Genomic DNA, 114,042 nt, shown 5'->3' with positions numbered 1-114,042 from the left:
AGAGAGAGCACAACAGACGTTCACTGATCACAGCGAGAGCGTCGCGAAATGTCACAAAAGGAGTGTGTTTTTGGTTGCCAGGGCAAGACAACCCTGTACAGATTACCAAAAAAAAAAAAACAGCATTAAGGGACCAGTGGATGGAGTTTATTTTTACAGAGCATCAATGGAGTTGTGCAAGTGTTTTTGTTTGTTCCCTGCATTTCGAAGATGCTTGTTTTACAAACAAGGCCCAGTTTGACGCAGGATTTGCACATCTTTTATTTCTTAAGGATAATGCAGTTCCAACGAAAAAGGGTCACGATCGTGTGTTGGAACCGCAGGCGGTGAGTAAAACTGCTTCAGATATCTCTGTGTTGTTAACTTAGCTATCTGCGCGTAAGCACATCAAGTAAACAACATGTGATGTTGTCATCAAACTGCTCTTTCCACATGTACAGCTTAAAAAAAAAAAAAAAAGACGACAAAGTGGAACTTAGTCATTTTCCAGAACCGCTAAGCAAATTTATACAGTTTCAGTACATACCACATAGAGATGTCATTGCTGATGCTGCTCTTGTTAAATTTCAGCCTCTGGATCTGATTCTGGATCATAAATATACGCTGAATCTGACTGTTAGCCATGGTTTGTTTTGGATGGTTTTTTCTTCACGGTAAAGTCACAGATTCCAAACGCTCTCAACTCAAAAGCTTACTGGCGCTCGTGATTCTTTAGCTCCGCCCACACGTCACGCCTCCAGCCGGTCATGTTTTTCCGGGAAAAATCGGTACAGACTATCTTTCTCTTATGAATATAATAAAACTAAAGACTTTTTGGAGTTATGAAGGATGCAGTACTACTCTATAGGTACTCAAGATTAACAGGATATTGAGTGAAAACGAGCATCCCCCCCCCCCCCCTTTAATGTCACATGAACTATTTTAACAATGTCCTTACTACCTTTCTGTGCCTTGAACAGGTAGTTCCCTTGATGTCTATGCAGGGTCAAAAAGCTCTGATATAATTAAAAATATCTTAATTTGTGTTCCGAAGATGAAGGAAGGACTTACAGGTTTGGAATGACATGAGTGTGAGTAATTAATGACAGAATGTTTATGTATGGGTGAACTTTCCCTTTAATCTGAGCAGAGTTTCGTGTATTTGCGCAATTGTGCATATACAAAAACAGTTTCACTCTGACTCAGGAGCTGCACCCATTAAGATTATGATGTATGCTCGTGTGTGTGCACATGTATTTGTCTGTAGCTAAGTGAGCATGCATTGTTTGTCTGTGTTTGATAGTATGTATGTAAGTATTCCTCTAAGCCTGAGAGACTGATGTAACAGTGAGATAGCTCTCGTAGAGTATGTGATGGCTTCTGTGGGCAGATTCCTGCATTAATAACCACAAACATACACCACAAATGTCTTCTCAACCAGTGACAGCCCGTCCCTGCAGCATCCCAAAAGCCCCCACAATCCCTTTCTATTTTCTCACTTTAGCTCTCTCAATCTTTCTCTATAATCTAGGCCAGTGAAATGAGCTTATAATGCATCTGACATATTATGGATAAGATAAAACATTATGCACATTCAGTGCTCATGTCAGGCAAGCAAACATGCACACATAATAATGTAGAAATAATATAATTTCTAATAATGTAGAAATATTTTACAAATTCAGTGACTTTACCATAAAATTTCTAATTTATTTACCTTTTTTTTTTGCCGAGCTCAGTGTTATGAAAAAGATTCCCATCATCCCTTTGCTTCAACAAAGATAAGTGAAATCTATATGAACTTGTGTCAAAGACTACTGACCAGTACTAAAGGTTACTGAGTCCTGAGTCGTCTAGGTGTTTGACGTCTTTGGAGATTCATTATACCCCACAGTGGTGATTCACCCTCCTTAAACAGCATTATTGAGAACACACACTTATAGTCCAACACTTCCACGCTTGTAGTGGTTCATTATCTTTTATCTGTCTTTGAAGGAGATTTTCTGTGGATTGTTAGGTTTTAGAGCTTTCAAGTTCATTGAGTGTGTCTGTGTGTATGTTGCACGTTTTCTACAATCACAATTTGTATGTATGGGAAATATATATATATATATATATATATATATATATATATATATAGACCAAAAGTTTGGAAACATTACTATTTTTTTTTTTTGAAAGACGTTTCTTCTGTTCATCAAGCCTGCATTTATTTGATCAAAAATACAGAAAAAACTGTAATATTGTGAAATATCATTACAACTTAAAATTATAGTTTTCTATTTGAATATACTTTAAAAAAAATTATTCCTGTGATGCAAAGCGGAATTTTCAGCATCATTACTCCAGCCTTCAGTGTCACGTGTAACATCCAGTCTATCACATGATCATTTAGAAATCATTCTAATATTCTGATTTATTATGAGTGTTGGAAACAGTTCTGCTGTCTAATATATTTGATGAATAAAAGATTACAAAGAACTGCATTTATAAAAATAAAATAAAATTCTAATAATATATATTCTAATAATATATTTTCTTTACTATCACTTTTTATCAGTTTAACACATCCTTGCTGAATAAAAAATTACTGACTCCAAATTACTGACCAGTGTATATTGTTATTACAAAATATTTATATTTTAAAAACATTGCTTTTTTTTATTTTTATTTTTATTTTACTTTTTATTCATCAAAGTATCCTAAAAAAGTATCACATGTTCTGAAAAAAATTAAGCAGCAGAACTGTTTCCAACTTTGAAAATGAATCATCATATTAGAATGATTTCTAAAGGATCATGTGATAATGATCCTAAAAATTCAGCTTTGCATCACAGAAATAAATGATAATTGAAAGTATAATAAATTTAAAAACAATTATTTTACATTTTAATAATACATCACAATATTACTTTTTTTTCTGTATTTTTGATCAAATAAATGCAGGCTTGAACCTGCCACAGGAGCTGCTGAAACAGTTCTAGTCCACCATCATTGAATCCATCCTCTACACTTCAGTATCTGTCTGGTTCAGCTCAGCATTTAAATCTGACCTTAGAAGACTACAGAGGGTAGTCCGGACTGCTGAGTGAATCATCGGTTCAACCCTCCCTTCTATTCAAGAACTGTACTTATCCAGAGTGAGCAAAAGGGCTGTTAAAATCACTCCGGACCCCTCACATCCAGCACACTCCGTCTTTGAACTGTTGGCATCTGGTCGACGCTACAGAGCACTGAGCACCAGAACGACCAGACACAGGAACAGTTTCTTCCCTCACGCAATCCATCTAATGAACACTTAATAATAACTGTGGAACACACTACACTATTTATATTTATATACACATACACTTATTTATATACACACATACTTAGTGTACACATACATTTTGCACATAATATACCTATACATACATAACTGCTTTTTGTAATATCCCTGCCATACAATTGTCAATTTGTATATTTTCATTCCTTACCTACTTATTTGTATTTTTTATTCTTTTATTATGTGTTTTTTGTTTTCTGTCGCTGTCAATTTGTTGCACTGCGGAGCTTCTATCACGAAAACAAATTCCTTGTATGTGTAAACATACCTGGCAATAAAATCATTCTGATTCTGATAATGTACAGTAGGCTATGTAGAAAATAATGTTTTTTGACCCTTAAACCTCATAAACACATTGACTTACAACAAATACACAAAATGTTATTTTTAGCAGCATCTTAAGACCTCTTTAATCTCAACTTAATTCCAAATATATTTACCAATATTACAATTTGGAATAATACTGATTGCTTTTATGTAATGGTCAATATTAAAATTCTATGCTATTTTATCAAATAAATAAATAAATAAAAGACATGTTTAAAATATCAAAACTAAAACAGTCATCAAACTTGTACAATTGTCTCGATGCATCACGTTATAATGTATGAAAAATGGAAATTAATTTTGAAATACAGTTATGAAAAAGTTTTTCAAGAATAACTTTGTGTGCATTAGATGATTAAGCACATTTAATTAAACTAAATTAAATATAATTGAAATGCTGTGGAAAAACAACACTGGCTATTAAATAACAGGTATGTGAGAAGTGTCTTTGTTTTGGTCCTGTGTGCATCAGATTTGATTCAAAATAATTTATTTACCAGCGCTTATTATGATAATCCTATAAATTCTGTCATGCAATTTGAAAATCCCATCAGCACAAATGCAGCATTCTGCAGCTTAATGTCACATCCATATATCCAGTTTCATTACAATCACAGCCAAAGCAGCTATGTGACAATACTGAATGAAAGGATCATCTCTACCTTCCCTCAAAGATTTCTGACAATGTCATAATTTACTTTTTTTTTTTTAATTATTATGATAAAATTATAACTTTTTTTTTTTTAATAGTTGTACAATTTGCTACACATTTACCATTCAACAAAGATACAGCTATTTATTTGTTGGCTGTATAAGACTAACCAATCAATTATCACGATTCTTCACTTACATGTGTATGGTCATTAAAAATATCCTATTTTTGACTAAAGCCTCTGTTTCTTGCTTTTGCTCTGTCTTTCTCTATTATAGACCGGTCTGTCATCATGATATCCTTCACACACCACTCTGTCTTCCTGTTCTCTCTCTCTTGCTCTCTCCTATCAGATAGTGTTGGCCACTCTCAGGGGAATGCAAGCTGGCAGTGGCCTGTCCCATCTGTCAGACAGAGGATGAGGAGGAGTGAGGGTGTGTGCTTGTATGCGTCTTCACGTTGGCGTCTGAATGAACGTGGTGTGTGTGTGTATTATATATATATATATATATATATATATATATATATATATATATATATATATATATATATATATATGCACAAAAACACACATAAAGAATGTCTGGTGGAATGTATGCACTGATTTATTTGGAAATAGTGTGATGGGGAAATGCAAGAAGTTATGAACTATATCTGTGTTTATGTTGGACGGAAAGACAGATACGAGAAGAGATGAATGCATTCATTGGAAAAGAGGGGAGAGAGAGAGAAAAAAAGAGAATGAGTTATAAACTGTCCCCATTCTCTGCATAATTAAACTCTATTTGGAATGTCTGAGCTGCTGAAGTACAAGTGTGTGTGTTGTTCAGTGCTGCCCCCTGCTGTAAGTAATGTCAATGACACATTATACAGACAGCAGGTGTGCTCTTTTACATAGAGGACAGGTTGTTCTGCACATCTCTCTCTCTCTCTCTCTCTCTCTCTCTGTAGACTCTCTTTTGAACACTGGAATCTGGAATCAGTGTTTTTTCGCAAGCAATTTTGCAGTTCAAAGAGAAAACAACATACTCGACAAGCCTTGCCTGAAAACATGCTGTTGTATAGAGAGTGGTGTGACTGAAGCATAAGGATACTGCATGAGAGACTGCAAGAGATGCGGCTGTAACATAACCAAACGACTTTTGAAATGAACGCTAGCTTTTAAAGTAAAATATGGTGTTAAAATGCCAACGATTGCATGTAACGTCCTGCCTTGTTTAAAGTGTGACTCAGCACTTGATGTTCCAAAGCATCAGCAGCAGCAAAATCAAAGAAATCTTCCATGTAATTTATCTAACATCCATGTTGGTTTTGAGGGCTGTCTTTATTGTAATCATTTTGAATCGCAAGATGTTTCGAAAACTCAATAAAACATAATTACTCCCACTCCCCGTATTGTTCAGAACATCTCTGCATGTTGTTCCTATCCATTTATAATCTTCACAGAGGAAGAATGAATGATTACATTGCCCGCTGCCGCCAACAAGGCAGCTTGCTTTTTCTATTAATGCTTTTTAATCTAGTCCACTTTGCATTTAGGACTGTAAGAATGAAACCCGAGCCATTCTCCCATGATGTCCATGTCTAGTGATTTTCAGTTAATGCAAATCATTTGACATGTTTACAGTGTATTTGCTGCATTGCAGCTGTCTGGCTCTATATGGTGCAAACTGAAAGTCAACGATATAGACTTTACTTGATACTTAGCAATTTGGGAAGACTTTCCTGGGAACTTCAAAGCAATAATATTTTATTATTGATGGAAGAAATAATTAGAATCACACTGTGTAGGATATAACCACTAAGCATCAGTGAGAACATTGCAGATTTTAATAATTCAAAAGATGCTAGTATGGAGTGAGTGCATTTCTGACAAGGGCAAGGACAATAGTTAGAGATCCAGTGGACTAGTTGAATTTGCAAAGTGATCAACAGCTAGTAGGCTATTTGGGACAGTAAATATTCAAACACTGCACCACTGTACAAGTCACTTCACAGATGATAGAGATAGTACTGAGATTCATGGAAGGAAATGAAATAACAGAGGTGAAATTCCCTCGAGCAACACATAAGCAACTGTATGATGTTGATGCACATCTGAACAGGTCAGCTCCTCGGAGCCGCCAGACAGAATTTCGAGCAAGCTCATAAGCGGCGCACCGATTAGCTTGAATTGAAAAGTGAGTCATGATATTTTAGAATAGCTGCTCCATTTGACAGTTAATTTACGCCTATCAGCATGTGAAGTCTATGACTGTCTAACGGCTCTCATGTGTTTCTTCGCTGTATTTCAAACGCTCTTCCCAGTGACCCACTTTAAGGATCACATTTTAATAGAGCAATGATAAGATATTGATCACAGCGTCGCCCTGTGAATAGGCATTCACCAAACGTGTCATTCTAATGAACTACAATGGAGGGCAAATGTAAAACGTTGTCAATGCGCCGGTGGAAAAGCGAGTGTGACCAGACTCCCATTAAACCATCACTGTACTCTCTTCACAAGATCTCTATGCTGTTATCTGATAATGACAAAGGATATCGGCCCATCAATCACAGCTGGGATGCCTCCAGCAACTGTCGAAGAGAGCGAGAGGGGGGAAAACATTCTTGGGGACCGTGAGTAGAGAGATGGAGGTGACACATGCATGATTACGTTCTGCTCTGTTCCAGTCCCTTCACACAGCAATGGCCGGCCAGCCCTGCGAGGAGATGGAGATGTACTCGAATCACAGGTGCATGGAGTCAGATGCTAATGAATCTGTTCCAGTATGATGATAATTAAGATTAATGAGGGGAAAAGGCCTGCGAGCGAAGTGTCCAACGATATAAAAATCCTGTGAATCATGTGAACAACCATGTGTATAAAAGAGAAGGCCATGGCAGATAGTTTACACTGACATATATAAGTGTAAAAAATTACAGTGGAACATGTTGTAACAGGCTTTAAAGGAGTTGCATCAAATGAATTAAATTAAAATTCTGTCATTACATACTCACCCTCATGTCGTCCCAAATCTGTTTACTGTTATTTATTTATTTTTTCTGTTGACTAGAGAAAAATATCTCTTTCAACCATTTTTTTTTTACGTAGACCACTGAATCACCTGCTGCTGCAGCGCTAACACAAATGTGAGTAAATAACAGAATTTTCTTTTTTGGGTGAAAATTTCAAAATAAAAAATATGAAAGAAAATAAAAACACAAAACTTGGAACATACTTAAGTTCATTGCAGTGTTGTTAACTAAATGTTTTCAGTAATTAAAATAAAAATCAAATCAAATATATAAATGTTAGTTGAACAAATATGGCTTTAAATAAATATGTAAAAAAAAAAAAAGACTTACAGAACACTTAACAAAATTACTACAATAAAAACTATATATATATATATATATATATATATATATATATATATATATATATATATATATAGCTAATTTAAAAACATTAATAGATACTACTAAAATAACACAGTTTATAGTAAACAGAAGAAAGTGGAGTTAAACTTGGCTCAAGCTGAAAATGAGAGATGCCTGAAAAACCCGATTAGATTAGAAAATCCAAATCTAATTTTAGATTGGCCTTATAGAAAATGTATGTGTATTTATTATTATTTCTTTTATTTTTTTTCACTAGTAGATGCTAAAATGGACTCTGAGGGAAATGACTTCTCACTGAAGAGGTGAGCTGAGGGAAGGGCTGTTGCCTTGAATATAAATTATTTCATTTGGGTATTCCAGCACTAACTGGCACTCCCCTAAGTACTGTAATCAATATAATGAATTGAATATGGCTTGACAAAACACACACTAGAGTGGGGACTAGTTGTTTGACAAAAAGCTTCCTTGTAATAGCACCATTTAAAGGACTTTGTTTTATATTTGATTTGTTCTGCTCTGTCCGGTCGGCAGTTCAGTACTCAAATAACCTTTGAGTGGTGTGTTGCTATTTTTTTTTAAAGGTCATAAGTAAATAAGATGTAAATAAAATATTTCAGTGTACTGCATACTTTTAAAATTCACAATGCAATGCTGCTTTCCCCAGTCCACACAGCTTATTTATGTATATCAAGCTGCCAAAAAATTTAAAAAAATTAAAAAAAATGTTCTTTTAAGAATTGTTCACTGAAACGTTCTTTAGGGAACCCGAAATGGTTCTTTTACGGCATGGCTGTGAAAACTCTCTTTTGGAACTTTCATTTTTAAAAGGGCAGGGAAAAATATACAATGGCATGGACGTTTAGATTATGGCTTCTTTAAGGAAAGGTGAATTTTTCAGTTTAATTCCCCTTTGACAAATTCCTCTTCAGAATATACTTATCTGAAGACTTCCCTCATAAACTTAAATGAGCTCTCTCCTAAAAGAAACCACCGCAGACAACATTATAAAGATGAGCTCTGCTCTAAGTAAAGAAAGAGGAGATAGAGAAAACTGCATTCCCCTGAGGGAACACGCCTGAGTCTTCAGCTCGATGGGCTAATCATAAAGCCCATCAGGCTATTACAGCACACAGTTACAGGTTCAAGACCTTCTAGACTGCTTCTGATGCATGAAGCTGTGAGCGCCTTTTGACAAATATGGCAGCCTAGCTCCATGTTGATTTTCAAAGACAAATTATCAGGGCAAATCGCTCTCTGCGGTGGGGAATTCATTACACCAGAGCACTTGATTGCTCTTTTTCCTCGCTCATTGAATGTGATCATTGGTAATTAGCACTGGGGTGGTGACAAGTCAGAGCATTTCTGAGAATCTTTGGACATGCAAAAGACACAGAAAGAATTTTCCTTTGCTCAGCTGAAACTCTAATTAGAAACAACTTGTCTTTCAGGAAATAAAACTCACTGTTTGTCAAATCCATCACACAGCCAAAAGAGGTTAGAACAAGTACTATATAAATGCTGTTTGCATGATTTTAAACTCTACTAAGGATGAATCCATGACTCTGACTTAACATTTCACAATATGTCTAAAGTATTTCTTTGTGTGAATGACCTGAAATACATTAGGTTTAGATGATGTTTCTTTTTATTTAGTTGGTTAATATAATATACTAAACCAATAATATGAGTTTGTTGTTCAACAATCAACTGTGGTGTTAGTTGTATCTCATATATCATTTTTATCCACTAAATCAGAAATATATGTTCATTTAATGCCCCGTTTGTGTGGAAAAATGAGAGTTAGTTTTAGCTGGCTGTCCATAATAGAGGAGCTTGAACATTAAACTGACTCTCTGGAGAGCCTTCAGAAATATTAAACAGAGAACAAGAAGAGTTATTGATGACAACTTATGCTGGAGGATGGTTCAGAAAGACTGAATGAACTTGGTGTTTAAAAAACGCCTAACCTGATTTTACCAAGTGAGACATGTTCCTGGGACAACATCGTTGTTGACCCTGGAACAACATTGTGATTAACCAATCAGATTTGAAGAACCAGTTTATAGATTTTGTGAAGTTTATGCTTTAAAATCAGTGTTTGGTGCTTGTACATCAGTGTCATTCATCTATCATTTCCTCTGATTTTAGGGATTACTCATGGTTAAGGTTAGGTTTAGGTGTAGGGATGTGGTTAAGAATATATTTTTTGGGGTAAAATGTTGTTCCAGGGTCAACAAAATATGTTGACCTAGGAACACATCGGACTTGGCAAAATCAGGACGTGCTTAAAAACTTCAGCTATGGGAATGACTAAGATATTCAGAAAACCCCCAAAATATACTACACTGTAATAAAACAAACTCACTAGTAAAAGAGAAATGACTCTTGTAATTCTCTTTCAGGCCATTATATTATTAAGTTTACGCGCATTTCCTATAACCCTAAAACACAGCTCGATGCAATATGTAATTAAAAATAAAAGTAAACCACTTGTGAAAAATCAATACAGAAAATGTCTTCATATTAACACAGTACACTGGGTGTTACGATCTCCAGCTCCAGCATGAACTCCATCAGAGGGCACTCCACCCGACTCTTGCCAGTCTCACAGACTAAATTTCCCATAATTCTTTGTTGGACTCATCATCACCTATTGCATTCACCTGTGTCTTGTTACCTCCATCAGTCTCACCCTATTTATAGCCTGGTTATCCATTCAATAGCCGCATGTACACTGTCTGGCTAGTGCGAGCCAGTGCTTCAAATGGGTGATGCGGGGCTAATAGCTCGGACCTGTAGTGCCCAGGCCCCAAGGAAGTCGACCGGAAGTTGAAGTCGGCTGGGTGCTGCCATCTTGTAGTAGAACTTCACTTGCGTTAGCATTCCCATTGACTCCCATTCATTTTGGCGTCATTTTGACAGCGAACAACTTTACATCTGAGGCATTTAAAGACTCCATTTGTCCATTATTTATTTCTAAAGATACAAGAAATTGTATAAAGGGCTCCATTACCTTCTATGTTACATTATGGCCCTGTAGAAAACAGTTTTTGTAAAAATAGGCTAACGATTGCGTCATAACCACTCGACTCTCTGTCGCATTACCGTACAGACAGGAGGAGAAGCTCGCAGGCAATTAACTTAATATGGCATACTGGCGTTACATTTTAAAATACTATACAAAATAATTAATCAGAATACTTTCTCCTGCTCACTCACGCCAAAGAACTCCCCGCTCAAGCTCGCCGTCTCTGCAAGATTAACGATGGCAGTTTCACGCACAGCTACTAGAACATTTACATCTGTCAGACAGGTTGCTGACGTCATCAAGCTTCGTTTGAGTCTGCGCGTCATGACTGCCCTTTACACGCCTCTCAGGAACAAAGTCATGCAACCCTATCATTTTACCAACAAAGAGAAGTTATCAGAAAACTAATAAGAATAAGTCACTGGAACTAGCTCGATCACAAAATGAACATGATAAAAGTGGCCACTTGTTTGCATGCTTTGTTAAATATTTAAATCCAAAAGCATCAATGTTTTACTATGATAAGTGACACTGATCATAAAGAAATAATTTATCAGGAATGAAAGTGAGTCACACAGAAACAAAGTGTTATGAACATACCCTGTTTATTCATTCAAGTCTGTTTCTATTTATTTGTAGTCACAGTAGCCTATATACATTACATTTAGAAATAATGATAATTTCTATATTTGTATATAGCCTAAGCTCCCGAACAACAACAACAACAACAAAAACATTCATTATGACATATCTTAGGCTACGTGGAGCTAAACTAATATTTTAAAAAGACTTTAAAATATGTTACTAAATAAATACACGATTGTGATAGAGAATAGGCCATGAACCGTGAAGTCTGATTTTTTCAAGTGGTCGCATTTACCATGTTTACTATGGTAACGTTAATTCCTAACATGGATAGTCTTTTGCATCGCTTATAAATATTTCTGCCTTGTATGGTGATTATAATCTACACAGGATCAAATTGTTTCAAACACTGGCTGCTGACTGAAAGTGAGTTTTGAGCTCAACTTATTTTAGAAAGTTTTTAATGCTGGTGTTATAGATGTTAGCTTTACAAAATGATTTGCAGCGCTAATGCTCTCCAGATGTGGAGAAACTCCGCCTTTGTTCATAACCACTCCTCTAACCCCAGCTGGCCTGCTTTGGTCCAGGGTTTTCATCGGGCTAATAAACCCGGGCTGTTGACCCTGAGGAAGCACCGACGAGGCACGATCAAGCACCGGAATTGACAGTGGGAACACGACTGGCCCTGGCACACACCAACATGCCCGTTCTTGGCCCGACAGTGGAAACGCGGCTAGTCATGACTCAGTGTTGTCTAGCCTGTTTCCCTTGTTCCTTGTTGCCTTGCCTGGTTTTTGACGCTGGACTGTTTCAGATTTTTTATTGTTTGCTGCCTGCCCTTACCTTTGCCTGTTTTGTGGATTACTCTTTTGTGTCACCCCGGATTATACCCGTTTACTGTTGTTTGACCCTGCCTGTTTTGACACGATTCTAATAAAAGCCTGCACTTGGATCCACTACTGTGTTACACCTCCCAATGTTACACTGGGCTCTATTTTTTTACAGACTTTTCTTAGAGTGTAGGGCTGTTAGAAACTGCAATTAATTGTTTAAAACCATTGATACTTTATTTATTTATTTTTATTAATACATTTATTACATTTTAATTGTTCTGTTTTCTGTGATTTTCTAAAAGTATGTTCGACACTGAATGAAGCCACAGTGTCTCTATCTCTCTTACACACACACACACACACACACACACACACGTTAAATACCCAAGAGTGAAATGATGTGATTCATAGAAATGTGAACACTGCAGTCTAGCATGGCAGGTCAGGACCTTATGCAGATGGTGTTTGAAACACAAGCAGAACCTATTAAAATAAATAATTATTTTTCATTATTCTGTTTAGTAACACTAGTGATACAGAAATTTAATATTTTTCATTTATTCAAAAGAATGTGTTAATTAAAAAAAAAAAAATTGGCACATTCTCAGAACTCTTAATACATGTAAAAGTTTTATCTCTGATAACACACACTTGCCAACTGCTGTCTTAATATCCAAATCAAATCGGGTGATTCTGTCAGTAACTGCAATCCCAAGGTTCATAAATAATATACTCACTGTAAACAAAATAATATGCACATCGGGCAAAGCCCTAAAGCCCCCTAGCTGTTTGTATTTGAGTAAATCAATAACATAAAAAAAGTTTCTGCCATTTCTAATAGAAGATGACAAAACTAATAAATAGGTTGTGAGGCTGTACCTTAAAACACACAATTCCTGTCTGAGCATGTAAAATAATAAAGCTAAATTGCATGGTACAAGTGATATGAAATAATATCAATATGAGAATGTCACACTCTTCTTTAAAGGATTAACATGCACCTGTTAGGCATCAGCATATTACTTTTCAGATTACTCTGCATTAAAGGAATAGTTCACCTAAAATGAAAATTACTGATATTTTATGCTATGTATGACTTTCTTGGTTTGATTTTATTTCTTTTTTATTTTATTTTTTGTAGCTTAACAGTCATCATTTAGTCTATTTTTGTTGTATGGAACATTTTGGTCGTTCTGCAAAACAACAACTTGTGTGTTCCACAAAATAAAAGGCATCTTATGGGTTGGCTAATGTATACCTTGGCAATATATACCTTTATATATCCTGCTTAAACCTTGATTTATTTCTATCTGCAGTGGTGCAGATTTGGGATTACATTTTTCCCTCTGTACTGTACATACAGTGACTTAGTAAAGGGGAAAACTTGTACAGGAAACAGCACTCTCACTCTTTGCTTGTAGTGTAAGACTGCTGATCAAATGGTTCTTCACTGGAACCTGATTTTTTTTGTTGACTCGAAGTAATGACTTAAAGTTTTAGAGATGAACAAGGCATAGATACACCTGGATGGACACATTCACTAGGCAATGCCACTGAAAATGAGAAAAGAGCCATTTATTCCACTAATACTTCAATGAGTATGTATAAAGAATGATTATGACATGAATGAGTCATGATGACAGAGACCTGCTTACTGTACAGCTAAATGTTTCTCTTGCCTTTGGTAGAAGCTAAAATAATATAGCAGGGAAGCTGTTGGAAGCTTCTCTAACTTTAACACTCACTCTTCTAATCTATTCTTTAAAAAATCTAACTACCTCTCTAATCTTTTTGTATTCTATTTTCTTTTCATTTACTATGCAATTGTATATGTATGTGTGTGTGTGTATGTGTAAAGACCTCTAACTAGCTTGCTCTATTCTTTTCTTTTTTTTATTCTTTCTGTTTTCTTTTTATTTATTATATTAGTTAAAATCCCATGCTACTTGTACTGTGTTAACCTAACTGAGACTTGTTATAGCACTTAAATATCATTGCTCTTTTTGTTGTTTTTGATTGCTTCCACTGTCTTCATCTGTAAGTCGCTTTGGATAAAAGCGTCTGCTAAATGAATAAATGTAAATGTAAATGTAAGGTTCTTATCTAGATTTTACGGAAGTAGACTGCAATTTTCATAAAATTCACATTAGTTCTACACAGTTCGTCCTGCATAATTCCCTTAACTGGTGCCACACAAGGGGCTTCATAGGCTCAGAACCATGTTTGGGCTCAGTCTCCACTGTATAAAAATATCATAATGTTACTGCCAACAGAGGTCACTGCCCTGCCCTCCAATTACTGGCTAGACCATACAAAAATGGGATGCAAGTCCTGTGCTTTTAAATTAATTAGAGCTATTTTTAATATTTGAAGGCAACTGAAGGTTGCTGAGTATTTATGGACAAATACAGACGGGTGGCAATAGAATCGTGCAGCTTTTCAGAATGCACACAAACACACCCGCAATCTTCCTCTCAGTCACACTTGTGCACACACACACTCACACTGTCAATCTGTCACACAAATATAACACATAGATACACACCTCTTGGCCCGTGTGTCTCTCGCTTGCTCACACACACACCCACACAGGCACACACAGGCATACAGGGTTGTGTGCCATTCAGAAGTGAATTGAGCAAGGCTTTCAAATTCTGAAAATCTGAATAGAAACTGAATAGAGAAATGCAATTTGAATTTAAGTAGAATTAAAATGAAAAGAACTGACACAACTGCAGCAATATAATATTCATATAATTTTAAATAGAAAAGAAAAGTTCATCATGACAAACATTTAATTTTGGCTTAACAGGTTTGTTAAGTTTTTTTTTTTTTTAATAACAGCAGTTTTACAAATAGACCAAGAGATATAAATAGACTGAAATATTTCTAGTTAGATAGATAGATGAAATAAAAAAAGCATGAAGTAAAAAAAAACTAAAAAAATATATAAATACAATACTTTAGCTATTTAGCACATTTAGCAACAATTTCTCACTTTAAATTATTTAAACACAATGCACCATAATAACTAAAACTGAAATAAAAAATGTATAAAGAATATAGAGACTAAAAAAACTCCAAAAACAACTAAATTACTAAAACTTTAAAATTCAACTGAAAACATAAAATATTCAAATAAAAACTTTTATTCATTCAAAATATGAATACAATTATAATAGTATCTTAATGATATAATATAGCACTGATATACAGACAGATACACTGTACATTTTTAAAAATATAAATCTGAAAGTAAAATTATGTAGAAAAAATGTAATATACATTTAAATATAATGTTTGAAATATACCATTTCTACTTTCTACCATATAAGGCAAGGAAAATTTATAGTAAAATGTTACTGCTTTTTGGGGGTGTAAAATTTTAAAACACTTTTGCAGTGTTAAAAAAGGTTTGAAATGCCAACAGATGGAATTTGTATTTAATAGGCTATATATTTGTATATCAGTGTATTTAATACAATTTTATATAACTTTTCTTTTTGACTTTTTATTCCAATTAAATAAATGTATCTTCCTGTCAATTCAATTCAACGTCCAGCGGGGTGTGGCCAGATGAAATTCAATTGGACAAACTCACACCTTTCTGCTCAATCGCACACCGGATCTCCAGTCACACGAACGCGCTCTGCTGCATCTCCCAGTCTGTTCACATCTACAGCATAAAGTGATTACCTTCAGACAGGACAGCAGAGTGCTGAGCACTCACGTTCTCTGCAGCATTCAACACCCAGATGTCCAGCAGAGGACAACAAAATGACCGGCTCGGTAGGAGGAGTACGATAAAAAAAAAAAATCCTCAAGAGTTTGCTACGCTCTCAATATATCTCACATTTTCTGCTTGCGCCAGGCAAACCCCATGAAGGATTGATACAAATTAACGATTTATAAAAATGACTTTGCTAGCGTTCTGTGGAACACAATGACAGCAAGCAACGGATAATCCTAGGTCAGAGAACAGTTTGGTCGTAATGATCAAGCGTTTTATATCTCTGGTGCTTCTCCTTTTTGGCGGCTAGACGCTAAGTTGCGTCTCCTGGTCGGGGGGAAAAAAGCGGGAACGATCCCGGCTGTATTTAAAGCACGGGAGCAGGCGTGTGGGGAAGCTGGCTATAATAACTATCTTGATTGCATAGTGATAAGCCTGCGGCGCGTGCACAGGCGCTTTTAAAATATTCCTGCAACCGTCCACAACTGCAAGTTTAGCATTCAACACGTGTCGCGCGAGTGGAAGAGAGAGAGAGTGAGAGGTTGCTAGGTGACGGAGCGTATATACTGAATTTAAACAAAATAACTGGAGAGAGAGACTGAGTGAGTGAGAGAGAGAGATTGAGAGAGAGGGGAGGGGGGAGGTAAGGAGGGTGGGAGAGAGCTAGTCAGCAACATGTAGGCAGGCTGAGTAAAGAGAGGTCGAGACTGTGTGTGCGTACAAATTTTTTTGTACGTTTTTTTTTCTTTTTCTTTTTTTTTTTTCTTTTTACCTCAGTAACATACTGGGTGGAAACGTCGTGGAAATGGGCAGCAGTGGAATGGATATACAAGTGACGAAGTGCCGCAGGGAGAGCAGAGCGTCTGGATCCTGAAAAACAGTGAGTATGCTGGTTGTTGTTTTTTTTTTTTTTTTTTTTTTTTTTTTTGCTTTCTTGTGGGGTGTTTGGTCAAGTCCTCAAAGGATTTGTGCCCTTCAAAACGGCAAAAGGGACAAGCGCGAGACACGCTTTTGCGTCAGCGCCTGATCGCTCCTGTGTCTCGTGCGCATATCCACATTGATGGATAGGAGACAACCGGCCGGTGCGCGAGGGGTTTGACCCCTCTGTCATTGATGCGCGTGCACATAACGAAAGGTCTCTCTCTCTCTCTCTCTCTCTCTCGCTCTCGCTGTCCAACTAAACCGACTATCACCTAGACATCCGAAGCACATATAGGATAGTGGTGACTCTTACCCTACGGGCTCAAGAATAGCGTCTTAACTTTATCACACAGACATGGGTAAATCCTAGCATGCTTCCTCCCGGAGAGCAGCAGTCCACGGAGGAGAGCACGTATGTACAGCCATTCCGTATTCCAGTGTTTTGTCTGACAAGTGGTCTCGCGAATTTCCTTGACATACTGTTATAAATAGTCTTATATAGGCCTATAACTGTTAACGTTCATGTGAAAACTGCAGTTTTAATGCAGTGATTTGTGCTTTTTGTTTGAGTTGCGATCAAATGATTAATCAGTTTTCGTCATGTTGTGTGTAGCCGCAAATACAAAAATACCGCGACATTTAAAGCTTTATTTTTTTATTTTTTCAAAACGTGTTTTTTCCTCACATAAAACACAGTAATGGTGTCATTGGTGAAACTCACAGGAATATAGTTTGTTTTAGATTTGTAACATATTAAAATAGGTCACACGTCACAGTATAGTGTTTAATGAATGTAATGCTTTTCCAATGCGAGAATCCAATCCAATTCATTTCATCAAGTCTGTAATATCAGAGCCAGCGTGCCAGTTCAGTAGCCTAAATGAGGTGCTTTCTTTCTTGTAGCTCAGATTGCCTCCTTTTTTGTGCCACTTGTTACTGGGCAATCAAGATCCAAGAAATCTGCATGTGTTAGGAGCAATAAGCTGACTTTTATTGTTCAGCAGGCTTAACATTACAGGCTTAACATTAATATATGCATTGCTATGAATGTCTTATGGGTCCTAGGTTCAATTAGTTTTGGTGCGGCTGCTGTTCTACTCGTTTCTCACACCCAGCTCTCAATATCCAGGTTTTATATAGGGTACTCAGTGTATTTGACAGTACTTCACAAAGCCTTCAGCCACCTCCTTCCTAAACGTTGAAGTTGTGGTGGTGACCTGTCTGAGGCATTAGAGTTGGTTTGACAGTCTTAGACGATTCCCCATGGGAAAGCCAGGTTTTTGCAGGAGCCACCTAAAGGGGGCTGACAGGTTTTGAAGATGGCAGGAAGGTGCCGGTGATACTGGAGGAGGGGTTCACCGTTTGGTCTTTCTCAGAGATTGCTGCTTCTTCAAAGTCCTCCCCAGGTTATAGTTGTTGACTCCAAGAACATAACCACCCACCATATAAACACACACACACACACAAATAAATAAAAAAACCTTCACATGCTTCAGTTGAAGCAGCGCAGCTTGAGGGCATTTTGGGACGACTGACCAACAGGAAGCTGGCCTAGATGTCTTGAAAAGGCATATCCCAGGGAGAAAGTGAGAGAGAAGCCAAACTGCGTCCTGCTTTCCCCTTGCCTTTTCAAGCCCCATCCCTATGGGATTTGGTGCTTGCCAGACCCCAGCTGTTCTGAGGAGCCACCTCCTACGTCCAGCCCTGTCATGTCTATGCATCAGAGCTGTGTTACATCATCCAGCATACAAGACTGAGACTGACTGATATCTTTTCACAAGACTTCAGAGCAGTTTAAATGTGACTACATTATCATTGATTTTTTATTTTTATTTTTTTGTGGCAGGGCGGTCTCTAGATCTGATCTTAAGACAGAACTGAATTAAAATAACATATTTTGACATCTTTGAAAAAATAAATTAAATTTTTTTAACAAATAATTTTAATTATATTTTCAACCACTTGTGTGACGTGCTTATATTTTGCAGTACATCATTTAATTGTGTGATGAACAGAGTGTTTTGCCAGATTAGGGTGTGGATACTCTTTTCAAGGCCCCGGCAGAATACACCTGTATTTGCCTTGAGTCTGTAGTACGTTAAACAATAGATTTTAATCATACCCGAAACCCCCCCAGAAGGACTTACCTTGACCTTTAAACTTAATTAAATGTCAAAAAAGAGATATAGAAGCTATTAGCCTCTCTATATTCCACGACATGTCTCAACAGGTGTCCAAAAATGGGCTTCTAAAATCCACAAAGATACTGAATATTTATATATCTATTATTTAAATAGTTAGATGAGACAGGTAAATTAATTTTGTAAGCGGATCCATTAAAGGCTCGTCAAACCTTTTTACCGTGGTATGGTGGTATAAAATAACTTCTATATCCTTCAGTTTCTACAGTCTGAAACTCATAGGCATATAACACTGGAATTGAATCTAAATTAAGAGGATGGTAGCAGTCGGCATTACTCGGTACCATAGGATTTGTCAACATTGCTATGCAAAGTGAGACTTGAAATCTTGGCAGTACAGCTTCTCTGAGAACTAGAGTGCTAATGATTTTTAGCAGCTCTGCATCCTGCTTTTCCTGTTCTTCTCCTTGAGAATTCCTGTTTGTTGATGTTGTCTTCACACTGTTCAGCAGTGAGATAACTGGGAGGAACAACTCTGGAAATAGCAGGCATTTTCCTTTTTTAAAAAAACCCTGTGTATGCTACCAGGGAAGACGCTGAAGCTGCAAAACTGCTAGCTTTGAAGCACATAAAGTGCAAGATGTTTATGTCTGTGATATATTTTAACTTACTGATGCCTGGGGCTGGCCCACTGCGAAACTGAGGAGATTTGTCTTTCTTTTCATATTTCAACATTATAGATGTACAAAGGAGAGCAGACATTGTCCATTTGCGGCTAACAAGAATAAATGTAGTTAAGTGAAGTGCTATTATGCTCAGTGTGATGCACCAAACTCTTTGGAAGCCCTCATTGTGCACATGTAGCTTTTAAATAATGGAAGTCACTGTCTCAGTGATGTGGTTTCACCTTATTCTTACCTTTTTTTATAAACTCCGGTCCACAGGCAAATTGTAGTGTCGTTCACACTCCCAGGATACTCTCAGAAAACAATAGATTTGATTTTCGATCCAACTTTATGTCAAGGCAGGGTTTTGGCTCTTCCGCAAGGTCAACCTCAAAGGCATGTGACAGGAAGTCAATGGTGCAACAAAGCCACAATTCCAAATAGCTTAAGCCTTCCATCATTTTATGTTACACTCAGTGACAACCTTGTGACTGCCACAGAAAGTGCAAATATCACCATATTGCATATAGTTTAATCAAACCCTTGATTGTTGAACCCCCCAAAAAATGGAAATTAAACATTTAATGAAGTGAAGTTCAGTGTATCATCTATTTCCGACTTGTATTTCAGCTTTCCTTTTAGCTATTCAATTTCCTGTTTTTGCTTTATTTGGCTGAGAAAAAACACTCAGACCCCCGCTGTACCGTGACAGAGTGACATGATATTTAAACACAGTCTTTTCTAATGCGCAACAGACATTTTCTGTCTAATGGTCCTGCACTAGGTGGCCAGCATTGTTCCACACGCTCTCTCCCACCGGTCTTTTCTCCACCCCCTGAAGTATCTCACCCAGACCCCGATGTGCTCTGATCACTGTGAATGGATAGCTCCACACTTCCTTCTTAATACCAACAGAGTCTCCCCACATGTATTTATTCATCTGATTTTTAATTCGATTCCAGAAAGTGCACTACTCTCATATGTTGCCTTAGTTTGAACTTTATTCCCATTGAGTTTTGTCCCCCCGTCTCAAGTAAGATATGTGGTCGAAAGATGTCTTTGTCTTTTGTCCGCTGGGCTTGATTGCTCATCTAAGTAAGTACATTAGTGAAAAGGGAACGAGGGCGAAGTGCTATTTTGCACTCTGTTAACATCAGGCTTTGAAATCAGCCATAAATTACCCTTGCTTATCGGACAGGCATGAATGTTGTTGTTGTTTTTTCTCAGGCCATTGATTGTAAGTCTCTTTTTGTTCCAATGCAAACCAACATTTTATCTGTGTATTTGTGCTTGATGAAGTCTGAGCTCTGGAGTCCAGAGCCTCTGAAACCAAAGCCAGCCAAGCTCATCCTGGGTTTGAATTAATCTGACATGATATCTTGTGGAGGCGGGAAGGTGGTAGGGTGGGGTTTGCAGGGATTCCCTCCTTCTCTTTCCCCCGAGAGAGAAAGACAGAAACTGGCTCCCCGCAAGCAATTTAAATTACATCTCAGGGGCCTCCACAGATGGGATTTTCAGCGTAGGGCAATATGGCTTGCTGCTGTCACTGTCACATTTACTCTTTGGTGCTCCACTCTCTCCTCCAACCCACTGGGCTTTGGGATCTGATTCAAATTAAGCACCTCACCTTTGCAAGGTTTTTTTTTATTTTGTCTCCTGAGTGGGATACAGCTTTGTGTTTGATGAAATGGATGATTTTTTTTTTTTTTTCAGGTCTTTTCATTTTTTAACTCAAGGAGGAAGCATTAATTTATTACATATTCATGACAAGAGGCTGCTTTGTTTTGGACAGGACTGTTTTCTAATGTTTTATCAATTTATGGTAAATGTGTTCTTTGCTGAGGTACAAAAAAAAAAAAAAAAATAGACGTCCATAGGACATTTTTATTGTTTGGTCTCAGATTTTTGTAAATTAATATTTTAGGTACACGTTAAGCAAAAGTATTTGTAGTAAATTTGTTTATTACCACAAAATTATTTAAGCCTCAATTTTATTAATTTATTTTTATTAAAAAAAAAAATATATATATATATATATCAATCAAGGTTGCAGTGAGACGATTACATTGGAAGGGAATGGGACCAATTTTTGGGTTGTAAAGCTGTTTAAATTTATTTTTACAGTAATTTTAGGCTTTATGTTGTCATGGTGGTTGAAGTTGAATATAACTTTACAAAGAAAAGGTTACACACATACGTACATGCATGAATTTGGATGTAGCTCAGATCATTTGGTTTCAGAAGAAATTAATGAAAATTCATATTGAAATCATCACTATTTAAAGGCAGACTTCCTGGGTAAATCTGAGAGCATTTTGTGACATTGTTGAGATCTCTTTGAAATACTAAAGGAGACACTTGAGATTGTTTGTGTTTTTTTTTTCTTTTAAGGACAAATCCAGAGAAGCAAGACTTTCACAAAAGTCCCTGTTTGCTCTCTCTTTAATCACATTGCTGAGAGAAATAAAGTGCTAAACAATTGGGAATCCTCTTTTTTTGTTTTTCTTTCTTACCAGCTAGTTCCCTAAACCTGTTATAGCTCGGAACATATGTCAGGCTGGCATTCAGAAGCCATACGGTTTGCTTGTCAAAGCCACACTTAAAGTGATTGTACTGAAGATGAAGAAGCCCATTTGACAAATAAATCCAATGACATCAGTATCAAAGGATGAGAAGAGTGACTACGAAGCGTTCAACTGTAACACTTACCCTGGGATTGGTTCTCATTAACTCTAATAAAGTGCAGAGTCCTTGTGTAATGAAATAAGCCTTCAGGTGTGTTGTCAATGCTTTTCTGTTTATTATTTATCATCAGCCATTTTATTACTTTAGTCCTCTTTGCACTAACAATGCCTCTAGCCGTAACAATACTCTCAGACTAGAGCATCACAGCCAGATGTTTCTGCCCAGACCATTACTCCACCATCTTCATTTAAGTGCATTGGCCAACAGGGTAACTGCGCTGTCATATTCGACATGGCCAAGATTTGTCTTTTGTGTACACATTTTTTTTTCAGTTCCTCAATGTTATCTCTGAGCCTGGGAATGCTATCTGGTCAGGGACTAATACGAATACCAAGTGCATGAACTATGTTGTTTTTAGTTGATGCATGTGGACAATATTCTTGGAGATGCAATTTTTTTGGGACCGCATCGAGACAACAAGACTTCAAAAACAAGGATGTGATTGCAGGATGAAAACAGAGATTATGTGAAGGTTGAATTTATGGTTATATGACTTTTATATCAACAGTGAAGTCAAGCTGCAAGAAACTCAGACCAGAGCTGGAATTCTGAGTGACCCACGTTGGCTTTATCTTAACATACTTTACTCACTCTAATGCCATCAGTCAATCAAGGCTTAAAGTGGAGAGCACATCAATCACTAAAGTCTGAGCTAGATTCATTTTGTTTGAAGACACTGGGGTGCATACTGATTGTGCCAAATCTTGTCTTCTTCATGTATATGTCCATTTAGTGAATGCTTTGTGATTTGGGTTTTTCCAGATCTCAGTTTATGGGAATTCTAGTTGAGCAGCTGCCAGTTTCATATACCAGTGAGCGAGATGAGATGAGCTCCACTGATGAGCTCCACTGATGCCGAGGAAAGTTATCGCTTCAGGTCGTCGAACCGAGATGGTAGGCTTCTGGCAGACCATCAGTAAATTTAATGTTACAGCCAAACATAACAAAGATATAACACTCATTGATGGCACTGTTCCAGGTTCAATGGTATCTCTAATCTAGCTGCAGAATCCATTAATGGGTGCAGCTAATTTATTAAAGATGCAGTCATAGTTAGTTATCTATAAAGCATGCATACATTTTGCATTTGTTAGTGGGTAAAGAAGAGCATGGCGATAAAAGCAACAGTGCAACCGCTGTCTGCGGAGTTAAGAATTACATTAATGTGCAGCATTTTGTTCAAATAGAGACATATCCAAATGTTGTAGTTTGTATTAAATTATCATCATAATTTGTGTATGTAGGAATTAAAATGTGCATTTGTGGATCAGGCGACGCAAAAAGACTGTTCGTGCAGTAGCTAGTGCTAATGTTGTTATTTTAACCAAACAACAGTACTGTCATGATCAAATCCCTTGCTGTTCTTAATTTATTTCCTTCTCCTTGTTTTATTATTATTAATATTTTAATTCAAATTTTTGTTTGTTTGTTTAATTTAACTTTTTTTTAGTGTATAATATTACTAGATTTTGCTGTGGAAATTTGTTACATGCAATCTCAGTGTGGTATGTGTTTACTACTGAACTACTACAATTTGGTTATTTTCAACCCTGTAAGGAGAGTAACATGTGTAGTGTGCGGTTTCACTTGCATCAGGGTAACAAACATAAAGCTACACTACAACCTCAAACCTAACCTTTAAAATACAGCCTTATTGATTAAAAATACATTGATCCTAAGTCATATTTTTTAATCTTTCGGTCTCTAGCGAAGATCTAACTATATGTATGTTCATGTGTGTTTGTGTGTGTTTGTGTGTGTATTTTTTCTCATCAGAAAAATGAATGGCACAGTGTGGCCCACACACACCACAGATAACTAGTAGATGTCATCAGGGACAGTTCTATTATACTCGACATCCCCATGATCGACTGCAGCCTTGGAGATTGCAGTCATGTGGCCTGATGTGGTAAATGTTATCATTTTACAGCTTTCTTTGTTGAATTCTTCATTTATGTAATGAAGCATTTGCCATATGTTGTTATTATACTTGACCAAGTCCGTTGCTTAAAATCTACAGTTTACTACCAGAACTGAGAACTCGCTCATATCAAATTCATCATGTATTAATTTCCGCTGTGTTGGAATTTTTTTCTTTGATTTTGGTTTCTTCACAAATATCATGATTTAAAATAATGCCTTATTCGATTATAATACAAATTTTAATGTGTTATAGGGATTAGGGTGTAACGGTATGCACAAATCACGGTTCTAAAGTCATGGTTCGGTTCATTTTCAGTACAGTAAGCGAAAGAAATGCAAACAATAAACTGCAGGTTGTTTATTACTATAAACTTTTTTTTAAACAATTTGTTTACACTTTTTAAAAAAATACTTTTAAATAAAATATATATAAAATCAAAAAAGAATAGGAAATAAAATACTGCTGCAAAGTTCTCCACTAAATAAAATACTCTCAGTCTCAAACCAATATCATATAATAAAATATAATGAAAATATAAATAAATAACTACGATTACAGTGCAGCATTACCAATCCCAGCTTGTAAGCCTGCTCATATTTTTAAAATATTTTTAACTTTTCCAAAGTGTGTAGTGCAGCATCAACAGTTTCAGTTTTTAGACCTGCTCAGATTTCGTTATTGCGTTGGACCGATCGGAATTAAGAGCAAAGGTCTGTTCAAATGCCAACGGGAGCTGCGTTTGAATTACAATAGTTTTTTTCCTAGTTGTAGTGATGTTCACACTCGCGTGATACCTTTTGAAAACCTTAGGCCGGTGACACACTGGCATATAGCACCTGTCAAACATAGTCTATTTTGCCTTTATCAGTAGGCTTTATATTTATGCTCAACATGAAGTATAGATATTGTTGTCGAGAAGACAAGATCCTGGTCTGTTGGCGGTTTCCCTCTATGTCACCTACAGTAGCAGCAGCGTGCCAGCACCACGTCAGGCACGATTCTGGTGTGTAAAGAGACAGAAAACGTGAAGCAGCTGTCACGCAACTGACATGCAGCAGAAATGCCACGCTCACACCACGCAGCCAGTGTGTCACCGGCCTTAGAATCAGGCGGCAAGGAAGTCGACCGGAAGTTGAAGTCGGCTGCGTGCTACCATCTTGTAGCAGAACTTCACTTGCGTTAGCATTCCCATTGACTCCCATTCATTTTGGCGTCACTTTGACAGCGAATAACTTTACATCTGAGGCGTTTAAAGACTCCGTTTGTCTATTATTTATTTCTAAAGATACACGACAATGTATAAAGGGCTCCATTACCTTCTATGTTACATTATGGCCCCGTAGAAACAGTTTTTGTAAAAAATAGGCTAACGATTGTGTCATAACCACTCGACTCCCTGTCGCATTAACGTACAGACAAGTGGAGAAGCTCGCAGGCAATTAACTTAATATGGCGTACTGGCGTTACATTTTAAAATACTATACAAAACAATCAGAATACTTACTCCTGCTCACTCACGCCAAAGAACTCCCCGCTCAAGCTCACCGTCTCTGCAAGATTAACGCACACACAGCTACTAGAACATTTACATCTGTCAGACAGGTTGCTGACGTCGTTAAGCTTCGTTTGAGTCTGCACGTCAGAAACGGAAGTGCTAAAAAACGCTAAAAATAGGCTTCAATTGTCTCAGTTGAGTTCCATTGGGGTCGCTGTGTCCATTTCTTTTACTGTCTATGCTTAGAATCAGCTGCAGGGGGAGATTTGCGCTGAACGCGGAGACTTCCGCCACTTAATATGTTCGTTTGGAAACAGGAAAATGTATATGTTCCACACACAAAATGTTGCATTTGGTCATTCAGTACACACGTGCACCGTACCGAAAGCCCTGTACTGAAACGGTCCGGTACGAATACACGTACCGTTACACCCCTAATTGGGATAATTAATATATATTAGGGCTGTATGATTAATCGCATGCGATTGTCATGCTTGTCTTGTCAATAAAGCTGGTTCTGTGATTAGCAGTAAATGTCCATCACCCACTTTCAAATGGAGTGGCATTTACTACATAGAACTGCAATTCGCTGACAAGCTATGCAATATCGCCTTCATAAATAAATGCGATTCATCTGCGATTATGGCACGATATTGCATAGCTTGTCTGCGAATTACGGCTCTGTGTACTAAATTCCGCTCCATTTGAAAGCGGGTTTTATATATATATATATATATATATATATATATATATATATATATATATATATATATATATATAGTATATTTAAGAACTATATCTCTTTTGTAATTTATTAATAGAAATGCAATATACATTAAATATATAATTTCTGTTGTACTTTTTAAAGAGTTAAATTGATTTATTTATTCATTAGATATAAGCATTAGGGCGTTGCCTTGAATTATTATTTTTTTTTTATCAATTGATGTATGCAAAATGTTATTCTTTTTCCATTTTGGTTTTGAAATATTAATTAGGCATGTTCTAGATTTTGTGAGATTCACCCAGTTTTAATTAAAGGTTACATATTTAGAAAAAAAACCAAATGTTCATTAAAGCCTGAAGTGAGTTACACTGTTTATGACTATTCCTCAGATATACTGTAATGTCAGCTATGCAAGGAATCTCAACATGCTGAAAGTGGTTGAGTGCATTTTTTGCTAAATATGAAATGATATAGTGTTTGAAAACCAGTGACTGACCCTGTATCAGATCTGTGTGAGAGTTCCATGTGCGTGGTGGAGTGGGCCCTGAGGCCCTTGGCTGGCCTGCAATTCCCAGAAGCTCTCTTTAAGAGCCTGTGTCTGAGCCAGCTAAATATCAGCTCATTAGCTCAGGCAAATGAGACTGCAATATTAAAAAAAAAAAAAAACAGAAGAAGGAATACTGAATCCATTTAAGCCCTGGTGAGAAACACAGGAAACACTTGCAAGACGAAAGGTAGGAAACAGAGTTTTGTTAGCATACTTTTAGCATATTTTTGCTTATTTTTCTTCCCTGTATCAGACCTTTTTCCTACTGTCCTTGGTCTGTCCTCATATTTCTTGTTCTTCCTCTCATGGTTTCTTTCCCCTTACTCGCTGAATTTTTTTTTTTTTGGTATGTCTGTTCCTCCCTGTCTGTGGCCTATATATTTTGCTTTCACTCTTTCCTTTAGCTCGCAACCTCTTTCACCTTTTGAAGTCTGTAATTTCCTGTAAAATACAGCCATGCTGAATTTCGCCGTCATTTTCCCTAGCCTCGTCTACATCTAATTAGCCAAATGGTTGTTAAGAACACTGGAAACAAGGTCACAGTGATGCCCGTTGATTATTTTCCCCTTGTTGCAGAATACAGCAGAGCTGGTCGGCATGTGTCGATTCATATGCTTGGATGCTTGGAGCTTCACAGATACTGTAACATCCTTTTTTTCTTTTATTTTTTTGATCACCTCATTTACAACAATACTTTTTTTTCATCACGTCATCCTTTTCTTGATACAAAAGATTGCACCAGTGCATCAACTGAGATGTTCTTTTACCAACAATGTATCATGTTATATTTCGCCTCCTTTAACTTCATTGTGCTTCGGGGCTTGCTGATTCTCAGGTACAATCTGCTGACATGCGCTTGAAGAATATGCTTGAAGTAATGTGTCTGTGGTGCAATAAATTGCAATTCCATACTCCTTGCACTGGTGAACTTGAGCCGAACTGCGTGGAAAACTGAATGAAGATGTCGTTTCATGAAGGTGGGCCTCTGAAAGTGAACTAATGATGGAATTATTGTACGCTAAACAAATGTGCGATTGATGGCATTATCGTATTCAAAACAAATGTGTGATTAAATATTAATTTAACGCTGTAAAGATGGGTTTGTGTGTTTAGACAAACTCTAAAGTAAGTTTCTGTTGCAATGGGGATGGAGGTCCCCTGAAGCGGACTGGCACATCGGCATATGAATTAGTATTTTTTAGGAGAGTGTAGCGCACGGAGTGTCACCCCTGTTGCGAGGGACAAGGCTGGGCATGAGTGAGAGGAAGCCATCTTTAGCTGCATGAAATTCCATCTCTGTCAGAACAGGGGCCCTGCAGTGCCGTGAAAAGCAGTTCGTCTTGACAGAATTTAATTTGTTTTTCTTCACTTTTCTTCTCCTTTCTTTTGGGTCAAGGTTGTGCAATGTGTAGCTAAGAGGATGTTTTGTTGGGAGGGGATCTTCAGCTTGATTGTGAATCCAAAGATAACACCTCACTATAGAATCCTTTTCCACAGAGAAGGTTATTGCATGGCTTAGAGAGCACTCGTGTGTGCCCTTTTGCACTAGCAAGACCAACGGGATGACAAGTTACGTCAAGGTTCCTCTCTGTAATGTATTCAGTGAATGGGGTCTCTGCTCTGCTAATTATCCAAAGTAATTAACAGCAGGTTTTAAAGATATTGCATATTATTATGTCATTAAAACTTGCGTGCGGGTAACTGTGGTGGACTACACATGAGTGACATTTGTGGGTGGACATTTTCTCATGTATTGCATTGTACTGTACAATAATATCACTCTGAACATAGTCTTATATTCTGTGAACTGTTGGAAAGGGCAGTGGGATACATCTTTGTTAAAGTCAACATGAAATCAGAATTCACCTTACTTGCTTGATAGACATAAATGCTTACATTTTGCATGATTCATTGATGCATGATATTCAAAAGGGAAAAAAAGTGTTTATTTATTTATTTGTATTATTTCATCAAAATGTAATAAACTGCTCCATCTCTGTAATGACTTATTTTTATTTGATAATGCCAATTCCTCTTATTTTTCGACGGCTTCCACCTTGCCCCATTCTTATAAGTAACACCCACTTTTCACAAACCAATAAATTCCACTGGATTCAATTAAGTCCTGCCGTTCATTGATAAGAATTAGTTTTCAAATGATTCTTTGTTGGAAAGTATTCTTCCATGAAGAAACTTTAACATTCTGGAAGTGGGAACCTTCCCTTTGCACAAAATCACTTTTAAAAATAAAGGTACCTGGATTAACTAAAGAGGGTTTTTAATATCTGTGTCATAGGAGAACCATTTTTTAATCCCTCACAGTGAAATATTCTTAGAGATTTTGTAATTTTAATAGTCTAAATAACCGTTTTGTAATCCATTTAATATTAAAGATTAAAAAATAAACCAAAAAAATGCCAAGAAGGAGCCTTTTGTTTTTAAGAGTGACAAAGTGGAAAAGATGATTCTTCTTCACTAAAAGTTTCTTTGGGGTACCAAAAATGGTTCTTCTATGGCGTCGCTGTTAAAATTGCTTCTCAGTTCACTCTGGCACCTTTATTTTCAGTGTGTGTGTGTGTGTGTATGTGTGTGTTTGTATGTGTGTGTGTATATATATATATATATATATATATATATATATATATATATGGATTTCACTCTGAATGTTACAGTAAGACATGGGCTTTGAAGAAATTGTTGAATGCATCCAGAGAAGTTTTTAAAAACCTGCGCCATGAGCTGTGAATGATGAAGGGCTCGCGCTGTTAGATGAGACAACATGGACTCCACCATAACTCATCACCATGTCCAAATCACAGACCAGTGCATGTTAGACAGCGCTGCGCCACGCAGACCGTGATCTACCCACATCCCTTGCAGCAACAACAACAACAAAAAAGACCTGCAGGGATGGCGGCTTTCAGAACATCCAGGCCTTTCACAAAAAAGAAGCTTTGATTGTAAAGATACTGCATTCAATACTGCCCAGACATTGAAAATCACAAGGAAGAAGTTCATGGTGGGCTTTTTCAGATGCTGATGCATGACATGGGGCTACCTGGATTATCATCTCTTATATATTTATTTATTTTTCCTTTTTTCCCCCAAGAGAGTCATTTCAGATAAGTGCTTTTCTCTGGAAAGCACTGCACTGCAGACCTATGATCTGAACAAGTGACCATCTGTTCAGCCCTCTATTTTTCCCCCAACAAGCAACTTGCACATGTAAGAAGAAATTAGCAAGCTACTCGAACCCCCCCCCACAGATGCTACAGTGCCATACCGGAATTTTTATAGGGGTTCACTGAAGGAATGAACACTGAACGATTTTTATAGTCATTCAAGACTGATAAAAGTGTGCTGCTGTAAATGTACCTGCAGTTAAATCCTCGTGAGGTGGAGGGATGGGGGCACAGCTGAAGAGTGAATGATCCCAGAGATGTCATTTAGAGACAGAATATTATTTAAAAGTGCATTATTAACATGAAAAAGCCCCGAAGAGGCAGCAATTTCCAAAGCTGTGAGTAAAGCTCTTTTTTTCTTTGACAAAAAGGATGCTCTGCGGTTACCAAAAGCACAACCAGAGCTTGTCAAAGCACTGTACTTAGCTTTAGACATTTGCAGAAGTACAAATTGCTGTTTTGAAAAGAGTGTAATTTCGGAAGTAGAATACCTGTGACTAAAAAAGGACTATAAATCCTTGTTAGCTTTGTGAACAGATCCTGTTTTTCTAGGATATGCCAAGCTATATGCATGCTGGCAAGTGATGAGGAGAACGGATTCCAAGCCAGTCAATTTCTTAGAGTCAGTCAGTCGTATACAGAACTCCACAAATTTACTGCCCCCTATGCTAGTACCTCAAGCTGAACCACACTGAGAAGAACTTGCTTGTTAAGCGACGAGTTGCTCTTATTTCGCCCTTCAGTTACCTTGACAAGTTCCACGGTTTATCTTGTTTGATGTAGTTCTGAAAGACTCAAAGAACCATACTGCAATTTTGTCATTATTTATGCACCCTCCTGTCATTCCAAATCTGTGTGATTTTTATTTTCTTTAGTAGAACACAAAATGTGAGTTTTTAAGAATTTCCTGCCTCTCTTTTTCATATATTGAAGGTGAATTGAAGCTGGGGCTGTCAAGCTCCAAAACAATCCAAAATTTCAATGTAATGATCTTTGAGCCACTTCTTTATCACTCTTCCTTTGTGACATGGTGCTGACTGTCACATGAGTTCAGTGGAATTTTTTACTATAATTATTATTTTTACTTTTTGTCATTTTTAAGACATTTAAAAATATCTAATTTTAGATATCTGTATTATGCAATACAGAAATACTCCAAATAAAGTGTAATTATAACTTAATATCAATCTTAAGTCAATAAATATGTTAATGGATTTTAAGTGTACTTGGTATGAAATAAATATATTGCATAGGATGTTTTACTAGGGTTGTTATATCGTGAATCTTTTTGTAGAAATGATAATTTTACTCATTTTGCTTGATTACTTTGCTTGAGATTATTGATTAAGCTTCTTGAGCACTTTACTTTTCTTGAGTCTTTACAGTACATTTGGAGAGCAGTGATGTGCTAAGATGTGGTAACCATGCAGAAAACATATACTGCTTTTATAGTACGCCACAGAAATCTTAAAACATTTTCTCTTTGACCCATTTCATCACACTTTAGAATTTGTCAGTTCTGCTTATCAACCCTGAACGGATTTTCGAAATATTTATTGGCGTCATACTCTTGGGGAAACAACATTGAACTCACACAACAATACCCCATAGGGGAAGGTATAAATTGCATTACTGTCCCTTTAGAATTGTACATGCCATTTACATGTATTTATTTTATAATTTAAATTGTTAGCATAATTTGAATATGTTAGACATGTTCAATTGTGGGGTGATAGTTTGATTATTTTAGACCTGCGGATTGTTCTGAGACTGGAGTATATCTTGTGTTTAGCAGCATTTAGTTCATTTTTGTCTTTCATCAGTTGCTTTGTCACAACAATAATAATAACTAGAAGGTACATTTCCTGAAGAAAATGTGAGTGGTGCTTGCAGTGGCAAAACTCGCCCTTCTGTTGCTAAGGTGTGGTTGCTAGGGTACCCGGGGTGGTTGCTAGGGCGGTTGCTATGGTAACCTGGGTGGTTGCTAGGCAGTTGCTATGGTACTTGGGGTGGTTGCTAAGGTGTTGCTAGGCGGTTGCTAGGGTGTTTTGGCTGGTTGCTAGGCAGTTGCTATGGTCTCCTGGGTGGTTGCTATGATGTTACTAGGTGGTTGGTAGTTGTCACAGATGGTCACTATGTAGTTATTATAGAGTTCTTAGCCCATTTGAGCACTTAGCTAATCACTATTAGCATGTAGCTAATCACTGCTAGCATGACTAGCATGTTGGAAGTCCAGTGTGCAAGCATGAGTCAAAAAATCCAACCGCCATGTCTGTACGATGTTCTGATGCAGAGATATAGGTCGTGCAAAACGGTTGCTAGGGTACTCCATTTGGTTGCTATGGAGTGGCTTGGCAGCTGCCAATGGTGATACTCCAAAGGCTGCTCGCCAATATAAACCAACCCCCATGCCTCTACGATGTTCTGATGCGGAGATATATATCTTGCAAAACGGTTGCTAGGGTACTGTGTTTGGTTGCTAGGGAGTGGCCTGGCAGCTGCCAATGATGATACTCCAATGGTTGCTTGCTAATATAAACCAACCCCCATGCTTCTATGTCTTTCAGATGTTAAGATATCTCTCTATACTTTGGGTTGCTAGGTAGCTCTTAATGGTTGCTAGGGCGTGGCTAGGTTGTCTTGAAGGAGATACATGATTGGCCGTTTGCTGCCCGAGTCAAACGAGCCCACCTTCATGTTTCTATGACACTTCTATCCAAAGTTATTCATTTGATCTTTTTCAATGGAAGTCTATGGGGCTTGTTGCTATGGCACTCTCTATGGTTGCTAGGGCGTGGCTTGATAGATTCACAGTGATCCTGAGAGACTGATTGGTTGCCTGATTCAAATGAGCCCACCCCCTTGTCTCTATGACACTGTGATGCAGAGTTATGTTCAATACAATATCCCTATGTAATTTCCCACAGTAGGAAAAACACAGTGTTTCATGGGCGATCCCTTACCATTGTATGTCTATGGGGCAAATTTGGGGGTCTCTAGCGCCCCAGGGGTACAACTTTTACCCCACTTGGGGGTATGTTCTCGCACAGACTGATAGCCTCTCCAAATGTGGTGATTTACGTGTTTCTGCGAAATTCTTGCTCGGAGCTAGGATCCGTCAAAGTTGACCCCAATGTTAAGTCTATGGGTTTTATCGTCCATTTTTTTCGCCCGGTGTACGAACATCGTACGCCCGATCGCTTATAAAAGTCATAGCACACCATTCCCGAATAGGCCGCACGATTTGACGCCTCTTTTGCGGCTCTGTGACAAAATCTGCGGGACTAGTTACGCGCCGAAATTTTGTCGGAAGAATAATAAGAATAAGAACTAGAAGGTACATTTCCTGAAGAAAATGTGAGTGGTGCTTGCAGTGGCAAAACTCTGCGCCCTGTTGCTAGGTTGTTGCAATGAGGTTGCTACGCTGGTTGCTAAGGTACCCTGGGTGGTTGCTCAGGCGGTTGCTAGGGTCCCCATGATGGTTGCTAAGGTACCCAGGGTGGTTGCTAGGGTAATCTGAATGGTTGCTAGGGTCTTGCTATGTGGTTGCAAGGGTACCCGGGGTGGTTGCTAGGGCGGTTGCTAGGGTCCCCATGATGGTTGCTAGGGCTGTTGCTAGGGTACCCAGGGTGGTTGCTAGGGTGTTGCTATGGGGTTGCTAGGGTACCCAGGGTGGTTGCTAGGGCGGTTGCTAGGGTCCCCATGATGGTTGCTAGGGCCGTTGCTAGGGTAATCAGGATGGTTGCTAGGGTAATCGGGGTGGTTGCTAGGGTGTTGCTATGTGGTTGCTAGGGTACCCGGGGTGGTTGCTAGGGCGGTTGCTAGGGTCCCCATGATGGTTGCTAGGGCCGTTGCTAAGGTACCCAGGGTGGTTGCTAGGGTAATTGGGGCGGTTGCTAGGGTGTTGCTATGTGGTTGCTAGGGTACCCGGGGTGGTTGCTAGGGCGGTTGCTAGGGTCCCCATGATGGTTGCTAGGGCCGTTGCTAAGGTACCCAGGGTGGTTGCTAGGGTAATTGGGGCGGTTGCTAGGGTGTTGCTATGTGGTTGCTAGGGTACCGGGGTGGTTGCTAGGGCGGTTGCTATGGTAACCTGGGTGGTTGCTAGGCAGTTGCTACGGTACTTGGGGTGGTTGCTAAGGTGTTGCTAGGGCGGTTGCTAGGGTGTTTTGGCTGGTTGCTAGGCAGTTGCTATGGTCTCCTGGGTGGTTGCTATGATGTTACTAGGTGGTTGGTAGTTGTCACAGATGGTCACTATGTAGTTATTATAGAGTTGTTAGCCCATTTGAGCACTTAGCTAATCACTATTAGCATTTAGCTAATCACTGCTAGCATGACTAGCATGTTGGAAGTCCAGTGTGCTAGCATGAGTCAAAAAAATCCAACCGCCATGTCTGTACGATGTTCTGATGCAGAGATATAGGTCGTGCAAAACGGTTGCTAGGGTACTCCATTTGGTTGCTATGGAGTGGCTTGGCAACTGCCCATGGTGATACTACAAAGGCTGCTCGTCAATATAAACCAACCCCCATGCCTCTACGATGTTCTGATGCAGAGATATAGATCTTGCAAAACGGTTGCTAGGGTACTGTGTTTGGTTGCTAGGGAGTGGCCTGGCAGCTGCCAATGATGATACTCCAATGGTCGCTTGCTAATATAAACCAACCCCCATGCTTTCTATGTCTTTCAGATGTTAAGATATCTCTCTATACTTTGGGTTGCTAGGTAGCTCTTAATGGTTGCTAGGGCGTGGCTAGGTTGTCTTGAAGGAGATACATGATTGGCCGTTTGCTGCCCGAGTCAAACGAGCCCACTCTCATGTTTCTATGACACTTCTATCCAAAGTTATTCATTTGATCTTTTTCAATGGAATTCTATGGGGCTTGTTGCTATGGTGCTCTTTATGGTTGCTAGGGCGTGGCTTGATAGCTTCATAATGATCCTGAGAGTCTGATTGGTTGCCTGATTCAAATGAGCCCACCCCCTTGTCTCTATGACATTGTGATACGGAGTTATGTTCAATGCAAAATCCCTATGTAATTTCCCATAGTAGGAAAAACACAGTGTTTCATGGGCGATCCCTCACCATAATATGTCTATGGGGCAAATTTGGGGGTCTCTAGCACCCCAGGGGTACAACTTTTACCCCTCTGTGAGGTATGTTCTAGGACAGCCTGATAGCCTCTCCGAATGTGGTGATTTACGTTTTTCTACGAAATTCCCTCTCTGTGCTATAATCCGTCAAAGTTTTCAGTAATGCATTTCCTATGGGACGTTTTTCGGCCATTTTTTCGCCCGCTGTACGAACATCGTACGCCCGATCGCTTATAAAAGTCATAGCACACCTCTCCTCAATAGGCCGCACGATTTGACGCCTGTTTCGTTGGTCTGTGACAAAAACTGCGGGACGAGTTACGCGCCGAAGTTTTGTACGGAAGAAGTAAGAAGAATAATAATAACTAGAAGGTACATTTCCTGAAGAAAATGTGAGTGGTGCTTGCAGTGGCAATACTCGGCGCCCTGTTGTCACCCTTAATGCCTGTGTGATTTTGTGGAGCCATGATATAAGTACTTTATATTGCTATATGGTTGCTAGGGTACTCTAAATTGTTGCTATGGTGTGGCTATATAGTTCATAGAGTGATATTTAAAGATGATTTACCAGCCTGAATCCAAAAAGCCCAAGACAGTGTATCTATATGGTAATTTTGATGATATATAGCTTTTAAATGTTGTTAAACAGTTGCTAGGGTGCTAAAATTGGTTGCTATGGCATGGCTATGAAGTAGTTATGTCAGTACTTATGGACTGCTTGATAGGCCGATTCAAAAGAGCCCTCTGCCAAGCCTCTATGACTTTCTGATCCAAAGATATAATGTCAGATAGTTTCTCCAATGTTAAGTCAATGGGATATTTTCACACATTTTCTTCGCCCGCTGTACGATTATCGTAAGTCCGATTGCTTAGAAAAGTCATAGCACACCTCTCCTCCATAAGTCGCACGTTTTGACATCTCATTCATGGGTCTGCGACAAAAAATGCGGGAGGAGTAGCGTGCCGAAGTTTTGTCAAGGCGGATAGTAATAGTAACACTAGAAGGTACATTTCCTGAAGAAAATGTGAGTGGTGCTTGCAGTGGCAAAACTCGCCCTCTGTTGGTATAGGGTGTTGTAATGAGGTTGCTAGGGTGGTTGCTAGAGAACCCGGGTTGGTTGCTACGGTACATGGGATGGTTGCTAGGGCGGTTGCTAGGGCGGTTGCTAGGGTCCCCATGATGGTTGCTAGGGCCGTTGCTAAGGTACCCAGGATGGTTGCTAGGGTAATCGGGATGGTTGCTAGGGTGTTGCTATGTGGTTTGCTAGGGTACCCGGGGTGGTTGCTAGGGCGGTTGCTAGGGTCCCCATGATGGTTGCTAGGGCAGTTGCTAGGGTACCCAGGGTGGTTGCTAGGGTAATCGGGGTGGTTGCTAGGGTGTTGCTATGTGGTTGCTAGGGTACCCGGGGTGGTTGCTAGGGCGGTTGCTAGGGTCCCCATGATGGTTGCTAGGGCCGTTGCTAGGGTACTCAGGGTGGTTGCTAGGGTAATCGAGGCGGTTGCTAGGGTGTTGCTATGTGGTTGCTAGGGTACCCGGGGTGGTTGCTAGGGCGGTTGCTAGGGTCCCCATGATGGTTGCTAGGGCCGTTGCTAGAGTACCCAGGGTGGTTGCTAGGGTAATCGGGGTGGTTGCTAGGGTGTTGCTATGCGGTTGCTAGGGTACCCGGGGTGGTTGCTAGGGCGGTTGCTAGGGTCCCCATGATGGTTGCTAGGGCCGTTGCTAAGGTACCCAGGGTGGTTGCTAGGGTAATCGGGGCGGTTGCTAGGGTGTTGCTATGTGGTTGCTAGGGTACCCGGGGTGGTTGCTAGGGCGGTTGCTAGGGTGTTTTGGCTGGTTGGTAGGCAGTTGCTACGGTACTTGGGGTGGTTGCTAAGGTGTTGCTAGGCGGTTGCTAGGGTGTTTTGGCTGGTTGCTAGGCAGTTGCTATGGTCTCCTGGGTGGTTGCTATGATGTTACTAGGTGGTTGGTAGTTGTCACAGATGGTCACTATGTAGTTATTATAGAGTCCTTAGCCCATTTGAGCACTTAGCTAATCACTATTAGCATGTAGCTAATCACTGCTAGCATGACTAGCATGTTGGAAGTCCAGTGTGCTAGCATGAGTCAAAAAATCCAACCGCCATGTCTGTACGATGTTCTGATGCAGAGATATAGGTCGTGCAAAACGGTTGCTAGGGTACTCCATTTGGTTGCTATGGAGTGGCTTGGCAGCTGCCAATGGTGATACTCCAAAGTCTGCTTGACAATATAAACCAACCCCCATTCTTCTATGTGTTTCAGATGTTAAGATATCTCTCTATACTTTGGGTTGCTAGGTAGCTCTTAATGGTTGCTAGGGCGTGGCTAGGTTGTCTTGAAGGAGATACATGATTGGCCGTTTGCTGCCCGAGTGAAACGAGCCCACTCTCATGTTTCTATGACACTTCTATCCAAAGTTATTCATTTGATCTTTTTCAATGGAATTCAATGGGGCTTGTTGCTATGGTGCTCTATATGGTTGCTATGGCGTGGCTTGATAGCTTCATAGTGATCATGAGAGTCTGATTGGTTGCCTGATTCAAATGAGCCCACCCCCTTGTCTGTATGACTATGTGATCCATAGTTATGTTCAATGCAAAATCCCTATGTAATTTCCCACAGTAGGAAAAACACATTGTTTCATTGGTGATCCCTCACCATTGGCATAGAATGGGGCAACTTTGGGGGGCTCTTGCGCCCCAGGGGTACAACTTATACCCCATTGCGGGGTATGATCGCGCACAGCCTGATAGCCTCTCCAAATGTGGTGATTCACATGTTTCTGCAAAATTCTCTCTCGGAGCTACGAGCCGTCAAAGTTGGCCGCAATGCATTGTCTATGGGATTTTTCGCCCGATTTTTCGCCCGGTGTACGAACATCGTACACCCGATCGCTTATAAAAGTCATAGCACACCATTCCCGAATAGGCCGCACGATTTGACGCCTCTTTTATGGGTCTGTGACAAAAGCTGCGGGACGAGTTACGCGCCGAAATTTTGTACGGAATCTATAAGAAGAAGAATAAGAATAACTAGAAGGTACATTTCCTGAAGAAAATGTGAGTGGTGCTTGCAGTGGCAAAACTCGCCCCTCTGTTGCTAGGGTGTTGCAATGAGGTTGCTAGGGTATATGGGGGTGGTTGCTAGGGCGGTTGCTAGGGTCCCCATGATGGTTGCTAGGGCCGTTGCTAAGGTACCCAGGGTGGTTGCTAGGGTAATCGGGATGGTTGCTAGGGTGTTGCTATGTGGTTGCTAGGGTACCCGGGGTGGTTGCTAGGGCGGTTGCTAGGGTCCCCATGATGGTTGCTAGGGCCGTTGCTAAGGTACCCAGGGTGGTTGCTAGGGTAATCGGGATGGTTGCTAGGGTGTTGCTATGCGGTTGCTAGGGTACCCGGGGTGGTTGCTAGGGCGGTTGCTAGGGTCCCCATGATGGTTGCTAGGGCCGTTGCTAAGGTACCCAGGGTGGTTGCTAGGGTAATCGGGATGGTTGCTAGGGTGTTGCTATGTGGTTGCTAGGGTACCGGGGTGGTTGCTAGGGCGTTTGCTAGGGTCCCCATGATGGTTGCTAGGGCGGTTGCTAGGGTACCCAGGGTGGTTGCTAGGGTAATCGGGGCGGTTGCTAGGGTGTTGCTATGTGGTTGCTAGGGTACCCGGAGTGGTTGCTAGGGCGGTTGCTAGGGTCCCCATGATGGTTGCTAGGGCCGTTGCTAGGGTTCTCAGGGTGGTTGCTAGGGTAATCGAGGCGGTTGCTAGGGTGTTGCTATGTGGTTGCTAGGGTACCCGGGGTGGTTGCTAGGGCGGTTGCTAGGGTCCCCATGATGGTTGCTAGGGCCATTGCTAGGGTACTCAGGGTGGTTGCTAGGGTAATTGGGGTGGTTGCTAGGGTGTTGCTATGTGGTTGCTAGGGTACCCGGGGTGGTTGCTAGGGCGGTTGCTAGGGTCCCCATGATGGTTGCTAGGGTCGTTGCTAAGGTACCCAGGGTGGTTGCTAGGGTAATTGGGGCGGTTGCTAGGGTGTTGCTATGTGGTTGCTAGGGTACCCGGGGTGGTTGCTAGGCAGTTGCTATGGTATCCTGGGTGGTTGCTATGATGTTACTAGGTGGTTGGTAGTTGTCACAGATGGTCACTATGTAGTTATTATAGAGTTCTTAGCCCATTTGAGCACTTAGCTAATCACTATTAGCATGTAGCTAATCATTGCTAGCATGACTAGCATGTTGGAAGTCCAGTGTGCTAGCATGAGTGAAAAAATCCAACCGCCATGTCTGTACGATGTTCTGATGCAGAGATATAGGTCGTGCAAAACGGTTGCTAGGGTACTCCGTTTGGTTGCTATGGAGTGGCTTGGCAGCTGCCAATGGTGATACTCCAAAGGCTGCTCGCCAATATAAACCAACCCCCATGCCTCTACGATGTTCTGATGCGGAGATATAGATCTTGCAAAACGGTTGCTAGGGTACTGTGTTTGGTTGCTAGGGAGTGGCCTGGCAGCTGCCAATGATGATACTTCAAAGTCTGCTTGACAATATAAACCAACCCCCATGCTTCTATGTCTTTCAGATGTTAAGATATCTCTCTATACTGTGGGTTGCTAGGTAGCTCTTAATGGTTGCTAGGGCGTGGCTAGGTTGTCTTGAAGGAGATACATGATTGGCCGTTTGCTGCCCGAGTCAAACGAGCCCACCCTCACGTTTCTATGACACTTCTATCCAAAGTTATTCATTTGATCTTTTTCAATGGAAGTCTATGGGGCTTGTTGCTATGGTGCTCTATATGGTTGCTAGGGCGTGGCTTGATAGCTTCATAATGATCCTGAGAGTCTGATTGGTTGCCTGATTCAAATGAGCCCACCCCCTTGTCTCTATGACACTGTGAAGCCGAGTTATGTTCAATACAATATCCCTATGTAATTTCCCATTGTAGGAAAAACAGTGTTTCATGGGCGATCCCGCACCATTGTATGTCTATGGGGCAACTTTGGGGGTCTCTAGCGCCCCAGGGGTACAACTTGTACCCCTCTGCGAGGTATGTTCTCGCACAGCCTGATAGCCTCTCCAAATGTGGTGATTCACGTGTTTCTGCAAAATTTTCTCTCGGAGCTATGCTCCGTCAAATTTTTTTTTAATGCATTTCCTATGGGACGTTTTTCGGCCGATTTTTCGCCCGCTGTACGAACATCGTACGCCCGATCGCTTATAAAAGTCATAGCACACCTCTCCTCAATAGGGCGCACGATTTGACGCCTGTTTCGTTGGTCTGTGACAAAAACTGCGGGACGAGTTACGCGCCGAAGTTTTGTACGGAAGAAGTAAGAAGAAGAAGAAGAATAATAAGTATGTGAGATAATAATAGTGATGCCTTGCCTCCGGCAAGCACCACTAATAAGTATGTGAGATAATAATAGTGATGCCTTGCCTCCGGCAAGCACCACTAATAAGTATGTGAGATAATAATAGTGATGCTTTGCCTCCGGCAAGCACCACTAATTAGAATAATTACTAAATGATTGTGAAGTGCTTGGTCGTGTTTCATTTCAATGTACAAGTTTAGTCGCCAGTGTGCTTTCATTTAGCAAGACAATATACACATATGGCAGGAGCTGTTTCCCTAGAGCAACATGGTATTAAGTGTCTTAATGAAAGGCTTGATTGTGTTAGGCTTCACTTAGAAACTACCCAGTTTATGTGTCTGTCCTGCCCAGAATCACATTTGTGATGTCTGCGTTATCAGCACAGAGTCTTAATCACCAGACAGTCACTGACTTGCCAAATTGCCTTGACTTAAAGTGTTTCCACACTTTGAATGATTCCTTCAGTCCTTACCCAATTTCAGTTGTTCCCCCCTGGTCTGCTTTCACACTAATTTCTGATGTGACGAGCTTTAAAATTCTTATAAAAATTGGGAATAATGTTTGCTTTACCTTTTCGATATTGCAAATCTATTTCAAGGGTATTTCAATCATTCATATTGAATAAAATTACATTGAGGAATTTAGAGCAGTCTTAAAGGAATAGTTCACCCCAAAATTTCTTTCTAATGCTATATATAAAATAATATATTTTGAACAACCAAACAGTCGTTGGTCCCCATTGACTTCCATAGAAGGGAAAGAAATATTATGGAAGTCAGTGGGGTCAATGGGGAAATCACCTGTTTGATTACCAGCATTCTTCAAAATCCCTTCTTTTATGTTCAACATTCATAGGGGTTTGGTACAACATGATGATGAGTAAATTATGACAAGATTTTTCATTTTTGGGTGACACTTTACAGCTTTTCATTGCTTTTAAAAAGCACATGAACCGCTGTCTGGTTTCATTGTCGATATTGTAGCTGAATTCTGTGTTCCAGAGTCAAAAGCAGCCCACTCTTTAAGCTTGGCTTTAGAAAGTCAAGCTCACAGACTTTAAGGGCAAACAGACTATCATCTTGCCATTTTGTCGATCGGCTTGGTTTTTGCCCAGAGTAAAATTGTGTTATACGCACTTGTGGGTATACTGTATCAGCACAAGCGAACATTACTTATTCACATTCTGCACTACTGATGTAACAGTGCTGGCTATGCAGGAGTCTTTTAGATGCATGAATGTATATTTAAAATTAAAAATATAATTTTATAAATGAGACCTAGAACAATAACTATTTGAATGAAGTAACATCTTGAAGTAAATGTCTTCATTATTTTTGCATATTAAAAATAAAATACATATGTTTTCAAGAGTCGTGCTGCACACCTCCTTAAGGCACAGCCACTGGCCTAGATGACAAGAACCCTCAAACTAATTTTCATTAGAAGTCATGCAGTTCTTTGGTATAAACAAACCAGACTTTTGCATCAAACAAATCGGAACATTTTTTTTTACTTTTGTACCTTTGCAGGGTTCATAATTGCCCTTAATTACATTGCCATGTTAGTCTGGGATTGAAAAAAAAAACACATTTGGAAATATCTATAGTGCCTAGATATTTAACCTCTCAAATATTTAACCTCCTTTTCAATTTACTGCATGTTTAGAAGCAGTGTTGGGGAAATTTACTTTTAAAAGTAATGCATTTCAATATTGCGTTACTTCCTTAAAAAGTAACTAATATTACTTAGTAACTAAAACTACATTACTTAGTTGCTTTTTATGGAACGTTATTGAGTCGTGTCCTGAGTTTGCATTTGATTGTTTTTATTAATTTTGAGGAATACTGAATCAGATTTTGTGCGAGTGAGATGAGTAAATACATGTTGACATTTAGTCTAGAACTACAGTAACATCATATTCACACAGTGCACACAACACCTCTGCACTTGCTCCTGATTTCTCTCAACATGAGGACAGGAGAGCTATCAGTCAATACAATACAACTGCTGTTACTTTTTGAAAAAATAGCTTCGATATTAGATTAAAATAATGCATTACTTGACTAGTACTTGACAAATAGTAATCTGATAATGTAACTCTCGTTACATGTAATGCATTACCGCCTGATGATTCTGATGATTTTGCCTGAGGTGTTTGTTGGACTTCCTACTCTTCCTAAGGTTTTTTTTTTTTTTTTTTTTTTTTTGCGCTCTCTTACTAATAACCCATATTAATCAAACATAAGGTGCTTTATACCTCCACAGCTTCATTTATAATCATAGTTAACTATCCAGAACAGATGTTCATATCTAGACTCGGTCTACTGTACGGGTTATTGTTTTCTTATTCCTCCATTACGTATTTCTTTGAAGCGGAGTTCAAATTTTAATGGATTTTTATGCTTGATGTACAAAGAAGTCACCTTCTCTGGTCTACAGTCCCTTTGGTTTTCAACACAATGAATGAGAGCTGAAACATATAGCCCTTTTCAAAAGCCTGACATCCACTTGAAGTAATGTGCACAGGTCATAATAACACAAGACTCAAATAAATTTTGTTTGTGTTCTTCCATTTTGTCCGCAGTGTTTCTCGCTTTCTCGCCACTGCAGTCTTTGCTTGTAGGCCAGTGTGAATGCAGTAATGATGTGCTGAATTATGCAGCAGACCCTCTGATAGGTTCTTTTGCTTTTACTCAAAACTCCCTTCTAGGCATCTGTCCTTTTACGTTTATTGAACTCACTCTTAAATATTTCTCTTTTTACCTCCTTTGCTCCCATCATTTCCACCCCTTCTCTTTATTCCCACTTCACACACCCTGCTTCCATCCAAATGTCCAGATCTCTTTAATTTTTTCCCCCAATACCCCCCTCCCCCACCATTGGTCTTTCCCAAACGGATCTTGCTTTCCCAAGTCTTAATCCCCCATTCTGTGTGTCTTTTTCCCAGTGTCAAAAAAAAAAAAAAAAAAACACAAAGAGAATTAATGGAGGAGAGAGAAGGAGCTAAATGAGAGAAGAAATTATGACGTCAGCATGCCTTCTGGTTCAAAGCTATGACATTAGCAGACTGAAACGTAGCCAGTATGATAGCGAGATAGATGTGCTTTTGCGTTTGTGGGTGTGTGAATATGCTGCCAAGCCCTGAGTCAGTGCATTACTTAATATGCACATTAGAGCTAGTATAGGTATGTTTGTGCAATACATAAAATGGTATATCACACTATTGCCTGTCTGTGCACTCACGTACAGGTAGTTGTGTGTAAATAAGTGTGTTTAGTGGGAGGTTAATTAAAGAGAGTGTGTACATTCACATCTACAGCTAAGGCAGAGGGATGGGTGGGTAGGTTTTGATGGCTGGTGTACAAAGTGACTAGAAAATGATTCATGGTGTTGCTGGCACTTACAAGGGCCTTCCATTTGTATCAGTACAAGCGTGCCGTCTCTCCCTCTCTCTCTTGTTCTTGTGTGCTCTTGGTTTTTTTTTCTCATTGTGAGGAACACAAACAAAAGGTGCGGAGGGCGACCTCATCCCCTCTCTTCTTCTTTATATCCACTTTTATTTACTCAGTCTGTTCTGGATCTACCCAGGCAGGGATGGACGCTTTACGACCAGGCAGATTTAATGCAGAGAATCGAAACTCTCTCCTGCATTGAAAGATCTAATGCATGAATCAGTGCAAGAGAAGTAATGATTTCCCATATTCCCTGGGGAATGGTGGGGTTCAGGCAGGTGAGACAAGTTAGCTTTCTTCTCCAATCCCTATGCAGACTAAAATACCGCTGCCGGGGTTAATGTATCTTGGTATCTGGTGGTGTCCTAATTGATGCTAATGGACCGTATGGTGATGGCTTGCCTTTCATGTTTTCCCTTTGTTCAGTTCAGTTATGTTGTTTCTAACAGTCCTTCTTTCTTTTCTCCCTCAAGGTCTCGTTCCTGCATAAAACGCTACCCACCCAAGTGACTCTTTGGCCGTGTCATGGCGGCAAGGCCTGCCCTTTCGTTCTTATTGGCTGTGCTGGCGTGCACTGGGCCGGCCCAGCCCTCACCCCCACTGCTGCTCCGCCCCCGGGAGAGAGAGAGGGACTCTGGAGGGGCTTCGGGCGGAGTCAACATCGCTGTAGTCCACTCCGGCTCCTCCCACCTCCCGGAAACGAGTGCCGGGGTGGGGGGTGTGGGCGGTGCCTCTTCGACAGGCTCCGGCTCTGGTGCCGGGCCAAGCAGCAGCAACTCGGGGACAGGTTTTCTGAGTCGGGCCTGGTCAGGACAAGTGGGAGAGAGCGTGATGACGCCATGGGGACCTGCAAACGTGATCTGGCTGGCCGTGAACGAGAGCAGTCCTGGGAGCCTCTTGCTACAGTTGTGTGAGTTACTGGCTACCACTCCACTACAAGGCCTTGTGTTTGAGGAAGAGAAGCCGCCACCGCCCAACCGGGCACCATTAGCACCTATGCTGGAATTTGTCTCGGCCCAAACAGGAGTGCCTGTGATTGCCGTTGGTGGAGGGGCTGGCTTGGGGAGGGAGCCACAGGTAAGAGTTAAGATTCATTCATGTTGCGTAAGATTTAATGGTTCTTCATAAATTTGATATATTAGATGTGATTTCCCCAAACAAGATAAATGGTTTCTCTAACCAGAAATAATTATCTTAATTATTTATTCATCCAGATGTATATGATTTTCTTACTTATGTGGAACTCACATGGATATTTTAGGGAATATAATCCATCTTTGTGAGTATATGAGTCCATCTTTTGTTGGTACCTCAAAGTTAACACAGTGGTACTCCATACGACCCCAGTTGGTGAACCAGTCTTCTGAAATGGAACGATAGGTGTGTGTGAGGGAAAAATATTAATATTTTACAACTATGAACCATAGCTTCTAGCCAACTGTCAGCACTCTGTGAGGCGTGATGTAAGTGCTTTGTGAAACTCATGCAACAAGTTTGTAAAACCCTGTGCCTCTGATTCATTTCATGTGTAAGTTTCAAAGCGAAGTTTTGGCTGGAGTATTTTTTAAACCACAGCCGATTTCATTGGTCAATTCAGTCATGCAGTCATGCACGTGTCAAGAAAAGGCTTTATAGACTTGATAGCAAACAAAGGGTAATTCTGTCTATTAGGATATGCTACCAACACTACAGTATATTTAAGGTTAAGGTGTAGGTTAAGGTTAGGGGTTAATATTTTTTCCAGTGTTGTGTAGGCAATCAATGCTGTGATTGACATGACCAGTGAAATCTTTAAAATTGGCTGCAGGACTGGGTTCACACTAGGTTTTTTTTATTGTTGGTGTTGACGGTGTTACCCTTGTTAAGCTGTAAAACCGGTTACGTCACTTGCCCACTGTCATTTTGAATTTTAGAATAGTAAAAATAATTTATTTAGAGAACAAACACTAAAGTTAAAATCTGAATGTGCCAAATGACAGTTGCATCATAGATAAGCTGCTGGAGCCAAATGTTTTATCTCGTGAGGAGAGTGAGTTGAGCTGACTGACAAGAAGAGTGAGGTGAGACGGACAAGTTGATGACGTAAGATTTCGTTTCAAAATGAAATACAAAAGCATTTGACAAAATTTTGGATTTTGAAAAGCCTTTTGATCTTTATCATTTATCTAAGGTGAATTAGATAATAATATTTTTTTTTATATTTGTCTCTTATTTATTTGGTTCCACTGGTTGCTGATTTTTACTTCATTTAAACTTTGTGTTATAATTATTTATTTATTTATTTTATTTTACATCAAGGTGTATGTCATGCCTCCAACTTTATTTGTTTTGCTAAACACTTTTTGACTGCCCCCATCTAGCAGCTGGTGCTAACTTGGCTAGCCAGACAGACCCCTTGGTGCAGTCTAATTGAAAATATACTAAAGCTCATTACCATTTTCTTTAGACCTAATTCTTTTTTTTCTTTTTTCTTTTCTGGAATGCACAAAAACACTTTCCCCCAGAGATAATAAGGTAATAGTAGGCTATTTGGTCATTTTTCAGCCATGAACACAGTTGTTCTCCCAACGTACACCGCTCTTAGCAGCCTGGAATGGAATGGAATGTTGGCTTAGAGGGAGAAGGGCAGAAGGGCAGAGGTTTGCGAAAGTGATGTTCCATCATTCGACCAGGTCTCGAGAAATTTGTACCTTTTGCCCTCCAAAGTTGTATCCACTCTCCAAAAACATTTCAGAATGGCAGATGCAGAGAGGATTTCTGATTGGTTGAAAAGGTGTTGGCCACTCCCAGATTGTTAATAGAGCCTTGGGGTGTCAGGTAGGAGATTTCAGGATACATTTTAGTGATTGTCAGGATTTGATTTGCTGAATTCCAAAGAAAACGGCTTAAAGCCTAAATGTAAACTAGTATGTACAGTATTAAGTTGACATTGTATTTTTCAAAGTAAGGTGCCATCAGTAACTGAAAATCATGTGAAGATGGTTTTGTACCCACTGTGTTTACAGTGGGGAGGTATTATTCTTACACAAACACATCCAGCACATCTATTATGTGCTGAAATGACTCAGTCAGGTGCCTTTTGAAAGTCTCTTTAGTCACTTAAGCATTATGCTGTCAACACGTGCCCTGGATTTACAATATTTAAAATCTCTGTCTGTTTTGCACTTTTATTTTCTTCTCCTTTTGAACAAGGCTTGTTTGGAAAAATCCCTACTTAAACTATTCATTCCGAGCAAACCGGGATCTGCCACTCACGTTTGACGGTGGACAAAAAAATTCAGTGTGTCTTACTACTTAATAAGATTTCCACATAATTAAGATGACCAATTAAACTCGAATAAGTTTCAGGCTACCTATGTTGTTTAATTCACACTCGGGAGACAGCCTCTCCGCCACCGCATTTCTCTCCTGTGGAAAATATTACATTACATTTTCATTTGCTTTAATTAACTACACTTAGAAAAGCTCATGTGTTGCGAATTGGAGAGAGCGTGGGTTTGGAGCCATGGAGTTAACTCTCTCGCAGGGCATGTCTCCAGAGACTTATTTTACCTCTTCACAAACCACCAACCAGAGCACGGCACAAAGGAGTCTCTTAACTGGTTTAATTAGGCCAGTAATTAATTAGATCATGTGGTTAAATATTTCAATGTGAGAAGAAAGTAGATGATTCAGACACTATTTTGGCACTCATCACAGCTGCAAAATGTAATGCTGAAAATCCAGTTTCAAGTGTTAAATGTAGATTGATTTCAGCCGAATCAAAGCTGTGGCATCAGAAAGGGCAGAAGTCTGTTAGTACTGGGATTCTTTTAAAAACAAAAATACCTCAGCCACTCGCTCTCCTTCCAAAAAGAATGAAAAATAAATGTAAAATTGCACATTAATTCTGTTTTAAGCAGATTTTCGGTGTAATTTTTAGACCTATAGCCTTCAAGGGTCTTTTATTTTCTAAAAGCTTTTAAATGAAGTAAAATATCTTGGTCCATCTGGACCTCAATATGCCACAGTACAGACAATTACTGCTGTCTCGGGGGCACAAACTAGCACATGAACAACTTCCGGTTCAAGCACAGTGTGCGCATATGAAACCAGCAGGATCCGGATGCTACACAATTGCAATGCAGAGCTATGCAAAGCTATAAAATATGTGACAGTCATGCAACACTGCAGTACATCCTAAAGACTTTCAGATCTCCCTAGCAACAGCATTAAATCTATCATTGTGGAATCCAGTCATTTCGAAGGATGTGACATCTGATTACAAGTGGGCAAAGCTTTTGAAGTGTTCCTCAAAGAAGTCAACCCATTTAAATTGTTAGACACTTCGGTTATCTATATGTGATATGTGGGATAAATTGACACAAAGGATCTAAATTTCCACTCCTAAAACAATAGTTCATATAAAAGAAATGTTTCCTCTCGCATTTAAATAGGTCATTTTTGAGGGGAAAAGAAGAATTGATTTTATATTCTTACCTGTATAGATTTGATCTATAAGTTTCCAAAAATATGGATACTGAGTGTTTTCAGAGCAGACTGTTCCAATTCTCCAAGTAGACAGAATGTAATTGCTAACAGAAGGTACTTCATCAGCACATAGATTTACATAGATTTATTTAGATTTACATCTTGGGTCATTTAGAGCTGAAATTAATCTAGTAGTGTTTAATATACCGTGTATTGTTTTGCAATTTAATCTAAACCATCCCACCTCCAATGCATTTAATGCAGGCTGCAAATCCAGTTTCAAGTGCTCAATGTAGATTGATCTCAGCCGAATCAAAGCTGCAGCATCAGAAGAGACTGGAGTCTATTAGTACTGGGATTCTTTTGAAAACGCAAAGACCTCAGGCACTCGATCTCCCCCCAAAAAAGAACCAAAAAAAAAAGAAATAGAGCATTGCATATTGCTTCAGTTTTAAATAAATGCAAACGTTGAAAAATAGGAATTATTATTATTATTAGTAAATTAAAAAAACATCATCACCATCAATTATAAATACCATTTAATTTTTTTAAATGAAATATTTTAGTTTCTTTGAATATGTACATCAGAAAGGTCTGAAATGACTCCCCCCCCCCACCCCTCTTGCTTTCATTAAAATGTAAGAAAAGACATATACCCACTCCAATTTCGATGTATAAAATTTATTGAAGGCAATGTAGAAGTGTGAAAAATGTAACCTGGCCCATTTAAAGTGCTGCACTGCTGCAAGTTACAGTACTACTGTAAGCTCTTTGAGCTTTTACAAGCTAGTCTTCATTTAAATTTAGAGCGGAGGTGAGCCTTTATGCCTGGTTAATGCTCTGCAGTCGTGACATTTTTCTCCTCACCAGGTTTGCAGCTCCTCTGTCTGGTTATTATTTGAAAGACTCAATGTAATAGCCTGGCTTTGTCCTTTGCTCACACTGTATGAACACTTGTTTTGCATATTTGAGGTGTGGTGTTGTGATGAATATGTAATATAACGTGTTGAGTGACAAAAATCAAGCCAATTTGAGTAGTTTTTAAACACAATGTTGAGTAAATAATAGACCGAAGACATGCTGTGTTAATCTTATCTGACAAGTTGGGGTGCTTGTTTACCCAGCAGGCTGGGTTACACATTTAACACAGATGATAGCTCATTGATTTGACTTCATGAAATTTGTATTATTTCAATCTTTATATAACTCTAGAAATAAATAGATTAATACTGAACTTGAGTAGGCTGTTTTTGCAGTCACTAAATAATTAAATCATATATAGATGACTCAGAAATTTGTAAATTTGTAGTATGGCTCTTGAAAATGAAATTAATTAAAATCCAGAAATAATAATGTCTGTGAAAAGATAACAATGGAGTCAATATGTTATAGAAATAATTTAATAAATCTTTTTCTTTAAATCTTTAAATTTCTTTCTTGATGTAATGTTCAATGCACTTCATGTTGTTAATAATAATGAATAAAATGGTTTTCTTTCTCTTTGTATTTTTATATCAATATTGTTCAAGATTATCCTATTAAAATCAGTGAGATTAACATGTTGGGTCACAAGTAATCTAAAAGTAATCTGATTATAGTACCTAAAATGTGTAATGTAATGGATTACGTTACTGACTAAAATTTTTGTCATGCAAAATCTGTTACTGATTCCAAATTGTAAGTCATCTACCCAGAACTGGTTATAGACCAGCAAATATATGCTTAAGCCAAGTTCAGCATATGAAAATATAAGCTAATATTCACTTTCACAAATAGATGTAACACCAGTTTATGTTGTATTATCTCCTGTGTTAGACATAGGAGGTCACCTTCATTATGATCAACAAAGCTGTCAGCAGTATACGCTAACTGTGTGCAGTGGCAGCTGTTTAATAAAACAGAGGCCATCTTCTATGGTCACATCATTTCGCTCGCTCTGACACTGTGAAGGTTTGTGTAAACCCATAAACCCTAGCAAATGAAGCTATACAAAAAAATGATGTATTCTTGTGCAGTTAAGCCAGGCGTATTTAACCCAGAGGTTTTAAATGCACACAGACACAAGGCCCTCATTCTTGCAGAGCACTTCACACCTCTCTATGTAAACTTATCTAAAGCATAAATACACTTGAAATGTTTTCTATAAGCTAATCTTTTTTTTTTTTCAGATAAAGCTGTTAACATGCAGATTTACATTATTTTGTCTGTATGTAATATGCATCACTACAATTACAATAGTTAATCTAATGTGAGGTGTTAGCAGCTGCAGTATACACAAAACATCTGTCCAGAAATGATCCTTCAAAGATCTATAGAGTTCAGACATAGCTCGTCAGAATTTTCAAGAAATATAGTCAATCATAAAGGCAACACACTTCTCCTTTAATGGCCAGTGTCACCAGCAGGCAGAAAACGTGTGTCATGCCACATTCTTGATATATTTGATTATGATTATGATGCATTAGTAAGTGCCAGACTAAGCGTTGCTATTTTTCACTATCAGAAATACGGCTTTATGTCAGAGTAATAAATCTCTTCGATTGTGCAGTGGAATGGTCACCTTCCAGGGTATAGAAAAAAAAGATGCTGAGATGAGCTGAAGCAAAGCCGAGCTGACTGTTTCGAATCCTAAAGCAGCCAAGGACACTAATGTCACCTGAAACACAGGCTTATGAATAGCAATGAATCCTTTACGTCATTTTGTGTGGGTATCAAGAATGACTGTACTGATCTGAATGACTAAGAAGCAGAGGCTAAATTATAGGAAAGAGAAAAAGACCTGATGTTGTAGATTGGGGTTGTAGATGATTGATGTTCATTGAAAATTTAGGCTGGAAAGGGAAGTGAAATCTGTGATGCCTCAGTCCTTTTAGAAGTTTCACTATTTATGCTAAATATAATGTTGGAAAGTTTTACCATATTTACCCATATTTTCTTGTTCTTTCAGGAGAGCGGCTCTGTCTACTTGCAGTTCTTGTGCTCCACTGGCCTGCAGCTGGATGTCATTTTTGAAGTTTTGGAGGAGTTTGATTGGACGGTGTTTTCTGTGGTTACCACACGCCACCACGGCTATGAGGACTTCCTGGCCATGGTAGAAGGCATGATAGATGGCTCCTTCATCGGCTGGGAGAGAAAGAGCGTGGTGATGCTCAACCTGACTGATGACCCGGGTGGGGTTCGTACACGCAGGCTGCTGAAAGAGAATGAAGCACAGGTCAGGAGTGAGAATATGAATGCAACTGATTCCAAAGATCTGAAACCACTAGAAACAATGCTTCTATCTTGTGTGCTTTTGCAATTTGAAAAATGTCACTGACAAATTTATTATCAGACCAAATATTTTAATGAACATTTTAGTTTAAAAATAAACATATCAGAATAGATTTGGTTTGTCTCTCTTTTGCTTTAATGTCAGCAGCACTCAAGCAGCTGCTTGACCTCAACAAGTTTGTTTGAAACCTGATGATCATGTTCTCCAGCATGATCTGAGAATGATCAAAGAGCATCTTGAGCATCAATAGAAAAAAGAACAAGAGACTGTCTGTACAAAGCAATCACATGACCAGTCTTTCAAATGTACTTACTTTTGATTAATTTGAAATGGTGCCATATTATACATTTTTATTTTATTTTACTTTTTAAATCCTAAAATGGTAAAATTCCAAATTCATTCATTCATACACATATATATTCATTTTAAATCATTAAATGTTTATTTCTATGGTCAACGCCTAGAAATCTTTATTATGATCTGATTTTTAGATCCCAATTTTTTTTTAAGTCATTTTTACGTATTTTATTTAAATCACAAAATGTTAATTTCCAGGTTTAAATCCCAGGCTTTTAATGAGATCCTATTCTTATCTTATTGTAATTGTCATAACATTAGTATTATCATATCGTGATCATTTAGAGAGAGAGGCTGTTTTTAATTTATTATTGGGACAGCATACATTTAAAAGCCAAAAACTTGGTCATTCCAAAGTTTTCACAAATTTCATTCTTGTTTAATCTGTTCATTTTTTTCAAATCTCCATATAAATCAGTCCATTTTGTGAACTGCACTGGAAGCTCTTTCTCTCAGTTGCGATTGTCCAGTTCATTCTCTTCAATGGTTTAATTTCCTTTCATTGAATTATCATTCCTACTTCACCAGCTCTTATTTCATTTTTTCCCCCTTTTTAATTCAAAGTGGCTTCTCTGCCAGCACAATTCTTGGTTAATTATAGAAATATGAATATGACAACAAAAAGAAAAAAAAAGACAGCTCTAATGCCCCAGAGCAATTATTCACCAGCACTCCAAAATCAGCAACATAAGGTAAAGCTCCTCATGCGTTCAATAAGTCACTTCCTCCATATTTCCAGCTTAATTTCTCGATTAACCTTCTCCCTCATCACTCAGGTATTGGTTCCACTCTTTCCTTTTCTTCTCTCTCTCTCACTCTCTTGCATTCTTTGGCCTTTACGTGAAGACTCCCAAAGAGAAGGAGGTCGCGTGGCCTACGAAAGGGGGGATGGCATCTGTAATGATACTGAGAAGCATGACATTAAATGACAGTTTCCATCTGAACCAAAGGTGGCCAACTCAATTCCCCACGGAACTGGCTATGCCATTAAACATGCTCGATGTTCAACAACTTGACTGATTAATTCTCCACAGTTTCCAAGCACCCAGACTTTCAAACCCTAATCAGTGAATGATACAGGAGCACATTCAAAGTGCCTGTCACAGTTCCCGCATGGAAAAGAACATGGAAAAAAATTTGGGTCAGCTTGATGCAATGTGAATTCTCACAGTTATTAAATGTCAGTTCGGTTTTTGTAATGGCTAGGGTGGAACATTTCCAGTCAATTTAGGAAACATTCCAGAAATTTTGGAAACTTTACAGGATTTTTTTTTTTTTTCATATTCCAGGTATTTTTGGAAAGTTTCCCCTACAACCCTAGTAAGGGCCCAACAGACACACTTTAAAGTGAGTGCTGTAAATTTTACAGTAACTTACTGGCAGCTGGATGACAGTAGTATTACTGTATTTTAATTTACAGTACAGTAATGTCTTTACTGTATTTTACTTTACAGTATTATTGCCATATTCTCATTTACAGTATCAGTACTGTAGAGGTTCTTTTGATTTAGTTTAAACATTTTATACCTGTAAAAAACAATCCAATTGCAGGACACTACTGTAATCCATGATTTTTTATTACCCCATCCCCATAAAAATTAATAAAACATTAGCAGTAGTTCTGATCATACTCTTTTTTATTATTATTTGTTGAACATATTCAGTAGTGAACAGTAGTGTTTCTTAACTCAGTTTTCCTCAGTAACATTATTTCATGTTAGCTTGATGTTCTGAATCTGTCACTGAATTTACGGACCATCTCTGAAGTTACATTTATTAAGTTACACAAGTTACACAATTAGAAAATAACAGGTAGTTGGGTTTGATCAGGGTTGGAGCTTCTACTGTCATTGAATAACCCTGGTGTACACGTTTCTAACTTAAATTACATTTGAAAATAATTACCTTACTTGCAACAAAGAGGCAGTGTAGAAAAGGTATTATGCTTCTCTGTGTTCAACTGGTTGACGTCGGGTAACTGACATTAACTTACCAGTAATCATCGAAACTATGGAATCCACAAGAAGAGGCTCCAAAATACTCCTCCGATGTTGCAGACAACATCCAGACTATAAATTTGAAAAAGTACTAGAAAATACTGTTTACAACAGAAACACTAAAACAGTGTTGCCCCTTTACCCCTCAGTATTGCACGTTAGTTCGCAGTAAAGGTTAATTAAACGACTAGCCAGATGAGCTAACTTGCATTAAAGCGCAGCAAAATGTACAAAGTGTTTCTCTGTTTAACTAAAGTTTATTTAGACTAATTTACGTGACATTATTTAACTAACCAGTCGATGTTACCACCATTATGGCGGCATTCCGGTCGACAGTCAGAAAATTCCCGACATGAAAAACGAGACGATGAATAATGTCAGTTTGCTGTAAACAGATGAAAACATCTTAAAATATCTCAGTTTTACATAAAACAGAAATAATATACTTAATTTTTTTTTTGAGTTAACGGTATATCATTTCTCCTATGTCCTTTTTTCCTGCTACTTCCACCATCAATAAATAAAAAAGAAAAAAAGAAATTTCCTTTGCTATTGGACAGTTTTTTTAAATGTACAGTAGTTTACAGTAAATTGTTTTACAGTACTAAATTTACAGTAAAATACTGTTCAAATTACAAAAATACAGTGTACATGAAAGTGCAGATGTTATCGACAAGCTCCATTATCAAAACAGCTATAATCCATTCCTCCTTCACATGTTTAACCCTCAGAGACCCTGCATGGAAGAAATGCAACAGTTATAAAGCAATGAATTAATAAATACTTTTTGCCAAATGTATGGAAAAACAGAACATAACAGCAGATGATTCTCAAAATTTTTTAAAAAGCATATTAACGCTGAAGTCAAAGTCAGCTGATGCATTTCTTATTGATATTCTAGTGGTGGGAAAATGCTTGCATGCCCTGAAATATTGAACTTACAAAAATTTGACACAATAAATAAAAAAAATTAAAAAATCATATAACCATGAAATTTTATTAATAGGAATTGAAAATAAATACATTATATTTAAAATATGATATTATATGAATAATTATTGCAGTGTTTAAATGATTAAATAATAAAAATTTATTCACTTTTCATCACTTTATTTATTAATTTATTTTTTACAATTCAAAGCTTTCACTTATTGTTTAAAAACAGTTAATTTTTTAAACATCTTTTTAATTTTAAATTATACTTTAAATTATATTATATATATTATCTAAGGGATAATGTACATCCAGCCATTTGTTAACTCAGAATAAACCCAGACAGGGTGATCAGGACCCCATGCTTATTACATGGCTACTTGCCACATAAGTAAATAATTAGACACCAAAATATTGATCTTGAGTTGAAATATTTGAACGGAGAGCTTTCGTGAACACAGCAGTTGCGACCAAGCGGCAAGTTCAAACTAGACGGACATTTATGGAAAACGGTGTTGTCAAACCACTTTTTACACAACATAAATAATAAATGCAATAAAGGATTTAAGACGAAAATATTTTAAAATCTTACCAGTTTGATAGTTATCTTATAATACATTACAGCGCAAAAAAACAATCGCAGCAAAATAGCAGCAGCTGTGTTTGTATGAAATGAGAAAGTGAGTCCTCAATACCAGGATGACATAATTAAATAATTGTACACCATTTTGAATCATGTTTTAATATTTTATCAGCTAAACAAGCGCAAAGCTTCCACCAAGAAATACTGTTCCTAGAAAAAGTACAGCACGGACTGCTGTAACCCGGATGAGCCTGTTTTATCAGCTTTAACCATTTGTTATTGAGGGATAACATACCTCAGAATGTCGCGACTGAACAATCAGAATCAAGTATTTCACAGAGCCGTGTAATAAAGACATGTTAAAGGGTTAATTATTGCATCATGAATATCAATGATTAGGCCTCTCAGGTTAAAACGTGAATGAGTGGAACCATCTACAGTACCAACAACATGTCAAAGTTTGCATTGTCATCAATTGCAAGTGGCAAAAATATTAAAAGTTTAATTTGAAGGATTTTCATTTATTTTTGCTCATTTATTTAGATTTTTTGCACATAAAAATAAATAAATAGGACTCAAGACCACTGAAAAAACATCTGGGGGTGTAGTCCGGTATCCATAGACTAGTCTTACCCCTGCTGGAAGATCTATTGATTCCACACTTCTACTTTCACTACAGTTGTTAACTGTAGGAAGTTTTGGAGAAGTACAGGTCACCAGTCAACAACCCTCAAGAGTAGTTTTATTTCCCTGTCAGGAGCCTGTGGCTACATGTCGACAAGTGGGATAAGCAACCCATCTCCAGCAAGAAAAACAACACCCCTGCACATCAAAGTAATTTGAAGATGTCTGACTTCTCTGACCTTTTTCTGAAACATGTGAAGAAAAAGCCCTCATACACCACTTCCCTGGTTTGAGGTTTATAATGCTAAGGATATTGAAGAACATGAGTTAGTACATGTACTGTATAACAAGCTGACTGAACCACTCTGTTCCGATAGGAAGATCTCTGAAATCATAGAAGTATGAGGAGCCAGGAAGAGCTTATTGAGCTTGATGCTTTGTAATATGCTTATTTATTACTTATTAATTTTGGTGTCTCTTAAAGTCAGCATATTTATATTTGAGCTTATTTTAATATTCTTTGCATGACTAAATAATTTTTTATATATATATATATATATATATATATATATATATATATATATATATATATATATATATATATTGTTCTTATTTTTCTATGCAATAATTTACACCAATGATCATCATGCACAACAAAATCATGAATGAGTAAATGCATTAGAATTTTATGTCGACTTTAAAAAGAAAAAGTGGTTCCTTTGAATACTTAATCCTTTCTTGCTCTGCCACTCTTTACAGGTGCGGCTCCTATATTGCTCACAGGAAGAGGCGGAGCACATTTTTAAAGCTGCATGGGCATCCGGGCAGGCTACTCCTTCACATATGTGGTTTGCGGTGGGCCCGGCTCTGTCTGGACTTGGTCTTGAGGGTCTGCCCAAGGCTGTTTTCACTGTGCGACCCCAGGGATGGAGGGACGAGCCACGACGGCGAATTGCAAAGGGTGTGTCGGTATTGACGCACGGTGCTATGGCTTTACGTAGGGAGTATGGTGGGGCCCGAGGGACGAGCTACGCTGGAAACTGTATGATGGATGGAAATCAAACACAGAGGGTGCCGGATAGGATCAGGTGAGAAAATCTACTTGATAGCTGATAAATTCATGGCTTTGTTTGGTGTACATCCCTGTCTCATCCAAAAACAAACAGAAAGAAGAACAATATACACCACCATTCAAATTTTGGGTTGAAAAGTAAAAACAGTAATATTGTGAAATATTGTGAATATCTTGCAATTAAAAATAATAATTTATTATTGTAATATATTTTAAATATACATTTTCAGCATTATTTCAGCATCATTACTCTAGTTTTCCATGGCACATGATATTTTTCTAAAATGCTGATTTGGTGTTAAAGAAACATTTCTTATTATTATTTGTTGAACAGTTGTGGTACTTAATATTTTCGTGGAAACATTGATTCTAGCCTTTATTACCCCTTACTGAATTAAAAATTCTGTAATGCCTTTCTGTAATGCATCGATTTTTACAAAGCTCATCGTTCTGAAAAGTGTGCTCTGATTGGCTAACTATTCAGTGCATTGTGATTGGCTGAATTATTCAAGCGTGTGATGGAAATGTTAAGCCCCTTACCATGTTCAGAAAACTTTCCTCTGTAAAATGCGCTGCACACACTCAAATATTTTGGTTGTACTTTTCTCTTTTGGAAGGCTAAAAAAAGTAGTTTGGCTTTCATAACAAAACTCACAGCATCTCCACGTCATGGAGATTCTTTCTTTGCGTGAATATTGGGCGGTGTTATGCATAAGATCTTAAGATCTTCCCACAAGGTGATGTAGACATGTGGGGGCGTGTCTGAATGAGGCATTTTAGGAAGGCGTGGCTGAGCATTCACTATTATAAAGAAGAATGTCTTTGGATTTGTGACTTTCATCTTTGCGACTTTATGGATCTTCTGTATGCACGAACAGCTTTTAACACTCCAAAGACAAAGGAAAACATGAAATCGCATCATATGACCCCTTTAATGTGCTACCTGATATTTCTTTGTAATTATTTGTGAAATTTGCAAGCGGTTTCATTTTCAGTGTAAGCTAAAACTTGAATCCACAAAACACGTATCTTAATTTTATGACATCATTAGATAATCATGAACAAGTATTTATTTTAAACCATGATCTGCACATGACTGGGCAGGGAGAAAAATGTCCAGCTGCATTTGAAAGAATAAAAGTACTGAACCAAATCCAGACCAAATTTTTAAATCATTCATTTGATAATAAATATTTATTACATTTTTGTTGTAATATATCTCCCCACAGACTCCTAAAACAAGCTGCAATCTTTTTCAGGCTGTGCGTCACTGCTGTTAATTATATATGAACACTACACTGTTAGAGGAAATGGCCCTAAACCGGGTGCATCATGAACGGCAAAAAAAAATAATAATAATCTAGCGAGTTCCTGTTTCATCTTTGGCAGCACAAAAATTCAAAGAGCGGTGCCAAACAGTGCAACTTTGATGAGTGTATCAAAAACCTGTGTTGTGTTTCCTGGGTCTCTTTTCACCCATCACCCCAATGAGGCCACATGTGTGTTCAGTCACACACACACACACACACACACTAAACATGCGTTTGATTTGTGTTTGATAGCCCATACTGCAGGGATTTGCTGCCTGTCAGTCATGCTTCTCACAAAGCACTCTCCAAAAAACTGTGGCCTCAAACAGCATTGTTGACTGTCTTTTATGGTGGGGGGAGCTCTCTCAGAAGTGTTCATGACATGAATTGAGAGAATCATAAATCTTTTAACCACCTTTGAAAGTCAATCACTTAAACTTGCCATCAGGTTAGGTTAGCTGACCCGGCCAGTTCATTTTCATATTGAGTGTTCTCTCAACCCACTCTACAAACACCATTATCAATCATCAGATTTTGTTTGATGTGACATCTGCATATAGACGGTTTCAACGGCAACAACCTAAATAAATGTTACTGTGCATGCACGCTTTTGTGGCCCTAACTTAACTTCCGGTAGACTTCCAAATAGAATAAAAGAACAACAGTCAAGTCCCTCTAGCCTAGCGTAGATATTTTTTTGATGATAAACAAAATGTGTTTGCTGAATAAATCAGGCGGACTTAATGAAAATGCAAATTAATTATTTGCCAGCAGGAGATGCTTTAAAGCGAGAGAAATAGAGGTTTCCCCAGTAACGGCTGTAAACAAAGCAGAGCTACGCTCACAAACGCTGATTTATCAGGATATAAGTGATATAAAAACACCCGTGCCACGCTTTGATATTTAAACATATAAATGTAAGGAATTATTATTATTAAACGTGCAGTACGTGCTCATGTTTATTCAACGAAGCCTTTTGGAAAATCGATCAGTTTTAAAATTGTGGCGAGTCTCCACAAATAAATAAATGACATCCCACAGCACAACCACGTGAGCCCAACTTCAGTCTACTCACCACCTTAACTTTAACTGCGTTTGTAGATGGCACCGCTAGCCAGACCAATATACACAACACAGACCAGAAGTTAACTTGGGCTTTTTCCACTGCTTTCCTTTTATTTAATTGTTTTCTTGCTAATTTTTAAATCATTGCAAACTGCATTTGAACAAACTCTTATCCAATCTTCATGCTTTTCATATTGGATTTAAAGGGTTAAGGTCATAAGATGCTGCTAAAAAGAACATTATTTTGTTTATTTGGTGTAATACGTTTGAGGTTTAAGGTAAAAAAAAAACAACACACATTATTTTCCATATAATGAACATTATTGTTTCTCCTCTGTGCCCCGCCTTCAGAAATGCATACATTTTTACAAGGCTCATCGATCTGAAAAGCAAGGTGTGCTCTGATTGGCCAGCTATCCAGTGCGTTGTGTTTGTCCGAATGACTCAAACGTGTGACAGGAATGTTACGTCCCTTAACATATGCTGTCTCCCAGGCCAGTAGCATGAGACCACTCTGGTCTACTCCACTCTGTTCGCGATTTGGACATCACTTGACGAGACAAAACCAATAAAAACCAATTACAAATGAGGAAATTGTTTCATCTAGTTGGGACATGATTACTGAATATAATGACTTATACTGTCTTTTTACGCGTTGCGATGTGAGTGGCTCTGCATAAACATAAAACCATGTGGTCCCAAACCCTCCGTTTATCTTTGGAACACAGTTTAAGATATTTTAGATTTAGTCCGAGAGCTCAGTCCCTCCATTGAAGCTGTGTGAATGGTATACTGTCCATTTCCAGAAAGTTTTTTTTCTTATCTTTCTGGACATGGACAGTAGACCGTACACTTAATCTAAAATATCTTAAACTGTGTTCTGAAGATGAACGGAGGTCTTACAAGTTTGGAACGACATGAGGGTGAGCCTTTAATGACACAATTTTGCTATTTGGGTGTATTAACCCTTTTAAGGAGTAGAGGAATATGACACCATTAGCACATTCTGTGTAGCTTTTTATAGGTTAGTCACAGAGTAAATTTTTTGTTCTTTGATTATTATTTTTTTTAAACAGATGGGTCTCCAACGTGTCTGGATCATATTATAGTTCCAAAATCCCCCCCCCCCAAAAAAAAAAAATTATTTAGTTTGCATCATGCCTATTCTAGTACTATTAAGATTGTAACACTGTGACATTATTTTTTAAGACAATTAAGCATATTTCCATTCCACGTTCTCATTACAGCTATATATCAGGATATTTTACTTTTGAATTTCTTTGGTAATTCTCATTATTTTCAATGGTGATTCTCATTAGGAAATCATTAAATGACCTTACCATTTAAATAACATGTCATTATTTGTTTAACAGTACAGTAATGAGTGTGTGTGTGTGTGTGTTTTGTTGTTGCTGTTGTTTTGTTGCCATGTTGTGATAATGACAATTTGAGGGAAATTGTCATGAAAATAATGTCATGATGCAAAGACAGTGTTCATTTGGACCCCATTAGCTTTCATTTTATGGACAAAAAAAAGTCATAGAGATTTGAAATGACATGAGGTTGAGTAAATGTTGACAGAACTATCCCCTCAATGGTCCTTCAAACAGGCTACCTTTTCTTTAAGCTAAATATATTTTCTAATTCTTTTATTTTGAGTTTAATTTGAAAGATATGAAAGCCTGTTTCCGCCATGGAATAAAAAATAAAGGCAGTTGTTACTTTTGATCTCACAATAGAGTGGCACAGGTATGATGTCAGAACCCAGAAGTCTTATTTGCCTCTGGTTTCTTCAAGATTTTCCTATGGGATTTAATAATGGAGTTTTTAAATTTATGATTAAAATTAAAGCCTGTGGTCAACATAAATTGATAATACTTTGACATTTTGTTCAACAACTTTTATGCTGCACACAACCATACTGAAATGCAAATTTTGAAGCTGTTATGTTTATTTTTTTAAATGTATGTTTCTTATAGATAACTAGATAAGACAGTTTGGGGTGTGTGTGCAGAGTGTTGCAGAACAAAACATCAAAGTCTCGTCAAGTTATGTTTGCCACAGGCTTTATTCCGTTATAAAACCCCATAGGAAAATCTTAAAGGAAGTAGCGGCAAATTAGTCTTCTGGGTTCTGATGTCATACCTGCACCACTGTATTGTGATATTTTACTTGCGATTCTGAGTATACTGTATACAGTATCTCAAATCTGAGAAAAGAATTCCAGAATTCCAAGACATAAACTATAGAATTGTAAGAATTTTTAAATAACTAAAAGAATTGAGATGTGTAAACTTGCAATTGCGAGAAGAAAGTCATAATTGTGTTTATTCTGTGCCAGAAACAGGCTTCCGTACAAAAAATAAAAAAGTAAGGATTTGTGAGATGTAAACATAGAATTCTGAGAAATAAATCAGAACTACAAGATTAAAAGTCACAATTCCCTTTTTTAGTTTTTATTCTGTGGCAGAAATGGGCTCCCATAGAAATATGACCTGAACATTTTTCACAAGTGTGGTGAGATTCATGCATCATCTTGCCTTATTTTGTTTGATATTAATGAAGCTTTCTGAGTTATGAACCACCCGTGCTTGATATTTGAGCTTGTGGTCATGTATTAAGTTGAATTGATTATAATGGTGGTCAGCTTGATAATGGAAGTTACAACACAGCTTCTAGTATGAACAGGATTTAAGCAAAAATCCATTTTTGAGTTGATGAAATAATGGAATATTGATTTGATTTATATTTCCCTGTCCTCATTATATTCCAGTGCTATCAGCAGTCAATCAATGGCACTAGTTCACAGGTTACACATACGGTTACGGTATACTATTCAGATTCGTCTGACCATCTCACCATATGACCGTCTGCTCTGGGAACAGTATAATGCAGTCACTCCAGATTAAATACTGAAGCAGATGAGCTGAGAGCTGTTCCTAAATCAACCATTAGAGGCTGGAGCAGGAGACAAGAGTGCTGGCATTGCTATGAGTAAGCATATCAGAACAGACCTGTTGCCCCCTACTGCTAACTTTTTGTTACTGCTTAAGTTAATGCAGTGTGATGAATGCTCACCTGCACTCCTGCCCACTGTTATTCACCCTTCAATGCCTTTCTCCTTTCAACCTTTTCACCCTCTTTTTGGGCTTTTTTTTCTCGTTTCTCATTGTTGTGATTTCTTTTAGTCTCTCAAATCCCCCTACTCGTTTTCCTGTCATTCTTTTTGCCTCTTTTTCACGTCCACCCACACTTTCATGCCCTTGCATTTCTCAGTCCTTGCACTCTTCCACAACAGCTCTCCTCTCAGCATTATGTCCCCACTCTAATTCCATTTCTTTCCATTTCTTTATCTCATATTCTTCGTTCACTCTTGCACTCCTGTCCCCCTCCTTTTCATCCCTTAATTTTTCCTCTCCACTCTTGTCTTCCCTTTGTGGGCAGCTCTAAAGAAGCATGCATGCAGTGTCGCTTTGCATGTAAATAGGATAATTGGTTATGGTGCGCCGAATGCAGGGGGAAATATCACAGACTGTCACCAGCGGAACTGATCTCGCAGCCACCCAGCTTCACCCACAAACACTCAAACTCAATCTTACTCTCACTTGTTCACTCACTCAAGGTCTGCTCCATCCCTCATTCACTCACTCTTACGCCCACTTCCTCCTATTAACTCATGCTGTCTGTGCAGGATGTCGCAGCAGTATTGATGTCTTCAGCCAACTTCGCCAACTTCCTCTCTCTCTCTCTCTCTCTCTCTCTCTGGTTGCATTTCAAAACCTAGTGAGCTGCTTATCTAGACATTTTTTTGGACGTCACAGGCACATTGCAACTTTCCTGTATGGGTGCATTCAAATATTCCTTCTTTTCCTGCATATGCTTCGTTTTTGGCCATCATATTGTAGATGCATTTAAATATTATACAATTTTCTGGGATCAAATTACACTAATATCATAGGCATCATTTGGACATAATGCATTCGAAGGATCCTACCTAGACTGTTTCTGCAAATAATATTTTTGGGCAGCTGCACATCCTTAGACTGCAATTTTGAACATTTCTACCTGGATTTAGTTTTTTTTTTTTTTTTTGTATTGCAGGTATATTCAAACATTTCTACATTTGACACTTTACTATAGATGAATTTGAAGGATCCCACAATTTTTGGACATCACAGGCATATTGAAATGTTCCTAAATGCATATTTAGGCATAAGACACATGCAAATGTTCCATCATGTGTGCTTTCAAACACTTCTGAAATGGAATTGTTTTGAGAATTATAGATATATTTGAAGACACTGACCTATTCCATTTAAGCGAGCAGCAGTTTTTGGCAGGATAGGCACAGTATGTCAAATATTCAAAGACAGCAGGCATTGGTAGAGTGTTCCTGCCAAGATAGCTTTAGATAACCTTTACAGGCCTTTTTTGGGCATCATGGGAACATTTGACTGCTTTTTTGGACATGAAGTTTTTGAAGCCTCCAACCTAGACAGTTACTATGAGCAGCATTTTTGGGCAGCTTGGGCACATTGTTTGTCCTTAGCCAATATTTTGGGGGATTATTTTTAGACACATTATTTTGAGGTATTAAGCACATGAAAATGTTACATTGTGGATGCTTTCAAACATTCCTACATTGACCATTTTTGGGCAAAATGTATGTATTTTAATGCTCCAACCCAGACGTTTTCAACAAGCTGCATTTTTTAAGCAGGATAGGTATGTTGAATGTCCATAGGCATCATTGGGGTCAGTTCAAACAGAACTCTTTTTTTCCATTCCATTGCACTGATTTTCAACTGTTGGATGTGTTTGGATGTTGCATTTGTGTCTTACATCTTTTGAGGCCCGTTAGAATGTTCTTTTGTCTGGATAACCCTAGGGTCCCTTTTAGTGCATCACAGGCATCTTAATTGTGCCTAGAAAGCGTTTTGGGTATCACAGGTGAGCCTGAACATTCCTTACGACAGCACTTTTGAATTTTAGTAGGCATATTTGAATGTTCCTCATTACTTATGTTTTTGGGCATCATGGGTGAGCAGGAAACATTCTTACAGAGAAAGCATTTTTAGCCATTTATATTAACTTTTGAACCTGTCCGTGAACCCCAAAAATGCTGTCTAAATCTCACTAGATTCTGGAATAGCCTCTCTCTCTTTATGACTTTTGATCATAGGGAAACCATCTTGTGAGTGTATACAGCCATATTGCTTTGACACACACACTCACACAAACACACACACACACACACACACACACACACACACACACACACACACACACACACACACACACAGCTGCAGAGGGCAGTGCCTCTGCTCATCACCATACTAATGCAGCTTTAATGAACACATTAAAACCCCTCAAATGTTTCTGATGTTTAATCACCCCTCTGATGTTTAAACGTTCCGCATCTCTCCTTATCCTGTCCTGGTGTGTGTGCCACACACTTTCCCCCCACTGCTTCCTCTTCCTTGTGTCTCCAGGCTTTTTCATTTCACATTCCATGTGACAGTACATCACTGCTACATTTCCATTTTGTGTCAGGCTCACGCTCCCTTTTTCCTGCCTCTCTCTTTCGCGTCTTCATTGTGCTGACACAATTGACATCTGTATTCTGCCACGTGCTGTGCTTTAAGTTGTTTGTTCACCCCTCAACGTAAGGCATTAGCAGAACACATGTAATGTCAATGGCTGTGTCGCTATGACAACCTTACAGGGGTCTAGAGTGAGGGAACGAGGAAAGTGTGAGTGCTGGCATCACCGACTCGAGGTTGTTAAGATAGTCACACTATCCATTGCACTCTCGAAATGAGTGCGAGATAAATTAATTATCATATTTTCCAGACTATAAGTCGCAATTTTTTTCATATTGTGACTGGTCCTGCGACTTATAGTCAGGTGCGACTTATTTATCAAAATTATTTTGACATGAACCAAGAGTAATGAACTAAGAGAAATGAACCAACATAAAACATTACCGTCTCCAGCCGCGAGAGGGCGCTCTATGTTGCTCAGTGCTGTAGACGGTAATGTTTTCTCTTGGTTCTTGGTTCTAAATAAATGCGACTTATAGTCCAGTGCGACTTATATATGTTTTTTTCCTCATCATGACATATTTTTGGACTGATGCGACTTATACTCAGGTGCGACTTATAGTCCGAAAAATACGGTACACAGAATTGGGCGTTTTCTTTAATTGCCGAAGTGTGATGGATCAAAGAAACTTGAGAGTGATTTGTAAACTCGAATATGATTCCCTTATAAATAAACTGAATATATAAATTATACAATTTTATTATCATCATTTCTTTTTCGTTTTTCTAAAAGTGTTTAGTGTGCCATTTCAAGATGGAGGAATGAAGTTTGGCTAAGCAATACTCCTCACAATATATTAAACGGGGCATTAAACCAAAAGCCCACTGTAGCTGTCACTGCATCCGTCGCTTTTGAAATGAACATAATCTATTATATAGACCCTGACGTGAATTATGGATCAGATATCAAGAACAATTTCTCCCAAAGATTGAAGTGGGACGTGTCATAAAAACAAGCAGAGCGTCCCGTGCAATGATAGGCTAAAATAAAAAAATGAAAAACGAGCTAATTGAAATAGTCTTCTTCTCTGTCCATTACCACATAAGTAATGTAAAGAAAACTGCTGACAAATGCCCAAGCAGAGGAGCAGCTTCCACACGCGCAGCGGAGAAAGATACTCTGTTGTGATGTTCACGTTTCGCGTCTGTTCCAGAGGTTCAGTGCTACTCTCGTGCTCCTAGTTGTCATGGCGACTAACAAGAGCATCTCAGCAGCATCCTAAGAGAGCTCCAAACACTGAATATTGAAAACAAGCCACTGGCGAGATGACTGCCGTGTCCTGCCGCCGATCTGGAAGTGTGATAAAAGTGCAGTCGCAGCCGTGGCAGCAGTGCCTTAGGGCACGTCATTCATCCTCCATCCACCCAGTTCCTCTTTCATAGACTCATTCAGTCATTCCTCTGTGAAGTTTATCCTTTTGTTTACCCTTGCTTTTTTCATGCATCCATCACAATTTTTCTTCAAAATAAGTGAAAACATGAATAAATACAAATTTTATTAGTTTATTCTGAATTCCCCCCATTTATTCCATGAGTGCAGTTTAAACACTTTTGTCTCTATTCATTAATTTTTACCCTTTTGTCAATTCTTCATTTTTATCATTCATTCATCCCATTTGTTTATTTATGGGTAGTTGACATTTTTTATTAGACCAGTCCATTCATCCATCTTTTTCTGTGTACTTTTTATTATTATTATTAATTCCCTAATTTACACATTCATGTAATCTTTCAGTACCCTTAATTTTTTATTAATCTATGAATTTACCATTTCTTCCAAAAGTATCTCTATTTATTTTCTAATTTACCGTATATAAATAAAATCCAAATATTATTTATCAATTCACAAATAAATGCGCCTTTCCTTCGTTTATTTGTTGTTTCATTCATCCAATTTTTCATTCAAAATTTTGCTTGTTTGTTACTCATTCATTCAGCCTTTTTGGTCTTTTTCTGTATTAATTAATTGATTAATTCATTTGGTTAGGCAGATATACATTTCTTCAAGAAGTTGATAATTTTTACTCTCATTCATATTGTATCCGACTGTTCATCCATCTTTTCTCTCTGCTTATTCACTTCCTAATTTATACATCTGTTAAATTCATCTTTCAGCACCCTTGATTTTGCTAAATTCATCTAAATTCATCCATCTACCCTTTTTCCAATGTCTTTTTTTATCTCCTCACAAATGCAGTATACATTCACCCTAGCTATTCATTCATTCATCAACTATTTTTTTCATTCAAATTTCATTCAAAATTTAGCTTGTTTGTTCGTTCGTTCATTCATTCAGCTTTACTTTCTGCATTTGTTTTTTTTAATCCTTCCATTCAGTCTCTTTTCTTCTGTATTCATTCATTGATTTATTCATTTGGTTAGGCAGTCATATCTTGAGTTTTCGGTCGTTCTGTAAATGAATGTCTTTTTTATGTTCATTGCGATTCAGTGTTGTCATTTCTGTTTAATGTTCAGCAGAGAGGGTTTGCTTAAGAATCCCTTAAGTATTCAGCACAAATCACACACACCACCCCAAGTGGAGAGGTGACTAATGGAACTCCCATCTATCACTCTTTATCTCTTACTGCACTCTCTCCTTCTCTTTATCACTTTCACTCAGACTCCTCCTTTATCACCCCGCTTTTTTCCCCTCTTCTCCTCCTGCAGGTTTTTCAGTAACATAACTCTATCTGGACGGGACTATTCCTTTAATAATGATGGTTATCTGGCAAATCCACTCCTGGATGTTATCTCCTACACTGCAGGAAGAGGCTGGGAGGAGGTAGGGGTGGAGCCATTAGTATGCTTAAAAGTGTTTAGACATTCACGGTTATCACTGAACTGTTTTAAATGCAGCTCCCAAGTGAGATCACATTTTGCCTTGTGACTGGTGTAGAATGCATTCGAAATGAACCGTTGTCACATACAGAAGGGACTGAAGTGCATCAAAGAATAAATATATGCACAATCGCATTACATTACAATACATTTTGTGCAAAGCCCGAAAGTTGCATTGACACAATTATTTTAATTGTATTATAATATATAAACTGTGTTATTAACGTAACTAAGCTTGATTTTTGATATTTAGTACTTTTAGTACATTTACTTACGATATAATGCAGCAAAATTATTAACCTGCAGTTCACTGTAATCTCTCTCTCCTTCTATTGAAAATTTATGAATTCATGGTAAAAAAAAAAAAAAAGTTATAAAAATAAATAGTCTGCAGGTCATACCTTTTTTTTTTTTTTTGTACATGCTTATTTATGTTTTATTGTGTAATTCACAACGTTCCTGTTTTTCCAATAACTTGTCTGTTAGTTTAAATTACTCTAGAAAGGGAAATTGTTTACGGGGCAATGCACTTGAATGCAATTGAGTGGCAATTGCAAATGATTGCACATAAAGTACAGCATTTTCCTGGCAAACGTCAATAAGCCATAAGAAATAATAGATTTTTGCAGGAACGTTTTTGGTATTCATGCACTTTTAGTGGCTGGTTTCAGAACCGTGCCAGTGGAGCTGCAGAAATTGAAATCATTCATTGTCGAGCTAGAACAAAAGTCTGTTTTATTATATTTAATGGTCATTTTTACTGACAGATGGTTAACACTTGGGATTGGGAATCATTGTGAGGTTAAAAAGGTGCCATGCTGCAGTAGCTTTGAAAGATTTGGGTTTACATGACTTGTTGAAAGATAAAATAGCTGTCATTTGGGAAGACAGAAATTTTATATGTGCTTCAGCTTCAGTTTATTACTTAATAAAATTGGCACTACATTCACAAACTGTGTTGAAAATGTCAGATGCCTACACCAGTCATATTCAACGTGCCAGTATGTAATATTCTGCATCTGTATGAAGTCTGAAGTCATTTTAATGGTATCATCTTATTGTTGTAGGTAGGTTGGTGGGAAAATGGAGTGCTGCGTCTGCGTTATCCTCCCTGGTCCCGTTACGGCCTGTTCCTCAAACCTCTGGATGACTCCCAGCACCTGCGTGTGGTTACTCTGGAGGAGAGGCCGTTTGTCATTGTAGAGCCTGCTGATCCTGGAACAGGCTCTTGTATCAGAGACTCTGTGCCATGCCGTCTGCCACTCAACAACAGGTCAAGGTTCAGTCTGTGGATTTTTAGACTGGAAATGTTCAACCTTTGGGGTTATCACTTTGGCAAATGTGTCAGTGAATATGCAGATATTGCAAATTACATTCACATTACCCCAGGGGCATTCATTTCCTGTCCTGTCATTGGCACTTACGGAATTTAAATAAATTAGAAATGCACATATAAATGAAAGAGGTTGATCAATGATAGTTCTGTGTTTGAGCACTTTACTTCATTCACTTTATGTAAATGCTGAATTTCTCAAAATCACAAAAAAAAAAAAAAAAATCTATATTACTTATTTCTACGACGGCGTTTTAGTTCCATGTTATAAAAAAAATGTAAATCTAAGATTACGAGATTAAAGTCGAATATTACAAAAATAAAGTCGAAAATTTCGAGAATAAAGTCGTAATACTATGAGAATAAAGTCAAAATATTAGGAAAATAAAGTCGAAATGTTTCGAGAATAAAGTCGTAATACTATGAGAATAAAGTCAAAATATTAGGAGAATAAAGTCGAAATGTTTCGAGAATAAAGTCGTAATACTATGAGAATAAAGTCAAAATATTAGGAAAATAAAGTCGAAATGTTTCGAGAATAAAGTCGTAATACTATGAGAATAACGTCAAAATATTAGGAGAATAAAGTTTAAATGTTTCGAGAATAAAGTCGTAATACTATGAGAATAAAGTCAAAATATTAGGAGAATAAAGTTTAAATGTTTCGAGAATAAAGTCGTAATACTATGAGAATAAAGTCAAAATATTAGGAGAATAAAGTCGAAATGTTTCGATAATAAAGTCGTAATACTATGAGAATAAAGTCGAAATATTAGGAGAATAAAGATGAAATGTTTCGAGAATAAAGTCATAATACTATGAGAATAAAGTCGAAATATTACAAGAATAAAGTTTAAATGTTTCGAGAATAAAATCTTAAAACTATAAGAATAAAGTTGAAATATTACGAGATTAAAGTCGAAATATTATGAGAATAATTTTTCACATATTTAAAATTTTCACAAAGAAAACAGTTTAATTAAATGAATTGTTACACATAAATACAGCGATCTGATCATTAAAGAGCTTGAAAAACACATTATTGTAAGACACAATTTGTGTTTCGTTATAAAACTGATTTTGAAAGCTGAGAAATTAAAAGTAGGTCTATCAAAAGCACAAATCTTATTGCTATTGGGTGGCTGGCACTCTACAAATAACGAATGCAATGGAAAATATGAAATATTATTTCCAAGCATAGTGTCCCTGCAAATATGACACAGTATGATTTCTGCTAATAATCCCACATATATTTGTATTGTATTAAAAAAGTGTTAAATAATAGAGCTACAGCAGCCCCCAAAGGAATGTCGATTGGGTGTGTGAGCTCATGTTAAGATAAAAAGTTGTACCTGCTCAGTCTGTTAATAAATATCATATTCTTGACACTAAGCTGTTTCCGTGTGTCCTTAAAACTGACTCTTCCTCATCCTAGTAAGGTGATGCAGCCATTCGAATGCAACAATATTCAAATCAATTCCGGTGGCCTGCAACTTCTCCCATGCTCTCAGTCCAGGACATTTACATGCCACATAAAGGCCTACTCTCAAAATAATATAACTTTAATTTCTAAGATTTAAATTCTTTTGACTTTATTCTCGTAGTATTACGACTTTATTCTCAAAGTATTTCGACATTATTCTTGTAATTTCGACTTTATTCTCATAATTTCGACTTTATTCTTGAAACATTTCGACTTTATTCTCGAAGTATTTTGACTTTATTCTTGTAATATTTCGACTTTTTACTCAGGTGCACTCAGGGCGTGTCCAAATCCACTTTTGCTATTTTAACGACGGAAAAACGACGGTAAAATCTAAACGGTCTAAACGGGTTTGTAACTTTTCTCTTAATGAGTAATGGGTGTTCTTGGGGTGTAACGTGCAATAAACCAATCAGACTCTCATCTTCCATTCCCTTTAAGAGCCAGTTACACTCGTGCCATGACGGATTTGCTATTTACACGGCAGAATTTGGCAAGTGCAAAGACAGAACGCGTCTCCGAGATGAAACGGAGCTGCTCGTGTGCGAGCAAACAGATAGCCTAATTCTGATACATGCGATGACTATCCATTATGACATGTAGGCATATATATATATATATATATATATATATATATATATATATATATATATATATATATATATATATATATATATATATATATATATATATATATATATATATATATATATATATTTATTTAATTAGCCTACACATTTTTTTACTTTTTAATATTTGGCATGTTTGTGTGCTGCTGTGCATCCCTGTGTTTAATAAGTAGCATGTAAGCACTTTGTGGACCTGCCTATGCTAACATGCTCTTTAAATAACAAAGAAAAAACTTTTTCAGCTCCTTAAAATAGCAATGTGCCAGTAATGCGCCTGAACACACCTCTTTTTTAAACCAGCATGCCCATGGGCAGACAAATGGGTGCAAATGCATTTGCTAATTAAATGACGTGGTGCTGGACGGGAAAATGCAAACGGCGCCGGACTGAAACTAGCAAACAGTCTTACGCCTTGCGTCGCATTACACCGGGTGTATGATAGGGCCCTTAGATTTTATTTTTTTTATGTGGCACTAAAATGCTGTGGTATATTTCAAATTGTGGAACTTTTTTTTATTTTTATGAATAGACACTTTACTATATATAGTAATGACTGCTTTTTGGCCACCAGTGTATATTTTACAGTAATTATTGCTGTGGTGCAGTCATTTTAATTAGGCAAAATAAATATAAAAATATAAATAATTCAATCTTTAGATAATGACATTTTCCTGTTTGATCACTGCTCCAGTTTCTATTAAGTAGTGCTTGTTTTTAAAACAGTAGAAGATTTACTTTAAAGAATCTTATACTTTATGCTGATAGACCTCAGATTATGTGTTAGCCCTAGGTGACAAATCACAGAATTCTAAGCAGGGATGTTCATTTAGTTTCTTTTACTTGGTTTCTCTAGATTATTTCTTTCTTTTGTGTCACTGTCCCCTTTCTGTTTTTTTCCCCTTTTCTATGTCTTTCTCTTCTTCTTTTCAATTACAGCATGGTTGTTGAGGTCATTCACTCCACGAAGCACTGCTGCAAAGGCTTCTGTATTGATGTTCTCAAGCGCCTGGCTAAAATAGTAGGCTTCACCTATGACCTCTATCTGGTGACCAATGGCAGGCATGGAAAGAACATAGATGGAGAGTGGAATGGAATGGTCGGGGAGGTCAGGCCCTCATTTTATCTCTCAACTATCTGTTCACCTTGATTTTATTATCACAAAGTTGACTGAATTCAGGTGCAGCAGGGTTTTTTTTTTTTTTGTATTGAATTGTGACAACGATAAGGCACCAGGCCATAATATGGAGGCAAATGTTTTTGAATTTTTTTTATTTTTTACGTTTAAACTAAGCTACATTCTGATTTAACTGAATTTAACATTCAGATTTAATATTCAGACTAAGTAGTCCATAAAGGTTAGTTACTACTTTGACAAACTTTTTAAAATCCACTTTCTCTGTTCGTAATGTGATTAACCTCTTTCCCCACCAGGTGGTGTCCAAGCGGGCTGACATGGCAATCGGCTCCTTGACTATTAATGAAGAGAGGTCAGAGGTTGTGGAGTTCTCTGTTCCGTTTGTGGAGACTGGCATCAGTGTCATGGTCTCTCGCAGCAATGGCACAGTGTCACCATCTGCTTTCCTAGGTAAGGGAATAGGAGGGAGCACCAGACTTCATTTTTACTTTTAGGCATATGGCAGACACTTATCCAAAGTAAAACAATGTATTTGTATGCACCTTTCCTTCGGAATCAAGCCCTTGACCTTGATTTTGCCAGCACTATGCTGTACCAGTTGAGCTACAGGTTTAAAATTTATTTAGATTTAGTGTTATATATCATGTTTACTGTAAAATTTTGTATTTCCAAAAATTTTTGCTGATTATCTTTTGACTCTTTAGGCACACTGCCAAATGGTAATATTTAATAAGGATCTTTATATAATCTTGTACTTCGCAATCCAACTTGGCCTCTCCCTAACAATTAACTTTTTTGTTAATAGTTAAGATGGTCTTGTCATCGTCCAATTTTCCTTGATATACATATACAGTACAGACCAACAGTTTGGACACACCTTCTCATTCAAAGAGTTTTCTTTATTTTCATGACTATGAAAATTGTAGATTCACACTGAAGGGATCAAAACCATGAATTAACACATGTGGAATAATATATGGAATTATATACATAACAAAAAGTGTGAAACAACTGAAAATATGTCATATTCTAGGTTCTTCAAAGTAGCCACATTTTGCTTTGATTACTGCTTTGCACACTCTTGGCATTCTCTTGATGAGCTTCAAGAGGTAGTCACCTGAAATGGTCTTCCAACAGTCTTGAAGGAGTTCCCCGAGAGATGCTTAGCACTTGTTGGCCCTTTTGTCTTCTGTCTGTGGTCCAGCTCACCCCTAAACCATCTGGATTGGGTTCAGGTCCGGTGACTGTGGAGGCCAGGTCATCTGGCGCAGCACCCCGTCACTCTCCTTCTTGGTCAAATAGCCCTTGATGCCTTCAGTGTGACTCTACAATTTTCATAGTCATGAAAATAAAAAGAATGAAAAAATGTGAGAAAGTTTGTTAAACATTGTGATGTTCCTGTAGCACCTACTGCTATGTAAATGCCATGGATCCCAACATTAAAAAATAATACTGAAAAGTATTTTAATAAGGTCCCTTATCATTTCAAATCTGATTTAAAAAGTTTGTATAGCACCTTTTTTTCCATAGATTAGCTGTTTAAGTCAGGCTTTGCAAAGAGGCAGATCAATTGGCTGTTTAATTCTAAGGGTTTTAGATAGTGTGGGCAATACTCAGTAAAATCTAAACTATAGACATATTGACACACATATATACATATATATATATATATATATATATATATATATATATATATATATATATAAATGTCATGATCCCTTTAAATAGTTTGGATTGTCATCCATTCATTTGTATATTTTTTCCACCATTATAGAGCCGTACAGCCCAGCTGTGTGGGTGATGATGTTCGTCATGTGCCTGTCTGTGGTAGCAGTGACCGTCTTCATATTCGAATTCTTCAGCCCTGTTGGATATAACCGAAGCTTACAGAGTGGAAAGAGTATGTTGTTTATAAATTTAAAGGTTTTGCTCGTGGTAGATTCATAACTGCAATCAGAAATGAAGGATTTGTTTACAGATTGTTATTATCATTGTAAGCACGTTCCAGAGTTTACCTCGAGCTGTGTTCCTCCTTTTCTCATGTGTCTTTTGTTGTCTACCTTTATACTTGCTGTTATCACTGTCTATGTCATAATTAAACATGTCTCACTTGGCCTTCATGTGTTATTCTTCCCTCAGAGGCAGGAGGTTCAAAGTTCACCATAGGGAAGTCTATTTGGCTGCTGTGGGCTCTGGTGTTTAATAACTCTGTTCCGGTGGAAAACCCAAGAGGCACCACCAGTAAGATAATGGTGCTGGTCTGGGCTTTCTTTGCTGTCATCTTCCTAGCCAGCTACACTGCTAACCTGGCTGCTTTCATGATCCAAGAAGAGTACATCGACACTGTGTCTGGCCTCAGTGATAAGAAGGTAGAGAATGATACAAGTGATTTTATTTTGTAACAAATTTCCAGTTTTTTTTGTTACCACGTTGAGCTGGTTGAGTTTATGCAGGTCATACTTGTGTGGAAACATCATGTAATGAATATGATTGTTTTATATTTGCATGATAATACATTTTTATTTGCAAATAAAATAATTGTTATATTAAGGATTTTTTGTTGCAGTTTATAAATGTATAATTATTTATTATTTATAATTATTGGATATAGAATTGTTTCTGCCTATTTATGGCTTGGGTGACCATTTATCACTAACTTAAAGGGATATTCATAGATTATAGTAAAACAGGACCCTTTCAGAGCTAGCAAGTATTAAATATATTTTGTATTAATTGATTCATTATTCATTCCACACATTAAGTACAGATTTTACTAGTTACTATTTACTTTATACTATTAGTTTAGTTTAGCTAAAGCAACATTCCGTGATTTTGTTTGTCATCTTTTTTTTAAATTAAAATGTATTTTAATTTAAATTTATCTTGCTTTTTATTTCAACTTTATATCAATTACTGAAGACATTTTAGTAGTTTTAGTTAACAGTAACAACATGGTTATCAGTCGTAAAATGAAAATAAATGTTGGCTTATTGGTATCGGTCAAAATCAGTGGATTTTAAAACACATCATGTCCCATTCACTGGACATGATGTGAACTAAGCTGAGCTGTGAGCAAAATTTAGTATAAGCTTAATTAATGGTTGTGCAGCAATAAATTACATTGCAGTGATATGGATACACACTATAAATATTTTTTTTTAATGGGTCTCATTTGCATTTGAACCAGACATTTGTTTTTGTGGAGCAGTTGGGGCCAAATTATGCAAATAAATATTCTGCCTATAATCATATGAAACAATGACTTGATTTTCATTCTTTTTACTCCCACCACAGACTTTAGCGTTTCCATTCAAAGTTAGCCAAATTACTAATTGTGTGAATTTCAGTAGCCTTAAATGTAATCTTTTAGTTCAGAAACCTAATTTCCTAATGTTGTTTTCAGTTTCAGCAGCCCACAGAGCAGTATCCTCCCTTACGCTTTGGCACTGTCCCAAATGGGAGTACGGAGGAGAATATACGGAGCAATTACCCCAACATGCATCAGTACATGGTGCGTAACAATCAGAGAGGTGTGGAAGAGGCCATCGACAACCTTAAAACTGGGTGAGTGAATGACGACCATCGTGAAAGACAACACTAATTCATAGGCATAACCTGTATAATGAAGTGTTTTAGTAGTAGCCAACGCGGCAAATGAAAAATCGGCCAAACTTGAGCTTTAATCCTGATCCTAAATCAGACCACAAAAGTGCTTTGTCCCAATGAATCACGATGTTCTTTTAAGCAGAGGGGGAAAACAGATGTGCTTACAAGTAATTGACTGATATGGGGTGACATGATGGATCACAACAGAGGAGTTAATTAATTTGGTGACTGTCACTTTTCACCGCTATTTTGAAGGAGGGTGTAAAGATTGTCTTTCCTCCTTAGTGCTATGTCACTGAAAGGACAAAACATTCAGCGGGCATTGCTACTTCCACAGGATGCTATGTCTTCAACTGGATTTGTGCTTGCAGGGCAAGTGTGGTATTGATATTATCTCTTTAATGTACTGCAGTCAAACTTAGATTTGACATTTATTCATCTAGCTCTCGCTTTTAGGCAAGGCAAGGTAAGTTTATTTATAAAGCACAATATTAATTCAAAGTGCTTTACATAAAATAATGTTTTGTTACAAGATCCAAGATAGCGACACGGTTGGACGCAGCGGCTACTCCGGGTCCCGAAAACTGTGTTTTTATCTGTTAGTCTTGTTTCCTCATCTTCGAACAGTCTCATCTTATCGCAAAATCATCGGATAAACATTCTGAAACACATCTATGATTGACAGAGACTTCTGGAAATTGGCAGTGTGTACAAACATAAGCTTTCGCCGGTGACTACTGAGAAGCTACGAGGCCTCTGTCTGCTGCTGAAGTCAAAACCCTGAGACCGCGGCCTGGCCTACTGACGCTACCCGCACAAAACGTTGACGGTGTGAGAGGGTACAGAAGCATGGCAAGCATGGAGACACACGAGCTAGGCTATAGGCTAACTCCATTAGACCAGCAATTCCATCACTCATGCTCACAAACACTCCCTCTCTGGAAAATAAACTGGACTTAGTCGGCCTACACAACATGAGACAAGGGTATGTTGTGTGTTTGTTTTCACTGAAACATGGCTAAATGACACCATCTCAGACTCCGCTATTCAGCTGCACGGACTTGCCTGCTACCGAACGGACAGAGACACAGCACTGTCTGTTTTGGCCAGCACTTGACCAACTAATACTAGCACTTTTTTTTTCTTGTTTATCCTATTCTTGGGGGGGGGGGGGGGGGGGATCGTAGCTACGGGTTCTGTGTTAGACTAACTGAGACTTGACATGGCACTTATATACTGTTGTCATTCTCTCATTGGTCTGATTGGTTCTATTGTTCTCATTTGTAAATCGCTTTGGATTAAAGCGTCTGCTAGATGATTAAATGTAAATGTAAAACACGCGGGGGTGGCTTGTGTGTGTACGTCCGTTCTATCTGCCATGGCAGTTCACGGCCATTTTTATTGTCACAGCCTACATTTCCCCATGTGCAAACGCCAAGGACGTGCTTTGTGAGCTGTACAGCACCATCAGCAATCAAAAAATAAATAACCCAGACGGATTTTCGACGTTATAGCTGGTGACTTCAACCACGCAAACTTAAAGACAGTTTCGCCAAAGTTCTACCAACATGTGAACTTTGCAACAAGGAAAAAAAAAAAAAACACACTGGACTTTGTCTACACAACAGAAAAGGCAGCATACAAGGCTGTACCCTGCCACTATTTAGGGTACTGGGATCACATATCTGTTATGCTAATTCCAGTTCAAAGACTCATCTCAATTTGGCCAGATGAATGGCATCCACCTACAATAATGACACAGACCGGAAGGAATACACTGAAACAGTGAAGCCGTGGATGACAGCAGAGGTTCGTGGACTCCTAAAGACCAGAGATGAAGCATTCAGATCAGGAGATAAAGCAGACCTCAAAACAGCAAAAGCCAATCTGTCCTGTGGCAACAAAAATGCAAAACAGTCATATGCTAAAAAAAAAAAAAAAAAAAAAATCAACAATCACTTCACAGATAGCAGAGATACATAGAGCCTATTGCAAGCCATTCAGACCATCACAGACTACAAGCCCCTGACACAGGCCTGTGACAGTGACACATCCCTCCTGGATGCACTCAACCACTTTTATTCATGGTTTGAACAGCAGAATGAAACACCTGCACAAAAACTGCCCATACCTCCCAACGACCAGGCGCTCTGTCTGTCTCCAGTTGACGTTAGGAAGACCCTATCTAGGATTAACCCGGACAAGGCTGCAGGTCCCGACAACTTACCTGGCCGTGTACAGAAAGACTGTGCTGCACAGCTAAAAGATGTCCTAACAGATATCTTCAACACCTCGCTGAGCCAGACAGTCATCCGCCATCCATAGCAATCATACCGCTACCAAAGAAATCACTTGTGTCATGTCTAAACAACTACCATGCCATAGCACTGACTCCAATTATGATGAAGTGCAAAAATCCCACAACAGCTCATTAATAAACTAAACTTGTTGGCCTAAATACTTCCTCTGTAATTGGATCCTGGACTTTCTAACTGGAAGTCATCAGTCAGCTACGACACCTCTAGCACAACCACACTGAGCACAGGTGCTCCACAAGGCTGTGTGCTTAGCCCGCTGCTCTTCACGCTGCTGACCCATGACTGCACTGCCAAGTTCAGCTCCAACCACATCATTAAGTTCGCGGATGACACAATTGTGGTAGGTTAAACATAAATTGTAAGGCCAAACAAAGGTGATTGAACTCCAAGATGAAAATAACAGCATTTCAACGACACGGCGACAAATACACTCTACAAACACAACTCTTTCTCTTCTCCGTTGGAGCGCAACAACACCACGCCCCCTACACTGCCACTCTGAGAGGCTCTTTTTATACCCAATCATGTTGCCAATTGACCTAATAAGTTGCAAATTCGTCCTCCAGCTGTTCCTTATATGTACATTTAACTTTTCCGGCCTCTTATTACTACCTGTCCCAACTTTTTTGGAATGTGAAGCTCTCGTGAAATCCAAAATTAGCCAATATTTGGCATGACATTTCAAAATGCCTCACTTTCAACATATATGTTGAATATGTTATCTATATTCTATTGTGAATAAAATATAAGTTTAAGATTTGTAAATTATTCCATTCCTTTTTTGCTCACAATTTGTATAGTGTCCCAACTTTTTTGGAATCTGTTTTTTATTAAAATACTGCTATTCAGGTCTATAACTCCTCCCCGAACTTCCCTCTGCCCTGTATCTTAGTCTCTCATTGGCTGTAGGTCATCACTCTGATAATTTGCCAGAATCAGAATTTAAGCAAATATCATTTATTATCTTAATGAGTGCGGCTCTTGTGCTGTGATGCAGTCGGAAACCAGATTTGAAAATTGTCCAGGTATCCATTTGAGTTTAAGTATTTGTTCAGCTGATTAAAGACTACCTTTTCAATTATCTTGCCTATAAAAGGAAGATTTGATATTGGTCTATAGTTTCTCAATATGGTGTTATCAAGATTGCTCTTTTTCAGAAGGGAGTTAACTGCAGTTTTCAGGGAGTTTGAAAAAGATCCAGAAAGAAGTGAGGCATTCACCACTTCTTAGAGATCTGCTTCTTAACAGTTAAGCACCCTTTTGAAAAAAATATGTGTGAAGTGTGTCAAGATAGCAGGTTGACAATTTGAGGTGCTGTACTATTTCTTCCAAAATTTTGCTACCAGTTTCTTCGAAGGCAGACATAGTATCTTATTTTTGATATTGCAATCAAATGTGTCTGACCTCTGCATAACTTGGGGATGTGCTAATCACCTTCCTGAAATCATCGATCTTCTCAGAAAAGAAGGAATCAAACTCCTCACACTTTCTGATGGAGAGCATTTCACTGGCAATCTGACTTTGGTTTTTGGGGTTTGTCAGTGTCTCAACAGTAGCAAAAAGAGTGTGAGTGTTGTTTAAATTACTTAAAAGTTAAGTTACATTTGCTCAGCTTTTCTGCATTGCCTTTTCATACTCTATACTGCGGTTGATTTTCTTCAAGCTGATTACTGTCTGCTTGTCTTCTTGCTTACTTTCACAGGAGCTATGTCATCAATAACATTGTTAACTTTTGAGTTAAAGGAATCAAGGATAAAATCAACAGAGTCTGCAGAAATGCTTGGTGTTAGAGATATAGCCTCCATAAATAGCACAGTGTTTTCATTAATGCATCTCTTTCTGACAGAGACAGATTTAGATTCAGTGGTAGCAGAGATCAATATATATATAAAAAAATATAGAAGGGATCAAAAGTGATTTTATCCAAAGTGACTTATAAATCACAAGCAATTTGCCATAACAGGGCAGTCTTTTTAAATGTTCAGGGGAACTTATACTACCGTTCAGTACTTTTTATTCAACAAGGATGCATCAAATCTTTCCAAATTTAAGACCTTTACATTATTTCAAATGAATGCTGTTTTTAAATATATGCTTTTAAATATTCTATTTGTCAAAAAATGTAGCATGGTTTCCGCAAAAATATTAACATCTGTTTTTAGCATTGATGTCAGTAAGAGATGTTTCTTGAGCAACAAATCAGCATATTAGAATGATTTCTGTGGGATCATGTGTCAGTCAGTGATGACTGGAGTAATGATGCTGAAAATTCAGCTTTGGAATAAAAACTCATCAAATGATTAAATTACATTTTTAAATATCTGAAATTATAAATCAGTTACTTAATTGATAACTTAATTGTGATAATATTTCACAATATTTGTGTTTTTATTGTAATATACTGTTGTTGTTTTCTTTATAAGACTAATGCAGTCTTATTGAGCATAAGATACTAATGAAAAAACTATGTGTACTAAAAAAATAAATTTATTTTTGCCTGTTCTAATTATTATTATTTTTTTAATGTTTTTCTTTCTTTTCTTTTTTTTACACAATATATTTAAAATCTCCAAATGACTTGCTCTGACTTGTTTTTAGTGTAAATATATCTGTTCAAGTTTAATGCTGTCACACTAAATATGATCTTTGTTGTTTTTATGCCATAAAAATGCTGCTCTAAATACAAAAACAAATCATATAGTTGGATGGTTGGGTGTATAATTCAAATCTAGACACTAGTGTCATTACCTTTAATGCATTAATATGAAAGGCTAATAATCACACCTGCTTTTATACTTGTCATGATACACTGTTGAGGGAACACGCTGGATTCAGGAGTAAACATTTAACAGCTTTTTAATCAAGGAAACACTGGGAATAATTCATAACAGGAGCTTGATCAGCACACATAGACAACAAGTAGACCCAACAGAGACTGACTGCACAGACTAGGACTTAAGGACGATTGGGGAAACACAGGAGCATGGGATGCCCAATCAAACTAAAAAGACAGAACGCGGACAGGAACAAGACCAAATAATAATAATAGGATATACATATGAAAGATGTTGCATTATTTGTCTACCAGATAATCAAAATGAACGCAGTGTCTAAAAATCCTGTAAAAGTTAAAGATATTCAGTGAAAATTGTTCGCAGTGTTTTACAAATAACTGATACATATGCATAAAACACAAATTTCTTTCTTGGCAAGTCGCGATAGCTGGTGTTGTTCATTGCTTAGGCATCGACCAATAAAATGTCTTCATTCGCACCAAAGCCTCGCCCCTGGCTCTGCTCTCTCACCTGCATACAAGTGCACAAGTGAGTTTTGCAACTGGAATAGTGCAAAAGGGGTAGCAAAAGTCAGAGCGCTAGGATTTGAAGTTGTATTGCCAGATCTGAGAGGTTTTAAGTGCCGACTTGACGTTGTGCAGCGAAACTGAAGTAAAGCGCAAAAGTAAATATGTCTTAAACATTTGTGTATGTAATTTTCTTCATGTGAATGTCATTCTACACATTTGCAACTATTAATCTACAACTTCCAATTCAAAAACACTGGTGTTTTGATCACTGTCTGTGAGTGCAAATTGAAAGATTCAGCTTTTCACATCAGAGCTATGAGTGTAAATTTCAACTTACAAATACTAATGTTAATATGAAGTTCTCACATTCAGATCAATAAGCTCTCGACTTTTGCTACTGTATTATCTTCATACCATGATTGTTCCAGAATTAATAAACAGTAGTGTGGTGTCACTTATACTGCCTCACTGCCCAATGATCTGTGTGCACAGATGTGTGTGTCTACGGCTGTCCTATCTAAAGCTCAAGTCACTGCATTATGCATACAAAGGGCATGAATAAGCATCCCATTGCAAAAAAGGTTATGTTTGGGGGCTAGAATGTCCAATGGCAGTGTTTAGGCTTTACATTTGCACGTCATCCATAAGCACTTGGTTTGTGTAATAGTTGTAGCCTGCAGAGTGAGACTTTAAATTTCAAGCTGTGCAATGCAAGGCAGGCCTGCCAGCCCATAAGTCAACAAGTCAGGTCTCCAGCTAGGTGATATCTGATTCTCAGAGGCACTTGTTTACCTCAACAGCCTGCCTACTGCTTTTACTGCCTTCCTATTTTACTTGGGTTGCACTGTGGGCCAGTGTGCTGTCATACACCTGTCTGTGTATGTTCTGTTCATTTGGTTTCACCCTTACTGAAATGTGTGACTCATTTGCCCCCCAAGGGCTCTGTTTTGTTGGATACAATGCTTCTGACAAAAGCTGCCACCTTGAATGCTAATGTGGTGCTTTCTGGTCTTGGAGGGCCAAGTTGAGCTTGTTAATAACCTCAAGGTGTGCTAAGCAGGAGGGTTGAAGAGTAGCCAGTAATAAGCTGTCAATTTAATTTTTTGCTGCAAAGGTTGACATGTTACAAGGAGGGAAAAATATGATCAAAGAAAAGAGACATACCAGTTCACCTGACTCAGATAAGGCAGAAAGCTTTCTTGAATTCTGAAAAGCAACTTACTTTTATGTCTTTACTGTAAGCAATTCACCTGCTGAATTATTTAGCAGTGTGAATATGGAGTTATAAGATTAAAGTGAAAAGTGTTAAAGAAAAAAATCGCATTATTTGAAAAAGAGAATGGCACCTTTTTATAATGCAGCAATTTCAGTCTGATTGCTTAGAAAAGTAATTGCTCAAAATGCTGTATTCTAAGCATCACATTTCAAGCTGTTACTCAACTGTCTCCACCATGGAAGAAATGTGTATTTGTGACTGCACAGACAAAACTTGGAATTATTATTATTATTTTTTTTACATCAGGTTTATTTGAAGACCAGTGTATGCACAAATTAGCTCTCCTAGTATGTGCTTCTCATTTCAGCAAAGCAAGCAGCCAGACAATATCAACACTCTTTGGGAAGTGCTTGTGCGCATATATTATCACATTTATGGCAAAGAAACTACATGATGAGGTATTTGAGTATCCACCTGCATATAAAAACAGAGTATGTATGCATGTAGTAACTGTTTCTTTGATGCTTATTAATGCATACCTAGTACCTTATAATTGACATATCTTCACACTTTCTATAGATTTATCTCTGTATTTTTATGAAGTGAAAACACATAAATGCAGTTATTTATTGAAATGCATTTTCAGTGCACCTGACGTATCTGTTTTAAATGTCCTCGAGAAACTTGATTTTTAATGCAAATAATAGATAAAAGTAACCTTTAAGTAGTAATTTAAAAACTGTGATTTTATTTATTTTCTAAATGGTGCTGCACATGGCTGCCTCGGTTTGTAAGTCCTTGGTACTGTTACTATTTTTCTTTGTTTGTCCTGTTTTAAGTAATTTTTTTTTCCAATCAGCTTTACTAAAGATGAGCTCTTAGACATCAGTAATGGCATGCCAAATAATTTTTTGCCAACTTTTGATCATTAAGACATTTTACTGGATATTTCAGTTAGAGGAGCTGTGATCCTATAGAAGTGCTCCAAGTGAAACAAATGAGAGAAGTGGTGTGCTCATAAAATTCCGAATTGAGCAGCTTGCTGTCTGGAGCAGTCACAACAACCTGGAACTGAACATGCTTAAAACTGTGAAGATGACTATGGACTTTAAGAGTAACCCCCTGCACTCCCCCCTTCCACCATCATGAATAGCATTGTGGCAGTTGTGGAGTCATTCAGATTCCTGGGCACCACCATCTCACAGGACCTGAAGTGGGACAATCACATTGATTCCATTGTAAAAAAGGCCCAGTAGAGGATGTACTTCCTTCGTCAGCTGAAAAAGTTCAACCTTCCATAGGCGCAGATGACAGTTTTACTCAGCTGTTATTGAGTCGGTTCTGTGCACTTCACTAACTGTCTGGCAGACAGTTACAGATCTCTGTGCACTAGAACATCTAGGCCTAAGAAGTTTATTTTTATGTTTTTACAGCTTAAGCCTAGTACATGGCTACTATATGGCTTAAAACATCGGCAGATCGCTGTGCTATTTACATTATAGTGATATCGTTGACTTGATTGCAAATGATTGCACAGATGCTATTTAAACTGAACTGAGATGATGACATCACTGAATTCAATGATGAACTGCCTTAACTGTCATTTTGCATTTTTGACACACTGTTTTGGGTATTCCATATTGGTACTTTTAGGTTCCAATATGCTTTGACGCAATCTTTTTTGTTTAAAGCGGTATATAAATAAAAGTGTCTTGCCTTGGAAGTTGTCGTGGTGTTCACATTACGCGACACTACATAAATGATCCGCAACAGGGGGCCACACAATACAGCAGCTGACAACAACCCTGTCACCCAGTGACTCTACACGGACCCTAAACCACATTTTGTTACAAAAATACACATGAGAAGTGGAATGGGAATGACACAAGTGAAACAGGAGTTGTTACTTTGGAAAATGGACGTTGAGAAGAAATCAGTGCTGCAAACTGTTTGCGTAATGATCTGTTCTGAAAAATGTTGCTCCATTTCTTGTGTCCAAACTTTTTTTAAAGCCATGTTGCTGCTTCTGTTTTGTTTCTGCTGATAGTTGCTCTCTCATTGGCTGTAGCTCGTCGGGACACCTGACACAACGTTATGTCGAGTCGGCCGACCATTCCAGATATTTAGCTTGCTAGATATTTGTTTGCCGTCTGAGAGGGGTCGGCAATGCATCAGTGAGACTCTTTTAAGTGTCGTTGAGGATTTCACACATAAAGATTGTAGAGTGCTGATAACCCGCTGATACTGTACTAAAAATTCCAGATGTATACACATTATTGTTTTTTATTTTTATTTTTTCCTTAGTCTTATTTAAATGTTATTTCTGATCTCAGTGTCATATATTTATGTATGTATGTATGTACCAAGAACTCCTAGAAACACAACAAATTCCTTGTGTGTTTGCACACCCTTGGCGAATAAAGCTAATTCTGATTGTTATATTTGCAAAATCCAAACAAAGTCATACAAATTCCTTAGCTGAGGAATAGCCTAGCGAAATGACTGGCCATTTTGTTGAAAAAAATAATGATAAATAAAGAAATATATATATAATATATATATATATATATATATATATATATATATATATATATATATATATATATATATAATATTTCTTTATTAACCACAAATGCTTGTCTTGCATTAGCGCGACCCCATGCATTATATAGTCACGTTGAAAAGGTTGATGTAGGAGGAAGTACCAACCCAGTGTTTGCAAAGTGAACATGCAAAGAAAGTCAAAAACCCTTTACAAAAAAGGTAAAACAATGATTTGTCACATGTTTGTTTCCATTTAGGTCATTTGTGGTTAAAAAGAATATACTTTTTTTTTTTTTTAAAGAAAATGACTGATCATTTCGCTAGATAAGACCAGCAGGGATCGTGTAGAGCCCTTTGAAGCTCCATTGAAACTGCAGTTTGTAAGTTCAAACTGTTGAGCACCACCATAGAAGTCCATTATATAGAGTAAACTCTTGGAATATTTTGCTAAAAATACTTAATTAATAAATATTACACTGGCTCTTTGTGAGTGAAACTCAAAACAAACTTGAAACTTGAAAACAAGTTGATAAAAAAGTTTCTGAAATTCATTGGTCTTTTAAGGCAATTGCCAGCAGCAATAAAGAACTTTTTGAGAGAGATTAAAAAAATAAATAAATCCCAAGTCCTAAAAAGTATTTTCAGTGCTGTTAAACCAACAAAAGCATGGTGCAGAACTAAGGTGGGTGCTTGATTGGCTTCACTAATTACAGATTACATGCTATTTAGTTAAGAAATAGGATTTCCCTGAAGATCATCCGTGTTTTTGTCTTTACATGTTACAATCAATAAAGTGATAAATAGTCTTGTGAAGTAATTTACCTATGCCTTGTTGTTGTTGTTTTTTTCCATTTCCTCTTTCTCTCTGAAGAAAACTGGATGCATTCATATATGATGCAGCTGTCCTGAATTACATGGCTCGTAAGGACGAGGGCTGCAAAGTAATGACCATTGGCTCTGGCAAAGTGTTCGCTACAACAGGATATGGCATTGCCTTACACAAAAACTCCCAATGGAAGCGGCCACTAGACCTTGCCCTCCTGCAGCTAGTAGGAGATGGTAAGAGAATTTCTACATAAAATGAATACCTAGATATACCCCAGGTGTATCTAATGGTGGATTGTTTGTGGAGTTGTAATCTCCTATACTCAGTCTCAAACCCCCAATTTTCAATATCACAAACAAACATTCCTATTGTTTGGTTTTCATAGTGAGTGAGCAGAATTTTTTTGTAAATGAAACCTTTATGAGTGGTTTTACACTTGTTATTCTGATTCTCTCAGGTACCTCCACATTTCTCTGTTTCAAATATGCACATATTCACATGCTTTTATCCTGCAATGCTTGTTTTCTTTAATGAGACTTGATGAGGAACCTAGTGAGTTGCACCATAATGATCAAAGAATAAATGTGAAAGGGAGCTGGAAGAGTCTCAATGAAATATGATACATTATATTAGAAAAATTGTCACAGCAAATGAATATAATTATGAATATACAAAGCGTCACTTCATTAAATAGTGCAGTAGTCGAACACCTTGATTTTTCATTTTGACACATTCCCATTTGGATTTAAATACTAAGGGCTGATTTTGCTTGTTTGAATTAATTAATCAAATTAAAATTAGTAGGACTTCAGTTCCTATGATTAAATTTAACCTAAGCCATATATTTCAAGGCCATATTGTCATAAATTGAAACATGCAATTAACCTGCGGATCAGCACGGTTTTGTTTTTATGCTTTGTTTCATATGAAATGAGGATTTAGTGAAGGAATAATCCTCAATTTAAAGCCATCATCTAAATTTTTCATTTATCATTTATCATTTTTTCTGCCAGAAACATACCCTTGTTGTGCGTTTATTTTTTCCAGTGACATTTTCACTCTAATAAATGTACTAATGGCTATTGTTGGGAGGTAGGTCCATTAGTCTAGAGCTTTCATCTCCAAACTTCTACAGGTCTGTCTTACCACAAGAGCCTCGAAACCAGGCTGTTTCAGACCTCCATTAAGCTGATATTATCCTCCATTCTCACTTACTCTGCTTCTCACTTTCCACCTCCTTGCCTTTCATGATTCTTTTCCGCAGTGTTTCATTTCCATTTTCAACTTTTTGGTAACACAGTGTAATAATAACTGAAGCTAAAGCAAGATCTTCCCTGTCTGTAGTACTGCCCGCCTGATATATCATTTAGCCGATATTATCGGCCAATATGAGCCTGCCGCCGATATATCGGTATCAGCGAATATGCAACCGATATGCTGCCAATATGAATTATTATATTTTTTTTACAGAACATATAACAGATTAAATGCTTCGGAATTGTGTAATTACTTAGTTTGTCCAGCAGAGTGTGCTCCATTGTTTGCTACTGGCGACCCAGATCGGTGAATTTGTAGAGATTTCACCCAATTCTGCTGCTTCAAATTATCCACCGGCCTCCCACAATCCAGAATTCATGCTCATGAAAGAATTTAATTGAAAAGAATACTGTACTATAATATAGCCTACACATAAAGAATATCAGCCAATATATTGGTATCCATCTTTTTAACCCCTAATATGGATATAACCCCCCCCCCATAGCCTTTCTTTTTAATTTTTTTCCTTCTGTCCATCTGTCTTTTCCCCTGTTTGTAGGCCTATTTATCTTTCATGCTTCTTATCTCCTGTCATTGTGCACATATTTTCCTTTTTTTTTCAGATGAAATTGACATGCTTGAACGACTCTGGCTGTCTGGGATCTGCCATAATGATAAGATTGAGGTGATGAGTTCCAAGCTGGACATAGACAACATGGCGGGAGTGTTCTATATGCTTCTGGTTGCCATGGGCCTAAGTCTGCTGGTGTTTGCATGGGAGCATCTTGTCTATTGGAAGCTACGCCACTGTTTGGGCCGCTCTGGAGGAATGGATTTCCTACTGGCTTTTAGTCGGGTGAGTGACCCAAATATAAGGCAAGATGATATAAATAGTAGGGCTGTCATTTGTTTTTTGATTAAAATGTTAATGCATTCAGTTCATTTTTAAGAACAGAAAGTCAAATAATATGTGTAATTATTGTTCATCAATTTGTTCTAATGGCACTCAAAATATATGTGCATGCTACCCCCACCAATGACCCACATTCCTCTGCCGATGATTACATTAACATTTTTATGAATGATGGCATTCCATTTGTGGATGATGTTTCACTTTTTTGAGCTTCGGTGATAATTAAATTTCATCATATAAAGGCTGCAAATGACTTTACAATTGTTAAACGTCCCATCTGGGTTTGATTTATAAATAAATAATCTGTAGAATAATGATTTTCTCAGTCATTTAGGCCGCTGATAAATGGGAGCTCCCATAGGGAATTTTGTGCCTGTGTGTGAGAAACTTTCAAAGTGGCTCCAAATTGTTTCAGTCAGTTCAGAAAGAATAAATGTGTTATTTCATACATAATATTTAAAATGTATTTAAATGTATTTGCAAGTAAAAGGAAAGATTACTCTTTTTGCAATTCTTGTTGAGGACAAAGACTGACACACAATAATCTCTTGTAATCAGGCATTAAATCCTTAGAAGGGGACTTTGCAGCACACCCCATTATTTCCTGTCATTTGTAAAATGTGATGGCACATCCAGCATTACTATTGTGCACACAGAGGGATTTTATGAAAGCCCATAACTTCTCTCATAGTAATGAATAGGGGTGGAAAAGGATGATAGAAGATGGATCATTTATTCATTCTGTATTATCAATATCTTTGTGTACATTGTGGAAAGAATGAGAAGCACCTTAAAGCCCCTTGCAAACAACCAGACATTTTCTAAATGTCTAAATCGGGTTGTATGTCACCAAGGGGAATAGTATGATATCCTGAACTGTTTGCTAAGTAAATCTTTTGCTTGTTATCTCTTACAGGGCATGTACAGCTGCTGCAATTTTGAGGATGAAACAGCTCCTGGAGGTTCCCAAAGCACACTTACTCAATATCATCATGTCTCCATGGTTCCTCCTCCTCCACCGCCTCATGTGATCTCTACAGCTGTTGCCAATCCCCCAATCGCTATGGCACAACAACAACATCAACAGCAGCAGCAGCAGCAACAAAAGCAACACCACCAGCAGCCACCGGTATACAATGCTCTTCTTCCTGGCAACCCTCCTTCAGGTGGACATTCTGGAATGGCATTAGGGCCATTGAACAGTCCCATTCTTGGAGCACCCATGCCTTGCTCTACATTCCTACCAAGGCATGATCGTCGATTAGCTGTTGTGAATCGGTGGACACATCCAAATGTGGGCCCTGAGAAGCCTGGTGGTGTGAACAGTGGGAAAACAGACTTAACACAATTCCAAGGCATGCCCCCTTACTGGGGTGCAGGAATAAGAGGAGGAGAGGGGGGTCTGAATGAGTACAAGAGATACTATGGGCCAATTGATCCAGAAGGCTTAGGGGTCTCTGCTGAACCTCAAAACATAGGCACCCAAACTCCAAAAACTAAGCACCGGGGGACAAAATCCTCTGGAAACCCACGGTTACCTACTAAAGGTCAAGCCTCTGGACACTTACCAATTAACCCTGCTTTGCCACATCCCTCTCCACCTCTGCAATCTATCTGGAGGAGAAGCAGCGTCTCAAAAAGGAAGGGTTCAGGGGGGCCACTCTATGAAAACATCCTTCCATTCGGTAGGAGAGGTGGTGGCAGATATGGAATGAGGGATGGTGGTGGGAGAAGAGGACGTCGTCCTCCTCCTCTTCCTCTGCCTATACCTATGCCCCTCTCTTCTCCAACACAGACTCCACCCTCACCTTCTCCATATTTATGCTACACATCCACTTCCTCCAGCACCTCCAGCACTTCCAGTTCATCCTCTTCTTCAGAGTCAGTCTCCCGATCCAATTCTCCCTCTTCTTCATCATCATACACATCATCACAGAGCTTCAGATATCGGGCAGATGCACGAGATGCGTATGAGGACTATGACACAGATGAGCTAACGGAGGAGTCAAGCTTGCTTTTGGGGAGGAGAAAAAGTCATTCCCAGATATCTTTTCGATCCTTGCCTAGCAGTCCTCCAGCACCACCTATACCACCCCGTAAACCTTGCGGACAGAGGCCGCAGATTAGAGACAGAGCAGGCAGCCAGATTGCACAGCTTCAAGAGTGGTGGGCCTCTTGGGGAGAGAAAGAAAAGTGTAGAAGAGCAACTGGAGATAGAGATGTTAAGCAGGAGAAACGACATCATAAAGAAATTGAAAGAGAGAGAAAGAGGAGGAAGAAGGGTAGAAAGAAAAAGAAGAGAGAAGAGCGTGAAAAAGAAAGGGAGCGTAAAAGGCGTAAGGTGAAAAAGAAAAAGAAAAAAGATGAAAAATCAAGAAGAAGGGAGAGGGAAAAACGATCTGAACAAGAGGAAGTAGATATGGACAGGAAAGATGTCTTTGAAAAAGGAATAGCACAGGAATACTCTTCTTATCCTGCACTGAGGCGAAGCTCTTTCCGAAAAAAGAGTGAAAGCTCTACAAGGAGTTATGAGAGGGATATTATCAGAGATGGAGTAAAGAGAGATAGGGATGATCAAGGTGGAGAAGATGAAGAAGGCAGTAGAGGAATGGAAAGGCTTCAGAGAAGCCCAAAATCACAACGCCACTCCAGGCCAAGGTCCAACAACAAGAATTTTTCTTGCTCAAACAAAACTTCTTCAACCGTTAAATTTTGGAGTAGCAGAAACCCAACTTCCGATTCACCATCATCATTTGTACCCTTGCTTCCCATATATAAAAGACGAAAGTCTGTAGGAGCTGAGAGAAATGAGCAAGAAAGAGGTGGAGAAAATCACCCACTTTTGGGAAAAAACAAGAGAGTTAAGCCTTGCTCGAGAGAAGGCCTGTCATTTCATGAATGGGATTCCAAGGAAGAAGAAGAAAATGAGGAGTCTGAAGTGGAAAGACATAGGCCAGAAGAACAGGGGCGACAACGAGAAAGCAGAGGAATGGACTCTGAATCCGAAAGGGATAGAGAAAAAAACTGTTGAGATATACACAGATGATGAAGGTTCCTCAGGAGAGTTTGGTAAGTTTGAGAGATATTGGGAAGGTCATGAAGGAAGGGCAGTTGGAGGAATTGGAGGAGGGGGATGGTTCTTTGGCACCTACCCTGCCAGAGAAAGAGGAGGCAGCATAAACAGTAGAGATGATTCATTTTTGGGGTGGGGTGGTGGAGAAAGTAGCTTGGGTTTCAGAGCAGGAACAGGGTGGGGATCAGAAGGATTAGGATCAAATCAGTTGCCTCCAACTCCATTGACTCCCCCACCTCCTCGAAGATACTGGTCTGTTGATAAATTACCAGTGAAGACCGAAAAGAAATCTAAAAGCAGGTCTCAAGAGAAGAGTCGACTTCACACATCCTGTTCCTGCCAGTCACCCAATCACTTTGCCAGCACTCACTCTAAATGGAATCGGGTGACTTCTAGGAGTCAGGAGGAGCTACTCCCTCACTGCCATAGTTTCAGCAGCAGTGTAAGACCCAAACGGCAATCATCCAAACCGGAACGGGCTCAGAGCCAGGCAAAATCTGGAAGCCAAACCAACCTCAGTGCACAAAGACCACAACGCTCAGACTGGTCCCGACAACAGCAGTCCCCTCCTCAGAGTCTACCGCCATCTTTACCCTCTCCAGTGGTCCCTGCACTCCCAGCCCCACCCTCTTCCTCTCACCATATACATGTACCTCCACCTACCTCCTCTTCATCAGTGTCCTCCCCTTCGGTTGTCTCATCTACGCCTGGTGCCCCACAGCCCTCCTCTTTGTCCTCCTCTAGTGCTAAGCTCCAGTACCAGAAACTGCGATCGGTTCCCCAACCTCAAAGGTATCAATCCCCACATCTTCCCCTTAAAACCAAGAGCCTGTGCTCTCGTCGAGGCTCTGCCCACTTCTCCAGTGTGGAGAGTGAGGTCTGAGGAACATAATTAAATTAGGAACATCAGCAAGTAGCCCCTAGGGGCTATCAAATTACCTGCTCATGCCACAAACTGTAAACTGTTTATAGCAGTCGAGTTGGGTTGTTTCGCTGGCACCCATCTCTTGCACAAAGCTCTAATGCTCAGAGACAAACCTGGATTGGGATGTCACATAAATTGTAGCCCTTCCTCTTTACTTGTGTAAGAATGGAATACTGCCATGCTGACAAATCTTGTTGATGTTAGCGAGGCTGTTTGTATGGGATTGGCTTTGCTTTTCTTACTTCTGGCGGGCTTTAAGGTGGAGTATCAATAATGTGGGTAAATGTTATTTTTCTTGGAGTGTTTTGCTGTTCGATGGCTCTGGAATGATTTTTCAAAGGGAGATTCTGAAGTCAAAATACAAAGCCTGAACATCCCACACCCATCTTTTTTCTCTCTTGCTCTTAAAAATCTGAATCATGATGTAATAGTTGTGTATATTCGTTCAAAATATCTCAAGGGAAGCTCTCACAATGGAAAGTAGCAAACCGTTTTTCTGTTCTCAGATAATTTTTCTTGACCTCCACCTTCCGCAAACTGACATTTAGCATTCTGTGTGTTGTTGTCAGTGTTTGTATTCCTAGCAACAGGGTAAGTTAGCCATGACTGATCACATATTGGCTTACTGAAGCTGAATGCCAAACTAAAGTCGAGCTGATGTACAGTCCTATTCCGTTGAAACCATTTCACAGGTCCTCATGTGTTTATTCTCGTCCCTTGAGCAATACATAATTAACTACAAACAACATACAATACATCTATTTTATATTTAAAAGTTATTTTATTATATGTAATATATGTTTTGTGATCTGGTTCAAAACAGTTGTGTTGAGTTATTAAAAGAATATAAGGACTTTGCTGTAGGGCACATGCAATGTTTCAACTACCTATAATCGGTGGCAGCCCGTCCCCTCTTGACTGAATGTACATGTTGCCATGACAACACAGTGTGTTGCAACCAATACACTTTTAAGAGCGTAGCTTTCTCGAGGGTGACCTTCTCGTCAGAGTCATTTAGGGTAGCTTTGAATGCTGATGTTGAGAGTGCCAGGATGACAGGTCTAGCCATACTGCAGCACTGTACTCGCTAACAGAGATGTCAGTGAGTGATGAAAAACGTGTCAACATTCAGAGAGCGATACACAAAGGAGAGCACTGTTTACAGTTTAACACTGTGTTTTTACACCTTTTTTTACAAGCTGCTCCGCCATTTATTAGTTTTGGACATGATATCCATACTTGCTTAGCAAGTTTGCTTAAGCTGTACAAGCAGCAGCAAGTATAAACTGCTCAAATGAGAGCAAAATAGAGTTGCGGTTTTATGTATATCTGTTAAGTTAAAAAAATAAAATAAAAAAGTCAGATCAGGTTTAAGTTACATGTGAGGAAAAGACTGATTTGCAAACCAGTCAGGTAGATCTTTGTTTAATTTAGCTTTTACCATTAGCCAAAAGCTAGCATCTTTAAAGTGATCGCTATAATTGACTGTGAATATTGCTAAGGGCAATGCGTGTTGGCAGCAGGTCTGAGTCAACTATGTTTAATTTTATTTATTTTGTTTATACACTATTTAAAATGTTGCTAGCAAAGTATGACAAACTGAGTTTCTTTTGTTTCAGATTAATGAATTTTGTAATGATGTTGCCTTGACAAAGCCAGCATACTCTAATTGGAAGAAAAAAAATTATTTTGGCCTTTTTAAAATTCCAGCACCTTTGTGTTCAATCAGAGGATGTTGAAGCTATATCCACCAGACTCAATATAATCTTTCATGCTGTTCTGACTTGTTTTATATTTTTCTAATTAATCAGGCTTGTGTTTTTCACACAGAATATTATATAAGAAATAAAAAACAAAGACTAAATTGAAATAAATCCTGAATATGTTTATAAAGTATATATATATAATATTAAATCTCAAGGCTTTTAAAACTTTCACGCAGGATCTTGTCAAGCCAGCGGCAAAGTTTGACAACTTTCAATTTGGTTTGAAACATTGTATGCTGTTATTTATGTATTAATTTATTTAAGTGCATATTTGACACAGAACCATGCACAGTCCAACAGGCTAATTGTGTTTTGTGTGCTTGTAACTGCATCTGAGCCATGTGAAGCTTATTTGTTGTATGCTGAGCTTTTTACAAATAGTACTAATTAATTGGGGTATGGTCTGTTGTCAGTGGGCTAAACAGTAATGTCAAGAGACTTTGGAGTAGTAGAAACCTAAGGGGTAATGAAGAATCTTTTTTTTTTTTTTTAAACACTGATGACTCCTGTATGGTGAAATTGGGAGGGCAGTAACACAAGTCTTGTCACTTCTGACCAGGATCATAACACTTTGCCTCACTGTCAAAGATTTTGGAGTAATTCTGAGTAGTATTGACATTAACATTTAGAATATTTGGCAGCTTATGTATGTATATCCTTTGAATCCAACTTTGTTGTGTATTATGTGTCTGGATTACTTTATATATATATATAGATGTACCTCATATATGTGTTTGTGACGTTTAGATAGCAATAGAGAAATAGCTGTTCAGCAAAGCAGTATAGCTGAAGAAAAGAGTATTGTTTTCAAACATTTCTGTCTGCAGACTTGATAATTAAGATGTTTCATGTATTCGCTGCGCAAAATTATTTTGATTTCTCTTTCCATTCCATTGTGCACAACTGCACATTAAAGTCAGCAGACATCTTTGATAAAACGTTTGGGCTAAAACAGTGAGGACCTTAAGATAATGTTTTTTCTTTTCATTTTCAAATGACAAAATATTGCACAAGTTTTATTAGGAACTGCCTCCACCACGAATCTTAAAACGGCCTTTCTCTAAACTTGTCTTCTTGTGTTGATAGTGTCTTTGACAGTAAATGTTTTGTTTGTTTGTTTATTACTCTAAGAATAAGTCTCTTATCAAAGCAGCAGCATATAAATATATACTGTACATACAGATATAAATTATATATTTAAACAAATAACTTGCACATTATATATATATATATATATATACATACAGTATATAATGTTCATCTACTTAATTTATTATCTTTGAATTTGTCTTCTTTTGTCTCTTTGTCCTCTCTCGTCTCATTGCAGCTGACATCAGAGACCAGTTTTCAACTGTGTTTTTATGAATAACATGGCCGACCATCGACCACAATGAATTTATGTTTCAAATAACCAACGTTGTGATTGAGGTTTGTATGTGTCACTGTGGTGAAAGTTTTGGGACGTGGTGATGGACAGCTGTAGGCTCCACAGTAGGATCACCTATGAGTATAGCAGGTCTTTAGCAAATGGATTTGACCTCACTATGTCAAAATCTTTGCAGTCTTCAAATGTGTCTCACCGATCTGGCTTTTTTGAAAACTTTATGTGTGTGTGTGCTCTGTCTGTGCCGAGCTGCAGTGTGTTATACTGAAAACACATTTGAACACATGCGATGCTGCTCTGTAATACTTTATGATAATGTAGCTGAGCAGAGCCAGTTATGTTTTATGCCACTCTGTGCCAGGACAGTAGTGCCCCCCCGGTACCACTGTGTTAGGTTCTTGTGCCATACTCCTCTCAGTAGGGGAGCCTCACAGGGGGGCCACTCGGTGAGCCGTTCGACCATGGGAGACTATACTATGCTGTGCTGCGAGCAGAACAGAATAAAAGATTTTTAATACAACACCATTTGGTCTGTTTTGTTGTTTTCAGCATGTGTTCAACAGAGAATGTGATTGACAGCAGACGCGGTGAATAATTGTGTACGTTTTTGTTTTCTCGGTTTCTGGGGAGAGAGAGGGCTTGAAAAGAAAGCGTGAAAAGCCTTTTGAAACCACTGTTGATTTGAAACCACTGTTGAGGACACCTACGTTTTACCTTGATTTATGCAGAGAATTTTAAAGAAGCTTTAATAGAGTTGGGAGAGCCCTTTTATACTGCTGTAAATCACAAATGAGAGCTCATTAATATATCAGATGCTTCTTCTAGACAGGGCCTACACTTCTCAACAAATTCTTAGAAAAAAAATGTCTGAGAGCTTAACTATAGTGCAATTTTAATATTTGTATTTTATAATATTTATATATAATGTTTATGCAGTATAGCACTTAATATATGTGTTTTGTGTGTGTGTGTGTGTGTCTATATTATATATATATATATATATATATATATATATATATATATATATATATATACCTGTATTTTGCGGACTATAAGTCACATTTATTTTCATAGTTTGGCTGGTCCTGCGACTTATAGTCAGGTGCGACTTATTTATCAAAATTAATTTGACATGAACCAAGAGAAAACATTACCTTCTCCTGCCACGAGAGGGTGCTCTATGCTGCTCAGTTCTCCTGTAGTCTACACTGAAGACATAGAGCGCCCTCTCGCGGCTGTAGACGGTAATGTTTTCTCTTGGTTCTAAATAAATGCGACTTATAGTCCAGTGCCACTTATGTTTTTTTCCCTCATCATGACATATTTTTGGACTGACGCGACTTATACTTAGGTGCGACTTTTACTGCGAAAAATATGGTACATATGCAAAGTTTCAAATTATGGGTTTTTCTAAGTTGAATTATAACTTCATTTTCTTCAAACTTTGTAATAGTTAACAAATAACAACACTGTGGTATATATATGTGCACACATTTATATATATATATTCTTTGGCCTGCCATTTATCTTTTAAGAAATGTAATGAGAATCATTTGAAACAACACTCTTAACTCCATTAAGTCTCCTGTATTATGAAAGGTTCCCCCAGATAAATTCGATTCTGCGTCACAATAGCCTTCTTTTACAGAACTTTGAGGTCTGTAAATACTACAAAATTGTGACTCGTATCTTGCAAGGAAAACAGAATACCACCTTGGCCATATTGAATTGCATGATGTTCACAGATGTAGGCTGTCCAGTAGCATTTCTATCAATTCACTATCGTCAGCAAAGGACTTCAGATAAATCTAACATTTATTATTCAATTCCAATTTGCCAGGATCTGCAGTGAATTCAGCATGTGTGCTCTGTGTGAGTTTTTTGTTTGGTTATCATAAGTCCGTGAACTCTCACACATTTTTGAATTAGTAACAAATGCAAGATTTATGTAACCACACTGTTTCCATGCCACCACAGAGGGAATATAATTAACCGATGGGGGCCATTTACTGGAGATTAATGGAGGAAATAAGAGGCGAGCTGTAAGAAAATCTTTACCTTTAAGGGCTTTAGTTGGAGAGTGTGAAGGGGAAGGAGAAACTGAGAATGTTGTTGAGAAAGGCTTGTTGGATATATGCTTTGTAGGATTATATGTAACCACATGTATGAGTATTGATTAGTATGCGTAAGGATTTTAAATCAAATTTTCTTTTCATCTGCTGTTACTCTGAACTGCAATGTTGGATCAGAAGGTTATTCAAACAAACACTGACTCTGAGTGACATTTGACTCTTTCAATTATGTCTCATCACTAAACCAATTCTAATTGATGTTGTGCCAGTGCAGGGGTGAGTACTATACCTCTCTAAACTTCGAAACTCTCTCCTTTTCTGTAGTAGAATGTAGAGCAGAAATCAGGCCAAGGAGAAAGAAGATAAGAGATGAAAAAAATCGTACAGGAAGGGTTGAGAAAGATTGGGGAAGGGACAGACGGATAGACAAAAGAGGGAAATCTGGGATTAGGTGGGGACAGGGGGAGCCAGATAAAATGATCAACATTAATTAGAAATTAATTTAACGGTGTTATTTGCCGAAATGCGCTGATAAACTGCCGCCTCTGGTGAAATGCGCTCAGGAACAGTTCTATCTTGATAGAGCTCCTGTTATTGTGTGGAAGCTGGATTTCAGCATCACAGGAGATGGATGCCGGGAGTGAGATTATCCAACTCCAATCCTGAGAGGTGGAGGGCAGGAGCTTGCTAATCACTGAGAAAAGGAAAAGCTTCATCCCACTGTCAGAAGCCTCTGGAGAACATCTAGACATCCTTTTGAAGGTACCTCTAATACCCATTCCTTACTGACAAAACTTCAAATATGTAACCTATTTCAAGTGTCTTTTAGAACCCTTGCTGGGACTTCCATTTTAGAGGTTCTCCAGAGGTAATCCGAAAGAACCCTATATGATGTGTCAAGGAACTTTTTGTAGCAATTTTTCATTTTTGTTCAAAGGGCATCTTTAAAGCTTTCATAAGAAATTAGCTTCCTTTATCATCTGATATAATTAATGTTTTGCCTATAAGCAAAATGATAATTAATGCTGGTATACAGTGAGATCTCTAAAGAAACTGCTCAGAATTTTTGAGATCAATAGTGAAAAGGCTTCGGTTTTTTAAAAATAATTTTTGCAATATGATTATTTAAATAGTTTTAATAAGATAACAATCTGAGTAAAAAAAAACATAATTTAATAATGATCCATACATTATCTTAAACTAGATCGATATCACAAACGTACTAATTTAGAAATGATTTTCAAATGTGGTCTCAGACACAATGGATTTCACTGTACTGTATGTTCAGTGTTATATTATTGGGCCTAATATAAAATAATAATTACGAATATAGAAAAACCATATCATTCTCATACCATGCCACAAGAGGACAGCATTTCCATACTTCCTTACACGAAATTCCCAAACCGATACGTCCAACAACATAGCAGCTAGCTCATAAATTGGAATGACAACCAATTACACAGCCTTCTGCCTATTAAATCCACTGCAGCCATATCTAGGGCAAGAACCTCCGTGGCAGACAACATACAAAGAAAATATGCCCCGCCTGTCTTGACGCATTAAATATACCAATAATCTCCAGAGTGGTGGAGACATTTATCCCGCGCATGTGCCACAGATGACAGCAGGGGGGCGCTCTCAGGCTGAACTGGGGCAGCTTGACGGGGGAATCTCTTTCATATGTGCGTGGACTGAAGGATATTTTGGAGACGTAATAATGACGCGTAATAATTTAATTTGCATCCAAAAAATAAATAAATAAACTCTTAACATGTCACCGTAAATTAAATATCTCAACGGAGAGATATAATTAGGAATGAGAAAACTGCAAGTGCATGGGAGCTGATAGAGAAGTACAGAAATGCCATATATTCTCTCATTGAATATAGGCTATAAGTAATATATAGCCTATATTTTATTACATTTTATAAAAGCAAAATGAAATGAAATGAAAGTAGTCTATGTAATAGAAATGTATATAAAATTGATTCAATTTGAACACTAATTTACACAGTAGCCTATAGTGGTAAGTGATTTACTCAAGCTTCAGTCTGAATCCAGAACACCTGAGAAGAGACGATGCCAACCCATCAGAAGACCTCAGATGATGCCAACCCTGAAACAACATACGGAACTATCAAATTATGTCTTTAATTGATTTTTTTTTCCATACATTTCTGCCATATGTACATTAACTGACACTCACCACTGATAAGCTACTACTAAACATTGCAGTAACTTAATTTTCTGTAAAGCTGCTTTGCAATGATTTGTATCGTGAAAAGCACTATACAAATAAACTTGAATTGAACTTTCAAATTCAAAATGAAAATAGAAATTATTTGGTATGTATAAATAGCTGTCAGTAGATTATAGGTTTAGTCCTTTCTGGTCTATTATTATTATTATTAATTTGTTTCAGACTAGTTAATCAGTGTGGGAGTGGTTTGACTGAATTGAAAAGTACTGACTCAAATGAATAATTCACTCACAAAAATCATTGACTGTGGTTTGGAAAGAATCTATTACTTCAATTACCAGTTTAAAATATCTCAATATTAACACTTATTGCATTAAATATTTTCTATAAAAATATACATTTTTAAATTTAAAAGGTCATTAGGAAAATGAACATTTAAATCAACACCAAATTTAAAGTATTTTTACACAAATTAAATCCTTGATTTCACACTTTGTGCAGTACAGTCAAGAATTGAATTAGCATTAAAATTGGCATTAGCATTGAGATGATTGGGGAAAAAATATGTTAATTCAAAATTTGAGTTAATCTTAATTCATAGACCAAAATAAGCATGAATAACTACTGTAACAGAAACTGAAGACTGAAAGACCAAAACAGTCCCAAAGTTTTTGTTACTTCTGGGAATGAGTTGTCAGAAGTCAGTTATGATGAATGAGGAAAATAAATGGTTACAAGCTCTAATGACATGAGAGAGATAAACCCGAGATGTGCCAACAACACGCGACCGCTCCATACATGCAATCCAAACATCATTAGATACAAATGGCAAGCTGTGGCCTTGAGACATTTCCTGATAACAAGAAACTGTGATCTGACATCATAAGCGGCTGCAGTTTCAATTCTACAGTATCTGTTAGATAATCGCGGGGAGCAGGAGTGAATGCCAAGAGTGGGTGTATGGTCATTTTAAATGTCCCTTTAGTTATGACATATTCTAGGTAATAATATTCTCTGAACTATAACTAATGGTGAAGTCAAGGTGATAATTAAAGAGGCTTGTTTTAACTGTCGACCACTGAAGCATTTCCTGGTTCATTCCCGGCTCACCTCTGTATCCTATTTAGTCAAATTAATTAATAAATTGGCCTGTTTCTCCTAACAAGACTATTAGCAGTATCAATGTAGCTAATAAGAACAGGTTTGCGCCTGTATTTAGACCTAAAGGGGCTTGTGAGTTTCTGAGTTCGTGAATGTGTCTTTTTGCTCTCAGTGATCTTCTGACAGTCATGAGCAACGAAGTTATGGAAAAGTTATATAACAAAAAAAAGATTTATTTCACCTAATGGGTTTCTGTATAATCCTTGACTGAATTAGTCAAAATGTTTTATTATATTCTTTTTATTTACAGCTGCCAGGATACAGTTATTTGATAAAAGATATTATATATTTTAGTAATTATACTTTTCATATCCTGCTTATTCATTTCTATCTATCTATCAATCTATCTATCTATATGTCTGTCTGTCTATTTCTGTCTGATTTTTGGAAAATGTGTTAGATTAAAAGTGATCGGTTATAAGTAAGAACTGAAAACAACTCATGATATCATGCAATACATCAGAGGTCCTCAAAAAGTTCAGATGATGTTTGTCACAGATGTGGCAGAGCTGTACAGCTCGAAGGCACACACACACACACACACACACACACACACACACACACACACACACACACACACTAAACATCGAGGCAAAGCACAGCACTGCCCTGAACTGGGTCACAGCCAAAAAAACATAACAGTCCTAAAAACATACAGTGCATCACACAAAAACTTTAATAAATCCCATGCACTATATTTACATGCACATACAGTAAACTAATTTAAAAAAATGTAATAAGTAAACATATTAACAGCTACCCAGACTGCAAGCAGTTTCGGCCCAGAACCGGCCCACATCTGGCCCGCGTGAAATCCATGTGAGCCAAATGTGGGCCAGATCTGGGCCGAAACTGCTTGCTGTCTGAGTATAGACTGGCTTGCTGTCTGTCGGTTTAATTTGACTATAAACCATTTGACAAATATGGATAGGTGTGAATGGATAATGTTTGTCTTTCAGTGCAAGTGTTTAACCCAGCTAAGCTTCTATGTATCATAAGAGCTCATTCAGGATTTCAGGACTGCCTTTGCACTGAGTGACCAAAGAAAAGGGAGATGTGTTTTTTTAGGGCTCAAGCCCGAAGGGGCGAAGAGCCCTATTGTTCCCCTAAGGATTATTCTTTTTCTTATTATTAGGGCTCAAGCCTGGAGGGCGAGAGCCCTATTGTTTTCCTTAGGATTATTTGTTATTATTATTATTAGGGCTCAAGCCCAAAGGGCGAGAGGCCTATTGTTTTCCTTAGGATTATTTTTTATTATTATTATTATTATTATTTTTTTCCAACGTCTCGGGGGCTTTTGGGGCCCTTAACATGCTTAAAAAGTCTTGAAAATTGGCACACAGATTGGAACCTGCGGCCATTAGGGCCGGGCAGAGACTGATACACGGGCGTGGCACAGGGGCTCTACAGCGCCCCCTGGAATATGGAGGGCCATATATCATACATTCTTGCTCGTAGACGTATGAAACTCGGTACACATATAAATCTCATCAATCCAAACAACTTTTGTATTGCATATCATAGGCCCCGCCCAACAGGAAGTTGGCTATTTAGGGTTTAGTATTCAAATTTTTCGTCAAAGTTGTGGGGGCTTTTGGGATCCTTAATATACTCAAAAACTCTTGAAAATTTGCGCACACTTTGGAATCTGTGGCCTTTAGGAGCCTGCAGAAGCTGGGACCCGGGCGTGGCACAGTGGCTCTACGGCGCCCCCTGGAACACAGTCAGAAATGTTGATGTATAGCTCACACATACTTGCACATATTCATATGAAACTCAGTACACATATAGATCTCATCGTGCCGAACAACTTTCGTATTGCATGTCATAGGCTCCACGCAACAGGAAGTCAGCTATTTAGAGTTATGTAAAAAGCGCATGCTCTGGAATTTGAAATACTTGTCATAGGTTTTTTGCTCGATTGAAGCCAAACTCGGTCAACATGATCTCAAGACACTGGGGATGAAAAATTGCCAGGGGATTTTTGATATCTCGAACGGTTTGCTCGTGGCGAGGCGTTGAAATTATGGCGAGAAATGAGAAACAGGAAGTGTCTAATACCATCCACATACATTTCCTGATTTTAATCAAACTTCATCAGATTATTCGTTGTATGATGTCGATCGCATATATGTGACTATTAGGAGTCAAAGTTATAGCGCCACCAACTGGCAGAAGGAAGTGTGTCATTTTCAAAATGATTTGAATTCAGCATCTTATTATTACTTGATTTGCTTCAAACTTCATCAGAATAATGTTAAAACACAGCCGATATAAATCTGCAAGGGGGATATTGATATCTAAAAAATTGTTGCCGTGGCAACATGTCAAACTGGAATACTTCTCAGGTGATTTTGAGGCAAATAACATACTTAGAATTTCACAAAACTCTGAACACACATCAGTATTTCTGATAGGAACTTAAATTGTGAATGGATTTTGGATAGCTTGAATGGTTTTGCCGTGGTGATTTTTTTAAATGACCTTACAAAGGGAATCATTATTGTATTTTTAAATTGCAGCTTCCAAACACGTCAAAGAATTTTTTCATACAGATGAAAAAGTCATTCTGAGGAAATATGCATAGTTTCACAACTTTACAACACTGTATGGATAACAGAAAATTAAAAAACTGTCAGACATCTCATCTCACTCTGTCCCTCTGTTTGAGTATATGTGCTTCAGACTTCCATTGTCTGAGAGAAATAGCGCCCCTACAGGTTCAATTCCCGGACTTTTACTTTCACTTTTAAATCGGTTAAAAATACAAACAAATACTTAGATTTACTTCACACTGACAAGCTAAACCAACATATCTGATTATTACCGGTTCAGGGCTCATGGATAAATTATTTCTGGCCAGAGATACGTGAGAAATAGGAGAGATGAATCACCGCTGTGATCACGAGCGTCTGGAGTAAAGAGCTCAGAGAAAACGAATTTATTCCTGTTTTAAAGCTTTTAAAAATAAATTATTACAGCGATATCACACAATCAACCAATTAGAACACACCAAGAGCTAAATTAAGATGTTTTTGAACTGTTTGTGTGAAAATGAAATATTTGCAGCTGCCTATCTGAAATCACCGCCTCCGATCAGCGCGTACAGTGTCCAGCTCAAAACAAACGAATTTATTCTTGTTTAAGAGCTTTTTTAAATAAAATATTACCACAAATGCACACAATAAACCCATTGTAACACAACAAGAGCTAAATGCAGGTGTTTGTGACCTGTTTAAGTGTGCAAGACTATTTGAAAGCGCGACTGGCAGAATAACATATCTCTCGAGCTGCAGGATTCTGGCTTTCGTCGTACGAACGAACACATAACGGACAAGATTATTTCAAAACACATAATAGCTTGGCGACTATAAACGAAAACAGCCACGTGAACATAAACTGGATCTACTGGATTTGAATATTAAAGTGACCACATTTACCACTCGCTTCTGTCTTCAATTTTAATCTATATAAAAAAGGAAACTCATTCGACTTGGCTGCTTTTTTAATGTGTGCGTATTTATTTATTTATCTTTTTATACATTTTGTATAATTTCATAGTTTGTGTATTACAATTATAAAAACAAAAATAAAATTAGCCACTCACATAGAAATAGCTTAGGCCTTAACCTTTTTCTGACAGTTTTAGGGATTTTTAAAAATCCTAAAAAAAACCTTATTTGTGCTGCAAATAATAATTTCAAACTCATTTGATACTGACCTATGACATCCTGTAACATTATATTTATTTTAATTTACATAATCTCATGGATGTAACAGTAAATCTGTTCAGCTCACAGATCAATACTAAGCTGTAATGCAAGCAGAACTTTCACAAATGCTTATGAGTCATTTAAGGATTTGATAACACTGTAAAATAATGTCTAATTTGTTAACATTAGCAAATTCATTGATAACACTTTATAATAACTGCACTCATTATTAAATAGTCAGTTCATGCTTTATAAAGCCTTGTCCCAATATTAATAGTCAGTAGTAAGCAGTTTATAAATACAGCTATAAATAGCTTGTCCTTGGTTTATAAGCACATTTATTAAAAATGAGAGTAAGTTATCTTCCTATGAAAAATAAAAGATAAAAATAAACAAACAACAACACAGATTGATACAGAACTCAGAAATTTTATTGTGGATTTATTAGGGGTGTAACGATACGCGTATTCGTATTGAACCGTTCGGTACGACGCTTTCGGTTCGGTACGCGGTACGCATTATGTATACCGAACGGTTCGTTGGAGTAATTAATTATATTTGAAAAAAAAAAAAAAGAGAGAGAGAGAAATATAATGATATGCGTTCAACAAGGTAGCCCAATAACCCAAACAACGTAACAGGCAACGCCCCTGACACTCCCGAAGAAGAAAAAAACACCATCTTATATGTTTATGTTAGGCTACTCAGCAGGCGCTCGCTCACTCAGTACGCGCTGAAGGCTCGTTGCAAAATAGCCAATGCGTTTAACAGACTAGAAATGAGAAGATCCTCCAATAACCAACAGGTCTGGTGTTTGGGTGCACTTTGGATTCCCTTTAAGCTATAATGTTGAAGGCAAGAGAGTGGTGGATAAAAAACAACGGTATGTCGCATCTGCAACATGACAGGGTACACCAGCGGGAATAAAAAAAAAAAAAAAAAAAAACACCAGCGGGAATATCTGGGATATATGCGTCAGTACTATCTGGGAAAAGACGAAAAAAAGGAGAAACATGCACGCAGCAAACTATCCCTGCAGCATTTAGACACTATAGCTTACAGGGAATCCAACCCAAACACCAGACCTGTTGGTTATTTTAGGATCTTATATTTCTGGTCTGTTAAAGGCATTCGACATTTTGCAACGAGCCTTCAGCGCGTGCTGAGTGAGCGAGCGCCTTAGGGGCCGTTCACATATCGTGCCTAAAAAACGCATGGAAAACGCTAAGCGCGTCTTTCTCCTCCTTTCCAAAGCGCTTGGGCAGAAGCGCTCATGAGGCGTCTGTCTTTGCTAAGCAACAATGACGTGCTCTCTCCATGAGACGCGGAAATTTCAGCGAAGGATAAATGGATTTGCAGCTCTAAAAATCGCTTGCAGTAGCTCTGCTACTAAATTTATTTCAAAATTGCAATCCATATACAACTATGATCAGCTGATCCTTCATCTTGGCTGAGCTCTCAACCTTGTTACGGGAAAGGATGAAGCTGATTGGTTAGTTCTTGTCACATGACCCGCAGTGCGCTTGCGGCATTCTGAAAAGTTGAGATGTTTTTACATTTTGCTGTATCTAAAACGTATCGAACCGAACCGAACCGAACCGTGACATCAGTGTATCGTATCGAACCGAACCGTGAATTTTGTGAACCGTTACACCCCTAGGATTTATGATAAAGCCTGCAAATGAATTCATACTCCTACTCATACTACTCCATACCCCTTTTTCAACATGATGCCAATATACTGAGATGTTAAATTGTGAATGGGTTTAGGATAGCTTAAATGGTGTTGCCATAGAGATTTATTAAAGTAACATAAAAAATACAATAGTTATTTTACTATATCTTTACAATTTTTCATTCTAAATCTTCATAATTTTTTATATAAGTAGAAGTCCTCATTTGAAGGAAGCACAGTAAGTTTCATAGCTTTATCACTTTCAAGAGCCAGCATAAAATTTAAACTATCATAACTTATAAATCAAGCTTGCAATTCTTAGTACCTATAATGGCCACCAGAGGGAGCTATAGGATTACTTTTAAATAATTATTGTAGAAACGAGTATGATTTAAATCATTTATAGAAATCTTTCAAAAAAAAATGAATTGTATATATTTTACTGATAAAATGACCCTCACTTAATTAGAATAACAAGCTGAAGTATTTTGAACTGTATATTAAGAATAATTCTTTATAGGCTTTATGGACAGATAACGTTTTGAGTGACTCTTGAAGGTTCAGCACCACATCCTCTTTTACCACTGTTTAAAGAATTAATCTTACAGAATAGGTGTGAATGAATTTTGGATAGCTTGAATGGTTTTGCCGTGATGTTTTTTGAAATAATAGTAAAAAAGGAACCAGTAAATGTCTTTTTATTTTTTTAAAGTGCAGCTTCTAAACACTTTAAAAAAAAAAAAATGTACACATAGAAGACCAGTCATTCTGAGGCATATTTCCTCAGAATGACTGGTCTCATGACCATAGTTTCATGACTATACAACACTATATGGATGATAGAAAATAAAAAAAAACTATCATACATCTGATGTCACTCAGTCCCACTGTCACTGTGGGTAATGTGTGTGTGTGTGTGTGTGTGTTAAGTGAATTAGGTGTGAAACTATCAGGGTGCATTTAGTCTCCAGCGCCAACATTTTACAGAACTGCCACTTTCCTGGAGTCTCCAGAATTACTCGGTGTCAGGCTCTGAGAGACTTAAGATTCCAAAAAATGATTTAATTAGAATACCATGAAGTATTGTGAAATACTATATATTAAGTCTTTATATATAGGCTTTATGCACAGATTAGAGTGACTCGTGAAGGACCAGCACCACCTCCTCTTGTTCGATGGTTTGAGGAATATATCTTCCAGAATCTGGGATTAAGATTTAGGAGCTCATTTTTATTCCACCTCCTTTCCTGAAAAGTCTGTCTTGCAGAATTGACTAAAAATTAATCTTCACATTAATTACTAATTATTTTGCAATTATTTTTGTCAGTTCTTCTTGACCTGCTTTTTCTTCTTCTTTTCTGACCTCAGTCAGTATTTTTTGTACAATGGTCAAGTCTTAACTTATCCATTTCTGTATTGCATTTGTGTTTGATATTTCTCATGGGTATTTCATAATTTTCGACCTTACAGTTTGAGTTAAAAGTCTATTTTAGCGCATTTCATCTGTAAAAGAAAACATGCCTAATAATTCTGCACACATGAATATAAGGAGTTTTTCTCTTCCAGCTTTCCTGGACTATTGTATAGCACTCATAAATGATTAAATAAAAAATAATGGTAGTTATTAAGATTTATATGGTTTGGAATTGGTAAAATGTACTTGGAAAAAAATCACAATAAAACAATGTTTTCATGTTTAAGTTTGGAATATTAACTGACATGAATGAATGCTATATAAATATTGTTCATGTTAACATAATGTTTATAAATGAAATCTTATTGTACAGTGTTACTAATATATATATTGTTCTGTGAATGTGATTTTAAAGTCTAGATGATTCGGATTAACCCTTTAACTGCCGTATCCTTTAAAACCTCACTGCCAGAGGGATATTGTGAATGCATGTGCCCGCTGGGCACAGTTTACCTGATGCCACCGGGGGTGGCGATGGCATTGGTGGCTTGAGCCCGCCATCGCTGCTTGCAGCTATATTTAGGGCCCGAGCACCGAGGTGCGAGGACCCTCTTGTATCTGCTTTGTTTTTTATTAGGGCTCAAGCCTGGAGGGCGAGAGCCCTATTGTTTTCCTTAGGATTATTTGTTATTATTATTATTATTTATTCTTCTAATTTTTTTCCAAGGTTTCGGGGGCTTTTGGGGTCCTTAACATGCTTAAAAAGTCTTGAAAATTGGCACACACATTGGAACCTGCGGCCATTAGGGCCGGGCAGAGACTGATACACGGGCGTGGCACAGGGGCTCTACAGCGCCCCCTGGAATACTGAGGGCCATATATCATACATACTTGCACGTAGACACACGAAACTCGGTACACATGTAGATCTCATCAAACCAAACAACTTTCGTACTGCATGTCATAGGCTCCGCCCAACAGGAAGTTGGCTATTTTGGGTTTAGTAGTCATATTTTTCTTCAAAGTTGTGGGGGCTTTTGGGGTCCTTAACATACTCAAAAACTCTTGAAAATTTGCACACACTTTGGAATCTGTGGCCTTTAGGAGCCTGCAGAAGCTGGGACCCGGGCGTGGCACAGGGGCTCTACGGCGCCCCCTGGATCACAGTCAGAAATGTTGATGTATAGCTCACACATACTTGCCAATATTCATATGAAACTCAGTACACATATAGATCTCATTGTGCCGAACAACTTTCGTATTGAATATCATAGGCTCCGCCCAACAGGAAGTCAGCTATTTAGAGTTATGTAAAAAGCGCATGCTCTGGAATTTGAAATACTTGTCATAGGTTTTTTACTCGATTGCCGCCAAACTCGGTCAACATGATCTCAAGACATTGGGGATGAAAAATTGCCAGGGGATTTTTGATATCTCGAACGGTTTGCTCGTGGCGAGGCTTTGAAATTATGGCGAGAAATGAGAAACAGGAAGTGTCTAATACCATCCACATACATTTCCTAATTTTAATCAAACTTCATCAGATTATTCATTGTATGATGTCGATCGCATATATGTGACTATTAGGAGTCAAAGTTATAGCGCCACCAAGTGGCAGCAGGAAGTGTGTCATTTTCAAAATGCTTTTGAATTCAGCATCTTATTTTTACTCGATTTCCTTCAAACTTCATCAGAATAATGTTAAAACACAGCCGATATAAATCTGCTGGGGGGATATTGATATCTAAAAATATTGTTGCCGTGGCAACATGTCAAACTGGAATAATTCTCAGGTGATTTTGAGGCATATAACATACTTAGAATTTCATCAAACTCAGAACACATATCAGTATTAGTGACAGCTAGACACTGGCAAAATTTCATAAGAGGGCGTGGAAGAGGCACTCTATAGCGCCACCTTTTGTCAAAAGTGGGGGGGTTAGTTTTAGCTACAGACACCAAACTCAGTACAAAAATTGTTCTTATCAAGACGGACAACTTTCTAATTCACAGTCATCAGCTACGACCAACAGGAAGTCGGCTATTTTGATTTGAATGTGGATTGTTTTTTACATTTAGCTGTGAATTAATGCATACTGCTCAGAGGAGAGTAACACTATACACACCAAACTTGGTGTACATGTTGAAAAAACATTGAGGAACTTAAATTGTGAATGGGTTTTGGATAGCTTGGATGGTTTTGTCGTGGGGATTTTTTTAAATGACAATAAAGATAGAATTATTAATTTTCCTGCATTTTTAAATTCCAAACACTTCAAAACCTTTTTTCATACAGAAAAAAAGTTATTCTGAGTAAATATGCATAGTTTCATGACTTTACAACACTGTATGGATAACAGAAAATTAAAAAACTGTCAGACATCTCATATCACTCTGTCCCTCTGTTTGAGTGTGTGTGCTTAGACTTCCATTGTCTGAGAGAAATAGCGCCCCTACAGGTGCAGTTACCGGACTAAAAAAGGGAGGAGACTGTCTTTTTGTTTCACTTTTAAATCGGTTAAAATACAAATAAATACTTGGATTTAATTCACACTGACAAGCTAAACCAACATATATGATTATTATCAGGTCAGGGCTCATTAATAATTGATGTGTGGTCAGTGATACGTGAGAAACACTAGAGATGAATCACCGCTCTGAGCACCAGCGTGTGGAATGATGAGCTCAGAAAAAAAACGAGTTTATTCTTGTTTTATAGCTATTTAAAATAAAGTATTGCAGCGATATCACACAATTCACCAATTAGAGCACACCAAGAGCTAAATTAAAATGTTTTTGAACTGTTTGTGTGAAAATGAAATATTTGCGGCTGCCTATCTGAAATCACTGCCTCCGATCAGCGCGCACAGTGTCACAAGTTCAAAACTAACGAATTTATTCTTGTTTAAGAGCTTTTCAAAATAAATTATTGCCATAAATGCACACAATACATCCATTATAACACAACACGAGCTAAATGCAGGTGTTTGTGACCCGTTTAAGTGTGCAAGACTATTTGAAAGCGCGACTGGCAGAATAACATATATCTCTCGAGCTGCAGGATTCTGCCTTTCGTCGTAAGAACGAACACATCACGGACAAGATTATTTCAAAATACATAATAGCTTGGCGAATATAAACGAAAACAGCCACGTGAACATAAACTGTTGAGAAATAAATCTGAAGTGGATCTACTGGATTTTAATATTAAGTGACCGCATATACCAGCTGCTTCTGTCTTCACTTTTAATCTATATAAAAAATTAAACTCATTCATCTTGGCTGCTTTTTTAATGTGTGTACGTATTTATTTATTATTTTGCTCTAACAAGACTTAATCTATATTTAATTAAATCAATTACATTTGATTTTACATTTGATTTTCCATTTCTGCATCTAAACGCCTAAAAACCTAAAACATGCTCTGTTATACTATTGTTAGCAATTTCTTTATCGTCCAATTTATCTGGTGTACACGCTTTTATTTTCATAATAAACTTGTTTGTTAGATTATACACAGTTATAGTGGTCTATAATAAATATTGACAGGTTTTATTCAAGCTGTGTAGAATGATTGCCGTAGGCAAATTTTTAAAAATGTAAATCCCCAAAAAAAAAAAAAAATATATATAAATAAATAAAAAACATTGGAAAAGAATAACTTGTACTTTTTTATACATTTTGTATAGTTTCATAGTTTATGCATTATAGTTATAAAAACAAACAAATTTAGCCACTCACATAGAAATCTTAGGCCTTATCCTTTTCTGACAGTTTTAGGGATTTTTAAAAATCCTAAAAAACCTTATTGGTGCTGCAAATAATAATTTCAAACTAATTTGATACTGACCTCTGACATCCTGTGACATGATATTTATTTGAATTTACATAATCTCATGGATGTAACAGTAAATCTGTTCAGCTCACAGTCAAGACTAAGCTGTAATGCAAGCAGAACTTTCACAAATGCTTGTAGGTCAATAAAATCATTACAAAACACTTACAAATCATTTAAGGGATTTGATAACACTGTAAAATAATGTCTAATTTGTTAACATTAGCAAATGCATTGATAACACTTTATAATAACTGCACTCATTAGTAAATAGCCAGTTCATGCTTCATAAAGCCTTGTCCCAATATTAATAGTCAGTAGTAAGCAGTTTATAAATACAGCTATAAATAGCTCATTTATTAAAAGGAGAGTAAAGGGTCAGTTAACTTCCTATGAAAAAAATAAAATAAAATAAACAAACAACAACACTGATTGATACAGAACTCAGAAATGTTATTGTGGATTTATGATAAACTCAGCCTGTAAATGAATTCATTCTCCTCCAAGAAGACACAAGTAGTTTCACACCAAACTTTTTTAACATGAAGCCATATACTGAAGATGTTAAATTGCGAATGGGTTTAGGATACCTTAAATGGTGTGGCCATAGAGATTTATTAAAAGTAACATAAAAAAATACCATAGTTATTTTACTATATCTTTAACATTTTTAATTCCAACTCTTCATAATTTTTATATACCTAGAAGTCATCATTTGAAGGAAGCACAGTAAGTTTCATAGCTTTATCATTTTCAAGAGCCAGCATAAAATTAAAAACTATCATAACATATAAATCAAGCTTGCAATTCTTAGTACCAATAATGGCCACCAGATGGAGCTATAGGATCACTTTTAAATAATTATTGTAGAAACAAGTATGATTTAAATCATTTATAGAAATCTTTCAAAGAAAAATAATATGAATTTTATTATTTTACTGATAAAATGACCCTCACTTTATTAGAATAACAAGCTTGAAGTATTGTGAACTGTATATTAAGAATAATTCTTTATGGACAGATAAGTTTTGAGTGACTCTTGAAGGATCAGCACCACATCCTCTTTTACCACTGTTTAAAGAATGTATCTTACAGTACAGGTGCGAATGAATTTGGATAGCTTGAATGGTTTTGTCGTGGTGATTTTTTGAAATAACAGTAAAAAAGTAACCAGTAAATGTCTTTTATTTTTTTAAGTGCAGCTTCTAAACACTTCAAAAAAAATGTACACATAGAAGACAAGTCATTCTTAGGAAATATGCATAGTTTCATGACTATACAACACTATATGGATATAGAAAAATTAAAAAAACTATTCATAGATCTGATGTCACTCTGGTCCCCTCGCACGGGGGTAATGTGTGTGTGTGTGTTTGTGTGTGTGTTAAGTGAATTGGTTGTGAAACTATCAGGGAGCATTAGTCTCCAGTTGCAAACATTTTACAGAACTGCCACTTTCCTGGGAGTCTCAGAATTACAATGTGTCAGGTTTGAGAATCAAAAGATTCCAAAAAAATGATTTAATTAGAATACCATGAAGTATTGTGAAATACTATATATTAAGAAGACTTTATATATAGGCTTTATGAACAGATTAGAGTGACTCGTGAAGGACCAGCACCACCTCCTCTTGTCCGATGGTTTGAGGAATATATCTTCCAGAATCCGGGATTAAGATTTAGGAGCTCATTTTTATTATTCCACCTCCTTTCCTGAAAGTCTGTCTTGCAGAATTGACTAAAAATTAATCTTCACATTAATTCCTAATTATTTTGCAATTATTTTTTGTCAGTTCTTCTTGACCTGTTTTTTTTTTTCTTCTTCTTTTCTGACCTCATGACCCAGTCAGCATTTTTGTACAATGGTCAAGTCTTAACTTATCCATTTCTGTATTGCATTTGTGTTTGATATTTCTCATGGGTATTTCATAATTTTCGACTTTGAGTTAAAACAGTTTGAGTTAAAACTCTTTTTTAGCGCATTTCATCTGTAAAAGAAAACATGCCTAATGATTCTGCACACATGAATATAA

General features: G+C 37.8%; 1 protein-coding gene across 4 annotated transcripts; it reads left to right on the top strand.

Moving 5' to 3' along the window:
- The first annotated feature begins 15,689 nt into the window (after nt 1–15,689).
- Nucleotides 15,690–91,833, top strand: LOC113093041 (glutamate receptor ionotropic, NMDA 2D). Of its 4 annotated transcripts, none has more exons than XM_026258867.1 (15): nt 15,690–16,723; nt 24,092–24,224; nt 44,576–45,179; nt 51,520–51,786; nt 57,097–57,425; nt 68,055–68,169; nt 69,293–69,498; nt 72,607–72,775; nt 73,102–73,255; nt 74,580–74,705; nt 74,945–75,174; nt 76,209–76,369; nt 86,665–86,852; nt 88,500–88,732; nt 89,706–91,833. In XM_026258867.1, the coding sequence occupies exons 3-15, from the start codon at nt 44,628–44,630 to the stop codon at nt 91,818–91,820; spliced, it is 4,845 nt and encodes a 1,614-aa protein (XP_026114652.1). In that variant the 5' UTR covers nt 15,690–16,723; nt 24,092–24,224; nt 44,576–44,627; the 3' UTR covers nt 91,821–91,833. The 4 variants fall into 4 exon arrangements, with proteins under 4 accessions (XP_026114652.1, XP_026114655.1, XP_026114653.1 ...); XM_026258868.1 differs by lacking the exon at nt 15,690–16,723 and adding an exon at nt 16,738–17,176; XM_026258870.1 differs by lacking the exon at nt 24,092–24,224.
- The last annotated feature ends 22,209 nt before the right edge of the window (nt 91,834–114,042 follow it).

This window comes from Carassius auratus, unplaced genomic scaffold (assembly GCF_003368295.1).
Source record: "Carassius auratus strain Wakin unplaced genomic scaffold, ASM336829v1 scaf_tig00214847, whole genome shotgun sequence".
Classification (NCBI taxonomy): Eukaryota; Metazoa; Chordata; class Actinopteri; order Cypriniformes; family Cyprinidae; genus Carassius; species Carassius auratus.
This window is presented reverse-complemented; position numbering and strand designations above follow the sequence as displayed.

Bases quoted from the DNA above. Each gene is read 5' to 3' on its own strand.
- LOC113093041 (XM_026258870.1), top strand. From the start codon at position 44,628: ATGGCGGCAAGGCCTGCCCTTTCGTTCTTATTGGCTGTGCTGGCGTGC. The intron at 45,180-51,519 runs GTAAGAGTTAAG...TTGTTCTTTCAG, and splicing joins GCTTGGGGAGGGAGCCACAG to GAGAGCGGCTCTGTCTACTT. The intron at 73,256-74,579 runs GTAAGGGAATAG...CCACCATTATAG, and splicing joins GTCACCATCTGCTTTCCTAG to AGCCGTACAGCCCAGCTGTG.